The sequence below is a fragment of the Tamandua tetradactyla genome, chromosome 3, assembly GCF_023851605.1.
Source record: "Tamandua tetradactyla isolate mTamTet1 chromosome 3, mTamTet1.pri, whole genome shotgun sequence".
Classification (NCBI taxonomy): Eukaryota; Metazoa; Chordata; class Mammalia; order Pilosa; family Myrmecophagidae; genus Tamandua; species Tamandua tetradactyla.
Window position 1 is genome coordinate 183,073,263 of NC_135329.1, and position 144,179 is coordinate 183,217,441.

At 40.8% G+C, this 144,179-nt stretch overlaps 3 protein-coding genes and 1 long non-coding RNA gene across 17 annotated transcripts in view; 1 reads left to right on the forward strand and 3 right to left on the reverse strand.

The window, feature by feature from the left end:
• Window positions 1-8,199: 8,199 nt before the first annotated feature.
• LOC143676515 (uncharacterized) lies at window positions 8,200-12,362 on the reverse strand. The gene is made up of 3 exons (XR_013172143.1): window positions 11,328-12,362; window positions 8,981-9,236; window positions 8,200-8,354 (listed from the first exon to the last, which is right to left on the reverse strand). It is a non-coding gene; the product is annotated as an uncharacterized LOC143676515 (long non-coding RNA).
• A 3,014-nt stretch (window positions 12,363-15,376) lies between these two features.
• On the forward strand, window positions 15,377-60,967 carry CCNYL1 (cyclin Y like 1). 11 transcript variants are annotated; one of them, XM_077154873.1, is made up of 12 exons: window positions 15,377-17,879; window positions 17,966-18,045; window positions 21,731-23,978; window positions 36,384-36,458; window positions 38,062-38,096; window positions 45,743-45,843; window positions 48,942-48,977; window positions 51,563-51,614; window positions 52,407-52,526; window positions 56,022-56,188; window positions 59,499-59,661; window positions 60,657-60,967. In XM_077154873.1, exons 4-12 carry the CDS (start codon window positions 36,452-36,454, stop codon window positions 60,771-60,773), a joined length of 798 nt encoding a protein of 265 aa, XP_077010988.1. In that variant the 5' UTR covers window positions 15,377-17,879; window positions 17,966-18,045; window positions 21,731-23,978; window positions 36,384-36,451; the 3' UTR covers window positions 60,774-60,967. The 11 variants fall into 11 exon arrangements, with proteins under 11 accessions (XP_077010988.1, XP_077010984.1, XP_077010987.1 ...); XM_077154869.1 differs by having other exon boundaries at window positions 15,377-18,045; XM_077154872.1 differs by having other exon boundaries at window positions 17,966-23,978.
• A 10,164-nt stretch (window positions 60,968-71,131) lies between these two features.
• FZD5 (frizzled class receptor 5) lies at window positions 71,132-75,499 on the reverse strand. The gene is made up of 2 exons (XM_077154889.1): window positions 74,872-75,499; window positions 71,132-74,598 (listed from the first exon to the last, which is right to left on the reverse strand). Exon 2 carries the CDS (start codon window positions 74,348-74,350, stop codon window positions 72,593-72,595), a length of 1,758 nt encoding a protein of 585 aa, XP_077011004.1. The 5' UTR covers window positions 74,351-74,598; window positions 74,872-75,499; the 3' UTR covers window positions 71,132-72,592.
• Window positions 75,500-129,939: 54,440 nt separating this feature from the next.
• PLEKHM3 (pleckstrin homology domain containing M3) overlaps window positions 129,940-144,179 on the reverse strand; it is a 308,498-nt gene continuing 294,258 nt past the window's right edge. For 2 of the 4 annotated variants that reach the window (XM_077154890.1, XM_077154891.1), the window contains one exon: window positions 129,940-130,420. In XM_077154890.1, coding sequence (XP_077011005.1) covers window positions 130,243-130,420 — 178 coding nt within the window. In that variant the 3' untranslated portion in view covers window positions 129,940-130,242. Of the gene's footprint in view, window positions 130,421-135,998; window positions 136,828-138,552; window positions 138,710-144,179 lie in introns of those variants that run through there. The other 2 variants (XM_077154892.1, XM_077154893.1) reach the window with 2 other exon arrangements.

Sequence of the window (144,179 nt, forward strand, 5' to 3'; positions counted from 1 at the left end):
GTGCATTCCTTGCTCTGCCCCACCTATTGGCTTGAAGACTGAATTGTTCAGAAGTGAAGATAAAGGAAAGAAAGGGAAGGGAAGGGAGAGCAAGAAGGGGGCAGAGGAAGAGGATGAAGTCTGACTGTACTTTTAAGTGTGGTTTATTCTGTCCCTATAATAGAATAGTTTTATGTGAAAAAAATGGCCTATATGGGAAATTGACAGCCCCTTGTCTGTCATTAAATGGAAAATAAACTACTATTTTGAAGATTTTCCAGGGATGGTGAGATTAAAAAAAAAGTTCAGATTCTAGAGGAATACCAGTTGAAGGGTGTTCAACATTTTATCTTTTGATCTCCTTATCAGCTGAAGACATTTTTCAGCTTCTTCCTACTGTTACTGCCTCTGCTTTCTCCACATTGTGTCTACCCAGGATGTTTTTATGAGATTCTTGAATAAGAATCCGTAAGAGCCAAACTCTACTCACCTTTTTCCACAATAGTCATTGTCCCAGCCTTTACTGATTCTTTTGATTTAATAAAAGGAATTTAAAATGAGATCCCGTATACCTGGTAAGTACTGCAAATAAATCAATAATCTCATTTATAGCTTTTTTTTTTTTCTGCTAAATTCAGTGGTTCTCCTCTTTAGCCTGTTCCAATCAAAATTCCCTATCAAAATTTTATGCCAGTCATTTCTCAGTGTCTTACTGTGGAAATCTTTTTCTCTTACATTCTCTTTGGGCTGAGGCTGCACAACAGTTTCTGTGCACAGGTACAAGGTCAAGAGTTGGAGACCTGAACTCTCTCCTCTCTGTCCATTACAGTTGTCCACACAGTCATATTTGACTTTGTAACTTGGGCTCTTGCTCACAGCTCCTTCCTTTGCCTCTCCCTGATGCTTTCTTCTCTCACATGTAAGCATGTGCCTGGATGGGTCCTACTCAACAGCACTGAAGCAGTAGGATAGGACTTCTTGGCCTTTTAATGACCTATTTAGCCCATTTCATTTATCTTCAGAAATTTTATAAAGTTATAGGGCAGAAATCAAAACTCAAGCAGAGTTTGACCTAAAATAATAATTAAATTTGAAGTTCTCATTTAGGGAAACAGCCTAATTTCCCATGGGTTCTCTATTTTTTTTTTTAAATTTACTGTCAGACCAACTATGGTCATAAACTGAAGTGCCATGGTTAGAGGGCATGTTTCTGGTCTAATAAATCACAAATTCAAGTGAACCATTCAAGGAATACCATGCTCTTTCCAGCTTTTATAGTCATAGAAAGCAATAAATGACAAGGGCTGACATGCAATAAGATTGTTTTTTTTTTTCAGACTGTCAGAAAAACCCTATATATTAATAATTACATTACTGATAGCTACACCAACCTAATAAATCACCTTTTGAATGTTGGATTATTTTCCCAGCACAAGTGAGGTGCAAAGCACTCTTTCTCTTTCCAAAGATTTGTCACAGTCAATCCTGCCATTCAGGCATGAATCATTAGAAAATTGTGGCCAATGGTCAACAGAAGCCTAAGAGATAAATGTGCAGGTGGCTGATGTGGAAACTGCAGACTCACTTCAGGAAGAACAGAGGGAAGATTTATGGTGGGAAGGCAATGGTATGTGTGGGAATTTCAGTAGTGGTGGAGCTGAGATACCGAGGAGTCAGAATGAGAGGGTTAGACTCATTAACTGAGCAAAGAGAAGGAAAGTTGAGAGAGAATTGCAGAATCAAGATCATGGAAACAAAAGAGAAACTTGAGTCAAGGAAAATTGAAGCTCATGGCTGAAGTAGATGCCCCAGATTCACTCAGTGGATAGATTGTCATTCTGTGGCCCCCGCAGTCTTCCAGCCCTGGGCAGCTTCTGCTGTGAAACAAGTGGAGTAATAATTCCTTCTTCTTTCCTTAGAAGAATTTCTTACAGCCAAATAAGGTGACATATTAAAAAGAGCTTATAAAAATCTTGGTGATAGGGTGAAAGTCTCCCTGGCAATCTGAGGTATGACTCCCAGGCATGAGCCTGGCCCTGGCCCCGTGGGATCAACAGTGTCTTCCTGACCAAAAAAGGGAAAAGAAGTATAACAAATAAGGTATCAGTGGCTGAGAGAGTTCAAATAGAGTCGAGAGGCTACTCTTATGCAAGCGTCAGCTAGATATTGCTATTTATCATGATTTGCCAAGCCTCAATCAAAACCATTCCTGCCAACTGTAAAGAACACCTAGGGTTTTGTCTGAGATTCTACAAAGGTTCCATGCACTATGATTACTCTCCCGAAACCTACAGCCTCCAGATGGGTTCCTAAGCCAGATAAGTCCTGACACCCAGAAGGGCCAGCCTCTCCAGAACATCCTATCTTATCGGCAGCCCTTTCCAACATGAAAAAAATGAGAATAGGGATAACCCAAATACCCCTAAGATCAAGGAGAAAGATCAAGGGAGAATGTGGGATTATAACAGAGAAGATAGGCTTTAACAAATGAGTATGGTTGCTGAATCGTTATATGGATATTTCTTTTAGTCTCCAGTGTCTTAGAGCAGCCAGAAAGGAAAACCTAAAATTGTTCTGAATTCTGTTCTATAACTAATTGTTGTGGTGTGCTTTGAAATTTATTGCTTTTATAAATATGCTATATTGTCATATATATATATTTTTTAACAATTGAAAAAAAAAAAAAAAACTCCTGATGTTTCCAACACAGTCAAGGAATATATTGAATGTTTGTTGTTTTTTTTATAAGATAATTCTTACCATCACTCACTGTTGAGGTGTCATATAATTGAGAAAAACTCAGTACAGTTTAGTTGTACAGATAAAAATCAGAGCCTACCAATCAATTGCCCCTAGCCTTGCTTATCTCCATCCAACCCCCATTTAAATTTCCCACCACCAGTAAGGAGAAAAAGGTTACAAAGGCCACAGTGGCCACTTAGGGATGCCCCACTAAGGTAGGTTCCTTTTTTCTTTTACTAGGCTTTTTGCATAGGCTAAGGGTTTGTGATGAGAGAAGATACCCAATTAATTTTCCTGTTATGGTAACTGGGCAACCTCAGCACATGCTTTCCAATTATCCTTCATTTATGTGAAACTCACCTGTGGAATTAATCATAAAAATCTTGGGGAAGATGCATATAGCAAATCTAGTTTTCTGCTGGTCACCATTGAAGCATGGTGTTTGCATTTTTAGAAATAATTTTATAAGGGTTTGGGGTTGGTGACATCTTCAAATAATGCCTAAAATGGTCATGAATACAACCTAAAGTAAGTTTTTAGCTTTTTGCCACCACACTACACCCAAAAAGTGATCTTATCAGATCATTTCTATACAGTAAATAATTCAAGAGAGTGATACAGGAAGAGTCTTGAATTTATTTCAAAAGGTAAACGTTTGGAAAACTTTGCTGTTCTAATTGATGACAAACTAACTTTTTGTGGCTCTCCTCAGAATGGATGGCAACCCAGCAGGTAAGCCAATATTGTCTGGGATGCTTCTACCAAGAGTACCTGTTCATGGCTCAGAATCCAGATGAGGTAATATAGAACTTTTTCCAGTCCAAATCATAGGATTTCTGGATAAAATAATAAATTGTTTTTAAAATAAGTAGCACTTGAAAGGAATACCCAGGTGCCAAAAAAGAAGATGGAACTCAAACCTAGAGTGGTGTTCTAGTTTGCTAGCTGCTGGAATGCAATATACCAGAAATAGAATGGATTTTTGAAAGGGGAATTTAATCAGATGCTAGTTTACAGTTCCAAGGCCGAGAAAATGTCCCAATTACAAGAAGTCTATAGAAATGTCCAATCTAAGGTATCTAGGGAAAGATACCTTGGTTCAAGAAGGCTGATGAAGTTCAGGGTTTCTCTCTCAAGTGAGAAGGCACATGGTGAACACAGTCAGAGTTTCTCTCTCACCTGGAAGGGCACATGGCAAACACAGCAACATCTGCTAGCTTCTACTCCTGGCTTCCTGTTTCCTCCTTGGGAGACATTTTCCTTCTTCATCTCCAAAGGCTGGTGGACTCTGCTTCTTGTGGCTATGTCGTTCTGCTCTGGTCTGCTCTGCTCTCTGGATCTCCTTCATTCTCCAAAATGTTTCCTCTTTTATAGGACTCCAGAAACTTATCAAGACCCCCCCAAATGGATGGAGACATGTCATCACCTAATCCAGTTTAACAACCACTCTTGATTAAATCACATCTCTGGGGAGATGATCTGATTGTAGTTTCAAACATACAGTATTGAATAGGGATTATTCTGCCTTTATGAAATGAGATTTAGATTAAAACATGGCTTTTCTAAGGGACATACACCCTTTCAGATCAGCGCAAGTGGTGAGTCTATGAGGTGAAACCAAAAAAGTCTAGGGAGAACAAAAAAATTTTCCTGGACATGGGACCTTAATGGCAATGGGCTGGCATTTTAGCACCCATTCAAGGACAAAGGCTAAAATCAAAAGAAATCAAGAGCTCACAGTCAATAGGGAGCTGGAACCAAGACCTCTGCTTTAAAAGCAGAAGCCTGGGAGGGCTGGCCCCTCTAGGGAAAAAGAACTAAGATACACACACCCATAGTAAAGGAAAGTTGTGCACAGGGCATTTTGTGAGTAAGATATTCTCCCTTGAGAAATTAAACCCCATGCAGTTCAATTCCCAGCCCATGAACTCAAAGGGGGAGAAAACATGCAAAGGTATAAATCTGAATTTACGTTACCCACATGGTGTGAGAATTCCAAGTCCAAAAATTCATCTGGATCCTGAACCAGATGAAATCTCCAAGGGCCCTGACTAGGAAGTAACACAAAATCTCTCTTTGGAGACAACTTTATACCTCAAGACACGGGGACCATCTAAAGAAAAGATACACTTTGCTAAAGACATGCTCACAATGAAAAATTACAGATCACATGAGGATATGATCCATAACATAGGACAGTCTACATACGTAATAAATGGAGTGATTAGCACCTCAAAAACTGGAGATAAAAAAAATACAAAATAAGTAATTATAAAATAAATCAATAGAGAAACAATAAAATAAGAAAACATATGGAGGAGGAAAGATGAAAGGCCTAGGCTGTTTAACCAAAGAAAAATATATTACAATATGGTATGAGTACACATATTCCTAGGAAGTCAATTATTCATAACAGATTCAAATTGAAATGTAAGAAATTGAAGGTAAGTATGAAAATTTTTTATTGGCTTTACTTTAGAACAAATTACCTGCAGGGGTTATTGGATCTCAATTACTTGACTCTCAGGGACTATATTCAAAACCACCTGATTGGTTTAGCTTAAATCATAAATGCCTAAATTTTTTATTTTGAGCTACTACATGAATGAATTTTCTCCATAGAAATGTTTCTCTTGATTTTAACTAGAGAAGCTCGAGAATTATCAAAATTATACACTTTTATTAATTCAGACAAATTCTGAAATATGAAAAAAGAAGCAGAAAAATCAGTAGTCTGCCACGCAAGAACACTATTGATATTTTAGTATATTCCCTTCCAGTTCCTTTTTCTGTGCAATTGTTTCCTTAAAGAGTTGAATTTACACTGAAATACAATTTAGTATACCTCTTCATTTTATAAATTTAACATTATATCATAAGCATTTCCCCATGTCCTTAAAAACTTGTTGTAAATATGTTTTAAATGTTGCACAATATTTCTTTATGGATTTATTTCACAATTCTCTTATTAATGCATTTATAGATTGATTTCATTTATTTTGTTGTCATAACTCTACAATAAATGTTTGTGCATAAAGATAGCCCCAGGAGTGGCGAGAAAGGGGGAAAATTCAACTTCCCCAAGTTGAATTCTTGATATTCTCACAAGCAGTGCAGAAAACAAAAGCTATAGGTCGAGCCCCCAATCTTGGGGTTTGTTCATATGAAACTTAACCCCACAAAGGATAGGTCAAGCCTACTTAAAATTAGGCCTAACAGTCACCCCCAAGAGAACCTCTTTTGTTGCTCAGATGTGGCCTCTCTCTCCAGCCAACACAACAAGCAAACTCACCATCCTCCCCCTGTCTACATGGGACATGACCCCCAGGGGTGTGGACCTGTCTGGCAATGTGGGACAGAAATCCCTAGAATGAGCTGAGATTCAGCATCAAGGGATTGAGAAAACCTTCTCAACCCAAAGGGGGAAGAGTGAAATGAGACAAAGTGTCAATGGCTGAGAGATTCCAAACAGAGTCAAGAGATTACCCTGGAGGTTATTCTTACGCATTAAATAGATATCTCCCTGTTAGTCAAGATATAATGGAGAGGCTGGAGGGATGTAGAGCTGAAAATGTAGAGCTGTGTTCCAGTAGCCATGTTTCTTGAAGATGATTGTATAATGGTATAGTTTTCACAATGTGACTGCATGATTGTGAAAACCTTGTGTCTGATGCTCCTTTTATCTACCTTATCAACAGACAAGTAGAACATATGGAACAAAAAAAAATAGTAGGGGGAACAAATGTTAAAATAAATTTAGATTGAAATGCTAGTGATCAATGAAAGAGAGAGGTAAGGGGTATGCTATGTATGAATTTTTTTGTTTTCTTTTTATTTCTTTTTCTGAATAGATGCAAATGTTCCACGAAATGATCATGATGATGAATATACAACTATGTGATGATATTGTGAATTACTGATTGTATACGTAGAATGGAATAATCAAAAGTTAAGAATGTCTGCGTTTGTTTGGTGTTATACATTTTTTTTTAATTAAAAAATTAATTTAAAAAAAGGTAGCCCCAGGCTATATCTAGGATTTTTTTTTTAAACAAGGAACAAGTCATGACTTTTTTTTACAATTCAGTTATTAAAATACATTTTATTTATTTATTTATTTTATTATTTATTTATTTATTTATTTATTTTTACATGGGCAGGCACCTGGAATTGAACCAGGGTCTCCGGCATAGCAGGCGAGAACTCTGCCTACTGAGCCACCGTGGCCTGCCCTAAAATACATTTTATTTTAATTCAACAAAATGTATTGCCTATCTACTATGTGCCAGGTAACTTCTTCCTAAAAACTTACTATTGTGTCTTTTTTTCTTGATTGTTAAAGTCATCACATTTATATATGAAATTAAATATATATGTATATTATATTTATTTTTCTATATAGAAAGTTAAAAGCTCCTGCAATCCCACCAGCAAGTTAAAAGTAGAAAAGAAGGAGCATCAGATAATTCAGCTATCTTTTGTCTTCAGCTTGTGGGATCTAATCCAATGAAGAGAAAACTCTATTTAGAAGAACTTTTGCTGAGCACTGAAAATTTGCAAAGCAAGTTTACTAGTTAGAAGCAAAAGGTGATGGAGTGTTGGTTCATTGTATTGCTCTTTAGAATATGTCTGCACTAAACCAATAAAGTGAATCAGATTACCTCCTTCCCAATCTCTCTTATTACTATAGTTCTGGGATTTCATGATAACTTTTATGGCTACATTTGAAAACTATGTTAGCTTATCAAAATGTCTAATTAACCAAAATTCACAGCGCTTTATACCAGATCTGATTCTTCATTACATATTTCAACTGTGAGAGGCAATACTAAACTAATGCTATGATCAAATAAAATATATTTACCCCACAGCAACAATTTCCCTGAAACTCTCAATTTTTTTTGGCATGGGCAGGCTCCAGGAATCAAACCCAGGTCTCTGGCATGGTAGGTGAGAACTCTGCCACTGAGCCACCATTGCACCGCCCCTCAATTTTTAATAATTAAAATAAATTGAGCCCATTTCAAATAGGTAAACAACTGGTTTTTTTATGTCTTGTGCACATAGGTAGATATATTATGTTGCATATTCATGTTCTGCAATAGCAGAGAAGAGAATTTAAAAGCCATAGAACTAAAATCTGGAAATAAGGTAAAGGATTGTAAATAAAGCAGGAGGGGGAAAAAGCAAAGCACAATAAACTCCTGTTATAAAATTCTATGCTTAAGTGCTCCATTTCTGTAGCACAGAGCTCTATCTGGTTTCAGCAGATTCCTACAGAATTTCTACTGTTAGGCGGTGTCCCCTCACGATTTCCTGAGCAGGGCACTGCGTCTGGTTGTGTGCTTGTGCACCGAATAATCAGAGGGGGCGCTATTTACAGTGTGTCCTGCTCTAGAAGAAACACCCAGTCTTGTAAGTCAATTTGTCATACACACACACACACACACACACACACACACACACACATATATGGCATACAAATGACTGAGATGACCACAGAAAGGAGAAATGACAGCAGTTTGTTAGTTGAAAATATCCATTTCTAAAAGCTCAGGAAAATGAAATACCTTTTTTCAGGAGAAATGTCCTTTGCACAGTGCACCAAACTTTTGAAAGGTGGAGGTTGAAATCTGCAGTTATGAATGAAAATCAGAAACTGATTTCAGAAAATAGAAATTACTGCAACTTGGTAAAATAATACCTAAATAAAGCCCTGAAAGATAATTCTTCAGACAATGTTCAACAGTAAGGAAGAGGAAACTTCAAAAAAAATGAATAACAGGAAAAACTATAAGCTGGTTTTCTTGCTTGTAAGAATAGTATCTCTTGCATTTCCACAGCTTGCCTGGTAAAAAAAAAAAAAAAGGAAAAGAAAAGTAGTGAAATCAGGGCTCATGAGGTTAGGGCTCTGACACTCGGTCTTCCAGCCTGAGCGAGCCCACAAAAAGTAAACTTGCCAGAATCCAGACTCATGAGCATCCTGATCTCTACTTCTTTAACCTGTCTTTACCTTGGAAAGTGAGAAAGGTAAACACGGATCAAACCACTTAGCTCTCCATCCCTCCCTCTGTGTCTTAACGTGCAGCACACTGTGTTAGTGGGGCATTTCTCCTATTGCAGGGCCAGGTTAGTTTAATTCTCACAGTCGGGATACTCTTCCCTCAAAGTCAGTATGCACGTGTGGAGGCTGTCTTAGTGTGCCAGATGGCTGTGACAAATACCACACAATGGTTGACTTAACAAGTCATTGGCTCACGGTTTTGAAGCCAGAAGAAATCCAAATCAAGATATCGACAAGGCTTGCCTCCTCCGGGAGTGTGTGCGTTCCGGGGCTGGCTGCCCGCCATGCCCGGCATTCCTTGGCTTGTAGCTCTGCCTCTGGTCACCGAGCAGTGCCCGCCTCTTCTATCTGCTCTTCCGGTTTCCACTGACTTCCAGCTTTGGGCTCCTCCCTGCGGCTCTCTCTGGCTTCTCGCTGCAGATTAAGGTCCACACTGATGGCCACACCATAACTGAAAATATCAATTTCAAAAGGTCCTATTTACAAATAAATTCCCACACACGGGATTAAGATCAAGAGCATGTCTTTCAAGCAGGTATATAATTCAGCCTACCAGAGGCCTCACCAATTTTTTCTGTGCAATAAAATGAAAAGCATATGAGCTTGCAAGTTAGGCAAGACCAGGTTTTGAATTCTAGCTCTGACCCTTAAACAAATGGCCTGTACCTTACTTTTCTCATTTGAAAAAAAAAAAAAAACAGGGAAAAGAATGAGCTCCCATGGAGGAATAATTTAATGAGATAACATATGAAGATCATTTTACACAATGCCTGGCACATAAAAGGGTCAAAGTAAATGTAGTGCTGACAGCTGTTTAGCAAGGCAGAGACTGAGTCTGAAGCCATACTATCTATTCTAGTTTGCTAGCTGCTGGAATGCAATATATCAGGAAATGAATAGCTTTTTGAAAGGAGAATTTAATAAGTTGCTAGTTTACAGTTCTAAGGCCGAGAAAATGTCCCAATTAAAGCAAGTCTATAGAAATGTCCAATCAAAGGCATCCAGGAAAAGATAGCTTGGTTTAAAAAGGCCGATGAAGTTCAGGGTTTCTCTCTCAAGTGAGAAGGCACATGGCAAAGACATTTGGGTTCCTCTCTCAGCTGGAGAGACACATGGCAAACACGACATCATCTGCTACCTTTCTCTCCTGGCTTCCTGTTTCATGAAGCTCCCACGGGGGCATCCTCCTTCTTCATCTCCAAAAGTCACTGGCTGTGACTCTGTGGTTCTCTCAGGCTCATGGCTCTAAGAAGACTCTCATCTCCACGGGAACAATCAAAATGCTCCCAGCCAGCAGTATTGAATGAGGATTAAAGGACATGGCTTTTCTGGGGTTTATCACAGATTCAAACCAGCTCACTATCCAAGTTTGAATATTGGCTAGGTCATTTATAGCTGTGTGAACTTGGGCATGTACTTCAACTCTGTGCCTCAGTTTTCTCAATCCTAAAATAAGAATGATAGCACCTTTTTTGTGCAGAATTGTGACAAGTGAATGAGTTCATTCACGTAAAGCACAAAGAAAAGTGGCTGGAACATAGTAAGTTCTCAGTAAAAAATCTTTGTCAGTATGATCACTAGGATATGAGTTAGCAAATTGTTTTCCCTATCTCATAAGGCTGTCGAGAGGTTTTTATAAGACAACGCATAAAAATCCCTAGCAAGGGCGGGCCGCGGTGGCTCAGCGGGCAAAGTGCTTGCCTGCTATGCCGGAGGACCTCGGTTCGATTCCCGGCCCCAGCCCATGTAACAAAAACGGAGAAACAGAATACAATAAAAAACAAGAAAATGTTTAAAAATGTTTCCCTTTCTTCCTTCCTTCCTTCCTTCTCTCTGTCTTTCCTTTAAAAAAAAAAAAAAAAAAAAATCCCTAGCAAAGCTTCTAACTTATACTAAGGCCTCAAAGTTAGATATCACTTTGGGATTATTATTATAATAATTCTGTAGTGTATGACAGATTTTAACATTTCTAACAATGATTAGTAATTAACTGGATGCTGTCATGAGTTTATAAAAACAGCACTTTCATATATGACTGAGGAAAGAAGTCAATTGTAAGGAGTTACAAAAATATAATTAAAGAAAACAAACTATATTAGAGTTTCTGGATATGCTTTACTTTACTACTTTCTGAGTCTCTGTGATACAGATTTTCAGAGTTTTCAATGTTTTGGTATAAGAGTTAGTTAAAGATATATTTATTTCCTTCACAGTAATTTGAGTCAGTCCCCTCGGTATTCAGCTAAATTGAACTGCAGCATTTTGGAACAGTGTCTGCTGGCACAAATATATTTGGCATCACTGGGGAATTTAAAACTACATACAGTGTAATGATCCCTCAAACTCAAGCTGATTAGTATTATTGCAGAGTACAAGTGTTGATAAAAAGTTTTATGCTGTTATCTTCATACTGAACATACGAGCATATTCTGGTTAGAAACCGCAGTTACAGAGATTAAGATGAGGTGCACTGGAATTGCACAAGAAAATAGGCATGAGTATTTGGTAAGATATGCAGCAAGACATGTAACTTTTTACTCACCTTCTATCTGCTTTTGAGATGGCCGTAGGGGGTGGGGAGATGACAGGGGCCAGCAGAGACTCGGAATCAATCCCCCCACATGCTGGGTCCCAGGGCATATCTGATTCTCACCAGCCTGGTAGATTTGGGTTCACACTGGGGATTTTGTTTTGGTCGGGTTTAGATAGTTTCAATCTAGGAAAGTCCCTAATGGTTCAATTCGTTCACTGAAAAGTTTAAGAATTTGGAAACTGACTGACTTGGAAAGAAAATCTGTGGCTCTGCGTCTTCCACAACAACATTTTCTTTTTCTAAGTAAAGAAGTAACATGAGGAGGCCCTTAGTGCTGAATGATCAGACTTTGTCATCATGCTTTGGTTTCAGGTTTTCACGGGGCCTTTCAGAGGTCATGAGAGGCACAGGCCACTTCTGTATTAAGCAAAGCAGCAGCAGCAGCAGCAGGAGAAATGTCAAAACTAGGATTCCAATAATGATGTTTTAAAATGTCAATATTTAACAGGTTAACAATTTCAAACACATACATACAAATTCTCTTCAATGTAATTATGCCATTTCCAAGATGTTTAGGAATTAGCAGGAGGATTATTGGAAACATGAATTCAGAGTTCACAACAGATGTGGCCCAGTAATGAGACACAGAGTTAAAGATGAATGATGTCTTCTTTCTTTGAACCTACCGACGTATCTCTGTAACCAGGTGTAACCTTGTGACATTGCTGTCCCAGTGCTAAATTTGAGACCCTATGAAAGAGTGAGGCCCAGCCAGTAGCTCTCCTGGCTTTCCCCTCAATTTATAGGTACCACTTCCTGTCTTTCTTAAGATTAATTTTCATCTGTGGTAGAAGCGAGCAGGTCAGCCCAGGAGTCTGAGCTGAGCTTTCACTTATTACTTACTTTCTAGAGCAGAAGGGCAGAAAAATAAATAAAGGCACACTTAAAGGGAGTTACTGCAGAGGGCTCCTTCCATAAAAGAGCACCCAACAGTAGCACAAGTGGGATCGAAACTAATAAAACCTGGAAAGCCAGGAAAAGGGAGTGGGGGAGAGGGGAAAGGGAGTCAGAGTGGGAAAGTGAGAATGTTGGAATGCTGGCAGATGGCAGTTGTGCCAGTAGCTGGAGGTTTGACTTGGGGTGGAGAGTCCTAACAGTTTGGAGCTTGAGTGCAAGACAAAGTGAGAGGGGGCAAACATAAGGAAGGGGAAGGGAGGGCAATGAGCTGATCTTAAAGGGGAGAAGATTGGTCTCAATGATTGACCTGGTGGAGAAGGTCATGAGAAAAGCCTGAGTCTTACCCAGGACTGTTTATCAGATTGGGAAATGGGACGGCCAAGTGGGATGATACGGGTACTAAAAGGGCTGTAGGTCATGGAGCCCAGTGTCCCAGAAGTTCCTCCCCCTGCCTCTCACTTTAAGATGCAGTGCTAAGTAATGTAATTGTACAGTAAGAGGGTTGCAAAAGTTTTGAAACATCCAATCTGGACTCCACCCAGGAACCAAAAGTCATGTTAAAAAATGTCAAATCCTCAAAACTCTCCAGTGGCTTTCCATTCCTCCCAGAATATAATCTGGAGTCCTTTCCAAGGATCTAGTGGTCATTTGCTGCCTCTTCTGACCTCCTCTCCTTCCACCCTCCACCCAGTCACCCTTGCAGGCACCTGGCCCCTTTGATTTCCTCTAATCAAACTACCAAGCTCTGCCTTTGGGCCTTGGCTCTTCCTGTTCCTCCAGATAGCTATAAGGCTTGCACCCCCCTCCCTGATTTATTCAGCTGTCTTTCTGTCCCATTTACCAGAGAAGACTCTCTGAACATACCTTACAAAATAGTACCCCCATTAGCTGATGTATAATTATTATTTTTTAATGTCTCCCTCCTCTTAAATATCAACCCCAGTTGATTAAATTCTTTACTTTGTTTACTGCTGTGTCTTCAGTGCCTCACTCACTAACTGAAGAGTAACAGGCCATCAATAACTACTCATAAGTAGATGGGTGTTAGTTATGTAATTACCAATTACTCTGCAGAAAAACAATGAGAGAGGTATATTGTTAAGTGAAGAAAGCAAATTACAAAATCTGCTTGTACAAAATGATTTCATTTTTAAATTGCGTGGGCATAATTTACTTTTATTACAATAAAGCTTGGAGGGATATGCAATAAGATGCTAATGGTGGGTGGCTCTTAGGGTGGGATTTTCATTTACTTTGATTTGCTTCTCTTTATGTGTATTTCCTAATTTCTTTACAGTGAATATGTTATTTCTGTAGGAGGAAAAAGACAATAAAAGTTGTTAAAATAGAGGATATTTTTCTCATAAATTCCATTTGGCTGCTATGTTAAATGAGAAATAGGTATATTATTTTTCTTTTTTAAGGGAGGATGAAGGGAAATAAGTGAGGAGGTGCTCTCTTGGAGGGCAGAGGCTGAACGCATGGCCTATGACTAGTCCAGTCTAAATTCAAGTCCTGATTTGCCAGTTTCTGGATTTGTCATTTTAGGCACATCTGTTGCTCTTTCTGTAGACAGTGATAACCATGATACCCACAAGACTCGGGGTTGCCTCCCACCTCTGCAGGAGACTGAATTTGATTCTCTTGTTCTCAATGAATTGAAAATTTCAGGACACCCATTTCAGACCAGTCAAAAGGATTGACTCTAGTGCTTATCAACGGCAGGCCGAGCCCTGTCCAGCTGCCCCTCCGGCTGCTTCCATACCCCCAGGCCAGCACCTAGAGTAAAAGGAGGCAAGTGAGGCACCAGCCTTGGATGCAAAGAGGGCACCAAAAAAACTCAATATTCCAGGTAAATAATATCTCAGCACGATATTCTAGAGAATAAAATTTACACAAAATAACTGATGATGAGCTGTATGCCAAACATTTAAATAAGGACAAGATCAGTGTTATTGTAACCTATGCCTCAGCCTCCGATATGGCGTAGCATAGCCCTTACTTCCAGCCCATGGATCCTTCAGTTATCCAATAGTTACTAATTCCTACTTAATTATAATTAACTGTCTAAATTATCCTGAGCCTCAGGACTGGCTGACTCCAGGCTTCACTGGAGGCCCTGTAAGGACACCAGTAGGACATGTGTATTTTTCTGACCCTGTTTATTCCTTTCTTCTGTACAGACATCCAGTCACAACTGCTGCCTAATCGGAACTACCTTACCTCCCTGGGGACTCTGAGGGATGGTTTCTCCTTATTCTTTTATAGAAACACAAAACAACAGCAAAGCATGATTTTTTCCCCCAAAGAAACTTAAGCAGAGTTTGCAGATGCTGCAGCTCTTCTCCCCTGGTACTTCTGAGGAAGGGCACACAGACCTTGGCATGCCTTACTTCAAAAACAGGCAATAGCAAACAGATGTTCAATCCACCTACTTCCCGAGAGAAGGGAAAATCCTTGTGTGATGGAGTTAGTTGGGTCTTTGGTATCAGAGGGACTTTCATATTATCATCTCATGGGATTTTTGTGGTTATTATTTTATGTATGTAAAGCACTGAACAGTGCCCATTCACCCATAATTGCTGGTTGAAAGTAGTAAAAATAGTAGCATTTAAAGTCTTGATTTTATATAATGGTTTTTGTTTATATAAGGCTTTTCACTTGCTGAACGTATAAATTCTAAGTTGCTCTATCAAAGTAATTACTAGAAAAGTGTGATGTTCTTGTCATATACATTTTAGGAATTTTCCTCTATTGCTCATCTGATGTGTATGATACTTTTGAAAATATAAGTAGGACATTATAAAATAGGCTTTACCTATGGGAAACTTGCCTCTGGAGGCACCTGCAAAAATCTGTATTCTGTTTGGTCATTAAACATTCCAGAGGCCAAAGAGGAAAGGGATTATTTGGATGCCAGGTAGTGCATTAGACTCAGATTTGGTTACAGTAATTTTAGCATAATCCACTATAAACTGATGGTCTGGATGAACTTCAGCCCAGTGAAGGATTTGGCTTAGATTTAGTTTTTCTTTAATTGAAAGAACGCTGTTAACCCCCACATCTCCTTTTTTTTTTTTTTGTTTTTTTTTTTTTTTGAGATTAAGGCGTTTAACTGGAGGAATGAAATACGCTGGGATGGTGCAGCTGTGTGCTGTAAGAAGTCTGACTGCTCTGAGAGCCCCGTGTGGGGAGGGACATGCGGCCAGCCCCAGATGTGCCAGCCTTCACACGTCAGGACCTGAAATGTGAGTGAAGAAGCCAGAGCTGACATTCCAGCCTCAGGAGATGTGGCATGGGAAAGAACTGAGCCCAGCTGATGGCCAGAACTGAGACTCCAGGCAGAGGGCCCTAGGTGAGCTCTCAGCCACATCCACATCCTCTTGTCAGGCCCATTCCACCTGAAGCCAGCCGTCACGGAGTGGGGACAAGCAGTCCCCTCTGTGTCCTGCCTGATTTTCTGCCGCACACAATCATGAGCATTATAAAATTGTTGTTGCTATAGGAGAAGAGAAGCTGGAAGCAGAGGCACAAAAGAGAAAAGAGCAAACTGAAAAATAGGAGAGCAGTACTCAAATTGTTATTTTGTTATTCTCAATTCAACTTTCTCATTCACGTATCCATTCATTCAGGAAAAATGTGTTGAGACTACAAAGCACTAGACACTATACTTACTGTTGGGGATACACCCAAAATGAATAGAATAGCTCCACCCTCAAAAAGTGTCTAGTCTAATAAGGATGTCAGACATATATAAATAATTATTATGCAGAGTGATACATGTTGCTTTATACTGAGGTTTGCAGAAGGCACAGTTTTCCTGAAGATGCAGGACCTCACTGTCTTGACAAAACTAGAGAAGCATTGCAGAGGAAGCTCTGTTTAAGATAAGCCTCAAAGAATGAGTAGAGGTTTACCAGATGGTCAAGGTGGGGCAGACACTATTTGGATTTTGGAGGTAATAAGTCAGCTACAAAGAACAGAGCAGACTAGGTTTGAAGACCCTGATTTCAACTGCTCCTTTGGTCCCAGAGTCTTTCTTTTTGCTGTCTTTCCCCCTCCATAACAAAGCATTGATTGCATAACAAGAATATTTTTTCAAAGGGATAGTGTATTTCATATGTGTGGTAAGTGGGACTAAGAAGGAACAGCTCAGGGAGAGTGTGACATTATTCAAACTAGGCCCATCAAATGAGCACCCTGTAGAAGCCAGACCTGCTCACCAGAGGAGCCAAATGCAATCTAATTTTTTTAAAGTGTTCTATACAGATATATCTTTTAAGACAAGTTTCTGGCTCCTGCATCCATCCAGATTGCTGTCCCAAACCCTTCTAATAGAAAAATTCTGGAGGTACTTTAGGGTGGACTCTATCCTGTAGGGATAAAAATTGATTTGTCTCAGCAATAGAGTATAAAACCTATAAGAATTTTATTTCTAGAGAAGAAATTGTTTAAAAAATGGATTTTTCTAACTTTTCCCTGCTGTCAAGTTTAATGAGCTCCTCTTCCTCCTACAGCCTTGCCTTTCTAACATTAACTTGATTTAAGGAGGCTGCTGTCAAAAAGGCTGCTAAGAGAAACTGGGGGAACATGTTAAATAACTGCTAGGAGAAAATGGTTCTACTGTCAGTAAATCAGCTTTAGCAAGGTCTTGATTTTAAGAGAATAAAAGTTGACACTTCTTATTCTCAACTTTTAAGTTGAGAATTGCACAAGTGAAATAGGTAGAGATAGTGACATACCTGGGAGGGGAGGAGTATTGGCATGACTGGGAAAAGATGATTGCAAGCATTGGATTTATTTATAGTCTACCTTATTCCAAAATTAATTTGACAGTGAGTTTATATACTGGACAAGTATATAAACTTGTTCTTTTATGCTACTGGTTAAATGCAGACCACATGCTGTTGTAGTCACTGGAGTTGGGAGAAGAGCTGGCATCTCCTTTATAAACCCGGGAGCCAGAAAAGGGCACTTCATGAGGAGCAAGGGTCTTCCACTCCCACTCAGAGGTGCTCTGAGGAAGTACTAGCAGATGCCTGGGAAAGATTTTAGGTTTCCCAGAGCACTTAGAAGAACGGAACTGGAAGCAAATAAAATATTTTAAAGCAGAGCAGAGTAAATGGCCCAGGAAGGCAAAAGGAAACTCCTGGTCTCTCTTAAAATCATAAGCCCTTCCTAGAACTTGTCTCCACAACTTGCCTTGGTGTATGGAACTTGTAAATCACGGAGGACTATTGGGGCCAGTACTGGTTTTTCCAATGAGCATCATCTATTATCTGCCCTGGTGGTATGGAAAACTAACACTTTTTTTGTTTTTTTGGTGTACTGTGTGGTGGTCACATTTCTTTCTTTTCCCATGTGAATATTTCATCATTGCAGCACCATTTATTGAATTATTTTTTTTTCCTTTAGAGTGCATGGGCCAGAAATCACACCCAGGTCTCCCATATGGCGGGTGAGAATTCTACCACTGAATTACCAGTGCACCCTCCTAACACCCTTTTTGTTTGTTTTCAGAGCAACTTTTCAAATAAATTAGCATTCTCATCTCAACTGACTCACTTGGCAGAAATAAACCCACATGCAGTGCGAAGAGAGCAGGTGAGAAAGAGACAGGTGGAAGATGCATTGTACACTTTATCGAGATAGAGTACCAGTATCATCGAATTCCCCTCTTTCTGAAAAAGCCAGATGATAATTTTCTGAAGTAAGGAATGAGAGAAGTTATCAAGTCTACTTACTTTCAAGATTTTCCATATCAAAACAGGTAAGATAGTAATTCTTAACATTTTTTGTTCATAGATGCCTTTGAGAATGATAACTATAGGCTGCCCAGAAAAAAATGTTCATATGGTTTACACATAAAACCCTATTCTATAAGAATAACTGGTCATGATACTCAGGATGGAACCCAATTAGTCACAACGTGATACATAGCCCTGATAAATGACTGTCACAAAATTCTTTATTGAAACTAACCTAAAATTTTATTCTATGGCTTAAGACTTTTCTGTCCTCTTAGCTTAAGGAAAGATAATTATAAAACTTCTACAAGATTTTCATGTGTACTTGCAAAGCGCTATGAAATTTATTCATGATCCTTCTTGCTTTAAGAGGAAACTTCCAGAATCTTTCCTTACAGATTGTGACCTAAAGTGCTAGGTGCCTTCCAACATCCAGTTGCCCCTTCTGTTTTCATCACCAAGCTAAATGTTTACATTTTTGAGCCTCCCTTGCAGTTGGTGTAGCTATGTAACTAAATTTTAGCCAAAGATATGTAAGTGCTGTGCAATGTAGATCTTCTGAAAAATCTCCCTTCTTTCCCCCATCCTTACCCTGATGTCTGGAATAAAGATAACAATATCTAGAGATCAATAGCCATCCTGGGCCATGAGAGTGAGGGGAGTTGGACAATACTATCTGTTGACCCCTTAACTAGAAGATAAGTTTCATGAGAGCTGGGATCTTGTTTGTCTTGTTCAAAATATCATCCCTAGTACTTAAGAAGTGTTTGGCATGTGATAAGGACTCAAGCATTATATGGGTATTTGTTCTAGTTTGCTAGCTGCTCGAATGCAATATACCAGAAACAGGATGGCTTTTAAAAAGGGGAATTTAGTAAGTTGCTAGTTTATAGTTCTAAGGCTGAGAAAATGTCCCAATTGAAACAAGTCAATAGAAGTCCAATATAAGGCACCCAGGGAAAGATACCTTAGTTCAAGAAGGCTGATGAAGTTCAGGGTTTCTCTCTCAAGTTGAAGGGCACATGGTGAACACAGTCAGAGTTTCTCTCTCATCTGGAAAGGCACATGGTGAACACGGTGAGGGTTCCTCTCTCATCTGGAAGGGCACATGGGAGACAAAGCATCATCTGCTAGCTTCTTCTCCTGGCTTCCTGTTTCATGAACCTTTGCAGTAGACGTTTTCCTTCTTTATCTCCAAAGGTCTCTGGCTAGTGGACTCTGCTTCTCCTGGCTATGTAGTTCTGCTCTACTCTCTCTGAATCCCCTACATTCTCCAAAGTGTTTCCTCTTTTATAGGACTTCAGAAACTAATCAGGACCCACCCAAATGGGTGGAGATATGACTCTACCTAATCCAGTTTAACAGCCACTCTTGATCAAATCACATCTCTAGGGAGATAATCTAATTATAGTTTCAAGCATACAATACTAAATAGGGATTAGAAGAAATGGCTGCCTTTACAAAATGGGATTAGGATTAAAACATGGTTTTTCTAGGGTACATATATCATTTCAAACCAGCACGGTATTGAATGAATGGGTGAATGTATTTACTCCAAATCCATATAAAACATTAATCATAGAGTCCTCTCAGGGGATTCTGAACAATCAGTGGATTCCTGAAAGATCTCAGCTTCTTTCACAGAGTCAAACCTTTGCCCAATTCAAATCACATTACTCTTACTTGCTCCCTTTTGCTGAGAGTTGTAATAGAAGGATAGGGGTTTTCCTTACTGCTCTCCAATGTGCTTTTTGAGGAAAATGTTTCAAATTTGATTTCATAATAATGCTCCCCAATATCTTTCTGCTTATAAAATTTTACATTTCTTTAATTTTCAAGGTCAGAAATACCTATTTTGGATGTGTCTTGTTAAATACAAATAATCTTTTGTACTTTAATCTTAAATGACATCTCAGGTCTATTAGAGTCATCCAAAATGGTCTGTAATGACATTCCTAGGGCCTCAGACAATATGATTATTATCATGGGATGCAGTCATTTGGACCTGAGGAGTTACTAGATGTTGTTTACTGAAATTCAACTTCATCAAATCCTTTCCCATTCCAGTGTGGTTTCCCACATTTCAATTTATTGGTTATTTTTGTTCCCAAATCTTACTTAGCTATTTTAAACAGAACTGAAAAAAATATTAACCATTAATTCCCTGCTTTTTGGAGTGACCTTTTCCTCCTGTTGGATTTAAAGGGTAATACTCCCTTTCGTCCTTTTCTTGTTCTTTTAGGTGGTTAAAGGATTTTTGCAATTACATGTCATTTTCTTCTTAATTTTTTCACTCTTCACCCAAAGTTGTTGCTATTTCTTTTTTTGGTGGGCGGTGCATGGTCAGAGAATCAAACCTGGGTCTCCTGCATGGAAAGTAAGAATTCTACCACTAAACCACCTGTGCACCCCCTATTTCTTTTAACTACTGAAGGGAAATAATTAGCTCTATATTCCATTTTTGTGATGCATCTATTTGCACTTAAACTTCTTGTTTTTTTGATCAAATTTCTTTTTACCCATCTTTGAGGGTAGACATTATTTGGCTTTTGCTAGGTTTATCCAGATTTTCCAGATTTTTCAACACATTAGACCTGCTTTCCCAGAATCGTTTTGCAAATACAAGTATATTAGAATAGAGCAAAACAGTTAACATCAGGTGAGCTCTTTCTAAACGTCTGCTCCCCAGAAACATCTCTGTAGGAGTTAAATTATCCCTGCTCTGGAAAATTCAGCCTTCTTCAGGACTTTGCTCTGTTAATCTTCTAACTTCAAACTTCTTTTCTTTATTGGCTCTTACCCTTTGTATTAGTTTGCTAATGCTCCCAGAATGCAATATACCAGAAATGGGTTGGCTTTTTTCAAGGGGATTTATTAAGTTACAAGTTTATGGTTCTAAGGCCAAAAAGGTCCAAACAGAGGCTTCCAGAGAAAGATACCTGACTCAAGGAATGCCAATGTCTGTCACATGAGAAGTCATGTGGCTGGCCTCTATTGGTCCTTATTCCCGGTTCCATTGCTTCCAGCTTCTGATGCCAGAGGTTTCCTCTCTAAGCATCTGTGGGCTTTCACTTAGCTTCTCTGGGACACAACTCTGGGTTCTGGCTTGTTTAACATTACATGGGAAGGCACATGGCAACATCTGCTGGGCTCTGCATCTCCAAATACCCATGTTTAGGCTTCTGTTCTCACTGTCAGCACTCCAAGCACCTCCAAATGTCTGTGTCTCTTTCATTTATCTAGGAACTGTGAAATGTTTCCCCTTTTAAAGAACTCCAGTCCACGAATCAAGACCTATCTTGAATGGGTAGAATCACGTCTCCATCTATTCAAAATGTCACACCCATAGAAACAATCTAATCAAAGGGTCCTACTCTATCATATTGAATCAGGATTAGAAGAACAGGCTTCTCTGGGGTACATGACAATTTCAAACCAGCATACCCTTCCACAAATAAATGTGCTCCCTTTTTTTTTCTATCTTAAAAAAAGGATCTCCTTAACTGTGCATATTCCTCAGACTACTACCTCATCTCTTTTCTTAGCTAGATGTTTCTTTGGTAAGAAAAGCCCCCCCTTCTCACCTTTTATTCATCCCTTGACCCACTCCCTGCCATTGGGCTCACACACACACCCAGTCACTGAGCTGCCATAGACAATGACCTTTGTTGATTTCATGCCCTCCTGCATTTGACTCTGTTCATTAAGGAATGATGCATTGAATGCCTACTGGCCAGACGTTATGCTAGCTGCTGCTGTTAAAGAAGTGAGAAGCTGGGATAATCCCTACCCATGTGGGACCCACTGATCAGCCATTCCTGATTAATATTCATATCCCTGGACTTCACTGCACGTTGTTTTCCTAACCTCTTCCAGTCACCTTTGCTGGCTTCACTTAAATGCTACTTGAATATCCCTATTCTCCAAGTCTCTTTCGTTTTTTTTTTTCTATTATAAAACATCTTCCCAAGGTAATCACTTGTGTACCCATGGCTTCAACTACTTTCTATATACTCTGATGATAATAGAATTAAAAATTTTTTTGTGTGTAACAGTTTTATTTTACATAGGATTCACTTGTCAAGTCCATAGTTTCTGATTTGCCCCATGAAAGTAATCACTAAAAAATGTTATGCTCTCAGCGTGTAAGTTTTAGAAAATTTTCCCCACTACTCTTCGGTTTGATTTAATATACATGTTATTTTTGAAAACATAAGTTGGAATCACAAAGTGGTCTCAGCCTACAGCAGATTTATATCCAATTTTCAGCTAGGGAGCTCTATTTGATGTTCTACTTAACAGAGCCAAAAAGTATTGTCCTCCTCAATTCTGTTCTTTGGCTGTACTCCCTGTCTAGGAGAAGGTGCTGCCCACCCAGCCCCCCAAACCAGAATCCTAGCAGCCATTTTGGCCTCTCCTCTTTTCCTTCTTCCTCCAGCCACTAAGCACTTGTTATTATTCTCCCTCCCAGATGACCTCAAATGCATTGCCTCCACTTCAGCCACTGCCACTGCCTTTAGTTGGAAACTTCACTTTTCTCCTAGGTGGATATAGTCTCTGAATTGCTCTTGTTTGTTCCTTCAATACCTCCTCATTGTCCCCAGTGACCTCACTACAAACACATGTGGGAGTCACTCCCCCATCTCACATTCCCCATGGCTCCCCTGTTTCCAAGGATGAAATTCAAACTCTTTACCCCAGCACTGATTCTGGGGTCAGATCGATTGGGGCTGAATCCGAGGTTCAGCAGTGCGGCCACGGCCATGTGGACTCTCAGCCTTTATTTTCCCATCCATGGGCGCTCATGGAGGGGAGGACTGGTTTCTACCTACAGTGTCTGGCACACAGAGCGGACTTAATGCTGAATCAAGGGAAGGCATTTTAAAATTCACATCAAAGAAATGAAATGAATGCAAACAAACAAAAACCCTGATGCTTGAAGTTGCTTTCCCCCAAGTTTGACTTCTACCATTATTTTCCGGTAATCGCTAGAGACTGGGGAGATCCAGACCACCAAGGATCAAATCCTGGTCTCGCCCCTGAGCAGTCATGTGACCTTGGGAAAGTTACTTCACTTCTGCGCCTCGATTGTTCTGTAACATGGGAATCTGTGGACCGTAAACAGGGATTGTTGGCAGTTAAATGAGTATAGCTCTTGAAACAGAATCGGGTATATAGTAAGCGCTTGGCAAAAGCTAACTATTCATTGTCATCCTCAAATCTGGTGCCCCGCTTTTATAGAGCAAACCGTGCCTCAAGCGTCGAAGTGGGCAAAAAAGGGAAATCTGGAAACTCCTGCCGTGGATGGGAGAAACAGGCAAGAAAAGTGGGTTGGTGAATCCCAGGATTTGGCAGCTGAGGGGGGTGTCGTGTTTAGTCCCTATTTTACGTACAAGGAAGTGGAGAGGTAACGTGTCCTCTACGTCTCATTCAGGACCACAGCCCAACCCTTTCTTGAGAATAGGAGCAAGGCCCTGGGGGTTGCTGTGGTCAGGTTGCGGGAGAAAACTAACACGGGTTGGAAGGCGAGAAAGGAAGAACGTTTAATTACAATAACGGTCAACAATTTGGGTGTAACTAAGTTGGGTAAGCAATATGCTAAATGAAAGTTAGCTGTCAGGCCGGGAGAAACGGAGTTGCTAATGGAGCCGCTCTTTACTAACAAGGGATTTCTATGGCGGCCACGATTAAATCAGTGCTGGGGTAAAGAGTTTGAATTTCATCCTTGGAAACAGGGGAGCCATGGGGAATGTGAGATGGGGGAGTGATTCCCACATGTGTTTGTAGTGAGGTCACTGGGGACAATGAGGAGGTATTGAAGGAACAAACAAGAGCAATTCAGAGACTATATCCACCTAGGAGAAAAGTGAAGTTTCCAACTAATGCGGAAAGCTCCGGGCGGATGAATGGGGAGTCCCAGACTCGCCGTGCTGGGGGCGGGGCAGCCGTTGGGCGGGTGAGCTGGGGTGGAGGCGGGGCATTGTGAGTCACGTGCCATTGTTCAGAGGCAGGCGCGGGGAGGGAGCTCTGGACGTGATTGGTTTTTTGTAACCAGGTGACGTAGGACGCATTCCGGTTGGCAGGCTTGCCGCCAGCAGCGTTCAGTCGGAGGAGGTAGTGAAAGGAGGTGGACCTCCCCCGGAGCTCTCTGCCTGTAGTGGCTGCGGTTCTTAGCGTTTGTCGCGTCCCCACCCCTTTTAAATCAGCCGAACTGGTCACAGCCCTCGCAGAATAGTCAGCTTGTGCGAGGCGGCGGCAGCGAGGCGGTGGGGGTGCCGCCCGGGCCGGAGCCCTGCCCCGGGCCCGGTGGGTGATCAGCAGGCGAGGCCGAGCCTTCATCTGCGGCGCAGCCCCGGCATAGCCCGGGGCTGCCCGTACCGGCCGCGCCATTGTTGCGGGAGGGGGCAGCTGCTAAGCCCCGCGGAGTCGGAGGCGAGAGGAGAACGCGGAGCGTAGGAGCCCCATGGGAAACACACTGAGTTGTTGCAAGTGCCCCAATGCCAGCCCCAAGCTGGGCCGGCGCTCAAAGCGGGGCCGGCGCTCGAAGTCAGAGCTGAGCGAGGCGACGGCCGGGGACGCGGTGGCCGTGGCAGCTGTCACGGAGGCTGGGGAAGCGGTGGCCGTGGCGGCTGCCACGGAGGCTGGGGAAGCGGAGGCCGTGGCGGCTGCCACGGAGGCCGGGGAAGCGGTGGCCGTGGCGGCTGCCACGGAGGCCGGGGAAGCGGTGGCTGTGGCGGCTGCCATGGAGGCCGGGGAAGCGGTGGCCGTGGAGGCTGCCACGGAGGCCGGGAAAGCGGTGGCCGTGGAGGCTGCCACGGCTGCGGTGGAGACCGCCAAGTTGGATTTCGGAGGTGGAGAGGGCCACCAACTGCAGCACCTCGGCGACAGGGAGATGCCCGAAGGTAAGGAGGCGCGGCTCCCTGAGCCCCTCTTGGGTGCGCCACTGGCCTCTACCGCCGGGAGAATCCTCCCGGAGAGATCCGCTGCCTCGGGCACCTTCCTGCCCGGAGCAGGCTTCCCAGGGCTGGGTACCCGGGCGAGGGCTGACTGTACCCAGCGTCCCCTCCCCACCCTTTACTCTCTCTCCGCCGCGTCCGGCCAGTTTTTTTCCCCTTCCCTTCTCCCCACACCCAAACGTCCTGCCCAGTTCTTGCCCCTCTTCCTATTCTCCCAGTTCGGCCTGCCGGGGTCTTTGACGTTTATGACTCTAATTAACGTCCTGTGGGTCTTCGTAAGACTTTCTGGTGTATTCTTGTCTCCCTTTTCTCACTGAAAATCCAGATACCCCAACTTCATAGCATCCATCCCAACAACCTATCCTTAGCTATCCAGATGATACCTAAGTGAAGGAGCCAGGTAAGGGCCAAACTTTACCCTTCCTCCTGCCCATTTGGGGAGCTGATACCTCGGACGGTTCAGACCCAAACGTTTTAGAATTTCTTGTTTAAGTTCAAAATAGAGGTTAGCATAATCAAGTCTATATGGAACCTTCTCGTGCTTTTAAGTAGACTGGCGTTTTAGGTGGTCTCAATAGAAGCTCTTTTATTTCTTCTAACTATAATTGGAACTTGGGAGGAAAGAAAATAGGGGTGGGGCATTAAAATAATATGAAGTGTGCGAATGTTACTGCCTAAAAGGAGAGTTCACAGAATTCTGATTACTTTAGGAAGTGCTACTCCGGTGACTTAACAGACTTTAACGTTAGAGAGGTGGGGGTGGTTCATGAGATAGTTTGTAAAGCCTTTCAGAGGAGGTAACATAAAAATTTAGGGATTAGTTTGTAACGTAATAGTTTAGGAGTTAAGATACCAGACCCTGCTCAAGAGTGTGTCTCTATGTGCTCCCTCTCCCTCCCCCCCCCCCCCAGTAGAATCCTGTTCAGCTGAAGGAACGTTGAAGTAAAAGTTCTTCAAACTCTAAACTACTGGCCAGGCTGGGAGAAAGAGAGGAAATTTTTATTTTTATTTTTATTTTCTTTGTGTCTAGAATTTTAGAAAGGGTTAATCTAGGTGACAGGGTGGCTCTTGACTGTCCTTTGATGGTGGTTTTGAAGTAAAAACGTTGTATCATAAAGATATTAAAACCTGTTTGGCCCATTTGTTTCCTTTAAATGCCAGAGATTATTCTCCTTTATAGTATTTAAACTTCAGTTGGGTTTCTGTAAAAGTTAGAATATTTTAGTCTGGATTCATCCATATTGATAGGCATGGCTTTGTTTTCAGAATATCAAAAAGTTGCCAATGAATGAACAAATAGATTTGTGAATTCATTAATTACATCTTTAAGCACAAGCATGTGAGTACTTGTGAAAATTTCTGCTTGGCTTGGTGCTCTAAGGTAAGCCTCTGAGTGATGTTACAGCCAGTAAATGGATTGGCACTATTGGAGAAGAGATCAAAATGTACCTTTATATAATTTTCTAGGATTTATAGCACACTTTCATATATCTCTCATTTGGCCTCAAATTTCAAATAAGGTCCATGTATAGTCTCCCTGTGTTGCTGGATGATGAAACTCAAGCTTGGTAATCTGAAATGACTTAACTGCTACTGATTGAAGAACCAGGACTGTAGTCTTGATTAGTTCCATTCAAAATTTATTTTATAAAACTCAGAACCTACATTTACTGTTCCATCCTATCCTTATACATTCATTACAGTAAGAGCAAAGGTGATGAAGATGGCCTAAATTTACACATTGGTACTAGTCAGGTAGGTGGGTTGATCATTTTAAAGGCTTTGTTCTGGTGGCTAAATTGAATCCCAGGATACGCTGAACAGAGAAGCATTAGCAGGAGCTGTCAGAAGGGCAGGTAAGGTACCAAGCATCCAGCATAAAATGATGGTAAGAAGTATTAAAACAGAAAAGTTGAAAATAGAGGTTGTGAGTGCAGCCCTTACCTTTTTATCTTTATTAACAAGGTAGTTAAAAGTCTTAAAATTTATTGCATTTAGTGAAGTGATGGCAATCCTCAGTTCCAGCATTGGCCTAAGTGTCCATAGAAATAAGGTCAGAACTCCCAAATATAAAGTACAGGCACATTGAAAGTTTGCTTTTAATCTCTTTATTCCAGACGGTTTTATATCATTTTCCCTGGGAACAGGAATACCTATTTAGATGTAAAACATTTTAGCTTTTCTACAATGAAGAGTTGAATAATTTAGGTTATTTAGACAAAATCATAATAAATGACTCTCTCCTTTGTTGTTCTTCTGAAACATTTCAGAACATGATTTCTAAAGCCATTTCAAAGAGATGTTCCTAAGAATCTGGTGTAGATTTCAGATAGACTCAAAAATATTTTCTACTAGTTTTTCTTTTGCAGTATATCTGTTATAGTATCAGTAACGCAAAATAAGATACTAAAGTCACATTATCCAATCTTATTACTCATCAGCTTATCCTACAGCATTTATGTCCTGACCCTAGAAGGTTTGCTAATTTGCTGGCTATAGGGTTCTGTCAAGTGACCCCTTCCTCCTGCTTCCCGATGAGGAGTGAGGGTAGGGAAGGGTTGGCAAAATGAAAAAATAAAAAACCTCCCAGCTCTTCCCAGTGGCTGTTTTAACTCTCCCCCCTCCTTTTTTTTTTGTATCCTGTGTGGTGGGGGTCACATTTCAGTCCTTTTCCATGTGACTCTCCCATTATTGCAGCATCATTTATTGAATTTTGTTTTGTTGTTGTTGTTTTAGAGAAGTACATGGGCTGGGAATCGAACCTGGGTTTCCTGCATGGCAGGGTTTTTTGTTTGTTTGTTTGCCTTTTTTAATGATGATGTGTTTGTAAAAGATTTAGAAAATATAGAGAGTTACTCATTCATACTTCTAATACTCAGAACTAACTTTTATTAGTGCTCTGGTGTTGATTTTTCCTGAACCTTTTGAATACATATAAATATAACATTAATTTTTTAAACTAATAAGATCACTCTATATATGCTACTTTGTAATTTTTTTGTTTTTAATTTTTTTAATTTTTTGCTTAAAGCAGTGAAGTAAGGACTAAAACTTGAAAACTCCTAGAACAGTGCTAGAATGCCGAAGGATTTTGTTTCCATGCCAGTGCAGATAGCTCTAACTCATCTCTTTTAAGAACTGCTTGGTGGGCCATCAGATGTTTAGACTATTCATTTTAATCAACCCTTTATGGCTGGCCTCTTTTAATAAAATAGTACACAATCCCCTTATAATGCTTGATTCTGGGGACACAGATAAAAACATATTTCATTACTGATACATTCTACTTTCCTACAGAATTCAGATGGTATATTTTGTCTTGCGGCTTAATTAAATCATAGGAATGAGTCATTTTGTGGTTAAAGTATTGTGATTTTAAATGTTAGTAAGTCATTAAAATTATCATTGACTCTTTGCTGTACATTAGAATTCATCTTCTCGGTTTTTTGCGGTTCTTGGTAGCCTGTCTCTATCTTTAATTCTGAATGATTACCACAATAAGAAATCTAAAAGTCATACTGGTCTTAGATGACCAAACCAAAAGATAGCATTAGAAGAAATCTGAGATGTGGGAAAACTGGAAGAAACAGAACTAGTTTGGGGTACACTGAAACATGTGTTTTGAGCATCTTCTGGTGACCAAGCAGTGTTTCACGTGCAGGGCAAAGGGTGGTGTATAGGACAAAGCCCCTGCCTTAACTTGGTCTTTATAGTCTGGGCAGGGGGAGGTCGTGAACCAACAATGAATAATCAAGAATTTAGCATAGTGAAGAGCTAGGAAGAAAGTAAAATAGGGTAATGGATTGAAACGGAGGGCAGATTTTCATGGAATGGTTAAAGACAGCTTCTCTCCTTAAGTAACGTGTGTAATTCTAAAAGTAAGCAGAAGCCATGTGAGCCTGTGGGGAAAAGTCTTCTAACAGAAGGATGGCTCTTTCGGAGTCCCGCAGGTGGGAACAAGCCTGGTATGGACAAAGGGCAGAAAGATGGGAGGATGCTGCATCAGTAGATGGTAGATCTTTACCAGTGGGCCTTGGTAAAGAGATGGATTTTATTCTAGGTGTTACAGAAGACCATTGGAGGATTATAAACTGGGGAATGATATTAATGCTGTAAAAAAGATCAGACTAGCTGCTGTGTGAGAATAGACTGTAGTGCAGTCCAGAATCAAAGCAGGGGGACCAGCTAGGAGGCTGTGCAGTGGTTTAGGGGAGAGCCAACAGTGTCTTGAATAAAAAACAGTATTAATAAGGGCCTAAAATAGGCTGACTTGAAGAAAATATGTGACTCTAAAAGTAGGTAACAAAGATATGAATAGACAAGTTACAGAAAAAGAAATGCAGATGGCCCTTAAACGTATCTTCACACATGAGAGAGATGCAAATTAAAATTATACTGCAGTTTCTCTCCTATTGGGAGAAAATCCAATAACTTGTCAGTAATTCTTTGGTGAGGCTGTGAAAGAACAGTTACATTCATACATTACTGGTGGAAGTGTGAAGTGGTTCAGCCCCTTGAAAGGGAATTTGGCACAATCTCAAAAAAACATTTAATCCAGATATCCTACTTGTAGAAATTTATTCTTTTAAGATGCACCCCATGAATATGGAACCATATACTCAAAGGCTGGGGCTTTTGTTGCTGTTTTGCCTTATTTTCAATAGCAAAGTACCAGAAATACATCAAATGTCCATCAGTAAGGGACAGTAAAATAATAAACTGGTACATCCACACCATGAAGAACTGTGGAGTTGTAAAAAATGAGCTCTCTCTCTCTGCTGGAATGGAGTCATGTCTAGGATATGCTATATGAAAAAAGCAAGGGGCTAAACAAAGTATCTGCAGAAGAAAACAGGTGAAATGTTATATATTTGCTTGTTTAAAAACAAACTGAGGGGTGGTGTGATGGTTGCTCATTAGCAGAATTCTCACCTAATATGCTGGAGACCCAGGTTCAATTCCTGCTGCCTGCCTATGTAAAAAAAAAAAAAACTGGGGAGGAATTTTTAATAATGGTGTGTGACTATTATCCTCTTTCCTTTAGTGACTAACCCAAACATATTCACACTAGGTGTTATTTGGATATGGGTACTGAGTCTGTATTTCATACATTTTTCCAATGAGGTATTATTTATGGAAGCTTTGTTTTGTAAAGTTACCTGTTGTGCTTTATATAATACATAGATTGCTTTTGCATTTCATTTGTGCCTCACAATCTTTTGAGTTTAGGTAGTATAAGAATTTTAATTGGTTCACATATGAGAGACAGGCTCCGAAAAGTATAAATTGAATTGTCCAAGGTAAAAAGTGAGTGAGACTTGGTAGATCAGGCATGTAAATTCCAGACATATGTCCGAATATATATATATATATTAAGAGAATTTGTCTAGGCTTCTTTGGATACCTTTTTTCTAACTCTTTTTTAGTGTATTAAAATAGTTGAGCTAACATTGGATAATGCCCGATGAAGTGGAGATAACTTGCAACCCGAAACTTCTTAAAAGTCCAAGAAACTGAGTAAACTCTGCGATTTAGAAATATATAAAGGAATAAAGGTGTGATTCACCAACTGAAATGTCAGATCTGCATCACAGTCACATCGGTTGGGAATTAAAAGAATTAAAGTATGACAGAGAACCCAAGGAGGGACATGTACCAGAAGTGGTTTGGAAGCCAGAGCTTGGAAGTTTTGTAAGAGGCTAGGAAACAAAAGCAAGGCATGGGCAAGCAGAGACCCTGAAGGGAAGGGAGCTTCCTGTGCTTTCTGGTGAGACAGGCTGGCTCAAGGCTCTCAGTAGAAATTACCTGACTGAGATGGAAAAGGGTGGGCCCAAAAGATAAGTTAAACATCAGGGTTCACATGTACCAGGTACCCGGCAGTTGGCCCATGAGTTGCTGAAATATGTTGAAATCAGTCCCCTTTTCTGAAATATACTGCTTCTGTCAGATGATTTCTTGGTCATTGCCCTCTCCATTATTTTGAGAAGGAAAAAAATTATTTACTCACAGTTCATTATCACATAATTTTAACAATTTTGGCTATTAGAAACACATTTATTCTAAATTGCATAGTTTTCACATTTTTAACCTCTGGGCAATTGAGACAGATCCTTTAATTGATAGAAACTTAAATTAGAAAAGTAATGTCGGTGGTTTTACAGGCTTCTATCTTTCCTCTGAGTTTGTAGGATGTTTACATTAAGAGCTGAGTTAATTTTTTTAGTCATACTTAGCATTAACCAATCATGCTGTCAAATTAAGTTGCAGTTTAAATTGATAGTACAAATTAGTCTTAATCATAACCTCTAATTATGAGCTCAAGAATATTTCTCCTAGTTGAGAACATTCTTAGAGGTTTCTGAAAAAATAGATTTTGGAATGCTTCACGTTGAAGATATGTGCTACTTGATGTGGTTTTCCTTCCCTGACATCTTTAAATCTCTACATGTGTTTATGTGTGTGTGTGTGTGTCTGTGTATTTGGAGGTGGGATGATGGCTTGCTTAACAGTTGGCAGTCTTACCTTTGTGATAGCGAAACTAGTATAGTGCAACAATTTATGAGAGTCTTCTTGTGTACTTGGGACAAGAGTTAATGGAGAGTGCAAAAATAATATGTGTATGAGTGTGTGCATGAATTTACTGCCCAATGGCTTAAATATCCAAACTATAAAATAGCAATATAGTAATTGCAGTTAGCAGAAAGTGCAAGTTACATAGAAAATTATAATTGGCTATAGGAAAATTAGTATTTTCTGAAAGCCTCATGCAAATTGAGAATATTAAGGGCCTAATGGGTAAATAGACAAATGATATGCAATTCACCAAAGTGGAATACCATTGTTTACTATGGAAAAATGGGCAGACTCTGTAATCAAATAGGAAATGAAAGCCATAGTGAGTTTGGTTCCTCATTCCAATGCTGGAGTAGGAACTAAAACCCGTATACCTATAATTAGTGACACTGTACCCTAAAATACCTCTACCTTGTTTACAAAGCAACTTGCCACTTGTATTGAGCCATGAAAACATGTAACCTTTTGATTTAGTCATCTCACTTTTGAAAATCTTGATTTAAGAGACACTATATGAAAACATTATATACAATATTGTGTATATGTATATACGTACACATATATATCTGTGTGTATATATATATATATAAACACATATAATAAGAGCAGAAAATGTAGGAATTGCATTTCATGGGCTATTATGTATCCATTAAGCAGTAGATATACTATAAAATAGATCATAACCTATACTGAGTGTAGCTAGTTTTGAAAATGCCTAAGAAAAGCAATACAAGTGTAAGGGTTGTGAGTTTTATTTTAAATATTTAAAAATATTTTTATTGAGAATGCTTCACACATAGTCTATACGTGGTGTACAATCAGTGGCTCACTGTATCATCACATAGTTGTGTATTCATCACATGATTGTTTTTAGAACATTTCTATTACTCTAGAAAAAGAAATAAAAAGAAAAAAGGAAAAACTTAAACATCCCATACCCATTACCCCTCCCTCTCATTGATCACCAGTATTTCAGTCTACCCAGTTTTTTACACTTTATCTTCCACCTATTATTTATTTATTACCCTTATTTTTTTTATATATCCTGGATAAAAGGAGCATCAGACGTGAGGTTTTTACAATCACACAGTCACACTCTAAAACCTATGTTGTTATACAATCGTCTTCAAGAATCAAGATTACTGGAATACAGTTCACTAGAGTTTTAGGTACTTCACTCCAGCCACTCCAATGCACCAACCATAAACTAAAAAGGGATATCTGTATAATGCATAAGAATTAACCTTCAGTATAACTTCTCGACTCTGAAATCTCTCAGCCACTGAAACTTTATTTTGTCTCATTTCCCTCTTCCCCTTTTTGGTCAAGCCTTTCTCAGTCCCATGATGCTGGGTCCTGGCTCATCCCAGGTGTTCTGTCCTATGTTCCCAGGGAGATTTATACCCTTGGGAGTCATGTCCCACGTAGCGGGGAGGGCAGTGAGTTCACCTGCCGAGTTGGCTTAGAGAGAGGCCACATCTGAGCAACGAAAGAGGTTCTCTGAGAGTGACTCTCAGGCACAGTTATAAGTAGGTTTAGCTTCTCTTTGTAGGAATAAGTTTCATAGGGGCAAACCCTGAGATAGAAGGCTCAGTGTATTGATACGGTTGTTCCCACTGCTTCCAAGAATATTAGGAGTTCCCCAAATGGGGAAGTTGAATATTTCCCCCTTCTCTCCAGTCCCCCAAGGGGATTTTGCAAATACTATTTTATTATTACCCATATTACTCTGGGATATTTTGGGGCATCACACTAATCTGGACAAATCAACAAGATCTCATGCCCTATTCAGAATTCCACGGACTTAACGGTGTTCAATTAAACTGACCATACGAGTTAAATGTGCTAACATTTTAACAAAATATTGTGGCTCTTGCACGTTTCTGTTGGGATATCTCCGAAAAGGATGAGCAAGTGGATTTTATAGAACTAGTCCCACCTTTAGTGTGATCCGCAATACTACTGTGTTTCTCATGTAGCTTTCAGTTTCAAGTTAAAGGAAATTTATCTCAAAAATAGCTTACATCAAAAACAACAACATTGATTTCTGTAATACGGAGTTCACAGAGAAAAATAGACACTGACCCAAAAAGCAAATGATCTTAGACTCTTTCAGCTCTGCTCTCTATTGGCCTCCCCTGAAATCAGGCTTCTCCTATAGTTGGAAAAGGTCACCGCCATAACTCAGACTAATTTTATTCCTTCTGCACTCTGGCTTTTCCCCTAGGAAAGTTTAAGGAACCTGTGATTGGTTGGCCAGCCCTGGGTCATGTGCCCACCTTGGTGAGGTAGATGGCTTATTTCTTGTCACTTGGGCTAATTTCACTTTTTTTCTTTAATGTTGTCATTTCCTTTATCTCAGCCTTTTTGATTTTTGAATTCAGATCTACAGTAGCCTATCTTACTGTTTGTTTTAATTTTTTTATTTTGATAGCATATATACAACCTAAGATTTCCCATTTTTAACGACTTTGAAATATGCAATTGGGAAGTGTTGGTCACATTTACAATGCTGTGATCCCATCACCACTACCCAGTACCAGAACTTCCATCACCCCACACAGTAGCATATCTTGGTTTGAATTTCTTTTTTTAAGCCTGTCCCTCTTTGATTCTAGTACTTATTTTTCCTGGACATCCACTGAAATATTTTAATAAAACTTTATCATATCAAAGGCACTGATAACCTAATACAGATACTTCTGCAAACATTGCTTATTTTCAGATTAAAATATAGCATATTACTTTCTTTTTGGAGGGAAGTAATTGTGGATCCTTTTAGAAGCCCTAGGTTAGAGACAGAGCTGTGCACTTTGTGTACAACTGAATTTTTCCAAATAGCTAACATTGTGTCAACATCATCTTTTCAAAGATGTGGGAAAAGTTTTTAAAATAATTTTTGTTGAATGGGTCTTTTATATAAAAATATTGAACAATGGAACAGTTTTTCCAAAAGAGTTTAATAAACTTCAAATTCAATGAGCTAATTTTCATAGAGAACAGAGCAGTTGATCCAGGATATGTAAGCATCTAGGGATCTTGCAATACCAATAAATTGGATGGTTCAGATTGCTTGTTACACCTGGAAGTCCCAAATTATGTTCCATACAAGATTTTGACCAGCTTGGTGGGGAGGGGAGCTGCATTCTAGGTAGATAAACCTGCAATATTGCGTAGTAGTCTCTTCTAGACTGCTTAGCGTTTAGTATGTTATTGTGCATTGTGATTCCCAAAGAGTCAGGATATATAATATATTTATTGTGATTTGACCACTTTAAACTCCCTTTTTAAAAAATAGAACAATTGCTAGCATGTGATTTGGAAAATATTGCCTTCACCATTACTTCTGCTGACTCTTGACCCATTTTCCTGAAAGATGGTTAAGATAAGGGGCTTAAGATGATTTGCTGAGAAGTGTCATCATTTTGGTGTCTTTTTTTTATTTTAATATACAACAACTTTTTATCCCATTTAGCCAAATTTATGGGCAAAATATATTCACTGGTTGCAAAGTTTGTTTTATGACAGTTTAAGAACCTGTTTTGTATTTTTGCTTAATAAAGGCCACACCTTGGTGCATAGTGTGGACTGCTGGTATATCTACTCTCATGTAGATAGGACCAAAATTTTTTAGCAGCCTTGTGATCTGCTCAAAAAAGTACTCTCACTGAAATCTCAAATTAATCATATACCATGGAAGGAGGAAGTGAAGGGGTAGTTAGCCTCAGAAATTCAGGGCTTGATACATTCCAGAGTAATTTGGCAGAGAATAAGACAATATTTGCAAAGCCCCCTGGAGGGACTGGGAGAAAGGAGAAAATATTAAACTTCCCCACCTGGGAAATTCCTGATAGTCTTGTAAGCAGTGGGGACAACCAATTTAATAGTCTGAGCCCTTGATCTTGGGGCTCACCCCTGTGAAACTTATTCCTGCAAAGGAGAAGCTAAACCTACTTAACTGTGCCTAAGAGTCACCCCCAGAGAACCTCTTTTGTTGCTCAGATGTGGCCTCTCTCCCTCTAAGCCAACCCAGCAGGTGAACTCACTGCTCTATCCCACCCCACCCCCACCCCGACAAGTGGGACATGACTCCCAGGGGTGTAAATCTCCCTGACAATATGGGACAGAACTCTTGGGATGATCAACTATGGGGTGATATTGTAAGCCACTGATTTTATACTTTGGATGGACTGTAATGGTGCATGAAAATATCACAATAAAAAAGTTGAAGGCTAAAATCACAAATAATTTTCTCACGTGGTAGTGTTCCTATAGATTAGAACATCGAACTCTTCTATGCAATCCTGTTAAACCTGCCATGATGAGTAGCCCCACCAAACAAACCAGTTAACTAAATGAGTTAGTTTGTGAATGGTGTTAGAATTAACCATTTGAATATCTGTGAATGTTTGCCAAAACAATTCTTTTGGTTGTTGGTATATTGGATATTACTGAGTTGGAATCTGCCAGTAATTGGCTAATGACATCACGTGCTTCTTGGCACTATTTCTGGAATATGCTAATAATATCAGCAGTAGAGGAGGGTGATGGTTTTCTGTTTGATAAGGAGAGGAGAGGATATGCACGTATTTCATCTGAAAGCTGTATCACATTGTCTCACATAGTCTGATTTTATTCCACATATATGGAGAGATCCTACAGTTTTGCAGTTTCTCAAATTTTTCTTTTATTATTGCCTTTGTTTCCTTTATATGTCATTATTAAAAACTCTTCCCAAAACTATTGAGTGATTAAAATTGATGTGTACCTTTTTTAAGTGTTATTTTCTACTCAAGTAAATTACCACACCTTTTTCTGTTGTTCCTTTACAGATTTAGCTGTGGAATCAAACCCTTGTGACCATCCAAGGGCAAGCACCATTTTCCTGAGCAAATCTCAGATGGATGGTAAGACAACAATATTTTTTTGAGGAAAAGGTTGAGAACTCAGTTTTTGTTTTGTGGTAGGTATTATAGAAAATGTTTACTTTGAAGAACTCATACACTCTTTAAAATCTTCACTTTTTCATATATCCACTTGTCTCAGTAAATGAATATGTACTTCCCTTTAGTAATCAGTGAGGAGAACACAGAGTCTGGTCACATATATTTGCCTCTTTTTTATGTACACAATTAATTGGATGCATGATTTAGAAGTGGTCATGAATTTATACTTACTATTCCATACTATTCCATACTTACTTTGCCCTTTTGCCCTTGCCCTGAAGAGCACATATTTTAGAATGACTAGGATTTATATTACAGTTAGGTTTTCATTTGAACAAATCAAAAAAATATTTTAACTATGGGGATTGAATCTGTGATTTTGGCCATATCTTAAACAGGATTCTATCTCACATTTGTATTTATGCTGCTTAGAACCTTTAAACTAGCTAGATTTTCTCATCTTCATGCAATGCTGTACACAGCACAGATTAGTGGATTTCAGGGTGCGTCAGAGCAAACACTCCCAATGGTATTATCCTAAACACTAGCATCAGTGTGTGGATGAGTGTAAATTTGCTATGTCCTGCTTCTTTAGGAAAAATCAGAACTACAGGTTTTTCTGCACTCCTGTTTGTTGTTCCTTAATGTTGTATCTAGTTTCTTTGCTAAAGAGCTATTGTGTCCAAGTTTTTCAGTGGATTACAACAGCAGGAATATAGGAAGTGATGGTTTTCTAGTAATTGAAGTAATGTAGCACAGTAAAGAATAGGTGGGGGGGGATTTCTAACTTGGGTTTGATAGTTTTTTGTACTTTGCCTGTCTTTCCAATCATTTCTGGTTTAGATGCCTGTAATTCTCAGTTTCTTATAGAGCCACGTGTTACTGGCATAGAGAGTGGAAGCTTTTAAGGAAAAACTATCCCGTTCCCCTCTGTCTCTGTGTGTAAGGAGGACATGCCTATGATGCCTGCCCAGCTTAGAGGAGGTGGCAGTGTGGGAAACAAGGCAGAGGCCAGGACTTTTTGATGTTTTTATTCTTCTTCAGAATAGGTTGGGTTACTTTCTAATTCTGTAAGATCCATTTATTTATTTTGTAGCATAATATTTTAGTAGATTACCAGTAAATGCTTTCAGGGATTTTGGTGGATCTAGAGAGTATTGTCTGGCCAGAAACTGGTTCTTAGAGCTGCCAGCTGTTAGATTCTGATAAAGTAAGCTATGTTTAAATGTAGAATCAGAAAATTCTATTGGGTAGTGGTTCAGCTATGCAACAGGTAAACTTTTTATTAGCTAAAATTTCCACCTGGCCCAATTTGTTTTTGAGATTCTTTCATTTTAACTAATATATCTGTTAGGTCACAAAGTAAAGCTTGTTTTTTAGATTTTTACTGTGAGGGGGCTCATCTTGCTGGATGATTTAAATTTAAAACTTTGTTGGAAATTATTTTTTTAAATAGAACTTTTATCTTTTTTGCATATTGGTAATTCATCATATTATTAGCTGCTACTTTATTTTTCTATGGCATGTATATCAGAATTGATCAGTTAACTTTTTTTATTCTTAGTGGAAGAAAAGAGGAAGAGCAACCATTTAAACCATGTAAGTAAACAATTGAAAAGTTAAGTGAGCAATTATTAGTTTGAATTAAAATTGTGTCTGCTGTGATTCCTAATAAATACAGTATACCCAATATTGTTAGCATGGAGCACTTTGTGGATTTTTAAAATTGCTTCTGTTTTGCTAAGTATCAGATTTATTTAGGAGAGTTCTTCGTTTAAGAACTGCCCATTTTAAAGAGGTTTCTAGAAGGCTTTAAAGTTAGTTTTCAACCACATGATTGTGGTATAAAGAGCTGTCTTAATTTTTTTATTAGAGAAGTTCTGGGTTTATAGAAAAATCGTGCATAAAATACAGGATTCCCATAATCACCCTATTGTTAATGCCTTTCATTGATGTGGAATATTTATCACAACTGATGATAATGCATTTTAACAATTGTACTATTAACTATAGTCTGTGGTTTAAACTGCCTTAATTTTTAATCTTATTTTTTAACCAGAGTAACGAAAGTCTAATAGCTAAGTCAGTCTTTTGCATTTTCTATTGACTTATTTTCACATTAAGTGAGAAACTTACCTCCATCTCCCGTGACCTTATTTCCCTCTCACCATTCTGTCAACATACATCACATTTTAATTAACTCTGTTATCAGTGTTTGCATTATTACGACTATGCAAATATTGATCACTGCTGAATCACACAGTATTCTGTGTCTCCTCCTTGTACAACTGTTCTTTTTTTCTCCTGAAGTCTTGCTGATTGTATCTCAAATATTTCTCAAATCTGAGCACTTCTCCTCTACGATAATCCCTTTTTCCTAGCCAGCATTGTCTTTCACTCATCCAGTATAGTTTCTCCTTAACCTCATCTCCCTGATTTCATAGATACTCCACTTTTTGGTGGAATTAATTTCTTGACTATATTCACTTACCTGTTTTTTAACAGCTATTTACCCCGGGTGTAACTTTTGTCACATGTTTGTCAAAAATATTTTTTATTATAACGCATCTATTCCATTTTTTTTCTTGGAGACAGCCTTCCCCAGCCTTCTGTTGTCCTGCTTCAGTACTGGTTGGTTTTCCCTAGACCTGCTCTGTGCCTCTTTTCCTGGGATGTCCCTTTGAAGTCATCTGGGATTTCATTTAACTGCTCTTGTGTGTTGGATCCTGTGTCCTAGGTCCCATGATTCCCTGTCTTGTAATGCTCATTGGAGCACATTTTTCTGGGACAGTGCACAAAAGTGGAAGTTTTTAGCAATCTAGCCTGAAACCCCTCCTATTTGGTAACAGTATAGAGTTCTAGGTTGAATCTAATTTTTACAATTATGAAAATGTTTTCTCTTGTCTTCTCACAGTGTTGATTTAAAATAAGTTGTCATTGTATGATACCTCAAATAAAAATGTTTTGTGACCCCTTCCCCCATCCCAGTCTCTTCTTTGGCATTTGACATTTTCTATGTCCGTCCCCCTCCCCCGGTCATTCTATTATTCAGGTATTAGACCTCTTAATTTTTTTCCCTTCTGTTTTTTGTTTTGCCTTTTCTCTCTACATTCTGAAACTTTCATTGACTTTATACTCTAATCCTTCTATTAAATACTTTAGTTTATCCTATTTTGAAGAGTTGTTATATTCTGTCATTCTGTTGTGGTAGCATTTAGTTTTATCATAGGTGTCTCTGCCCAGAAAACCTCACATTTGATCTCTAGAGAATAAGCATCTAGATTCTAATGAGATGGCACAACTGCTCTTTCTTGTCTTTTGTTTCCTGCTTCACCCTGCCTTCTGAAGGACCTTGTGCCTCAGTGCCCTGAGCCTGCCTGGGGTCCTGCATGACACTGCCTTGTTTCTTCCCTTAAGAATCGCTCTGTAGGCAGCATGGCTCTGCTTCCTCTTCTCTGCCAAGTCAGTTATCACTCCTTTATCTACTTTTCATTTTTCAAACATAATAAAGAATGATCTGCCGTTTATCCTGTCTCCTCATCTTTAGTCTTATGAATATGTAACTTAAAAAACAGCAACTAAAGAAACAGAAACAATACGAAACAGCTCCTGGAGCCACGACAGAGACCAAAAAGACAGCGTACCCCATCCTGGAATGGCTGAACGGGCAGGGAGAATCCACTGCGGTGAGATACCCGAGGGGCACGCGTTTTCCCGGCCGGGGCAGCTGGCGACTGGGGTCCCCTCAATGCACGTGGCTCCCCGGTCTGACTGGGAACGTTGGATAGCAGGGTCCTCCCACCACGCTTGGCGTCTCGGGCCAGCTGGGCAATTTGGACTGGCACTCCCCCAAGCCGTGGCGGCCAGCGACCCCCCCTCCAAGCGCGTTTTCCCGGGCCGACTGCGAGATTCGGATTGGCAAGTTAAAGGAGCCACAGCATCTTTTACTGGTGGGACCCGCAGACAAACGAGTGCCACGAGCGCCATCTACTCGGCAGGAAAAGAAAAACAGAGCCCAGAGATTTCACAGAAAAACCTTTCAACCAGCCGGGCCCCACACCCAGGAAAATCTGATCAAATGCCCAGACACCAGCAGAAAATAATGGATGACGCTCGGAAAATTGAAGATATGGCCCAGTCAAAGGAACAAACCAATAGTTCAAATGAGATACAGGAGCTTAGACAACTAATGCTGAATATACAAACAGAAATGGAAAAACTCTTCAAAAACCAAATCAATAAATTGAGAGAGGACATGAAGAAGACATGGGCTGAACAAAAAGAAGAAATAGAAAATCTGAAAAAACAAATCACAGAACTTATGGGAGTGAAGGACAAAGAAGAAAAAATGGAAAAAACAATGGATACCTACTATGGTAGATTTAAAGAGACAGAAGCTACAATTAGTGAACTGGAGGATGGAACATCTGAATTCCAAAAAGAAACAGAAACTATAGGGAAAAGAACAGAAAAACTTGAGCAGGGGATCAGGGAACTGAATGACAATATGAAGCGCACAAATATACGTGTTGTGGGTGTCCCAGAAGGAGAAGAGAAGGGAAAAGGAGGAGAAAAACTAATGGAAGAAATTATCACTGAAAATTTCCCAACTCTTATGAAAGACCTAAATTTACAGATCCAAGAAGTGCAGCGCACCCCAAAGAGAATATACCCAAATAGGCGTTCTCCAAGACACTTACTAGTTAGAATGTCAGAGGTCAAAGAGAAAGAGAGGATCTTGAAAGCAGCAAGAGAAAAACAATCTGTCACATACAAGGGAAACCCAATAAGACTATGTGTAGATTTCTCAGCAGAAACCATGGAAGCGAGAAGACAGTGGGTTGATATATTTAAATTACTAAAAGAGAAAAACTGCCAACCAAGACTTCTATATCCAGCAAAATTGTCCTTCAAAAATGAAGGAGAAATTAAAACATAGACAAAAAGTCACTGAGAGAATTTGTGACCAAGAGACCAGCTCTGCAAGAAATACTAAAGGGAGCACTAGAGTCAGATACGAAAAGACAGAAGAGAGAGGTATGGAGTAAAGTGTAGAAAGAAGGAAAATCAGATATGATATATATAATACAAAAGCCAAAATGGTAGAGGAAAATATTATCCAAACAGTAATAACACTAAAAGTTAATGGACTGAATTTCCCAATCAAAAGACATAGACTGGCAGAATGGATTACGACCCAGCAATACCACTGCTAGGTATCTACTCAAGGGACTTAAGGGCAAAGACACAGACGGACATTTGCACACGGTGTTTATAGCAGCATTATCTACAATTGCAAAGAGATGGAAACAGCCAAAATGTCCATCAAACTGTGGCGTATACCTACGATGGAATATGATGCAGCTTTAAGACAGACTAAACTTATGAAGCATGTAATAACATGGATGGACCTAGAGAACATTATGCTGAGTGAGTCTAGCCAAAAACTAAAGGACAAATACTGTATGGTCCCACTGATGTTAACCGACATCCGAGAATCAGCTTGGAATATATCATCGGTAACAGAGACCAGCAGGAGTTAGAAACAGGGTAAGATAATGGGTAATTGGAGCTGAAGGGATACAGACTGTGCAACAGGACTAGATACAAAAACTCAAAAATGGACAGCACAATAATACCTAAGTGCAATGTAACTATGTTGGAACACTGAATGAAGCTGCACCTGAAATATAGTTTTTTGTTTGTTTGTTTGTTTGTTTGTATCTTTTGTTTTTGTTTTTTTCTTTTTCCTTTTTTATATATATATTTTTTATTAGTATTATTATTTTAATTCTCTTCTCTATATTAACCTTCTATATCTTTTTCTGCTGTTTTGCTAGTTCTTTTCCTAAATCGATGCAAATGTACTAAGAAATGATGATCATACATCTATGTGATGATACTAAGAACTACTGAGTGCATGTGTAGAATGGAATGATTTCTAAATGTTGTGTTAATTTCTTTTCTTTTTTTTGATTAATAAAAAAAAATTTTTTTAAATTGCTTTAATTCTAATGAGATTTCAGGAGGGAGAGGAAATAAATTTGTTGTTAGTCTACCATGTTTAACCCAAACTTAGGACCTATATCTAAAATGTAGATATAAGTTTAATTCAATATGTTTAATGATGTTCAGATCATTTTTTTGTTATAGTAATAATTGCCATTATACTTTGCTGCTAAGATTCTTCAAACCAGATACCTTGCCATATTGTCCCAATTAATGGGCAGTATAGATGCAGTGATTCATTTCATTAATGTATAAAGTGTTAGAAATTTTAAGTTAATTAAAAATTCTTAAATAACTTCTCCAAAACTTTTCTTGTAGAAAAGGTTGGGGGGGGTGCGTGGAATGGGAACTTCAGTGTTTTTTTTCATGGGTTAAAATGAGACAGCAAGCACAGTGAGAAGGGGGCAGGATTTCAGCTGATACTTAAAATTTTGATGGTAACGTTTGGGTTGTGATGTGCCAGACAACTAGGTAAGATATTTTTTAGTCTTTACCATGTAACCATAAGTCTACTAGGTACCCCCTTTCCTTTCTTGTAAAGATTGTAAAATTCCATCCATTTTTATTGAGTGAATGAAATATGATAAATGCTGTCTTTCCCTCATCTATTCTAATGAGATCAACCAAAATGCCTGTGAACACTAAACTCTCAGTAGTGTTTTGCTGTTTGTATGTTTGTCTTAAAAGGCATTTACCTTTTATATCCATATGTTTGCTGGTATAGTTTATTGAGATTGTGTCAGCAATGGTAATAAGTGGTAATAAGACTTTAGAGGATAATTATTAAATTCTCAAGCACCATGAAGGGAAGTTTTGAAGTAACCTACTGGCAGTCACGTCCAGACTCTGCTCAGAGGCTTAATTCTGCCAGCCTGAATTCTGCCATCCAGATGCCTTAGCCTTGGTTCACAAAGGCTGTTGCCATAGAAAAGTTTGAACAGTTAGAAGTGAGTGGTACATCCCCTGCTGTGTAGAGAACAGCAGAGATGTTCTTTTTTGGTCAACTTGAAATTTGTAAATAGTCTGGTTAAAAACAGAAAAGGCACCAACAGCCATTTCTCTGGAGTGGATAATTTTTCAATCTTGTCTTTAAGCATAAGTTTAAAGTAGGCCTGGACTGACAGGGAAGTGTTCAGCATTTCTTATGCTGGGCCTAGCCAGTAGACCCTAAAAAGCTGACTAACTAAATGAGCCCCATAGGGTGGTGAAACCATGCCTTATTAAAATCTGTAAATGTTTTAACTCTAATATTTTCCAGATAAGTCAATAAACATTCATAATAGAAAAAAAATTAAATAAGAGGGAAATGGGAGAAGATATCACCCAAAGCTCTACTAGCTAGTCTATATTTTGGTGTTATTTCCTCCTTATTCTTTTTAATCCTTCTACATGTAGGTTTTTGGTCAGAATTGACTTTTGTTAGGTCATGTTACCTCCTAATAGTAGTGACCTTAGGAAATAGATTTTCCACTTAGTAAAAAGTATTTGAAGAATTGATACTTGTTTTTCATGCTATATTTGTTTCTGAGGTTATAAAAAGTAAATTACACATTAACTGAATAGCTTAAGGAACATTTTGACGTTTAGGTATTGTTTAGAAACCTCTGGCTTGAAGGAAAATTTAGTCCTCCAAAGAGTAATACTTTTCAAAAATATTACACCTGAGACTTTTTGTTAATAAAGATTAAGTGGCTTTTCAGTAAAGCATTAGAAACAAGGAAAATGGTGTTTTATATACTGGCTATTTGGAATATGGATATTTCCAAATACTGGCTACTGGCAATTTTTTTAATGTTCTGTGCTTTAAAAAGCAGATCTTTCCCTGCTCTACCTTTCATGTACTTGTTGGGGAAACTGATGAGAGTGTGTGAAAGCCTGGCAAAAAATATTTTTTATTAACAAAAGGAAGGAAGGCTTATCTGAATTGGTAAAAAGCAAGCTTTAAAATCATTGTCATTCTGTGGTTTTAAAGAATGCTGTTACTTTCTATTTTTTATAGTTCCTGAGATTTGGTATTAGCCTTACTTATAATTGTTAAGGAAGAGAATTGTCTTAACATAGTTAAGACTATTTTACTATTTGACTATTGCTGTATTCTTGCGCTCATCACAAATAAATGGATACTTCTAAAGTGTTTTAAAGATAATTCTCTAAATGACCCAACAGATTCATTCTCGCCTTTCCCATAAATCCACTGCAGATAAGTTCTCACTAACTGGCATCTGTAGTAAGATTAACCTTCCAAATTATTACACTTGTTGAACCCTTAATTCATCCAGATTCTGTGCTTGGCAGATGGAGATAGGGGCAGTAAGAGTCCTCTTCCCTGGAGAAACTTATTGTGTTGTGAGGGGGAACCCTGTAAACAACTGTTATGTAACAAGTGGTAACATAGATATATGGCAAGTAAATGCTGGTAAAGGTGTCCTGAAGGTAGATAGTGTCAAACTTGCCAGGACAAGGACGAGGAAAAGCACATTGCAGAGAGCAACATGAGCAAGGCAGGAAAATAAATTGATGAAAAATTTCAAATGAGCGGAAAATATTCTCTGGGATTATCACTTAAGTAATGTAATAACAGTCTTATTTAAACATGAAGTTAAAACTAAATTCCAAGTTTTTTGTTTCCTGGTGTTTGGATGTGAGAAAATTTTAAAGCAGTACTCATGTCCTCCAAATAAGGAAACTGAGGCCCACAGAGACATATGAATCCTAGCTTGTTAGTGACAGAGCAGCCTTGGTACACCCACCGTCTGAATCTTAAAACATTGCATGTTTCACCAAGTCTTCTGAACTAATACGTTTATTTCTGGCTTTCATTCACTGCGGTGACATGTCATGTCAATTTTATTTAAGGCATTACATTTTATTGCGTAAATGAATAGTAGAAATAGAAAACTTGCAGTTCCTTTTCATTACTTAAGGAAAAAAAACCAGTGAAATCTTACTCTAAAACTTTTTATGTTATTATAAAGGCAATTTGTAATAGATGCTTACCAGGCTTAATTATAAGTACCATATCAAAGGCAACATTTTAGAATCCATCAGAAAGCATCTGTTGAAGCTAGAGTTTCCAATGGGTTTCCCATATAGCCACACATGATATCACGCTCAGGCCGTTTATGGAGGGTAAGAAATACCTTAACGCTTTATCGTTTGACATATTAACCAAGGAAAACACACTTTAATAGATTTAACTTACTGTGACATTTTCTTCTATTTCCCTTCCCCTTCAGGTATCTCCAGGGCAGCTTACTAAAAAGTATAGCTCATGCTCAACAATATTTCTAGATGACAGCACAGTCAGCCAGCCTAATCTTAGAACCACAATAAAATGGTGAGTACATCTAGGTTGCCAAGGGCTGAGTGACAGACCCCCACATGCTAAAAGCCTCCAAGCCATACCTGGTAACTTCAGTCATTGATTGTCCATTCCAGTGATCAGTTTAAGAACCTGATGTCAACTTTATACTGATTTCAAGGACCTAAAAAATGAATTTTCAATTTCCCTTTAGAGTACTTGGTGGAATTGGCAAGTCAGTTAGCAAAAAAGGAATCCTAGACAACGTGCCCCTCTTTATTTGATGCATTTATGTTAATATATTGTTGAAGGAGGTGCTTTTTAGTTGGATGTTTCTAGAAAAAATAATTATGACTTACAGGCTTAAATATGCACTACTTTGGAATTTCCTCTTGAAAGAAGGGACAGCCTGTCCCCTACTGGCACGATGCTGTATCTGCACTTAAACTGAATGGAATTTTGTCAGATTTCTCCCTGCAGTGTTTCTCTATGGAAATTCAGTTCTCCTTTCTTGTTTCCCAAAAGAGTAAATATTATCAAACCAGCCTTAAAAGAATAAATTTTTGGTGGCTCAGCAGGCATAGTTCTCTGCCATGCTGGAGACAAGGGTTCGATTCCCAGTGCCTGCCCATGCCAGAAAAGAAGAAAAAGAAGAGTAAAATTTTCAAGCTTAATTTCTTTATGGTAAAATGTGTTCAGCTGAGGTTTTAATGCATATATATCTGTTCAAGACACTGTATCAATCCATATTCAAGAAAATCATAGCAGAGATTAATGAAAGGGTTTTTTTTGGAAACATAGTCATGCTCAGGTTTCGGCTTAATGAAACTTGAACAGTATATTGATAATAAACTATTCCTTAATTTCTAGGAGCACCTCAGAGTCTACAATCAGAGATGCATTTTCAAAACATCCCACAATAACCTTCCAAGCTTATTTTTTTTAATGTGTGCAACATTTTCTGACTATTGGGATTGGCCAGGGAATATTTACCTCCTCAAGATACCAATGTAGCTTTTCCTCTACATTTTACCTCTAATTTTATTTTTCAACCTTAAAAAACACATTTAGCTTATAAACTTAATTTTGTTTCTAATGTATCGGCTTTTTTGCTAATTTAATTATCAAGGACTTAAACTTTAATTAAAAAATCAAGTTGACAATTATGACTATTTACTCTCTCACTTGTAATAATACAACAGCAAAAACTGAACCTTGACTCCTCTGTCTAAAGCCCTCAGCTTTGATATATATTATCCAGTAATCATTGAATGTTTTTGTTCAGCCAAGACCATAAATCCTTGACTAAAAAACCAGAATGTACTTTGAATAGAATCTCTAATTTCTTTTGAATTCAGAAGATTCAGATATCTCAGGGTACAATTCAAAAGTAATCTGAAAGATTAACCTTTCTCAAGCAAATAGGTTTCATGGTGTTTTTCCAGTGTAAATAGTCTAATTTTTAGAAGTTTACTTGGAAGTACAGTTTTCATTTGCTTTAAATAAGTTTTAAAAATGATCATTCAGAACATTCACTGTTGGTGGAGTAAAAGTTTATTGAGCAAATTAATAGGGAAAATTGGCTCTTAGGAAGGATGTTGAAAATGTTATCATGGTGCTTTCAATGGGATAGGCAAGCCATGTTAGAATCGTATGCAACAATCTTCAAAATGTGTCTGCAAACATGGAATTCAGCCTGCGCCCCCCAACACTCAACCCCCAGTAATCCTGTATAGTCAGACACCTTTTGATAAGCTAGGGAAGTATGTGAGGCATAATTATATGGACAGAAACATCCCAGGTCATTTGAATCTAACTAACCTCACTGGTTCCCCCAACGTTTCTGCACATTGGAGTCACTTGGGGAGCTTTTAACAAAACGAAAACCCTGATGCCCAAGTCACATCCAGTGCCAGTTAATGAAATCAGAATTGACTGGAAGTGGAAGCCAGGCAGTTTTTAAAGATTCCCAGATGATTCCAGTGTGCAGCGAAGTTTAAGAACCACAGCCTAATTAGTTTGAGTGCAGTAGAAAGAGAACTGCTTCTGGCTGTTAGGGGAACCTCAGACAAGTTAGCTTTAAGCATTAGTTCCCTTATCTTTTATAGATGGGTTGATGGATTAAATGGCATCTAAGGTTTGGTGGTCCTTTTCAGCATTTAACTTCAAATTTTGTGATTTAAAGATTATCTTTGAGACAAATCTATTTGAAGCACTATAGAAGTATCCATCTTTGATGCTAATGTTATTTGTCTAACCTCCTTAAGAACATTTTCAAAGTAGTGGAAGCTTTTTGTGCATGCTAATATTCTATGGATGTACTTTAAAATTCAGATTTGCCTTCCCTCAATTATTTTCAGCTTCATTTTAGAAACTGAGTGCAAATGGAAGCATACATTTAACGAAGAGAACACCTTTTTCCCCTAGTACTCAACAGTTGTGGATAACTTAGGAATGCAATAATGTAAAAACTCTGAGGAGTTGTGTCTGTTCATCACTATTTCATTTAAACTAATTTGAGAACACTTGCCGTGATTACTATGTTGCATAGTATTATGCTGTGTTGCTAGCACTGCTTTATTTCAGGGTAGCTAGACCGATCAGTTTTATGGGTACTTATATTTGCTAATAAATTTTCTAATTATACAAAGGTGAGTTTAAATGATTTGGTATAAATCACATTCATTAATTACTTTTATAAAAATAATGGAAAATGGGTGTAGGTAAGTGGATAATGTGCTAAATCAGTTGAAAACACAGTCTACCATCTAAAAAGCCACAAATGAAAACTATTTTGTGGCCTAAATGTAAACAAGCATACAAATAGCTACACCTTCACGGGATGAAAAGTACCATGGGTAAAAGGAAAATGACAGGGAAAACAGAATTCATATATTATAATAATCAGCAGAAACATGTCTTGTAACCAAATATAGCCTAGCATTTTGGTTCTTCTGTTTTTGTTAAACACCAAAAAACTAAAATAAGGGGAAAAGTACCCATATGGTACTCACACGTTGAGTATTTCAGGACCACTGGGAAGATCTCTAACCACCCCTCATCCCCCTTATTTTTTAATCTCTTTAGGTCTAAAAAAATCTTTTTTTACAATTATATATTTTTTCCCTCCACAGTGTGACCTTAGCAATATACTACCACATAAAGAACAGGTGAGCTCTTTTAAAACCTGCCTTGTTATTTTAGCTAATTATTTTGCATGATATCAAATTTAGTGTTAGGTAATATCTGTGGCTATTATTGGAGTAAGCTGTAAATATTCAATATTATTGCAGTATTGAAGTGATTCATTTGGGTTTTTTTTCCTCCTTGGGAAGCGTTTATCTCTTGAATTATTGAGGGGCCCCAATGATCATTTATTTATGTGGATTATATTAATATATACTGCGTTAAAAATTAAAATTGAGAATTTAAAAGTTTAAGTCCATTGTATGCTAACACAGGGTTTCTCATCCTCAGCACTATAAGATTTTGTTGTGGGGGGCTGTCCTGTGCACTTTAGGATTTTTAGCGACATCCATGAAATGCCAGTAGTGCCTGTCCTCTCACCCCTTGTGATAACCAAAAATGTCTCCGGACATAGCCAAATGATGGAGAAGTGTCTCCCTTTGGGAGACAAAATTACCCCTGGCTGAGAAGCACTGTGTAACCATAAATATTTTTCCTGAAAAGTCTTTTTTTCACAACAAAAAATGTGACTGAAAAGTACATCATTGATTTAAATTTTTTGTAAATCTCTTTAATGTTTACCTTAATAAAAGACAGCTGTATTCTCATATCTACTTCTACCTTCAGTCATTTACACTCTGTTGTTTTGAAGAAACAGTATGAAGAAAACACAGCTTTGTGTAGATTAAGTAGTTGAAAAAAGGTGAATTTTAAAAGCCTTAGGATAATTGTGGATATTCTTAGATACTACACCAAAATTCTATAGTGATAATTTCTTTAATTAGTTTCAGTGGAATTTTAAACCACATCAGTGAGCCTTACATTAAAATAGTCTGTCTTGTATGTTGAATGGATATGTTACCCATGCATGAGCTTATAATATACATTGGTCATTTGGAAGATGTATATTTCATTATACAGCCAAAAACTCACCTTTGTTAGTATCACCACCAGTCTTACTAAAAAAGTATTGAGAAGCTGTTAAACTCAAAGTAGAAGGCACATATTTTCGAAAATACTGTTTTTTAGCTTGAAAGCTTGAATTTTATCATGGCAACAAATTCTTGTTGTTTTTCTTGAAATGATAGGCTCATTCTGTTCATTTTAGAGAGAATGGCAGTTTGTCACATGTGCTCTCAAGTACATTTTTGTTTTTAACAGAAAGGTAACTCGTTTAACTTGCAAGTCAGTCAGGTCAAACGATCCTTTTCCTCCGTGCAGCTATACTCCAGTGTGCTGAGGAGATTTATGTCTATTTTCCATCAGTTCACTCAAAATATTAAAAGCACCTGGATTTAATAACAATTTAATTTTTGCCGCTTCATCAGAGACATTCTTAAATGATGCTGGCTTTTTTTTTTTTAATTGCTGGTGTGTGGTAGCAAAGAATAGAATGACCACTGGTGCAGTGGATACCACTGCCTTGATTCATGCTAAGGAACTGACAGTTTTACCCATTTTTGCTTTTATATAATGATAGCAAATGTCAAACAGTGAAAAAGCAAGTAATGCCTTAGTATTATGATAATAGTTTTTTTTTTTGGCTTTTAAAAAGGGAAATTAATAAGTTGCTACTTTATAGTTCTAAGGCCGAGAAAATGTCCCAATTACAACAAGCCTATAAAAATGTCCAATCTAAGGCATCCAGTGAAAGATACCTTGGTTCAAGAAAACTGATGAAGTTCAGGGTTTCTCTCTCAAGTGGAAGGGCACATGGCAAATGCAGTCTGAGTTTCTCTCTCATCTGGAAAGGCACATGGTGAACACAGTCAGGGTTCCTCTTTCATCTGGAAGGGCATGTGGTGAACATGGCATTATCAGCCAGCTTCTTCTCCTGGCTTATTTCATGAAGCTCCCCGGGAGGCATTTTCCTTATTCATCTCCAAATGTCGCTGGCTGACAGACTCTGCTTCTCATGGCTATGCCGTTCAGCTCTGCTCTCTCTGAATCTCTTTCATTCTCCAAAATGTTTCCTCTTTTATAGGACTCCAGAAACTTTATGATAATAGTTTTAACCTCACAGGCTTGCTGAAGGTATCTGGGGAATCCCCATGAGCCTGCGACCACGCTTTGAGAACCACTGGTTTACATGAGCACGATGTATTAGCATGGTGAACCTTAAAATTAAAAGATAGGCCTCTTTTAAAATAAAAAGATGTTTTAAATTTAAGGTACTTAGCAGGGACAAGAAGAAATACATGATAGGAATACAATATAGAGAACTAAAGAGAACCCAGGGAAATCTGAATTTCATTTTTGAGCTCATTTATAAAGAATTTTGCCCACTACTGCTGCTTTGTAAAATTTCTTGTGTGTTCCAACGTGAGGTGAAAGGAGTGAAAATAAATTTGGGTTACTTTAGGGAAGTATTTAAACATTGGCTAGTTACTGTCAAAAAGATTTCACAGCACATGGTTGTAGTGAGTAAAAAGGAAACTTCTGAGGCCAAGATCCAGGAGAATTTGAAAAACTGTTTGCTCTGTTGGAGGTTAAGCGTTTCATTCAACTTTTAGCTAAGATATTAACATTTCATGGCTTAATGTTTTTAATGGACATTGTTATTTTATAGAGATGCAGATAGGTCCCTGGATATTTTTGATGAGAGATCACATCCACTCACAGTAAGTGTCAGCTTTATTAAGGTTGTATTTTACCCTCATGTTATTTCATGCTGATTAGGTTTGCGATTAATTACTAGAAGAAAAACACTGAAGCTTGAGATCAAAATCATCTTTCTTTAAGTTCTTCCCCACCCCACACTGTATCTCTATCATTTTATAAATGGGTTGTTGAATAGGAGATATGATACAGTATGAGCTTAGTTGCAGTTTGGATAAACAGTGAGCCCAAACAACAGGAAAGATTATTTTTAACAGTATCAAACAAGAGCAAAATGCTTAAAAGTAAACCTAACAAATATATAACATCTATGTGAGAAGTTTTACAACTATTTAGATTAATTAGAATTACTTAGAGTTAAGAATTCATTTCTTCAGTCACACTAACCACATTTCCAGGACTCAAGTAGCCACATGTGGCTCCTGTATTGAACATTGTCACCTTACAGCCTTATGGTTCCAAGTTTTTAGAGTTTGTTGCAAACAAGTATGAGATATGATGATAAATAAGATTTCTGAGCTTATAAATTTCTTAAATTTCCTCTGTGGGAGGAAAATGGAAAGGGACACTGTAATTTTTCTAAGCTTGTGCCTGTATTTTCCTTTAATGACTGGTGGAGGGTATTGATTCACTGGTTTTCTTGTTCATTGTTTATATTTAAAGGATTTAAAGACATGTCACCCAATCAAAATTATTTTAAAGGGCACATGGACATAAGTTTGAAGGTTGCTATCATAAAATACTTAAGAATTTTTCTTCAGTGGTTACTTATAGTACATTTTTCCTTCTTTCAGCGAGAAAAGGTTCCAGAGGAATATTTTAAGCATGATCCTGAACACAAATTTATTTACAGATTTGTTCGGACTCTTTTCAGTGCTATGCAGCTAACAGCTGAATTTGCAATAGTGACTTTGGTAAGATAATTCTTTTGTCATAAAACACCTTTAGAAATTTCTGCTTGTACACCATGATGCAGTCCTGTTTTTCATATAAAAGTTAGATCCTGAAATTATCAGAACATTATTAAGAGAAACCTGCAAAACAATAGCTATTAAAGGCAGCAAGAGAGATTTCTGATCTCTTCCACCCCATCCTCTCCCCCGCCCAGAAACATGCACATGCAGTGCATACAGACATGTACATGGGTGCATGTGGGTATCCTGATGGGGCCAGGGTGGGGAGCAGTAACAAAACCACCTGCTCCAGAGGCAGAGATGAATTCAGTGTAGGTCTGAGATGAGTTCCAGGTTGTATTCTCCCAGCAGTTCGTAGGTATATCCTGATGGGTGTTAATCCATTGCTGTTCATTTCCATGAAGTTACCCAAGAGTGGAGCGTCAGTAGTAGTAGTTCATGGGCAAGCTTTGCTAGTCAGTTATAAGATTTTACCATTTTAAATAATAAATTCTATTTAAGTGAGAGGTGGTTGGGATTTTTTATTCTTTCTACAGAAAACTTATAGAGGAAAGTTAAGTGCATGATTTGGAGGGAAAGAGTACTTACGTCAGCACCTACTCCTTTATCTCTCCAAGTAGAATTTAGGAGACAAGGCATTTTAAATAGAAACCCCTCTATGGATTTTGGATCAGACACAGGTCTTTTCATGGAGCAGCAAGCCATTTTGAATGCTTAGCATATGCTAGAGAGAGGCAAGAATGGCACTTCCATACCTAAAAAAAAAGGTAATTCATGTAGGAGAGCATCTGGGTTTGGAAGGGAGTTCATTTTAAACCCATTAAGCTTGATGTACCTGTGAGGTAGCAGAATAGCCTGGAGCATGAATCAGAGTTAATGGTATGGAATTACGAGTAACTCTTCAGATGCAGAGAAAGTGTAGAATTAAAAGTGGACAGAAGATGGATGTGCAGGGACTATCAATATTTTAGGGGCAAGTTCTTAGAGGAGTGGCTACAGTTGTAGAAGAACCAGGAGAGAGTAATAAAAGAGGGACCAAGTTAAGAGAGATTTAAGAAAGTTGTGGTCAAATGCTAAAGGCTGCTGAGAAGTTGCTCATTCCTTAAATTTTCACTGAGTACCTATTCTCTGCCACTAGAACTAGAGGAATGAACAGATTGAACAAAGTTCTTGCCTTTATGGAGCTTATATTCCAGTAAAGAAGACAAGTTTTTCTTTTTAAATGAGCATTTTTTAAAAGATGGATATTTCAGATAATGATAAAGAACAAGAAGATAAAACAGGACTAAGGGATAAGGAGTGTTTAGAAGAGTTAATTTTAGATAGAATGATCACGAAGAGTCTCTCTAAAGAGGTAGCACTTTGAAAAAGGCGATCCTGCATTACATATAGAAGGAACTAGGAAGTGATCAGCTTCTTTTTTTTTTAATTTTTTAATTTAATTTTTTTAAATCCCCAAAACACAAAGCAAACACAAACATTCCTATTTTGATCATTCCGTTCTACGTATATAATCAGTAATTCACAATATCATCACATAGTTGCATATTCATCATCATGATCATTTCTTGGAACATTTGCATCTATTCAGAAAAAGAAATAAAATGAAAACAGAAAAAAAATTTACACATACCATACCCCTTACCCCCCTCCCTTTCATTGATCACTAGCATTTCAAACTAAATTTAACATTTGTTCCCCCTATTATTTATTTTTATTCCATATGTTCTACTGGTCTGTTGACAAGGTAGATAAAAGGAGCATCAGACACAAGGTTTTCACAATCCCACAGTCACATTGTGAAAGCTATATCATTATTCAATCATCTTCAAGAGACATGGCTACTGGAACACAGCTCCACATTTTCAGGTAGCTCCCCCCAGCCTCCCCACTACATCTTGAATAACAGGGTGATATCTACTTAATGCATAAGAATAACCTCTTGACTCTGTTTGGAATCTCTCAGCCATTGACACTTTGTCTCATTTCACTCTTCCCCCTTTTGGTTGAGAAGGTTTTCTCAATCCCTTGATGCTGAGTCTCAGCTCATTCTGGGATTTCTGTCCTTCATTGAGTGGTCAGCTTCTTGATGAAGGTAGAATTGATAGGAATTGCTGTCAGATTGGAGTGGGATGAATCACGTTAAGTCATGGCAGCTAGGTGAGTGTTAGTGTCATCAGTGTTACTCGGGAAGATGCGGGGAATGCGGAGTTGGGTGAAAAGCTCTGGTGTGTACGTGCGAGGGCACCACTGGCCATGGTGAGAAAAGTGAGGACAGTGAGCAACAGGGTGCAGACTGCAGTGAGTTGAGGTGAGCATGGGAGAGGAGAACTGCATCGGGGCATGACACCGTGAACAGAATGAAAGGATGCATCCTGAGGGTTGGAATGAGAAATAGGTACATCCTGAGAAAATTCTTTGTCAGAGGAGAAATTCTTTGTGATGAGTTGTGATCATTTGGGAACATTTTTCTGCAGAAGTGGGCATGGATCGGATCAAGTACATTGACAAAAGACTGAGTCTTCAGTAGGAAGAAATAAATCTCTTCCACTACTCACTGCGGGAGGTGGCAAATGGTATAAATGGTATCAGTACATAGCAAACGTGCCAGTTAAGGTGACAGGAGCTTGAAGGATTGCCAGTTTTGTTGAAATGCTTCTACTTAACTCCTATAAAGTAGAAAGTTGAATTCTGTGAGAAATGTTCTTAGAGAGCTTCAAGTTTTGGGGAGAATGGAAGCAGAATCTAAGAACATGCAATGTTTGATGAATATTCCCAACATGTACAATAATGTCTGAATCATCTCACAAACTGTCAGGTTTTAGAGTCCCAGAAGGAAAGAGACTGGTGGCTCTGTGCTGCCTTGTAAATCGATGGGAATTGATTAAGCTGCAGATTGTGTATTCTTGGAAAGGCACTGAGTGCAGGACTCTTACAGCTGTCCAGACTGGCCTCAAGCACACACACGCGCACGGCTGCCCGTCGTGCTGCGCTGCACAGCAGCCACTGGTAGGCTCTCGATCACCAGTTCTTTTCTGCCAGCTAGTGCACAAAACTGTTACTGTGAGCAGAAGAAGATAAAAACATACTCAGGATCACCAGTCAGGCTTCACATATTCAAACATTACCTACCTGTGAAATCACCAGTTAACTACCAGCCAGGTGTGACATGCACAGGCAGGCTCCCCACCCTGGGCTGGAATATGCTGCCCTTTCTGAGTGTGAAGATAATACAGTGCCTCCCTTCAGGATGACCTTTGCTGAGATGTCCAGTCATTCCCATGACCAGAATTGGGCTGGAAATTTACATGGGCAGAGTGGTCAGCAGAGGGAGCTGCCTGAATTGTGATCTGGCCTCTTGCTCAGGTTGACTGAGCAGTCTATAGAAGGGAAGAAAAAAGGCATTTATTAGTCCAAACATCTACCATTCATAACAGTTCTTGTCATGGCACTTAAACTGAACTAAAATCAAAGACCAGTGCTCTACTTTTGCAGGTTTACTTAGAAAGGCTTTTAACTTATGCTGAGATCGACATTTGTCCCACTAACTGGAAAAGAATTGTTTTGGGAGCCATTCTTCTTGCCTCCAAGGTTTGGGACGATCGGGCTGTATGGAATGTGGACTACTGCCGGATCCTCAAGGACGTTACAGTTGAGGACATGTGAGTTCGTAAGGTTTGGGTGAATTTTCTAACCATTTTCCAATACCTCATTTGCTCCCATAAAGTTTACATTTTAAGAAATATTTTTAAAGGTAACATACAGAGAACTGAAATAGGCATAAAACTACATACTTCTTTCTCTCCAGCTGTGGTCCAAATTCATATTTTACATCATTAATTGGTAGTTACTGATGTGTTAGTGTAATAATCTGCTTTTGATAAGTTTTTATCTGGTGGTTTCTGGTAGATAAAGCTTACAGCGTAGTACAGTAAATATCTTTACAGCATTTTTAAAGCTTTCTACCAGTCCCAGTCCAGTTTTAAGAGGTACACCCCTGGCATTTGAAGTAAGTGTTTGACTGCTGTCAAGGAATTAGGTGGCCCCTGGAGAAGTTTCAGCTTTAATCTGAGTCACACATTTTATATTTGGTTTTGCTGTCTTCCCCCACCCCCGTTTTTCTTTATCTGAGAATCTTTTGTTACAGAAACCATGATATAAGATGGGCACTCCTTGGTGTGGAACAAAATTAGCCAAATGTAAAAGCTTCAGAACTCATGTTTTCCTGTCTCCTTCCCTATTGGGAGTGTTTCATGTGTTAATAAGTAGGTCTTATGGAAACTGGAAACTCCTTTCTCAGGCAGTCTGAGAAACCAGTGCTCATGTTGAGGAGATTCCTGGGGTACTCAGCCTTCGTAACAGCACTTTATGGGGTCTTGAACCTGAGAGTGTGAGGTGCCTTGGTTAGTAATGTGGCTACTCAAAGACCGCACGCATGCTGACATGGGACAGAAAACCAAACCTAATGAGGGCTTCCAACCTGGCCAGCCTGCCACTGTGAAGGACCTGGAAGGTAGTAGGCAGGATGAGTCAGAGGTGTTTCCAGCAAAGACTCTCAGCATGCCTACTTGATGGGGAAAATGTTCTTTGTGGGTGGCATTTAGGGAAATGAGAGTACCTCTTGATTAGAATGAGCAGTGTAGGGAGATTAAAATCCTGGCAGAAAAGGCCGAGGGTGTGTTTTAGTGACCTCACTCAATGTTATTCAGAATTACCAAACTATACATATTTGAAACTGAAGTGAGGATACTTCTGAAGGGGGGCCAGCAAATGTTGATTGCTGTTAGAATGGGGTTTTGTGAAAAGGACCACTTCGATAATAGTGTAAACTAAATGGTCATGGTTATATTGCTGGCCATCTTAGCAAAGGGTGGGGTGACAAAGGACGTCTCCACCATGGATTTGAAATGAGCGGAAGTACTTTTTGGAAGTTGCGGAAGCTACTTTGACTTTGATCGCTGCTGTTATCAATCTTCAAACTGGTCCCTTAAAGGAAGGAAAATTCATAAACAGGAGCACTAACCCTGCCATGATGGCAGCTGATACTTTCTCAAAACCTGAAACTAAGCTGGCTGGGCCCCTGGCTCTTGCTACAGTATCAGAGAGTGTGCAGGGAAACATGTAGATTGTCCCAGTGAGTAGTGGCAGAATCTAGCTACAAGATTAGTCTTAAACAATGCTTTTTGTGTATGATGAGAAACACCAGGAAGCAGCTCTATTTGTAACAGGCTGCTTTTGTTCATGATCTTCAGAAAGTGGAAAGCATTAAAACAAGGTAATTAATATACATTTATTTTGTCCCTCTGCTGTTGACTACTATTGATAATAGCCTGAGTTTATTTTAAAACTGAAAAGTTTTAAAACCAGTTCTATCAGATTTTTGTTAAAACTTTCCATCTGTATGCTTTGTTAGAATATATCTCCCTTCAAAAGAAGTTAAATTGAACAGCTTCTAGTCAGAAAGTTGGCTGTACCTATAAATGGTTTGCTATTCAGCCATCTAGCCATTTAAAAAACAAAACAAAACAAAAACCAGAAGATGCATATTCTATAGGAATAATGCTTTTCTTCAATCATTAAACCTCTATTAATAGACATGTTAATCCTATGAAGTACTGTATTTCTGCATAATTAAAATATATTAGTGGAGAAACTATAATAGGGATAGTGAAGTGCATTTATTTCTATAGTAAATTAAGTCCTGATTAGCTGATTATCAAAGCAAAGTCTGATTTACATTTCTATAGACTTACGGACATATGAACAGAAGATTAATCTTGGTGGTAGGTTCAGTTGGGTTTTAAGTTCAAATGAGAAACAACATCTCGCTCTTATTCTCACTGCTCTCCATACAGTAGAACATCGAGCGTTTGTTGACCTATCCAGTGGATAAAATATTAAAACATATTAAAAGCCAGAAATAAAGCCTCTAGCATGCTTTTTTAGGTATTTATCATTTTTAGACAATTTTTAGACACTCCTTAACGTGATTACTGTGAAGGTAAGATGTACTCTGATTTCATTTACTTGAACACTTGGCAAAGGACTGCTCCTCGAATTTTCCTTTCCCACTTACTAAACGGTGACTGCATATGTGTTTGTGCTGCGCTCTGGCAGAGGGCTGGTACATGCTCAGCATCTCGGGGTTTCCCTCCCAACACAGAAGAAACACTAAGTTTTTACGTCCAGTGCTTTGCCAAAGGGCCTGTTGTAAAATGGGTTTAGTCTAGTCAAAACATCTTTGATCTTTCTGCCTTCCAGAATTTAAAAAGAGAATATTCTGTCCTGCCATAGTGACAGTTTCTCAACTTAGTAAAATTAAGGTGGGCAGAGACTTGCATTATACCCTTTGACATAGCCCCTTGCAGTGGGGCAGGGGAGCCCCTTCCCCATCGAATACAGCTTGGTTGTTTATTTATTTATTTATTTGAGATGAATCCTTGTTGCCTCAAGAGTTTTTCCCTCCTCAGAGATAATAGCAGTAGCTCTCGATGGATCCATTTGTTACCGTGGTGATGTGCCCACTCCTTTTGTTGGTGCATCTCTACTTCAATAAGCCCCTTCCTGTTATCAGCCCGGTGGAAATGTCTGCAAGTTCTTCAGAGCTAATAAACAGCATACATCATTCCTTTCATCTGATCACTATAGTGGGCCTTGTGAGTGAGTGTGGAGTATGAATCGTACAGCCGCACTAATGGAACTCAGAAGAATGAGCCCCCGAGTCAGCAGCACGAGAGCATAAGAGGGCCGTAACCTTTTCCCCTACGTCCCAAACTCAAAGTGCTGGGATGCAGAAAGGACCACAGATAGCTGTACCTTGTTTGAACATTAGTGTGTTACTCCAGCTGGGTAGCCTTTATTTGTTTCAAAACAGAATTTAGAGCTATCCTAGTAGCTCAGAATGCTATTTTTGAAGCTAGTCCAATTGTCTAAAAATTGTCTTGTTATTTTGTTATATTCTTCCTTCCCTAGAAATGAGATGGAAAGGCATTTTTTGGACCTACTACAGTTTAATATGAATGTTCCTGCCAGTGTTTATGCCAAATACTACTTTGACCTTCGTTCCTTAGGCGGTGACAATGATATGAATTTTCTGTTTGCTCCTCTTAGCAAAGAAAGAGCGCGAAATCTAGAGGTAAGGTGGTGAAGTCACTGAGCTGGGTTCTCACTCAGCCACCAAAGCCTACATATGACACTAAATCATTAATAATATTAAGAAGTGATTAGGGAAATAGAAAGTTTTTAAATTAACACATTGAGGAGCTTATTAACCCTTTGGAGTCATTTCCTGTGTCTTTTATGGTTTATACAAGGATCCACATTTCAAAAATGATAGATATTATTATCTCTTCTGACCGTAACTCAGAGTATTTCTAATGAAATTTAATGTTTTTAATAGTTTTCCTTTTGAATCTCTACCCTTCTACATAACCCATAGGATTGTTTCCCTGATTATACTTACATATATAATTTACTTATTACTCTTGACTGCCTTTATCTCAGTTTGTAAATTCATGTCAGTGTTTACTATACATATAAGTTTAGTCTCATGAGTTTATTAGACAGCATTAGTGGCTAAGCAGAGTGACCTATATTAAGAAGGTATAACATGTAAGTGTTTCAAATACTAGATGTAGAAAGTGCATGGGTTTAATGGAAATGGTAATTTACTGAGGACACAGCAATATTATGGCTTATGATTTTTTGTGTGAATACAGCAAAATTATAACTGAAATGGACACATTCTTAAAATTAACACTTTCTGTGGTACCTTGGAAGGTACTTTAGAGTGATACATTTTTCTACCATAATTTAAGTGCAAGTGAAATAACATCTTTTGGTGTTTCAGTCATTAGACCTCTCCAGTAAAGTAAGTTCCTGTTTGCTCTGCCAATCTAATCATAGCCCTCAATCTGTATTACTCTGTCTCTTAGTGAATTGGCAGGAAGTAGCTTTCCCAGAACCTAACATGTAGATCTCAGATAGCCAAAGTAGCAGTAATTATGTATGAACTCTAACAGACTCTCCATATGTGGCTCATCATTGGTGATTCTTTTTAAGATTGGAACCTTTTTTAAATGTATTTTTAAATTCTTTTACCTATATTCTGTTTGATTGACTTTTTCCTAGGCCATTTCCAGATTATGTGAAGACAAATACAAAGACTTATGTAGAGCTGCTCTGAGACGGTCTTTCAGCGCTGATAATTTCATCGGTATTCAGCGCTCTAATGCCATCCTCTCTTAAAGAGAGAAATGTGAGGGGTTGTAACATCATAAAACCCCTCATCTACAAAGACTGGAGAAACGTCACCTCTCCTCCTCAAAAACCAGCAAAGTTAATATTTTCATCTAAGGAAAAGACATCAAATTCAAATTCAAGAGACTTGTGGACAGCGAAGATTACACTCTATAGGAAAGAACAGGACCTTGTCAATGCAACACTCTTCTGTCCTTTTTAATGTAAACAGAGTTATGAAAACCACTCCAAAGTGAAAGCTCCCAACCCACACACAGATGTTTGCTTACTGTCTAGGCAGTAGCTGTGAACAATGTGTGGTTTTTTTAATTAATAACTTAAATTTTAAAGACACTAACCATATAACTTTTATGTTTTTCCTATTTTTCCTGCCCCACCAACCCAACCCGATATTGCTGCATATGCCTTTAAAATTAATGCAGTATTACTATTAAAACATGGGACTCTTAACAACTATAAAACCACTTGGAAGCAGAGACTGTAGCATTGTTAGGTGCTAAAAGGTTCATCCTCCCTACTATATCACTGAAGCTGCTAGTCATTGGCAGTCAACTTAAACAAAAAAGCTGCTGGATAGCATGTACTGAAATTCCTTGCAAGCACTACTTATTACCATTTCAGCATGTTGGGTTATCAACAGAGAAAGTATCAGTTATTGATTATCTACATCTGCTATGTCCACACTTCATTTCTTGTGAACTCTAATGGTGCTTGCATCTCATTTTCTGAAAATTTCCTCTTATTTGTTAAAATCTAGTTAAGATAATTTCTTCTTATTTGTTAAAATCTAGTTAAGATAATTTCCTCTTATTTGTTAAAATCTAGTTAATAATTCCAACCAACATGGTGATCCAATGATAACAAGCACATAATGAGATACAAAGTATCTGAAAGTCTTGATGCAGTTGTAAGCTTTTATAAAGTGCATTTTGGGCGCCCCAGGCACTGCAGCATAAGTATAAATGCAAACAAACCTTTAAAAAACACATTTGAAAGTTTTCGTTTCTTTTATACTTACTTAGTTTTGTGAATTCTAACTACGTTTTCAATTTTAATTTTTTGTTTCAGGACTTCTTGAAGATGGCAGACATTGAAACAAAAAATTAAAATTAAAAGCTTAATACTCAAAATTCACAAAATTAAGTGTTTTGTGAATTCTGAGTACGTTTTCAATTTTAATTTTTTGTTTCAGGACTTCTTGAAGATGGCAGGCATTGAAACAAAAAATTAAAATTAAAAGCTTAATACTCAAAATTCACAAAACTAAGTTTTGTGAATTCTGAGTACGTTTTCAATTTTAATTTTTTGTTTCAGGACTTCTTGAAGATGGCAGACATTGAAACAAAAAATTAAAATTAAAAGCTTAATACTCAAAATTTACAAAACTATGTAAGTTTAAAAAAAATTTAAGTAAACTTTCAAATGATGTTTTGTAAGTTTTGTAGCACTTATACTTCTACTGGTATCAAAGCTTAAAATTGCACCAAGACTTTGGAACACCTGTAATCTCCATAGAAGGGCTTTCCTATTTTTAAAATAGTCCTTTGCAAGGCTGTGCACTGTTCATCTGTTTTGATCACCTAAGTTTCTTTTCTCTAGATTTGGTAAAAGGAGATTATGAAGAGCAATGAAATTCACGTGTAATAAAAGAAATTGAACCCTAAGAAAAAAAAAAGAAACTGGACCTGTTAGTGGTGGATAATTAGGAAACAGGTACATTAAGCTATCTGTAGTCATCTTATATGAAGTCCTGGAGTTTAAAGAGGAAACTTATACACTCCATAGGAACCTTGATTTCAGCTTTAAAGAGTAGGGAATAAGTAATTTTAAGAGATTGATGATAAAAGTGTCACCTACATTTGAAATATTTTTTTAAAAATTATCATTGTCAACTGTGAAATCTCTTTTCTCCTGCCTTATCAAATGTACATGTAGGAATTTTGCCTAAAAACAGCATTTCTGTATTAGAACTACTTTCAGTATTGTAACACTTCGTCTCATATTGAGTGCTGTAGTTCCATCATTTTTAAAGGACAGAGACATAAATAATCATATATAAAGTATTACAGTCTACCACCTCAAAAAACATTGCTTTATGGAGTTTGGAGCCTGGAGATTTTAGTATTGATTGCAATTGTATTTTGAAAAGAATGCTACAACCTATAGTGGTTTTCTTTCTCATGTTTATATTAAAAGAAAAGCTAATAAATATTTTAATTTAAGTACGGCTAATGTATTACTGTATTCTCATGTCTGAGCCTAACATTTCAAATCAGTCCCAATAGATCCTAAAGCATTTCTTTTGCTTATATGCTTTTTTCAACCTGAAAACACTTAAAATCACTGGCACTTTAAAATGTTAAAATCCTTCGAAGTCATAGAAATTAAGAGTAATGCATATGCTTCTGCAGCCTTTTTAATACATATGGGTTTAGTGGCATTTCAATATGGAATAGCATTAAATTAGTGTATGGTGTATTAGATGACATCTTTGAGTAGTTTGTGGTTGAGCTTAAGAGGGAAAAGAGCACTTTGGAAGAGAAAATTAGATGAAATGTACAGAGTAGAAGTTACTACAGTAACAGTGTAGAATGAGAATGTTTGAGGTTTTTGAACAGTTAATAATGTTTTTTGTTTTTTTGTGTTTTTTTTTAACATGGGCAGGCACCGGGAATCGAACCTGGGTCCCCTGGCATGGCAGGCAAGTGTTCTTGCCTGCTGAGCCACCATGGCCTGCCCAGTTAAAAATGTTTTAGACAGTTTTCCTTTGTTAAACAGGAAAGAAAATGAACTAGAATGAGGGTTGCAAATTTAAACAAGCCATTTAAAATAGCTTTAGAATGCTGTTTTCAAGTTTATGTTTCAATTAGACAAAATCTCAGAAAGGCTTTTTTAAAACTAAGCCTCAGGCAGTGCAACAGTGGCTCAGTGGCAGAATTCTCACCTGCCACGCCAGAGACCTGGGTTTGATTCTCGAAGCCTGCCCATAAAAAAAAAAAAAAAACAATAAAACAAAGCCTCAACAACTCAGCTTCAATAATTCTCACTAAATCCTGTGAATGTTGGCATTTTATCCATATAATGGATAACTAAAACATTTTGTTCTTGATAAGTTACTGGTAGAAGATATCTGATTAGTTTAGAAGGGAAAAAATATCTTATAAATCGCTATTTATCAGATGGTTCGCATCATAATAATATACCAGTTACTAAGTAGAAATGCTGACATGAGTGGTCAAAGGTAAATGAAAAATTTGCAGGAGGGACATGGGACGTAAATCTGTGGCTTCAAGAACAAGTTGGTTGAATAGTAGTATCATTAAAAACTGCTCTTTCCCCCATTATCTTTAATTCTGGACAGCAACACAACATTTGATAAGTGGGGGAGTTGGGCCAACTTAGGTTAAGAATATAAAAATCACTGAAAGCTAGTAGGTTCTTGGACATGTAGTATGGGCCACAGATACCACAGGTACACAAGTAGCATGGTAAATGGCAATTTTCTCAATACTTGATACCTAGGAAAGATTTGTTCCCTAAAATAACACTATAAAAAGTATCTGATTTCCTGGACTCATTTATTTTCATTTCCAGTTTTTTTTCCTATTATAACACTGACTACAACGAGCTTTAATATATTGTAAACTCAAGACTTCATTACAAGGAAAAGAGCAATCTGAAATGTTTGAACCAAATGAAATTGCTATTTCTGTAGTTCAAAAATGGTTGCCTATCAGCAATTTCATACATTTACGTTTCATTCTAAGACAACTTAGGGCCCAGTGTTTCCTGGTTAAAGAAAAAAAGACCAGATTCCATAATGAATGGCTCTTTCACATTTCTTCTTCATGCACCCAGTGTGCCTATACATTATTAAAGTCCAACAGAGCACTAAATCCTGGTTTTATAATAGTTTAGGATTAATTTCTTGTCTCCAGTAAAAACTTCTTGAGTTTTAAAGAAGTGCTTAAACCAGTATTAACTGGAAAACAATTCTGTATTTATTCTATATTCAGGTTTTGCTGTGATTTTTGGAAACTAATTTAGCTACAGCTTATAGGTTAGCTAAAATCTTCCATTACCCGACTCTTTCCTCTGACATTTGAAATATGACTGTTCCCTTACCCAGAAGCTGCATTCTTGACTAGAGCTACTTGGAAAGCACTTGACAGCTGGCAGAGAAATCTCCCAATTAAGTGCTAGTTTCTAGGCAGAGTCTGTAGATTACACCCAACACTTATCAACAAGTTTAAGGATTAGATTACCTAACACCTTCAGCCATTTACCAACCTGGTTGGTTTAATGCTGTGCCAGCAAGCAATACAAAGCGGTCTAGAGCCTTTCAGAGAAGACTGTTTTAACACACAGGAGCAACTGATTTGATTTCTAAAGCAATTTCCACTGAAATACTTAAAATCGGTTTGGCAAATACTGAACAGAGAGCATGTACTTAATATGAAAACCTAAGAATACTTGGTGGTGATTTAGGATTTCTAAGATGTAGGAAGAACTAGGAAAGTGAGATGGAATTAAGAGGAATTCTGGATCAATGGGAAAAAAGGTTAACATTCTTTAAAAAGCAGGGTAGGTAACTGCTGCAGAAGGAGCTAATATGAATGTGACTAGGGTGATTCAGTGATAGTCCCCAAATCTAAGGTCCTCAAGACACCAGCTTCTACTTCAAAAGACCTCAGAGGACTACCAAATTAGTCTGCTAGTTTTTAAAAATACATCTATTCAGCTTGTCCTTCTCAATTCTGCAAACTTTTTCCTTCAGCCCCATCAGCCCCTCAGTGTGAGAACTTTTCCAAAGGGAGAGCTTTCCTCTGCCTTCTCTTCCATCCAGTGCTTCACCCAATTTCATTAAGGCCCTCAAGATCATCCCCGGCTTTCACCCTTAATGTGGCAATGTTTGATGCTGGTTACTCCTGACCCACTTCCAAAGCATTATCAGGGTTCCAAAAAATTTTATATAACTGACAGCTTTAAGGCCAACTGGCCCCTTCCCTTTTAATCACCTATGTGTGCCCTCCTATGTTCCCAACTTACTACACTTACCTGACGGTCCACAACCCTGGGTGTATATACAGTCTAGGCTGAGGACTAGGTGGCAACCCCACCTTCCAAACTCTCAAAACCTAACATACTATCTGGCATTAGAAATAGATGCCTCATTTTGTTCTTCATCTAATGAAGGGGATTCTATCCCTAACTCTAAAACCAACGTTCTATATCCACCACCTCTGCCAATTTATTCCCTTCTGCTTTAAAACTGCATTCATCTCTGCAGCATGGGGCTAGGGCAGTTTGTCTTTGCTCAGTCCCTTAAATGCCCCAGTGAGTGTTTCTCAAGTTGTGACCCTCAGCCCACCTACCCTCTCATCAGCTGAGAGTGCCTATGAAAAATGAAGCATCTCTAAATGCAGTGTGATATCCTGGATTGGATCTGGAATAGATAAAGCACATTAGTGGAAAATATGGTGAAATCCAAATGAAGTCTGGAGTTAACAGTAATGTGCCAGTGTTGATTTCTTAGTTCTGACAAATGCACTATGGTAATATAAGTTAACATCGGGGGGAAAGGATATGGGATATATGGGAACTCTATTATCTTTGCAGCTTTTTTGTAAATTTAAAATTATTCCAAAACAAAAATCTTAAGAATGTTTCTTGAGTCCCAGATCTACCAAATCTCAATTTCTGGATTGAGGAATGCACATTTTCAGATTCTCATGTAGACTAAAATGCAAACCTAGTCTTTCAATTTCCTTTCCATCCAGGCCCAAACAGCTGCTTCCTCTTTGCCTTACTTACCCTAACCTTGCTGCTTTATTTGCATTAACTCAATTTAACCCTTTGATCCTCTCAACCCTATGTATATGAATACTGTTATCCCCTATGCACAGATGAGAAAGCTGAGGTACTGAGAGGTTGATTGTCCAGGGTCACGCAGCCCATAAATCCCAAGCTGGGATTTGAACCCCGTCAGTCTAGCCTCCCAAGTCTAAGTTCATAACCTTTCTGTCTCTCAAGCCTGTTTCCTACCTGTAAAAAGGACGTGGCAAACTAAATGAAGAGCTCTAATATCAGTAATTATTATTACTCATAATTTATCCCAACTTCTCCAACCTTCATCTCTGCCTCTGGTCCAGTCTTTGACCTCACCCTTTCTCACCTTTTCCACATAGTATATGAGAAAATATTGGGACCATGTGCCAATTTAGAGTCCTCTCCACATAAGGTATAGCTGCTCTTCTTTCAGGATCCAGCTGAATGACTATATTTTCTATTCTCTCTCTCCCAACTATCCAAACTTATATACCCATCTTAAAGTTCATAGCACTCATTTCAACATTTCATTACATACTCCCAGTTATTCACCTCTTTACTAGATTTGTCTTATCTCCCCAACATCTTAAATTCACTATTACCACTGTTCTCCCACATCTGCCTCAAAGAATTGCTGGAGAACCTCGACATATATACCAGGCATTAAAACGAGGTAGATGAAAAAAAAAAAAGTCAAAAAAAAAAGTGCATGAAAAAATAATAGTAGTAGCTCTGGAATATGGGGAAAATATCCTTACATAAATTATGGACAACAGTTACAGAATTATGTTAATAATATTTCATCAATGGTAAAAAATTTAACTACTGTTAAAAAACAGAAGTACAAAAAAGTGTTATCAATTATAATAAACTTTCTATACCAAAAAAAAAAAATGAGGTAGGTGACAGTTGGGTGGTGAATTTGCATTTTGCCAAAGCAGCAGCCAGTAGAAAGTACTTTAACAAGAGAATCTCCGGCTTCTGAAGCATCTGTCCAGATTATCAGAGAGTTGTCAACTCTAAATCAAAACTTAACATATTCTTACCTGGGGTCCTGCTTTGTATTTAGAACTTGACTAAGTTGCCAATCCCCAATTGCTAAACGAGAAAACGTTTTGGGAGTTCCTGCCGCACACAGATGAACGGCACCATCTCTATTCAATTAGAGATGTATTTAAAAATTAAAATACTCAGTACTATGAGAGTATAGAAGGAGGGTTTATAAAATAGAACACAGTCTCAGGCAATGTCTCTGTACCTCTATGTAGTTCCCTGCCTATCTCTTCAATCACAGGAATAGCAGGGGAAACCTATGAAGCTTATTCAAGTAAAATATGTTTCAATTACTTGTGCTTCTGGCATTTGATTAAGTACACTTACTAATAAAAACTTTGCTGCTTACGTTTTAAGCACATCTGAGAAATGTGACTATGAAATTAGAATCCACCTAACTCCTCACATCCTCTTAGAAAGCAGTCTCTCCAAAACGCAGGAGGAGAAAAAGACTTCTATGACACCTTTTTATCTTCATTACCATTGCTTTAATGCATTTTTAAAAATTTTATCTACATTAACTGGGAACAAAGAAACAAAAATAGACATTTCTTTGTTTTTCATAAATAACTAATCTCCATATCTGATAAAAATCTCAAACCATTATTTTACCTTTCCACAAATATAATACATACAAAATTTGTCCAATGCAATAAGGTCAGCAAATTATGTATCTTGAGACTAACATAACCACATACAAGTGCTGTTCTACAGACTTCCAGGAACAAAACATCTTTCCAAGCTGTTCTGGGTTTCCATTTGTTAATGTTACAGATTCAGATTTCTAATCATCTGCCAGTAATAATTTACAGATTCAAGTTGATTGTCTACAAATAAATTATCACTGCTCTGACTCATGAGTTCTGGATTTGACATGACAGCGACTATACTGTATGGGACAGGCACTATGCATGTTATACACAATCACAGAAAGTCTTGAATGCCCTGGACTCCAGCTACTGACTCGGTATGTGCCTCATTTGGCTCAGTAATAAATTCGCCTGCACCAAACCTGTATCAAAAAGTCACTAAATCTCTCATATATATAATATATATTATGTATATATTCACCCAAAAACATACATATTATACATTCAATTTATAACAACATAAAATAATGTCTTAAAATGATGTACCACATATATTATCCTGGCTGAAATAAATCCTTTACTTGTCATCAAGCTGCTAGCTTTTGAGATTTTTGAATCAGGTTGCTTATTGACTTACATCCTGCCTACCCCTCTGAGCCTTCTTTAATTTCTTGGTAGCTTTTGCTTTCAGAACCACCCTTCCCAGCTCAGGCCCATTTCTTTCCCGGCATCACTTGAATTGGACTTTGGAGATAAGAAAGGGCAAGCAGAGGGAGGACCAGGCCACTCGTAGCTGCTGTACCTCACCCCTGCCTGGGTTTGTGATGTGCTCTGGGCCTGCCTGCCGCACTCTGTGTTAGAAAGCAGTTATTCAAAGCGTTGTCCCTCCTACCCCCCTTGGTTTTTCTGTAGAACACAAAAGTGAAAGAAGCCTCTTTAGCAGGGGTAGCAGTTCATTAAAATATACAACTACATTTCCTAGCTCTGGGGTTCCCACTCTGTACTTAAGAGTGCAGGTCACGGATGCTGTTATTAAGGTCTGATGTGTGATCCATGAGGTTTTCTCCTGGCAGCCGGTGTCAGGATTAGTGTAGCCCTGGCCCAGGAGGAAACAGCCTAATGAATACCAACTTTGAAACAGTGCTGTCGGCACATTATTTCAGCTTCTACATGGGCACAATTACGTACAACACACACACACAGGCCCTGGTCACTAGAACCAGTCACATGAAAACATGACAAAAGGTTTGCAAGGATAAACCAAGAAAAATTATTTCCAGCCAATTTAGACAGCTTTGAAATGTGAGCAATAGTATAAATTAAAAAGACTCCCTAAAATCTGGTCAACTGATTTCACTGGGAAGTCACCTTAGTTCCTCTAAACAATTTTCTGTCTAAACCTCTCCCTAATCTTTTAAGTGACTCACTACTGCTTAGAATTGAACTTAGAAAAAGAGAGCCCTTAAACTGTGCACATGGGACCAAACTAGACCCCAGGTCCTCTCCAACTCTGCAAAGCTGGCTGTTAAGAATTTCTAGCTATCCCCTCAACCTTTCATTTTATAATTGCTTTCATGGGTATAGACTGTTTCCATAAATCAAAATGCAAATCTGGTGGAAAACGAGTGTGATGGAAAGAGGGGGCGAACATACCTACATCAGGCTTCTCTCTCCTGGGTAGGGAGTAGGCTAGTTAATGTTAACAAGACTTTAGGGAAGCAGGTGGGCTTTATCTTAGTCTCTTTTAAGGGATAAGGAAAGGGAAAAGGAGAGCAGGGATGATAACAGAAACTGAAAAAAAAAAGGAAGCACAGGTACCTCTCAAAGTTGGAACAAGTACCGGCTCTCAAACATGAAGGAAACAAGACCCAAAAAAGCATTACCTGTATTGCCTCACCTTGGCTTAGCAATTATTGTTTCACTGGTCTAATTTTTAAAGTAAATTTTTATTTCAGGTTTGACACATGTGAAAATAAAAAAATTTAACAAAGAAATCATTTTCATCCATTTCATCTCAGATGTTCCTCTTTTAGAGGAACTGCACATGATCCCTGGATTCTTCCGCACACAACGAAACAAAACAAAAAACAAATGAAAGAGGTGCAACTCAAATTAGGCACAAAGACTGAAGGCAGCAGAGCAATCTGTACACTGTCTGGGAAGACATAGTAAATGAGGGAAGGAGTCAAGGTGATTAGACAAGGTCTTCATTTAAAAACAGGAGATGAATTGCCCCACAGACGGGAGCTACTGCAGGTGCTGGGAAGAAGTTTCTGAATAAAGAGAATAAGACACACACAAAGTTTTATAGCTATGTGTACCAGGTTTTGTTAAATCCACTGAAATTTTAATTCAAAGAATAAGTGTATAACAGCACTACATTTTTATAACTGAATAGCCTGAAAGTCCTTAAAAGTATATTAGTCTTCTCCCAGCAGCGGAAATGTTAATTCCCAATGGGAACTATGCATTAATCTACTTAGTATCCATGAAGTAAAAACTGAACTGGGCTTAAATTTCACTCTTCTAACTTTGTTAGAAATGAAGTACAAATGCTTAGACTCCAGTTTTTTCCTATGGAGGCTTTCTCAAATTCTAATTGCTTTGACCATTTTTGCTTCCTAAATTTACCTTCCACTCAATCCTGGTCATGAATTTACATTGGCATTTTGCTGGCCGATGCACTGCCATTCCCTTCCCCAGAAATGTCTTCATGCTCTTCATGAATGAATGGTTAAACAGATTAGGAGAGTAAACAATTTGCTAAAAGCAAAGAAACCTCTGTGTGTGTGTGTGTGTGTGTGTGTGTGTGTGTGTGTGTGTGTGTGTGTGTGTGTGTGTTTGTGTCTGTGTCTGTGTCTGTGTCTGTGTCTGTTTGTGAGTTCATCAATATATGGGCCCTCTCAGGGAAACAGGAAATATATATACATTGAAGTGGGGGGGGGGGAGTGGGAGCTAATTTATGCACGTGTGTCAAGGCTCACTTTTTTTCAGGGAATGGAGGGAGCCAAGTCTTGCTGCTTTTGAAATTATGTGACTACAAACTAGTCCAAAGTCCAGGGACACTTATTTTCCCTCATTGCTGCCAATGTTTGTTTAAAGGTAGCCAGTTTCCTCCCTTCCCCAACTCCCCAGTTCAAGCACCTCATTCAAGGGCGGGTGTGGTTTCTAATCACAGCTCTTCTGGAGAGGAAGAATAAGAAAAGGAAAAAAAGACTGTTTAACATGATAAAGGAGGTGGGATGGGGGTAGAGCAGATAAGAGAAGTGTTGGGAATTTAATTACTAAAGGTATAGCTATTTTAGTCCTTATTGAATCAAAAAAAGAACCCCTTTAGCAACTATCACCAAGTACTTCCAGAAGAAAGGAGTGGGTTTACTTTGACCAAAATTGTAAGACAAGTTCCTTTAAAAAAAATAAGTAAATAAGGACCACTTAAGCCTAAAAAGAACCACCCACTCCTCCTCCGGTACAATACTGCTGTCTCACCTTGTAGATCCAAGCTCAACCTATCACCGTGCTAGAGGCTCTTACTATTCCAAATATTTATTCCAGACACAATAATGCTACCTTGGACATATTCAAAGGCTGATGCTGTTGAGAACGAGAATGATTACAAGCACTACAGAGAAGAAAACTGAAGTTCAAGAAACACGGCTACAGTTGGGCACCAAATCGCTCAACACTCCCCAGCCGGCTCAGTTTTGGAAGGCCCTGAACACATCCTGCACCCTTCCTAAGCAAACCAAGGGGTGTCCCCTAACTTAGGAACTATAATAGGGACAAGCTGCTCACCTCAAAGCATCCTGGCTGGCTACTTTATTAACAGTGGAAAGAGAAACTAGCTGAAAAAACACATCCAATTTCCCAGTCCTGACAACCCAAACTTTTACGGTTCACTTTCTAAATACACACACACACAATATTTTCCCAATTTAGACCACACAGTTCAAAAAATCCTGAACAAAGTGGAACCACAGTATAATGCCAACCATAGGCGTGTAAGCCCTCCCCCCAAACAAAGGAAAATTTTGTTGCTAAAATGCAACAAAGTTGAAAATTAAAATACATATAAATTAAAGACAGGGATCCCTAAAGAAGGCGGTAAGAAACGTAAAACAGAATGCACATGCGCTGAGCCCCTGTGAGAAGTCCTGGGACAGACACTCCCTTTAACTGCCCCCTCTCCCTCTCTCCAAGTTGCCCCGTGGAAAGGGGGGGGGGGAGGCCGCATCAGCACCAAGAAAGTAAACGGAAGTGACCTTGGCAACGCTACCAAACAAAACAATCCCCCCTCCCTCGACAACCCGGCCCCCGTGCGTCGGCTGCGGCCTCCTACACATGCGACAGAGACACCTGCTTGTGGTAGGCGGGGGCGGCGGCGGCGGGGCCCAGCGGCCCGGTCCTGCCGGTGAGCGCGGCGCTCGCCTCGGCGTAGTCCCCCGCCGCCGTGGCGCCGCCGTCCTTGTGGCCCCGCCGCGGGCGGCAGCAGCAGCGGCTGGTGAAACGCCGCCACGACTCCACGGTCTTGCCCGACCAGATCCAGACGCCTGACGTGATGCCCACGACGAGGCACATGAAGTACTTCAGCATGAGCACCCAGTACTCGGGCTTGGCGCGCGGCTGGCCGGCGTCGGGCCCGGGGCACGCGCAGGTGAGGGCCTCCTCCCAGCTCTCGCGATAGTGCTGCTCGTACAGGTAGCAGGCCACCACGATGCTGGCTGGCACCGTGTAGAGCAGCGTGAAGATGCCGATGCGGATCATGAGCTTCTCCAGCTTGTCGGTCTTGGTGCCGCCCTGCTTGATGACGCTGCGGATGCGGAAGAGCGACACGAAGCCCGCCAGGAGGAAGAGCGTGCCCACCAGCAGGTACAGCACCAGCGGCCCCAACACGAAGCCGCGCAGTGAGTTCAGGTTCTGGTTGCCCACGTAGCAAATGCCGGCCACCGGGTCCCCGTCCACGGAGCTCAGCGCCAGCGCAGTGATCGACTTGACACTGGGGATGAGCCACGCGGCTAGGTGGAAGTACTGCGCATAGCCCGCGATGGCCTCGTTACCCCACTTCATGCCGGCTGCTAGGAACCAGGTGAGCGACAGGATGACCCACCAGATGGAGCTGGCCATGCCGAAGAAGTAAACGAGAAGGAAGACGACGGTGCACAGCGCCGGGCCCGTAGTCTCGTAGTGGATGTGGCTGTGCTCGCGGCTGCAGGCGACGCTGGCGTGGCCCACAACCAGGCGCACCAGGAAGCCCAATGACACGCAGAGGTAGCAGGCAGACAGGAAGATGATGGGACGCTCGGGGTAGCGGAAGCGCTCCATGTCGATGAGGAAAGTGGCCACTGTGGTGGAGGTGGAGATAAAGCATAGCACAGACCACAGGCCGATCCAGAAGGTGGCGAACGTGCGCTCGTCGGGGCTGAAGGACGGCTGATAGCAGGGCACTGCGCAGTTGGGCACCTGGCCCGTCCGCACCTTGTTGTACAGCGGGTGCGACTCCTTCAGGATGGGGACGAAGGGTTCGTGGCACTTGCACACCGACGAGCCCCCGGGGACACACTCGCCCCCAGAGGCCAGCGGGCCCGGGAGCGTGGGCTTGGCCGGGAAGGGCCTAGGGGGCGCCGTGGTGGCCTCGCTGCGGTTGTAATCCATGCACAGGACCTCGGCGTCGCGCCCCAGCACTGGGAGGCGATCACAGCTCATGCGCTCGGGCCAGGCGAAGCCATACTGGCGCATGAGCGGCGAGCAGCCGGCTTTGGCGCGCTCGCACACGGAACGGCAGGGAGGCAGCGGCTTGTGGTAGTCCGGCAGGCAGATGGGCGTATACATGGAGCACAGGAAGAAGCGCAGGTCGGGCGAGCAGTGGATCTCCACCAGCGGCCAGAACTGGTGCACCTCCAGGCCCGCCTCGTCCTGCGTGTCGTGGTTGAACTGGTTGGGCATGTGCGTCAGATTGTAGCCGATGCCGCGGCACATGGGCACCGTGATTTCCTGGCACACCGGGGCCTTGGAAGCGGCCGCCGCCCGGCCCGCCAACTGCGCCAACAGCAGCAGCAGCAGCGGGGGCGGCGGGGACGAGTCAGGCCGAGCCATCGCCCCCTACCCTCCCTTCGCCTCCCGCAGCCCGCGCGGGGCCAAAGTAGGAAGGAAAAGGCGGCCTCTGGACTCCCCTAGCCGCCGACTCGTGTGTGTGGCACCGGGGCTGGCAACCTGTTGGTTTATCTTTCTTTTCAAGAAAGCCGTCCAAAGATAAACTGCTTCGGGAAGGCGCCGTCCCCGCTGGCAGAACTCAGCAGCTTGCCGGATAGGGAGGGTTGGGGCCCAATTCCAGGGAAAGGACTCTTAAAAAAAAACGGGAGGGGGGAGGAGAAAAAAATCGCAATCACTGCTTATTACAGGGGCGTGAAAAACTCGCCTTAAACCGTCTCCAAATCTCAAAGTTAACCTCTCTCTCTTACCTCCCTTTACCTGGAACCAAATTACTGACCCCCGCCCCCTTTCCTGGCTGGGCCCTCAGGCTGTGTGCGCCCCGGGGTCAGAGCGCTTAGTCCCGCAGGGAAAGGGCAGAGGGACCCGGAACAGAACAAGGAGAGGGGGAAGTCATCGGCTCTCACCTCCTCGAGTCCGGCCGAGAGAACAAGACAGTCCGCAGCCAGTCTAAGCCCAGGGTCCTCCGTCCCTGAGACACTTCGCTCACTCAGAAATGCAACGCAGAGCCGGCCAGCGCCAGGAAAGTTTGGCGACAGGTTGGGTACCCGTGGCGGGGGCACATGGCAGCAGGTGTGGGCATCTCAGGGAAGAGGGCGCCACCCGAACACGGTCGGCGTAGGCCGATCATTCGCCCTCTCCTTCTCTGGGGCTCCCCGCATGATCCAGACGGGGCAGGGGCAGGCCGTGCGTTTCAACGGGATCCGGGCGAAGGGCAGGCGCACTGGAAAGCACCTGGGCGAGAGGAAGGGGTGCGGCGGCCCGGGGATCCCGCCGCCTCACGGCACGGCGAGCAGCCGGCGCTGGCCCCGCCGGGACTGCATGGTGAGCGCCCGCCACCGCGTCCCGTGCGCCCGCCGCTCGCCTCCTCCCCTGCAGGGGGCTCCGCGCTCCAGCAGACTCTGGGGGACTCCTCCCCCGTGCTCTCGCACCCCTTCGCCCACCTCGGCGGCAGAAGAGTTACGGCCGGGAGCGGACCAGCCTCTCTCGCCCCGCCCGGGTCACCTGCCTCTAATGTCCGACGGGAGGCCCCGCCCTGGCTCCGCCCCCATGCGCCTGGGCTCGGTTGGTGGGCCGCCCAACCACGCTCTCCGCACGTCCCCGCCCACTGCCCCCGGGGCTCGGCCTCTCCCCCGGCGCCCAGAGTGGGCAGCCGAGGACCGCTGGCCAATCGTGGGCTGGGGCGCGATGGGGGCGGGGAGAATGCTAATCACGCCGCCTTGAAAATCTGGGGGGCGGGAAACCCTCGCCGGAATCACTCGCGAGTTTTCTCTATTAGCGGCTGTGCTTGCGGGACTCACTTTCCTGTAATGCTGTGGCTTCTGAATCTCTGCTTCGGCGCCACTACCAGGTATCCCTTCTGCAGTTCATCATTCTTACAGAGCCCGGTGTTTGTTTGAAACAACTGCTCAAAGAATAGCTCTTAGCCGTGGCACCTGTCTCGTCTCTGCGCTGTCCATGTGCGGGCTGAGCTTACGTAGAAGAGGTAATACTTATTGAGCCCCCCAGTCGTTTGCCTCTTAAAACAAGATTTCAAATCCTTACAGTTCTAAGACGGGCAGTCTTTACAGTTGAAGAAACTGAGTCTTTGAAACTTGACCAAGGCAACCCAAGAATTAATAGCTTTCCAAGAGAGCCGCAACTTCCACAGTTCACAGCCTGCTTCTCAGCGCCTGGCACATAAGTAGGCGCTTAAAGGGCAAACCCGGGATTCGAACCCATGTACTTGGGCAGCCGCATCCACAATCCTAACCGCTTTCCCCTATACTTCCGGTATCTCCCAGCCTTCAACCTTTACTTCTGTATTTCGTAACAAGCCCGTTGTGATAAGAAAGGGATTTTCTTTCGGCCCCTGGAAAATTCGAGAGATGTTAGTCCTTATCAGTCGAGGTTTATAATCCAAGGCAGTTCCGAAGTCGCCCACAGAGACAAGCCACACAGCCTCGTGGCTTTGTGGTGGGCAGGGCGCCGGGCCTCCCTGGGGTGGCGGCCGCTAAGCCGTTCGCAAAGCGCTGTCGGGGGCCGGAGGCGTGCGGTGCAGCCGCGGCTCGCAGGAGACCTGCTGGGCGCCGCGATTGCAGGGACACACAGAGGCGCTCTCCAGATGGGTTATTATACTGCAAGTTTTAAATGTCCTGAAAGTGCCTCTTTTCTACGTGTTCTAATTAGGTAGGAAGACTGAGGTGTTTAGCATACTTGAAATTCATTCACACGCATTCAAAGAGGGTTTGAATTGTTTCCTGCCCCCTCCCTCCTTCCTTCCACTGGGAAGAAGGAGAAAATAGGCTGGAGGGCCTGGGGAGAGCTGGAGGACCGAGGAGTGTGGACTAACCAGCTGAGATCGACAGGCAGCCGTAGAAGATCTTCTGTCCTGGATCCCGTTGGTACGGACTGGGACATTAAATGGTTCATTAACAAGGCTTTGTGGGAAATAATGAAACATGTGTGTATTGATCTCAGCCTCAAAGTTAAACGGAGTAACTATCAGACTCTCTTCACAGGCATCAGAAGAATTAGTAAATGGTAAAGATGTTCATTACAGTTTTTCAGTCAGTAGAATTCTACAGGTGTTCCAGTTTAAGTGCTTGGCACTCTGGGCTAGCAAACATGCAAGGGATAGAAGTGATAGGGAGTTGAAAAACTATGGAATAGTAGTTTAAAAGAAAAGGAAACCTTGGGTGGAAAGTATGTGCAGGCTATGAATATGCCAAGAGGACTGTCTCAGTCTATGCCCTTTATGTACCGTGTGTATTACTGGGGATGGACAAATGTTGACTAATAAAAATTATTTGAAGTTGGAGAATGTTAATCACTCACACTGGAATTTAGCCAGAATCTTTGTGTTATTTCACTTGGTTCTGACACAAATGATGTTATCCACTGGCTTGTAAATCTTATCTCTTCTTAATTAGCAGACAAATGTTAATTTGGGTGAGCTCTACTAATATAGTAATAATAGCAGAAAACTTTGTCGAGAGGAGATTCACTTTGCATGGTAACTTTTTGTATAGCTTGAATTTTTAAAATATATATTAATTCTTCAATCAAAAGATGAAATATACTCACTGTATACCATGTATTAGGCAGAGTGCTAAATAATTTATATATAGATATTAAAGATGACATTTTTAAGCACCTAAGACATTGTCAGGCATTGTGCATTTTATTCACTTACCTATCCTTTCATCCATCCATGCTGCACACAGTCACTTAACAAATATCAAACTTCTGAGTCAAAGACATTACTGGACTGTTTAACACATTTCTACAAAGCCAAATTCATGAAATTCAACTGAAATTGTTGTCCAAGGTGTGCTTGTTAATTGACAGGAAATACAGAAAATAATGGTATGTTTCACGTAGTGACAATCCAAATGGTTAGAAGTTTTGACTTTAGATTTTGTCGTTAAGGAATAGGAATTTTTAATCTCCCTAGATTTATTTTGATCATACACATATTATTCTGTTGAGACACTTGAGGGTTCAATGCTTTAAAAATGAATGGTTGGGTAGCTTTTTAATCCCTGCAATATCTTGGTAATGGAGCCTGGAATAGTACGCTGCACATAGATGGCCCTAAATCTGTATTTATGAATTAAATAAATGAATGAATGGCAAATGAGATTAACTTTTGCAATTTTAGCAACACTGGCATTAGATGCTTGAATACAGTAAGGCTTATGAGCTATAACTCAGAGGTTGACCATACCCTGTTAAATGCAGCATGAGTACAAATCCTGATGCTGCTTTTACCAGCTGTGCAGCCTCGGGCATTTCACCTAACCATTGCAGGCGCAATTTCCTCATTTGTAAAAATGGACTTGCAAACACTATTCTTGATAGAGTTACAATGAGGAACAAATGAAATAAGTTGGTAAAGGGCTTCGAACCCTGTCTAGCACCTGATAAGTTTATAGGAGACTTAACTCTTCTATTGATAGTTTCTGCTATGGATCAGCCTATTTCTGTTTTCTCAATTTTCTATATTTTCTTTTGTAAAGTAGTTTAATCATAAAAAAGTAAACAGTTACATTTTTTACATGCACTTTATTTCTGAGCACACTCATAGCTGTCACTGCTATCTCCAGCTCTTAGATATTAGCTAAATTGAACACCGAAAGCATAGATCATTTCAGTTGTCCAGGATCAAAGTGCATCCACCTGATATCAGCAACCAACAACCAGCTCATGTTTGTGTTTGTATTTGTGTGTGTGTGTGCACACATGTGCTAGAGACCCACTGACTAGGCTCCTTCACAGGTCTTTACAGACTGGCTCTTTAGCCTGTGGTAGGACATCTCTGATCACACCTCTTCTCAGCATATCAGATACCTGTAGATGACAAATCACCAACCAGAGAATTAACACAATGAGTCATTTAGCCAGGTTTCTAATGAGCATGTCTTATTCACATTCTAAGTGGAATAATTCAACTATAATCTTTAGTCCTTTTCCCCCCACCTCCCACCCCGTGGTGAAGAGTATAGAAAAGTAAAAGCATCTTTTTTTCCCAGAAGCAATGGAAGTACTCATCTTTCCCACATTGATCAGTGGTTCTCAGCAGCACATTAACAATTCCCTGGGGAGATTTAAGAAACCCTGCGGCCTGGGTCCTATTAAATCAGAATCCCTGGGATCAAAAACAATTTTTGGTTTGTTTTTTTTGGTGTCTTTTGTTTGTTTGTTTTGTTGCCATTTTGTTTTGTAACTCTCCGGGTGACTCTAATTTTCAGCCAGAGTCGAGAATCAGTGACACGGTTTTGGCATTCCCTCAGTACAGTCCCAAACTGGGGTCCAAGTGGACCTTCTGCGAAATGATTTAATCTCATCATTTAAAAACGTCACACCCCACAAGCATGTATAGGGAAGTGCTTTGGAGACTTACTGCAACTGAGTCTGTTTAGGCTGAAGGAACATTTAAGTAGAACAACAGACTTGTGGTAAATATATTAACATGAACAGCAACTGACATGTTTCGAGCATTTCCTATAGGCATGCAGTGTGCTAAGTTTACATATGTAATCTCCTTAACCCCCAGTATCTTGTAAGGATGATATGATTAGCTCTATTTTATAGCTGAAAGAACAGGCTCAGAGAAGTTACTGACTTTCCAAGCTTGTACGCCTTCCGACCTGGGTTTTCCTGACTCCAAAGCTTGTGCCCCCAGCCACTGCAGTTTACCTCAGCATACTATCGTGTAGAAGGTCCAGAGAGCTGCCAGTTGGTCAATCTTGAGATAAGCAAGAACAGCATTCCTTTCCTCAGCTTCCTTTGCCTGAGGAGCAGGTCAAATCTTCATTCCACTGCTTCTTACGTGTATGGGCTAACATGTGGACACGCTGGAATCGTCTAGAATCTAGTGGAAGTCTAGTGCTGAAGTTCTTTAGTCTAATTCTTTAGGCTTTGCAGTCTAGGCATGAGGTGGTATCTTGTCAGAAGAAGGTTCAGTTCAGTAAACATTGACTGCATCTGCTGTGAACCAGGCACTGGTGCCAGCTGTACGAAGATGATAAATCATGGCCTTCCAAAGCAGGACTTTGTGGGAGTTCAGAGGAGGCACTTAGCCCAACTGGGGCGGGGGGTGGGGGGGTGGGGTAGGGCATCAGGGAAGACCAAGTTGTGTCTGGAAGGATTTAGTCCAGGAAATAGAAACCACTCTAGGTATTTCAAGAAGAGAAAGATTTAATATGGGGAATCAAGCAAGGGCTTACACAACTGTTGGAAGGGCTGGAGGGGCACAAGTCAGGGGGCTACCCCTGAAGTATTGAGCTCAAGGCCCCACCACAGTAGCTGTGGTCCAGAAGTTAGGACGGTGCTGCTACCATACTGCCTCTCACACACACAAAACTGGCAACTAGACACTGAAATGGGACATGGAATCTTGCAGCATTAAATGCCCTTTAACATTGCCTCTCAAACCTGGCATGCCAGTAACGACAGCCCCAGAATGATGGCTTCCATGTCACATCTGCCTGCCAGATCTCACATGAGTACATCTGACTGTCAGAACTTATTTCAGGTCCAGACTCCAGCCTGAAGGGAGTCTGAGAAATGTATTTTAGAGGCTGGGAGTGTCAGTCCTTGGTATGTATGAGTGAAAAAATGTGAGAACTTTCCACATGAAGCAATCGGCACAAGCAAAGGGCGTAGGCCCAAGAAAAAGCATGGGACAAATGGAGAATCTTGCTGGGTGTTACTAGGCTGTCAAGGAATAAAGGAAGCATCTAAATTATGGCTTTCACCTGCAATGCACTCATATTTAATCAAAGTCTTTAAAATTAATTAGATTTGTACACATATGCACTCTAACATACACTCCCTCATTGATACAGTGCTTGATTTATTCAACTGACTGTTAATACAGAAGATAAAGGAGATGAGTAGAAAGGATGAGAGAATAAATAAAAGTGTTAGATGATATTTCTTCCCGAAGGACACAGAGCTTTAATCTTCTTCAAGCTCAATGTAGCAAACACTGACTGCTGATGACCTTCCCAAGAGTCATCTCCCCCTTTTTCCTTCCTCAGGGAACTCTAGTTTTGTTTAGGAAATTAGCTCTCTCTGCACAGTCATATGCTTCAGGAAAGACAGGAACTCCAGGCCCCAAGAGGTGACAGATGACCTGTTCAAGTTGCTCTTCTTCTTTCCAATATTTAGACATGTGCATATGACACAATTCTGGTCAAAAAGGTAGTGGCCAGTGTGAGGTGGTCTGTAAAGGGGCTAATGAGAAAGATTCTACTTGGAAGAAGAAATAGCCCCCTCTCCTGCTGGATATTATTTTGTTTGCATGTGGTGCTTGCCCTCCCACTGTGGCAGTCATCTTGCAACCAGGAAGAGAGCTAAGCTGGCCCACTGAGGAAGGATGACACTGAACTGCTGGATCTACCCTTCCACCAGTCATTTCATTATGCAGCACAACATATTGCTTTTTTTTTTTAAGCTAGTGGAGTCAGTGCTTTCTGTCACTTACAACCTAATACAGCCTATAAACAAAGGATAAGAATATGCCCACTTAAATTTGGTCAAGGGAAATCTCCTTTTTCCACCAATCTCTTGTTCATTCTTCAATAGCATGTAAGACCTGCGCAAATGTCAGTTCCTATGCTCCTACTGCCCTTCCACCACTCCTCTCATACCATTTTACACATCTAGTTTAGGTACTCTTTTAGGCACTGGGTATTCATTCAGCAGTGAACTTAGTCAGATGCATGGAGCGTCCAATGTAATGGTAAAGACAGAAAATGAGTGAGAAATTTAAATGTGACGGCTGTTATAAAAAGGAAAAATTAAGAATTCTATGGCAGCAATTAAAAAGGGGAACTAGCTACCTTGCAGTTTATTTTCTTGTATTGTGATTATCTGTCTGTTCATATATCAGTTTTCCTTACTAGATTGGGTGTTCTTGCAATCTCATATCTCCCACCCCTTCTCTGGTAGATTGTATTTTCCTAACATGGCTGCAACAATTTCTTCCATCATATCCCACATGTTCTTTTACAATGTGACCTCACCATTTCCCCCTACCAAGGGGGAGACCTAGATTCTTTCCCTTGAATCTTAGTGGGCTTATGATTGTTTTGACCAAATTAACATGTTAGAATTGGTTCTGTGTAACTTCCATAGATAGGTCATCAAAGGCCATGGATGGAGCTTCCACCTAGCTCACCTGGAATGCTTCCTTTCTTGAAATACCCTCTCCTGAGATGCTCCTTTATGAAACCTGCATGTAGGTGCTCTAGTTGATAGTCCGGCTGATTGAAACCTTCAAGTCATCCAGAAACTTCCATATGATTACAATCCCCAGCCTGAAGTTGCCCCCAGCTATTCAAGTCTTCCCGACATAGGCCCCCCTATGAAGCAGAGCCCCATTATGCCCTCCCCATATTCCTGATCCACAACATCTAAGAACATAATAAGATGGTTGTCGCACACCATGGATTTGGAGTGGTGTGTTATACAGCAGTGGTAGCTGGAATACCCCAAATCTGCCTTCCTGTGAAATCTTAGATGATCAGGTAGACAACTTTTTTCTTTTTACCTGACCCAGTTGGTGACCAACTTATGCACTGAAGCTTGAGAACTTTCATCCCTCTTACTTTCATCCTATTGAGTCTCGCTGTTGATGATATGCATGTGAAACGTCTAATCTTTTAAAACACAAATCTTCACCATTGATCTTAATATCCTGCTGCAGTGAGTTCCCCAGGTCAATTGTGTGTAGTGGGGAAAAAAGTACTCCTTTCATCCATTTTAAACATCTTTCCTTTTCATCTCATCTTGTCCTCTTGTTCTTTCCCAAGTAAAGTGATTTCCATTTTGTGGGTACCTAGACAGAGAACTGAGTTGAGACAATAATATTTCTTTGAGCTGGTCACCCACAAGGCCTCAGGTGTGCTGGGATGTGGAGCAGGTGGATTTTAGCTGGTGACTTAAAGGTGGTAGAGCATTCCATTCTAATTAGTCACAGAATTAGTTCAACCTTTTACAAAATGGTGTCTAAATTCTGCAATAATCAACTCATATATTATACCAATTGTAGTGCTGATGAATGGAGCACAGTATAGTAGGAGAACATTGTACTAGCACATGGTCAATTTGGATTCAAGTCTCAGCTTGTGAGCCAGCTGTGTGCCTTTGGGTATAACACTTAACCTCTCTGGACCTCATTTCCCTCATCTGTAGAATGAAGGCGTTCAACCCGAGAATCCTTTGGAACCCTTTTCTCTTTTACATTCTACAAATTCTACATATTTGCCAGTCATTTGGAAACCTAATACTTGAGTCTATAGGAAGAAATAGTTTGAACTCTAAACTATGTGCCTTTTTACCTCTAAAATGGGACTAGAGGGACCAAACAAAACAAAACAAAAGACCCTCTAGTTTTTATTTTAAAAGTTATTTTTTTCTAAAAACTGGATGCCAACTAGACTTCAATTACCAAAATGTTTTCCTGCTATGGCTAAGTGACAGTTCCTACAGCCTGAGTCCTCTTTTTGGGGAATGCATCCTTGAGCCTAGCAATTCTCATGGCAGCTCTCACAGCTGCATTGCTGGATGTTTGTTTGTACAGGGACGGGGACAACTTCATGCAAAGTGAGGAGAATGACTGGATAGGGAGACAACTTCAGCTGTATGGTGAACTTAAAGAAGAATAAAGAATATTGTTGCAGTTAGCAATATAGTAAGAATGATTCAGTTGAATCTGCAGTACACTGAAATCTCTCTCCAATCCTTTTTCTCTGCGCAGAAGGAAAAAACAATCATCATTTGGGTTCTCTCTGCCTAGACTCATCTCACCCTCAAGGGTTTTGATTGTTAGAATTTCTTTGGATCTAAGCCACTTCTTTCAGCTCATCATCCTGTTCTCTCTTACTGAAATTTTACTTTCCAATCTTAAGTGGAGGAAGTGCTTCTCATCTCCTCTCTTAGAATTCTGAATTCTATAGAGTTATCATGTATTGGGAGGATGGATTGCTTTTCACTGGTGGGTCAACAAACTCAACTATTAATAGCAACAAGAGGGATGTCAAGGCCCTGCTCAACAGAAATGTATTTGCAAGATTAATAAAACGCTGAGGTCTTTATAATTCATGGGGGGGGGGGGGTAATAGCATCTTAGACAAAATGTCAGGTACCAAGTAGGAGAATCACAGCAGTGAGGAAAAAAAAATGTATTTCGTAACTAGAAGAACTCTTTGAAAGCACATATTTAAAGATGAACCCTCACTCATTTCCCTTCATAACATATCACTAGGTCCAATACAGTCGCAAACCCCCTTTCTTCCCTTTATCATCATCATGATATGCAAGAACGTTTTGGTGTCTTTGTTAAGGCCTTCAAGGAAGGCTTGAAAACATCACAGTAACATTTATGACAAATAATACTCTCAATTGTATAAATGGGAAAACTGAAAGTTGGGTAGGATGAATTGTTTGAGCCAGATTAAAACACATCACAAGTGTGGCTTGTTTCTCAGGGCGATGGCACCCTCACTGTGCTCCCTTCATGTATTCAGTGACTCTGCAGTGTGGATAAAAAGGGGAGCCCAGTGTACCACACACTGTTACACATTATATAGATATCCCCTTTTTAGTTTGAGGTGTATTAGAGAGGCTAGAGGGAAGTAGAAATTGTAGAGCTGTGTTCCAGTAACCATGTTTCTTGAAGATGATTGTATAATCATATAGCTTTTTCAATGTGACTGTGTGATTGTGAAAACCTTGTGTCTGATGCTCCTTTTATCTACCTTGTCAACAAATGAGTAGAAGATATGGAATAAAAATAAATAATAGGGGGAACAAATGCTAAAATAAATTTAGTTTGAAATGCTAGTGATCAGTGAAAGCGAGGGGTAAGGGGTATGGTAGATATAATCTTTTTTTTTTTTTTTCTGTTTTTGTTTTATTTCTTTTTCTATTGTCTTTTATTTCTTTTTCTGAATGGATGCAAATGTTCTAAGAAATGATGAATATGCAACTAAGTGATGATACTGTGAATTACTTATTATATATGTTAATGTTTTATTTTGTTTGTTAAATTTTTTTAATTAATAAATTAAAAAAAAAACAAGAATAAAAAAAGGCAACATGAAAGCAGAGGTAATAAAATATACAAGACTTGACCTAGGGAAAAAAAAAAAAAAGAATGTCTGTGTTTGTAAGCAGTAGGGACAACCAAAGCAATAGACTGAGCCCCAAATCTTGGGGTTTGTTCATGTAAAACTTAACCCCGCAAAGAATAGGCTAAGCCTACTTAAAATTAGGCCTAAGAGTCACCCCCAAGAGAACCTCTTTTGTTACTCAGATTGAACTCTCTCTCTCAGCCAACAAGACAAGCAAACTCACTGCTCTCACCCTCTCTACGTGGGACATGACTCCCAGGGGTGTGGACCTTCCTGGCAATGTGGGGCAGAAATCCTAGAATGAGCTGAGACTCAGCATCAAGGGATTGAGAAAACCTTCTCGACCGAAAGGGGGAAGAGCAAAATAAGGTAAAATAAAGTGTCAATGGCTGAGAGATTCCAAACAGAGTCAAGAGGTTGTCCTGGAGGCTATTCTTATGCATAATATAAATATCACCTTTTTAGTTAAAGTGTAATGGAGAGGCTGGAGGGAAGTGCCTGAAAATGTAGAGCTGTGTTCCAGTAGCCATGTTTCTTAAAGATGATTGTATAATGATACAGCTTTCACAGTGTGACTGTGTGATTGTGAAAACCTTGTGTCTGATGCTCCTTTTTATCTACCTTATCAACAGATGAGTAAAGCATATGGATTAAAAAGAAATAAATAATGGGGGAACAAATGTTAAATTTAGTAGATTGAAATACTAGTGATCAATGAAAGGGAGGGGTAAGGGGCATGGTATATTTGAGTTTTTTTCTGTTTCCTTTTTATTTCTTTTTCTGAATTGATGCAAATGTTCTGAAAAATGATCATGATAATGAATATACAACTATGTGATGATATTGTGAGTTACTGATTATATGTAGAATGGAATGATCATATGGTAAGAATGTTTGTGTTTGTATGTTGGTATGTTTAGTAAATACAATAAATTTTAATTAATTATTTTTTGAAAGAGAATGTTCGTGTCTGTATGTTGTTTGGTTTTATCAATAAAAATTTAAAAAAAAGAAAGAAATGGGGCTGAACTTTTTTTTTTTTTAAGGTCTAAATGTCAGGGGAAAGCCCTGAAACAAGCCCTGAAGAGATTGTTGTACTCCTGGACACAACTTGAAAAATCTTGGGAAGGCAATGGGAGCAGTTCTACCATTTTTAAAGTGGTTGCCAGTTCTGAGCACCAGGCCCCTCCCAGGCACTCCGCCTCGCCCTTGTGACACTGAACTAACTGCCTTGCTTACTTCTTTCTGCAAAGTCTGCAGACTCCAACAGTTTGAACTTTGTGGGGCGGAAAGATTTAGATTTGGTTTTGACATATATCATAGCTCCTCAGTCATTGATAACTTATTTATTATTAAATAAGTGATTTTTCTGAGGTTAGCAAAGTATTCAAGTCTTTCTAATTGAATGGTTCAACCAATTCTTGAATTCGAATGCACAGGTTGTCAGAGGATAGAAAGTGGACAGAGATTGAGCAATCGATGATTAAGAAGAACAGAATGTTCAAATGAGGCACATTGTAAAGGTTCCTAGATTACAGCAGTCACATATATTCCTGAGTTTTAACTGTTATTTCTACATTCTTAGACGATGAGCTATTTGCATATAATCTGGTTGTTTCCTGGAACATTGGCTATCTCTGGGACACTTGACACTAGGAACTGGAGTTCTGCTGCTCTGAAAATCGGCATTACTCCATACAGCAATGGTTAAGAAGCTGAAAAAGAGATCAGGCTCCAATCAGAGATAAGTATGTAATGGACCTGGTTAGGTCTAAGGTAAATCAGAATACAGGGCAAAGGGAGGGGTTGTCTGTATTTTACAACTTTAACCTCTTGTGGGAGACCAAAGGAAAAGATGCTTATTTGGTCCAAAATTTAAATTTTCTGTAGCACACTATCTAATATAACCTATCTGGTCAGTTTATCTAAACAAACTAATTACACAGAACCTAGAATAGGAAATGAGATTTTATTATTCTATACAGGTTATTGTAATACCCAGATATAGTTCAGAGTATTTTGGGCAGAAAATAAATAAATATTTGCAAAGTCCCCTTGAGGGACTGGGGTAAAATGTGGAACTATTTCCCTACCTGGAGAAATCCTATACTGTCACAGGCATTAAGGACTCCCAATTTAATAAGCCAGGCCCTCTATCTTTAGGCTTACCCTTAATGAAACTTATTTCTGCAGTGGCAAAGCTAGGCCTGCATGTAATTATGCCTAAGAGTCACCCCTCAGAGAACCTCTTTTTAAAAAAAAATTTTGAAATATAACATATATACAAGAAAACACATTTCAAAATACACAGTTCCAGGGCCAGGCTCTTCTGGGATTCATATCCCATGTTATCAGAGAGACTTTCACCCATGGGGGTCAAAGAGGTCCTCTGGAAGTACCTCTTAGACATAATTATAGGTAGGCTTAGCTTCTCTGCTACATAAGTAAGCAGAGAGCCTCTTTCGTTGCTCAGATTTGGCTCTCTCTTTAAGCTAACTCTGTAAGCTAACTCACTACACTCCCCTTACGTGGGACATGACTCCCAGGGGTATAAGTCCTCCTGGCAATGTGGGACACAACTCTCAAGGATGAGGCTGGCCCTGGCACCATGGAATTAGAATGACCAAAAGGGGGAAAAGAAATGGAACAATGTAAAGTTTCAGTGGCTAAGAGATCTCAAATAGAGTTGAGAGGTCGTTCTGGAGGTTAATCTCATGCAAGCTTTAGCCAGATATTTTGAACTACCACAGTATGCCATGCCCCAACTGACTGTATTCCTGAAAAGTCCTAGGAAGTGCTCTGGGCTCTCTCCAAGTCTTTATAAAAGTTTTTCTTAGTAATTGCATTTTCTCAGAAACTTAAGGCCTCCACATTGAACCTAGGCCAATTAAGTCCTGAGACCCAGAGGTACCAGTTTCTCCAAGAACAATAACCAGGTTCATTCCTCTATCCCAGATGGAGGAACTCCCCTTTCCAGCACAAAGCTAAAGTGGTCATTGTCCAGATATCCTTGAAGACTAAGAGAAAGATCAAATGAGAGAAAGGAGGTATAACTGAGAAATTAAGATTTAAAAATAACTATACTAACTAGCCTTCTTAAAAAAAACTAAAATAAAATAACTATACTGACTCATCATATAGCTATTTCTTTTTAGAGTCTAGTGTTTTAGAATAGCCAGAAGGAAATACCTGAAGTTGTTGAACTTTAGTCCAGTAGCCTTGAGCTTTGATGATTGTATAACAGTATTGCAAAAAAAAAAAAAGTCAGTTGCCTGTTTTTGTATGGATCTACTTCTGGATATTCTGTTTTGTTCCACTAATACATATATATATGTCAATACTACATTGTCTTAGTTAACCTACCTCTATTGTTAAGTCTTAAAATTGGGTAGCTTGAATAGGCTGAGCCCCCAGTCTTGGGGTTTGTTCATATGAAACTTCACCCCACAAAGGATAGGTCAAGCCAACTTAAAATTAGGCCTAAGAGACACCCCCAAAAGAACCTCTTTTGTTGCTCAGATGTGGCCTCTCTCTCCAGTCAACACAACAAGCAAACTCACCACCCTCCCCCTGTCTATGTGGGACATGACTCCCATGGGTGTGGACCTTCCTGGCAACATGGGACAGAAATCCTGGAATGAGCTGAGATTCAGCATCAAGGGATTGAGAAAACCCCTAGAATGAGCTGAGATTCAGCATCAAGGGATTGAGAAAACCTTCTCAACCAAAAGGGGGAAGAGTGAAATGAGATAAAGTGTCAATGGCTGAGAGATTCCAAATAGAGTCGAGAGGTTACCCTGGAGGTTATTCTTACACATTAAATAGAAGTCACCTTGTTAGTCAAGATGTGGTGGAGAGGCTGGAGGGAAATGCCTGAAAATGTGGAGCTATGTTCCAGTAGCCATGTTTCTTGATGATGATTGTATAATGATAGAACTTTCACAATGTGACTATGTGATTGTGAAAACCTTGTGTCTAATGCCCCTTTTATCTACCTTATCAACAGATGAGTAAAACATATGGAATAAAGATGAGCAATAGGGGGAACAAACGTCAAAATAAATTTAGATTGAAATGCTGGTGATCGGTGAGGGGGAGGGGTGGAGGGTATGGTATGTATGAATTTTTTTCTGTTTTCTTTTTATTTCTTTTTCTGAATAGATTCAAATCTTCCAAGAAATGATCATGATGATGAATATGCGACTATGTAATGGCATTGTGAATTACTGATTATATATGTAGAACAGAATGATCAAAAGTTAAGAATGTTTGCATTTGTTTGGTGTTTTTTGGTATTTAAAAAAAATTTTTTAATTAATTTAAAAAAATTGGATAGCTTGAAATACTAGTGGTCAATAAGAGGGAGGGGTAAGGCATATGGATGTATGAGGGTTTTCTTTTTTCTTTTTATTTCCTTTTCTAGAGTAATGAAAACATTCTAAAAATGATCATGGTGATGAACATACAACTATTGATGATATTGTGAGTCATTGATTTTATACTTTGGATGGATTGCATGGTATGTGAAGACATCTCAAAAATACATAAAAAAATTTTTTTTTAATTGTTCAACCAATTCTAACAAAGTATTCCAGCCTTTCTAATACAGAAGTGGAAATGAACAGCTCTGGGTTTATTTGTAAAATGATGATAAGTAATTTAAAATATATATTTGACTCAAACATAAGAACCTTCAGATTGGCAAGGACATTTGCAAGGAAGGATAATGTAAAAACAAGTTATAATTAGTACCTGGACATTTAGATGGTCAGCAACTTCCTAGGTACCTTTGTTCAATGACAGACCCAGCTGTTTTATATAATGCAGCTTCAGTAATTAACACTTTCAGGATTTATCTTCTTGACCTTATACTGCCATGGTCATCTATTACTAATCATGTTGTAGAGCCTCTGGTAACTGGTCTTATGCTAATGTTACTTTTGAATCCACCTAGATTGTTTGCTCCTCGAAGGCAGGAGTGGTGTCCAATCCCCAGCCCAGGGTCTTCTATGTGGGAGACCCTCTGAAGTGTTTGTTGAGTTAAATCGTGATATCTTCATCCAGCAATACTTGCCAAATACTCAAGAGAGCTATAATTTTGAGTCACATTTAAAACAAATATAGGGAAATGAAGAGTGTTCATGGAGATGAGTCAAAATTCACAAAATGCTGAAATATGAATCCAAGGAGGAAAGGAGAAAACACCTATGAAAGATGTTCAAGTCTGTGAAGGCATTACACTGAGCAGGGTTGTTCTTCATTTCCCCAGGAATTAAGAAAAGAAGGAAATTAAGGTAAAATTGTGGCAATAAAATGAAGATCCAGGAGGCGTACAATAAGGATTCTTGGAATCTTGTGGAAGAATGGAGATCAAGGAAATAATGGTTCTTCTCTTCCAGGATACAAAGTTGGTTGGTTTAGGTGAGTCCCACTATAGGGAAATACTCAGATGTCGAAGATAAGGGTGAATACATGGTGGGAGGTTTCTGGCCCCCATGGCCTTGTGCTTGTGCTTTTGCAATTAATGAGCAAGTAGCAAATCACTGATTGCAACAAAAAACCCTCTTTCTCCCTGACCATTCCACTGCAAGAGGGTGACTGGTAGGAGGGACCACAGTGAAAATGTAAAAGGACTGCTCAGCAGTCCTGCCTGAAATCAGAAACAAAGGCAAAATGGATTATTCGGGGCTCCTGTGCTAGTTTGAAATGATGTATGTACCCTAGAAAAGCAGTGTTTTAATCCTAATCCCATTTTGTAAAGGCAGCCTTTCTTCTAATCCCTATTCAATACTGTATGTTTAAGACTGTCATTAGATCTACCCGGAGATGTGATTTAGTCAAGAGTGCTTGTTAAGCTGGATTAAGTGACAACATGTCTCCACCCATTCAGCTGGGTCTTGATTAGTTTCTGAAGTTCTATAAAAGAGGAAAGATTTTGGAGAATGAAGGAAATTCAAAGCGAGCAGAGCAGAACGGCACAGCCACAAGAAGTAGAGTCCACCAGCCAGCGTCCTTTGGAGATGAAGAAGGAAAATGCCTCCCGGGGAGCTTCATGAAACAGGAAGCCAGGAGAAGAAGCTATCAGATGATGCCGTGTTCACCATGTGCCCTTCCAGATGAGAGAGGATCCCTGACTGTGTTCACCACGTGCTTTTTGGGATGAGAGAGAAACTCTGTGTTTGCCATGTGCCCTTCTACTTGAGAGAGAAACTCTGAACTTCATCAGCTTTCTTGAACCAACTTATCTTTCCCTGGATGCCTTAGATTGGAGATTTCTATAGACTTGTTTTAATTGGGACCTTTTCTTGACCTTAAAACTGTAAACTAGCAACTTATTAAATTCCTCTTTTTAAAAGCCATTCCGTTTCTGGTATATTGCATTCTGGCAGCTAGCAAACTAGCTCCATTGAAAGTTGGACCATGTTTTTATAATAGCTTATTTGTGAAACTCTTGATACACAGGAGGGAACATCCACTTTGGGTTAAGGAGGAGGCATGGTGTGAAACTCAGCCTAGAGTTGAGGAAGCAGAGATTCAAAGTTTATGTGACCAACCCCATGTTTCTGCCTGCAAATGACGGGACAGGATTTTTTTTTTTTTGGCATTGGCAGGCACCAGGAATCGAACCCAGGTCTCCGGCATGGCAGGTGAGAACTCTGCCTGCTGAGCCACCGTGGCCTGCCCTGGGACAGGATATTGAACCCAGATTTCTAACCATGTTCGGATCTCTTCCCCCAGCTACACGGCCCAGTGACTTCAGGACCTGCGTAAACAAATCCCAGAGCAATCCCACTGATTTCTGGCTGCTCCAAGGGGCTTTCTAGCCACTTGAATGCCAGTTCTGAGATCTGGGGCCCACTGTGGCCAACAAGAAACTTCTCGTTTCTTCAGCCTTAGCTGCACTTTGCAATCACCCAGGAAGATTTACAGGACTATTGCTGCCAGGGTTCCACCCCTAAAGATTTTGATTTAATTGTTCTGCATTGCAGCTTCAGCACAGGGATTGTGTTTAACTTTTTTATTGAAGTATATTATACATGTAGAAACGTGCACCTACCCTAAGCATGCGTCTCAATGAATTTTCACAAACTGACCATACCTGTGTAACCAGCACCCAGTCAAGAATCAGAACTTAAGCACCCCATAAGCCCACCTTGGGCTCTCTTTCAGTCCCTTCTCCCCACAGTTGAACCGCTAGTTTTGTCATAGTATTTTTTTTTTGGGGGGGGGGGGGATGGGGAGTGCATGGTGGTCGTAGGTATTTTTAAAAGCTCCTAGGTGATTCTACTGTGCAACCAAAGATGTGAATCATTGTCTTACTGGCTGAAGACCGGGAAGTAGGACGAACCAAACCAAAAGCACAGACGCAGGTAAATCAAAATGAAAGCAGATAAGAAGAAACCTAAACTGCCTTTAAGCCTCAACCTAGGTGGCTGCCTCTCATATTACATTTGTAAGTCTGATTTCACAGCAGCAAGTCAAAAAGGATTGGAAAAAAGAAATAAAAAAACAGAGGGGGAGTGTTTTACAAGGTCTTTCATTTATAAACAATTTCAGTCTGCATTAACCTTCCAGCAAAAGGAAACCTGCCATCCTGAGATATGCCAAAATCGCACTTGCAGATATTAATACATATATTTACGGAGTGCTTTTTTTGGATCAATCCCTTTGCTAATGCCTCCTGCATTATCTCAGTCAGTTCTTCTGACACTCAATAATAGCCAGTTCTCCTGTTTTCCCCACTTGACAGTTGAGGAAACCTAGGCATGAAGTGATGAAGTAATTTGCCTAAGGGCACAAAGTTTGTAAAGGGACAAAGCTTCATTTACAAGAGATTCTTCTTTCTGTCTCCTTTGTGCTTTGTTTTTTAAATATCTAGGCCACCTTACCTTTGTTATTAAATTCCTGGACAACAACTGGTGTCACATTCTTTCAATGCACAGTGTGCTGACCTGGGAAGGCAATGGAGAAAAATCAGACTCATTATGTGTGCTGGAAGGAGCGTGTGGTCTTAATCCTAATTTTTACAGATGAGGAAATGGGCCAAGAAAGAAGTCTTTTGGATGAATTTAAATTGAATGAGAGAAAATTAGAGAAAGTCTCAATATTCATGCAGGGGAGGTAATGTGCTCGTTGGGCAACCCAGGACTCTGTCCTGTTTCAAGTTTATGGCGTTACCTTAGTACAACTTCATGGCTAGTAACCATTAGCATTTCATGTAACCTTTTCAGTATGGCCAAGTGTGAGTATTATCATTTGTATAACCATAAAGGTCTCTGTGTAGGGAGCTTACCATCTAAACCAGATCGAACACCAATCACCAAGTTATCTGAGCTGGAAATTGGATCCTCTCAAGTTTCCCTCAGTTTGTTCAGTCTGTTTGGATTCTGTGTTGCATGTGATTGGCTTGGTGTATTTATTTTGGCAATGGAAGGGATAAGGTATGAAGGGAACCTCTTGGAGAGTTTTCATTTAAAATTTGGTGTTACATGTGTTGTCTTATTTTCTTTGGTACTTCTAGAAACCAAACATAGCTCTGAAAATGTGGAGATTATTGCTTTTCCATATTTCTCTTCTCAGATTATTTTGTATCATTAAAAAAAAAAAGCTTTTATTTTTCTGCTTTAAGAGCTGTTTCCCACCTCTTGCTTCCACAGGAATCTACTCTTTAAGTTACCCACACCCCTGTAGGCTGCTTCCTTCAATTTTCCCTCATCTTTTTGGTGTAAAACTCCAGCTAATTCCCTTTAAGCGAGAGTGTTTGGTCTGCTACTCTCTAACTCTTTTTTTCCCAGAGCAATTTTCCTGATATAAATTATACCCTCAATTATTTCTCTCTACCTAGAGCAGTGAATCACATTCTAAGAAGCCATTAGGGTGGAGAAAACTGGATTCAGAGCCAGGAGGTTCAAGCCAGTGCTGGCTTGTCAACCCCATTCTGTATTTATCCGGCTGGAGCAGGCCAAAGTGTAGGCTTTGTGCTGAAGTCACCAGCAGCGAAATGCCTTCAGTGCCCATTCCTGCTACACCCATGTGATCTGGGTGCCTGTGTGAACGGGAGACCATGCTTCAGCAAATTGGGCTGCACCTGGATACAAAAAGAGAAATTAGCTTAATCCAGGACTGCTTGATACTAGAGGGCTGTGATGATTGCATTGGAGTCTCCAGTCTTCACCCCTCCCTCTATTAGCACCCTCTGCCATGTGACTTGGCAGCTCCTCCCCTCAAGAGGTGAGTGTACACCCTACTGATTGGCTCTGGTTTGACCATGGGACCTGCTCTGGCCAATGGGAAATCAACAGATGTGTCACAAGCAGAAGCTTGAAAACATGTTCATGTGATTGGGTTTATTCGCTTCCGTTTCTGCTCTTTCCATGGGAAGAGGATGTCCGGGCTAGCCTGCTGGGCCCATGAGGGGCTGAGAGATATGGAGGGCAGAGTTGCTCCCAAGGAAGCTCCCCCAACCCAGCCCAGTCTAGAACAGAGCTTTCTCAGATTATGGAAATAGGTTTCTCTGTTGAATAGGAAGAAGACCTAAATGTACAAAAATAGGGGAATGAAAAAAAATAGGGTAATGGTTTAGTATGATTCTTCGCTTAGTGGAATACTTTGAAAGCACTGAATGTAACGGCTATCTTAGACTTTATATAAGTGGGTGTATAAATTGCTTGACCTCCTCAAGGTGGGCAATTTGAAAATACATTTCAAAACTACGATGAACGTGCCTTTTGCTCCAGCAATTTTAGCTCAACAATCTTATTTTACAGAAATATTCACAGATGTTCAAGATTTGCAAACTTATTCAGAACAGCATTTTTTTTTTCCTAGAAAAAGGTCAGAAATAACGTAAATGACCATCAGTAAGGAAACAGGTAAATTGTGGTACATCCTCACAGTGGAATAGCATGCAGCCATGAAGAAGGAGCAGGAGGAGGAAAGGAAGTAAAGAGGAGGTTCTTCGTGTACTCATTTGGAACATTTCCAAGATATACTATTAAGTGATAAAAGTGTGATAAACACCATGAAGAGGGCAGATCGGGAGCTCTGGGATTCCAGAAAGAAAAGATTACCATGGCTTGACCTCAGTTACCTTGCCGTGACATACTGGGTCAGGGGTAATGAGTTTTCCCTTAATCAAGCTGTGCCAACTCTTACTGATTATGTATCTTATTTAAGGTGCTCAGATATGTTTTATAAAAGACATAAAATGATGTGAGAGATGGTCCCACTCATATCTAATGCAGTCTACTAAGGGTGGGCGAGACTTTAACATATCAAAGTTAACTAACAGTCAAAGCCATCAAATAAGCAGAAAATGAGAGTGGAATCCACATCTGTTAGAAGTTTCAAGTTTGGAGGCAACAGAAGTCTTCAGAAGAATTTCACTTGAATTGGGGAAGGAATTAGATAGAACATGAAGACCTTGGAACCCAGGCAGGATCTGTCAAGCAGGAGACTCTCTGAGTAAAGGCAAACAGTCTAGAATGAGTAGGGCAATTTGGGGGCGAAGAGGACCCCTTTGGCTGGAGAAGGGCTTAGGGAGCAACTCCTTGGTAAAACAAGAGTGATAGGTTGGGGCAACATGGAGGAGGACCTTGGATGTCAAGATGGAGATCTGGAGTTTCGTCCAGGTGGTTGAGCTGGGGCAATGTGCACAGAACAACGCTTAGGGGAGTGCAATGTGGCCATCCTATGCAACATGGATTGTAGCTGAGGAAGTCTGGAGTTGCAGGAAACAAGGGGTGACGTGAAGAGGCTCAGGCGAGGTCGGTGGCCACAGAGGAAAAAAAGAAAAGCAGACTCCAAGCCGTTGTTCCACAGCCTACCCTGCCTCGACATGACTTAGACTTCCTACAACATGCATTTACGTCTCCTGGCACCGCGTAATTACTGTGACAGTTATTATCTAGAGTTTTACAGGTGTATAACGCTATAGATTGTGCAAGTACATGAAGGTCAAAGACAACCAGGTTCAATTGCTTCTCTGGCAGATTGAAAACTGAGGTGGACCATGTCACCCCACACCTCCTGAATTGTACCTAGCCTGCTGCTGGGTCCACAGAGAAACAGAAATAAAAATTCACTTCCTGAAAGCAAAGAATAAAGGGTAGAAGCTGTTCTTATAAATGTTATTTTTCTATTATTCATTAAGAATTTTTATTTCTTTTTCCTTAAAAAGGGTTACTAAATTAGCACACAGCCGTTAAAAATTGTTGGTAGTTTTCAAGTGCCATCATGTAAAGAGGACAACATTCTATTGTTAAGTGACGAAAGCAAGTAACCTGCATATCATCACAAGCTGCTTCTGCTAAAAGCATTAGGTATATTTTAAGTATGAAGTCTGGGAGGACCCCTCCAGCTCTGGGACAGGAGTGTGGGGGGAGGAGAGTACAGGGAGGGAACCTGGCTTTTTCCTTCTAATTGTTGTAACCTCGTCATGTCAGTACAGGCCATGGTGGCTTTTCCTCTACAGAGCAGAGTTGAGTGGTTGCAGCAGAGACAGCACGGCTGCAGTGTCTCAAATATTAAAATCTGGCTCTTGGCAGCAAAAGTTCGTAGACCCCTATTTTAGAGAAACCATTAGAAGTCACTGTTTACAATGATCATCTTCAGGGGTTGAGATTAAGGTAGATTTTTAGATGTTTTTCCCAATAAGAATGTTATTATTTTTGTTTGCAGCAAAGAAAAAGAAAAGAACTTTATTACCTGCCCTCAGGCAGGTTCCGACTTCAGCCCGGGGACTGGAGTTTGTCGACCCCTGTCCCAGAACGGTGCTGTCCAAAAGAAATAGAACGTGAGACATATGTGTAATTTTACATTTTCTAACGGCCACACACACAAAAAAAATGTTTTAAAAAGTGTGAAATCAATTTCAGTAATATAGTCTATTTAACCCAACCTATCCCAAATATTATCACTTTCATGTATAATCAATATAAAAAATTATTGAAATATTTGACATTCTTGTTTTGTACTAAGTCTTAGAGTTTCGCTGTGGACTTTACACTTATAGCACACTCATGCTAGCCATATGGCAAGGGTTCAATAGCCCCATGTGGCTAGTGGCTCCCGGGTCCGACAGTTCAGCTTTAGAATCTAGATTACCTTTGTATGCATACAATTATATAGATTTTAAAAAAAAGAGCATCATGTTGAACATGCTTTCTTCACCAAATAATTTTTTTTCTTGGAGATCTTTCCCTATCATTCCATAAAGATCCATCTGTCGTAGTGGCCTACCGCATAGATCTATTATAATGTATCAGTCCCTTTTTGGTGGACATTTGTATTTTCTTAATTTAAATTGTTATTTTAAACAGGGCAGGGATTGTCATTCTGTCTATAAATGTTGACACTTTTGGGACTCTTTCTTTAGGTAAATTCTTATAAGTTGAATTGCTGGGCCAAATGCTGTAATAGCCTTTAAATTTTAAAAAACAATTTCTAAGTTGGAAAGCTGGAATTCTATCTCAGTTTTCTGTTTCTCCAGCACCTTGGCACTCCATGGATAATGATTAAAAGAATGGATGTATAAAAATCTTACACCAGATCATTGGCAAACCCCCACCACCACCACCACTGGGCCTCAGTTTCTCCATTTGGAAAATAGGGTTGATGTTAATCTAAACTCTTGTGAGGACTGAGTTTCATGTTTGGCATGTGTGCCTTTAAAAAAAAAAAATCTTGGGCTACGGTGGCTCTGCAGGCAAGAATGCTTGCCTGCCATGCCAGAGGACCTGGGTTCGATTCCCTGTGCCTGCCCATGTAAAAAAAAAAAAAAAAAAAAAAAAAATCTTCCACCGGAGAAAGAAGAAAGAATCCATTAAATAAAATGCAAACTGTTAAGGTACATTGAAACACAAATGGAAACACCCTGGGGTTGGTGCAATGAAAGATGCTCCTTTAATATTCAGTTAAGCTCCTATGTGCTCAGCCCAATTCCCCCCCTTTCAGAACGCCTGCAGGCACTGGGCATTTGGGGTTGCTCTGGGAAATTGTTCTCTTCCTTTGAAGGCTGATGTGAGCCTCAGTGTCCCCTGTCAGGGGCAGCACTGAGTTTCTGGTTAAGGGGGTGGAGAGCAGCTGGTTAAAGTTGCTGCCTCGTCCCAGGGGCATAGAGGAAAGCTCTGCTCTGCTGGGAGTAGACAAGCTGCTGCAATGTCCCTTATCCTGTCCCTTGCTGTCTCTGCTACCAGGTCCGCTGCCCTTCTGGATGAGGGGAGGCTTCTTTCCAGAGACAGACCACCCAGTCGCCACGGAGGTCTTCCATAGTGGAATAATTTATTGAACAGATATTGACCAAGGGCCAAGTATATGCCAGGCGTTGTTTCAGGTGGAGAAGTTAGACAAGGTCCTGAAGTTCACGGAGCTCGTGATCATGGAAACTTTCTGACCATATCTACCCCTGTTTCCTAAGCAAGTCCTTTTCCTGGCTCCCTACATCCTCGTTGTTCATTATGTACTTTGACTCACTCAAATATTTATTTGAGCACCTATTAGGTGCTAACATTTGTTTTGGTTTGCTAAAGCTGCCGGAATGCAATATACCAGAAATGGGTTGGGTTTTACAATGAAGATTTACTAACTTAAAATTTACAGCTCTTGGGCCGTGAAAATGCCCCAACTCAGGTCATCAACAGAGGGATACCTGGACTCTGAAGAAAGGCTGCGGGCATCCGGGTCACCTCTGTAACATGGGAAGGCACATGGCCGGTGTCTGCTGGCCCTTCTCTCTCGGGTTTCATTGTGTTCAGTTTCGGACTGCTCATCTCTCAGCTTCTCTGAATTTCATCTCTTAGTGTCTGTGTGACTTTTACCCTCATAAAGGCCTCCAGGATAGGATTAAGACCCACCTTGAATGGGATAGGTCCCATCTCAATTGAAATAACCTAATCGACAGGTCTGCACCCACAGGAATGGATTAAAAAAACATGACCTTTTCTGGGGTACATAATAGCTCCAAACTACCACATTATGCCGAACATACCTCTACTTTAGTCCTCACAACTTTATACAAGGGGAAACTGAACTCACCGAAATCCACATGTGCCCAGGAGTGAGTAGGGCCAGTGTCCCACTCTGAGCCCACCTTGTTCAAAGTTGACGCCTGGCAAGGAAATATTTGAACCTTCAAGGACTGAGCAAGGGCCTTCCAAGACCAGGTAAACAGCAGAGCGGGGCGAGAAATCACTATGGTGTGTGTGGGGGGTGGGGCGGGTGGGAGTGGATATGGGTGTGTGAGTGAGCCATTCCATTTGGCTGAGGAACAGGGAAGGATAATAAGAGATAAGGAGGGAAGAAACTGATGTAGCTGATTGCAGAGTTCCTTGAATTGCTCTTCTTTATATCCCTAAATCTTAGTCCCCAGAGTTCTCGTGGTCACTCCTTATTGCATACTTCCTCGTCTTTATCATTTTACTGCTTCGTATGTGTTTCCCAACAGACACTCCTTGAGCTGCCTGAATGTGAGGTGGCTTGCCCAAGCTACCTCAGTTAGTGGTGGGCGAGGGCCAGAATCTAAGGTTTCCTTCCAGCTGACGTTGGTTCTTATTTTTTTTTAAATAAAATCAAAGTCAATTGTATTATTGCTCCTTCAATGCTGTAATCAGAGGGGCTTGAGGAACACAGGGGAACGGCTATGTCCAGGTCCTCCCCTGACATCTGCATCCAGCAGCTCCACTTACGTTCTGGGCCTTGGCTTCTCACGGCTTCCAAACCAAACCATCTCCCTCCCAAGACCACGCTTTCAGGAGCAGGGAAAGAAAAACAGCAGTAATTGCTTTTGATAAAATAATAGCTAATAGATCCAGGCAAAATTATTCTAATCAAAGCTCCCCTCTACAGGAAGGGAAAAAATTGTGAAATAATAATGTACACATCCTCCTCACTTTTTTCTCCCCACCCGCTGAAGTTCTACTTGAGCAGTGTATTTTGCTGTTTTGACAATGTTTGAAATCTTGTCAGAGGCAGGGACACAGAGGGAAAAAATATTCCTACTTATAAAAAGGGGGGGGGGTGGATTTCATGGAAGGAATTTAGAATTTTGAGAATTTTATTGGAACGGGCAGCAGAAAAATCTAACACTCTGGAAACAATGATCCCAGCATTAGGTTATTTGGACAATCCAGCCTTCCTGCACTGCCTTAAAAATGTTGCCTCGGCCTCTTTTCTCCCCACCTTGAAGTCACAAGAAGTATCGTTGGTTCATTTATTCAATTCACTCATTCCATTCGTTCAAGGAACGCCCACTCTTTGCAGAGGACCTTGAAGAGCCAATGTGAAAACATAGCTCCCCCGCCTCCATGAGACTGCAGTGCCGTCCAGGAGACAAGGCATTTCTGGGGTGACTGTGAAGCAGGGAGGAAGGTGATCCATGCCTCAGTGAGATATTCCATGCCCTGCTGCTGTGCCTCACGCTGCTGAGGGTCCAGGGCTGCAAACTCACCGGCCAGGCTCCCTCCCCAAGCCCTAAGAGGCACGCCCAGCCTCCTCTGGTCTTTCCCACCTCCGTGCCCATCCATGCCTGGGTCCATCGTGTCTGAGAACTGTGCACTATCAGCCTGGGAAATCTGGGCCCGGGTCCCCTGCCCTGCTGGACTGCGGGGGAGAGACTAGGTGTGGAGACTGGCTGCTTCCCCCAGCCCCAGGCTAGTTCTTTTTTTTTTTTTTTTCTTCGCTCCACAAAGAAGGAAAAATGATTACGACCATTTTATTATAGTCTTCAGACTACACTATTTTTTACCTTAACATTTAGTGATTTCTTTATACTACTACTTGGCTGCCTAACTCTGAAGATTGTGTAGATTTCTTTTTTAAAAAAATATTTTTATTGAGATATCATCACACACATACAGTCCATCTACAGTATACAATCAACGTAGCTGTGTATTCATCACCATGATCATTTTTAGACCATGTGCATCCCTCCAGAAAGGGAAATAAAAAGCAAAAAGGAAAAACTCAGATATCCAATACCCCTTAACCCTCCCTCTCATTGACCGCTGGTATGTCCATCTACCCAATATTTTTAACCCCGGATCCCCCACTCCTATTATTTATCTACTTATTTTTCCTTCTTTTCATGGAGTGTGTGGGGGGTTGAGGGGCAGTGCATGGTAGGGGAATGACCCCAGGTGTCCCGCCTGGAAAGTGAGCATCCTACCACCCAACCACCGTGCACCCCTCGTTGTTTTTTGTATTTTTTTTTCTTACTCATGTGCCCACAGCCTGGATAAAAGGAGCACCGGCCACAAGGTTTTCACAATCACACAGTCACACTTTAAAAGCTATGTCGTTATACAATCGTGTTCAAGAATCAAGGCTGCTGGAACACAGTCCCGGGCCAGTTCTAAGCCCGAAATTTCTAGATGTAGACAAGTTCCTCACTCATCCTTTCCGAGGCACGTCCGGAAGCCCGCGAGGAGGGCTGCGTCCCGCGCGCCTGTGCTCGGTGAGGGGGTGCTGGGCACGTCCCCCCTCTCAGATCCGGGCAGGAGCTCTGCCACCCGCACCCCCGCCCCCATTCCTGAAAACATCCGCCCCTTCCTTCTAATCTCTTTAGCATTATTGCTCCCTTTTCGTAGACAAGGACGGCCTTGTTGATAAGAGGACGCTGAGCGGGAAGAAACTTGAAGGAAGTGAGGGAGTGAGCTGGGAGGCCGAGGAGCAAGGGCGCCAGGCCGCGGGGGACTCACGGGGAGCAGGGCAGGGCCAGCCCCGGGGTCCAGGCGGCCAAGGGCGATCTCGGGGCCACACTTCCCCGAGAGGTCTGGGACTGTTAAAAGACATACTTGTAGCAACAGCCCATTTTAATTCTGACATATCATATGTGCCATTTGCATTTTTCTTGAAATGCATATTCTAAATATTCTCCAATGAATTAGTCCCTTCTTTTTGCCTTTGTAGCCTCCTCGTTGAGATCCTTACATGTGGTGAATGCAGTCTGTTTGTGGGGGAATATAAGAGGAATTTACCTGCCATGATTACTTGAATTAAAAAAAAAAGTTACCTGAGTACAATAAAATGCTACTGGTTTGAAAAGAAAAAAAAAAGAGAGAGAGAGAGAGAAATAGTTGATGGCAATGTAAAATGGTTGCAAACACTTGGAGAAATTGTTGGGCAGATTCTGTCCTATGATCTATCCTATAACCCGTCAATTCCACTCCTGGATAGTTGACTGAAGAGAAAGAAAACATGTCCTCAGGAAGACTTGGACATGAATTTGTTTTTCATCTTTATACATAATGATACAAAATGGAAAACAGGCATCCATCAACAGACGAATAAACAAGCTGTGGGAGTTCCATGTAATGGACTATTACTCATCAATAAAAAGGAACTACTGACACATGCAGTAACCTGGGTGAACCTGACAGCCGTTATGCTGAAAAAAGTCAAAAGAAGAGTATATATGTGATTCTGTTTATAGAATGTCCTACAGCAGACACAACTAACCTAGGAGATAGAAATCACAGTAGAGTTTGCTTGCGGGATGGCGTGGGGTGTAGGGAGGGAGAAGAAAGGGGAGGGGGTTGGGAAGGTGAATTGAAGGAGGAAGGGATTAAAGGGAAGGGGCATGAGGGAACATTTGGGGTGATGAAAGTGTCCTTTACCGTGATAGGGGTGTATGTGGGTTATGTGGGTATATGCATTTATTAGAACAGCTCAAGCTCTGTACATTTCAGTATCGTAAGTTATACCTACATTTTAAAAATTAAAAAATGTGATACACGGCTATGGCGAAACTTTCTACAAAAGTAATGAAGTAAAAGAAAAGTATTTTCCCCCATCGAAACTTCACAGTCCACGTTAACAGTTGCTCATGCAATAACCTTCTAGAAACCCTTTCACGGTGCATATGAACATGCTCATATATACATTGCTTTCACAAAAATGGACTCACCCTCTACAATGGGCGACAGTGTCGCGACAATTCCCAAAGATAAGTTCAGGCAATAAGCAATAAGTTTCAGAATGACCCTTTCTGAGTTTCAACAAATTCCTGTTCCGTGGTAAGTATTAATTGTTTCTCCACTTTAGACCATTCAGAAAGATTTTGTGCATGCCTGTAATGGGTAAAAGAATATTTTGGTGGTGTCATATTTTCTTAATTTTTTTTTTTATATTGAGGATGCCATGCCCTCCCACCCCACGTTACCCCAGGTTCCCACCTCCTCACTCCTGCCTCTCTCTCTTCTTGACATTCAAAATGACTATTTTAATCCCCGGTTGCCTTCTTTCCATTTCAACCATGCAAAACACTAACATCCTTTCGTGGGGCTATGCCCAAGAAAAATTGTTGGTCACGAATAGGCTAGATTAATGGTTCCCAAGAGTGAGGACGCCTTTTGAAAGTCCAAACGCCTCAAAGACATTCCCTCTGACACTGATATCCAATGAATGAGAGAACTCATTCAAAGGAAAAGCTACTATCAATTAGATCCAAAATGGATTTGCATTTTATCAATTACAACAGTACTGACATGCATTAAAATGTGATTAAAATTATACTGGCAGCTACTAGTTCTTGAGAACTTTTTAATGTGCCAGGGGTTTTGCTAAGTGCTCTAGATGCATTATCTATAACTTGCCTCCCAACCCTAGTGGCTGGATACCATTGTTGTCCCCATTGCATAGATCAGGGAACTGAGGATCAGATAATTGAAGTAACTTGCCTAAGCTCACAGCTATGCAAAGTGGTGGCCCAAGAATTCAAAAGCCAACAGGCAAGAAGAATTTTTTGTTCCTTTGCCCTGCCTTTTTTTTTTTTTTTTTTTTTATTTACTCTGTGGATTCACTGGCTCCTGGTTGAAACTCCAGGGGCCTCCTAGGGCTACTTATGGGAGATGGTGCTGAGCACTCAGCCTGGAGGTGAGGCCTCTCTTAAATCCAGCCCTGGGGAGGGGGAGGGATCCTATTCTTTTAGGATCTATCAACCCCCTGAACGCCTGGTGCTTGAGCTGCCTCTACCCAAGTCCTGGATGTCCAAGTGTCCCAGAGGTTGGAGGGGTTGACTGTTGAGAACCTGTCTGCAGACCATCGGAAACAAAAATCACCTTGCCGAGTAACCTGATCCGCCTCCCAAGAAAGGTCTTGAATTTAGCAAACGGTTTAAGTGGCCTCAGTGTAAAGTAGAGGGTCTGAGCAGGCTGAGTCTCTCCACCAGACTTGCATTTCTTCTGGGGCAGCTGGAATTTGTGTGGGATCAAGTCAGGCCCGTGGGCCAATTCCTGGGCCTAGGAGGACCAGGCTCACACCTTTCTGGCTGCTTCTCTGCCCCTCCCCCGGAATTCTGAAAATAGCTCCCCTGTGGGTAGTGATTTGACACTTGTCCCCACAGAGTTGCTCTCCTGATCCTGCCCCAGGGAGCAAATAACTGTCTATTTGACGTCACTTGACCAAGAATATTCACTGAGCCTGTACCATGTGATCAAAGACACATTCTTCTTTAATCCTTAGAAGTAAGTGCTATTGTCATTGTGCTGTCCTCCTTCACAGGTGAGAAAGACCTAGAGGCAGCAGTGCTGAAGGAGTCAGAGTTGGGTGTGACACTTTCAGAAATTCTGCAAGCTGGTTGTCAAACCTGGCCATTATTAATATTAATTTGCCAAAATGAATAATTCGATAGGTTATATTAAAACAAAGGTAATAAATACTTAAAAGACATCATTTCCTAATTATTTTACTCTATTTCACCAACACCTATGCTCTGGAAGGCATTTACATCTGTTGCACCTGTGCAGTAGAAATACATCATAGTCATCTGCTGTCCTTCTCTTCCCAACACTGCATGCCATGACTTCACAGTGGCAGCTCTAAGTCGGCTATGGTGGGGGTATTTGCACCACAGGAATTGTCAAATGCTACAAATCAGGGCTTTTATTTTTCTCCCAGAGAGCTAGTTCTTAAACATTTACTAGTACTCGGCTGCTCAGCTAACTTGACAAGATTGCAAATCTCGTGGTGGAGCCAAGCAGGCTGTAGGACTCCAGAGAGCTCACAGCTGTGCAGGTCTACCCCTCAAAAAATAATCAAGGCCCTTCAGCAATTTACATGCAAGGAAATTAAAAAATGGAAAGAAGATTAAAGGTTAAAGATTCAAAGAGATTAAAAGGCATATCACCTGATCACAATATGTGCATCTTACTTGAATCCTGATTAAAATAAACTAAAAACAACAAAGCAAACAAGGTATTTATGAGGCAACTGCATATTTGAGCACTCACTAGAAATGTGATGGTAGTAATGAATTATTATTATTTTTTAGGTGGGATAATGGCACTATCTTTCAGAGCACTGAATGCAATATTTCTGATGAAATGAAATGCTAGCTGGTATTGGCTTTAATAACACAGGAAGGGGAAAGATGTACAGCAGGGGCGCTCAGAGTGTGGGCTTTGTCTCCCCTTCCCACCCCCCAGCAGCAGCACAGGGAAACTTGTTAAAAATGCAGACTCTCAGGCCCCACTCCAGACCTAGTGAATCAGAAACTCTGAGGTGGGCCCAGCAATCCATGTTTCAATAACACCCCTTTTGCCCCCACATACCCTTAATTCTGGTGCATGCTACAGTTTGAGAACCTGGTTTAGATGAAATAAGGTTTGCCATGAGCTCATAATTGTCGAGATCGGGTGACAGGTGCACAGGGTGGGAAGTTCATGGGTATGTTTGAAATGTTCTATAATAAAAAGTTAAAAAATAAATAAATAAAGCACGCAGAACGAGGGGTGTATAGATATGGAGGGAGGGGGTCCCTGCTGGAGACTTCTGGACAAAGAGCCAGATGAATGGATTCTCTTGGATGATCTTCATAAATGTATAGCATTAGTGCGTGTGTCTTTACTGTGTTTGGGGTTTAAAAATCGAGGTTAATAACTGCATTTGCTACTGATTATTACAGCCTGGCTCTCCCCTCACCCCACTTCCTCAGGCCTCCCTGACTAGCTGCGCCCCTTCATTTGGGGCCTGCCTGTTTTAATAGGGTTAGATCCTGGAACCTAAAATCTCTGAGAGAAGCAGCTATTTTAGTTTTCAACTTCCACCTAGAGCTGAGTGACTGTAAAATATGCCACCCACCAGACCTGCTTTATCAGCTGCAGACGTGACGCAATTAATTAATTTCATGCAGCCTCTCCTGACACAAGCTGCTTAACTTCTAGCCATTGTGTTGTCAGTTTACTTAGCAGATATGGTCTAAGAGACTGTAACTATTTACCTCCCTCCAGAGAGGCTACCCTGGGTAGATTAATTCATTAGTTGGTGTTTGCAAAGCAGCAGGGAACCAGAAAAGGCTTTAGGCAAGTTTTTATTTTAATTAATTAATTAATTAATTAAATCAAAAGGTCCTTGAAAAAAGGACCCTTTGCCTCAGCTTGAACCCAGAGGCGAGTTGTGTTGTTAGGTGCCCCCACCTCGACCCTGCCCCACCGGCCGTCCCGGGTTTGCCTCCATCTGTATCCTACCCCCTCTCTCCAGCCCATTTTAATTCTTTCTTCCATTTCCTCTACTTCCCACAAATGGAAAACTCTGGATTTTGTCTCAGAATATGGAAAAGGTCTGTCTGGATATTTAAGAAGTTTTAGATTTTTAGTTTAAATGCTAAAAGCCTTCCTGTCCTCTGCTTGCTCCTGATCTTGCCCCTCATCTCCAGGCAGCTGCCCTTTCTTGATTCCTTCCCTCTTCTCCCTTCTCTGTTACACCAACAGGGATGCATGGTACACGGCGGTTCAGTGGTAGAATGCTTGCCTGCCATTCAGGAGAGCAGGGTTCGATTCCCAGACCATGCCCCACCGTCACACCGCCCCACCCCCTAGAACAACAACAAAACACAAGCCAACTTAGATACCAAGGGCATAATTTCTCAAAGTTGCTCTTCCCAAAATCTGGAGGAGAGAAGAAAAGAAAAGCGCATTTGGGGGGAGGGGAGGGGGAGGGGACAGGGAGGGGGACGAGAGAGGCATTTGAACTCTTATCGTTTAGAAATATTACTCCTGGAACAATATTTCTTAAATATGCTCTGCATGTCTCTGGAGGTAAAAATTCAGGTTCCCAGGGCACACTGATTGAATTGGGGGAGTCTGTATGGCTAACAGCTCCCGAGGTCATTCCAATGCCCGCTGAGGTTTCAGAACCAGGGATCCAATGGATGAAGGCCCAGAGTCCCTGTTTATCAAATGCCTACTAGAAACAAATGTTAACTTTTTGAAAGATCTAACTCTAGTGAATCACTTAAAGAAATAGACTTCATTCCTTTATATTAATTATTATTGTATTATTTATATTAATTGGGTGCCTGGTATAGATTGGGCGCTGGTTTGAAAGGATGTATGTACCCTAGAAAAGCCATGTTTTAATCTTAATCCCATTTTGTAAAGGCAGCCGTGTCTTCTAATCCCTATTCAATATTGTATATTTGAAACTGTATTTAGATCATCTCCCTAGAGATGTGATTTAATCGAGTGGTTGTTAAACTGGATTAGGTGGAGGTATGTCTCCACTCATTTGGGTGGGTTATGATTAGTTTCTGAAGTCCTATAAAAGAGGACTCCAAACATTTTGGAGAATGAGGGAGATTCAGAGAGAGCAGGGCAGAACGACATAGCCATGAGAAGCAGAGTCCGCCAGCCAGTGAGCTTTGGAGATGAAGAAGGAAAACGCCTCCTGGGGGAGCTTCATGAAACAGGAAGCCAGGTGAAGAAGCTAGCAGATGACGCCGTCTTCACCATGTGCCCTTCCAGATGAAAGAGAAACTCTGTGTTTGCCATGTGTATTCTCACTTGAGAGAGAAACCCTGAACTTCATCAGCCTTCTTGAACCAAAGTATCTTTCCCTGGATGCCTTAGATTGGACATTTCTATAGACTTATTTTAATTGGGACATTTTTTCGGCCTTGGAACTGTAAATTAGCATCTGATTAAATTCCCCTTTTTAAAAGCCATTCCATTTCTGGTATATTGCATTCCAGCAGCTAGCAAACTAGAACAGACTGGATGCTTTATAATCCTTACAACCTAACAAAACCTCTATTCTTATTTATCCCTATATTACAGATGAGGAAACTGATGCTGGGACAATTTAGTTCACCTACATCAAAACTAGTAGATAGTGGTGTCATGGGATTTAGGGCTCTCAAACTAGAGCTGTGGTGGCCACATTTTTCCCACTTAATGTTGAAACTCCTGATTGCACACACATGACTTGATTTTTACAGGCAACAGCTCACAACATTGGCAATCAGAAGGGTCTCCCCAACCCCCAGGCATGCATTAGGCTGTTTCTTACTTGGTTGGATGTTATCAAAGTCAGACATGATACCCTGGGCCTGGTGTAGAACCCTCCCAGACTTCCTTCACTGTTGCTAGGGACCTAGGTATCTACCTGTTAAGTATATCTTTTATGTATGTATAATCTTTTTTAAGTATTTCAAAATAAAAATAAGCCAGAAGTCAGTGCAATGGTGGCTTAGTGGCAGAATTCTCACTTGCAATGTCGGAGACCTGCCCATCTGATCTGATTCTGGAGACTGCCCATGCAAAAATCAATCAATCAATCAATCAGTCAATCAACCAGAAGTTCCCTTATATCCCTCATTCTCCTCAGAAGCAATTTTTGTTACCAGTTTGGGGTGTTTCCCCATTTCTTTTCTTTAACATAAATGGTAGCATACTGTGTATACATTACTTTGCATTCAGTGTTTTTAACATAATGAATTACCAGACCTCTTTCTTTGTCTACTTCATTCTTTTTAATTGCTACATCATATTCCATTGCGTCTTTCAAGTTTATCGGCCTTTTAAGGTTTCTTTTCTACAAATTACCCATTGTGTAAGACTTTTAAATGTAATTTTAGATGATCTTTATAAAATCTGGATATTCTTCCTTTTATGTGTTATATGTATGACAAATTATATGCATTTAAAAATAAGGTTTCTTATGATTCCAGATCCCAAATGCTTGTCATGAGCTCTTTGATTACTTAAGGAATATTTATTGATGAGATTTTTTTTATTCTCATAAAAAATAAAAGCACACAAGCAGGCAGCCATCTGTATGCAGCACAGGGCTGACTCATATATGGTTATGGTGCTCCACAGATGTTTGTTGAATGCCCAAAGTAATTTTGGACTGCACATGGTTTCTACAGTGTTTCTTTTTCTTAAGATTTATGGTGATCTGTCAAGTTTAGAAACTGAATTCAATTCTTCTTTATACCTCACGACACAGTTTTCTCTAAGTTTAGGCTGTTCTACCACTCTCAGGAAAAAAAAAATCAAAGCCAAACTGCTTATGAAAATAGTAGGTAACTCATGTTTCTGCTATTTGGAAAGTGCTGCAGGGAAATAGTACTACAGATGGCTTCATCAAATGAGAATGCTTGCTAGCCAAATAACCCATAGGTTAGAATGAAAGAGTGGCAAAGGAGCAGTGGTTTTTAACTCAGTCGTTCTACTTCTCCAGGAAAGGCAAACCAATAATAATAGCTGCCACTTACGACAGACTTAATATTTTTTATCCCCACTTTACAGATGTGGAGGGTTCAGGAAAGCTTCATCACTTTCTGAAGTTCCCACAGCTGACAATAAATGGTGGAGCTGGGCATTCATCCCTTGACCCTTTGGTGGCAGCTCCTGGAATCTTCTTGCCCATTATCCTACTCTGTGTCCACGGAACGCCTCACACTGGATCTGGGTTACTCACAGGACCTGCGGCCAGTAGTGGAAGACTTTGCATTATGGTTTATTTTGACAACTACTCCATGTAACAACAGAAGGGGAGCAGGAAGGGCATTGCGTGGTTTTGCCCAATGCTTCATGGGTGGGGTGGGGTGGGCAATGGTTTAAATGAGGGCACCATGAACCTCAGAGGTCCTCAGCTTCACTGGCTGAGCCCTTCCTTCTCCTGGGACTGCCTCCCTGCCGCCTGCCCATCCTTAGGGCTGGAGGAGCCTCCCAGGCCAGCATGTTGGCTCTAATCTAATCTGTTCTCCCTTGGAAGTGGCCATGCTCACCTCCTTGGTGACGCCGCCTCCTGACTGCAGCCGTGGATTTCTCTGCCTGTTCCAACTTCAACCACATAAGGAATTTGTAACTCACAATTTAATATGGGCTTGTATTCTTTCTTGTACTGCTCTCTAAACTTCGTGCCTGGTCACACCAGATAAATAGTGGCGCCTCAGAGGTCGGAGACCTTGGTTACTTTTTCTGTATGGAAATCCTCTTATATAAAATACTAGACTCAAATACTGACTGATAAAGTATACTTTTAGTAGACAACCATTTTAGAACCTCTTTAACCTTAGGGCTGGCTAAAAATAATTAGTATGAACAACTCTTTCTGTAGAAGAGGAGAAAAATAGAGAAAAATTCCTCAGATTCTGGATTTTATAATTCTGGAAAGAAAGTGTGTACTCCTGTTTAAAAGCAGCCAGCAGAACTTTAAGGGAAAAAACACAGAGTTTCAGCTATCATTTTGTCCCTTCTCACCCTAACTTCCCCATCTTAGGTGTAGCTAATTTTCTAGCATCTTCTGGGAACCTGGAGGCCGTGATAGTGATGACAGCCACCAAGGTGAGGGGAAGGGTCCACATTTTACTTAGAGGCCTGAAAATTGATCTATCCTTTGGGTTATAAGAATTTAAAATAGCACATTGAATTATAATTCAAATCCTACAGGCGTTTTCTCTTTTCTGTAAGTTCATAGATCATTTTAACTATAAAGAGCCCAAGGGGCTCATTCTTCTGCGATTTACGTGAGCAGCGCAATTCTTGGCCATCTCGATTTGTTGTGATTTTTTTATTCACCCAGCTGCTCTCATCTTTGAAGTTGTCCCCAGAGTGATCTAGGGATATCTGTATCAGTTACTCACTGAAAGAAACAATGCAACTTGGCAATGAAATCCTCTCTCTTTCTGTCTGCTTCATTCAAAGTCATTTACCAACCCAGCTTCCGGATGACACTCTACTGGGGGTGTGGCCCAGACTATGTCCCCACCTACAGGGCCTGGGGAGAGCCCAGTGGTTTACATTAATAGGAATCCTTTGAAAGTTGGGAAGGAATGTAGATTCCACTTACTGGCCTTGGGAACTATAAGAGAAATATTTGACCCTAGGAAGTATTTTCCTTCCAGATGAGGAAAGCCTTTTTTTTTCCTTCTTCATTTCCAGTGTGAATATACCAGGGAGGGCCCTAAGCTGCGGAGTCATGTGCTTGGGGAGAGGTTGTTTGCATCAATATCAAATATCTTTCTCATCAGGATGAGGCAGGCTAGAACAGGGACATGCAGGGAAGGGAAAATACCATGAAGAAGCCCTTAAGCAAGGACAGTTAATCCAGGCCAGGAGGGCCTGGCATGTACAGACACCCTGCCTGGGGACTATACATCTATGAAAATACCCAGTGGCAGTTGACCTGCCCAAAAGCACTATCTCCTACCACGTGCCACTCTAGAGAGAAAGGAGGGTAGGAGACAAAAGCCCTGAATGAGGAGGGGGGAGGCAGAATTAGTAAAACTAAGCAATGAAGACAGATTGCCCCACAGCACCGGGGCCTCTCACCCCTCTTTTCTTGTGAGAGTGCCTGCATGTCCTTCTTGCAAATGTTCTCAATAAATTTTCTACCTGCTTACTTGATCTGTGCTGTGCCCTTGAATTCTTTCTCGCAGAATGGCCAAGAACCTAGGAACCCAAATTTGGCAATATATTTTGGAGAGTCAGCCAGGAGAAACTTCTCCTGACCGTCTGGACTGGTAAGTCACAGCTATTGACTAGGAGGCTGGGCTGCATGCTTTCAGTTTTTCTTTTTGCTTGGCTCATAGTTGTTTTTCTGTTTATTTGTTTTGGAGCTCATGGGCTGGAAATTGGACCTGGGTCTCCTATGTGGCAGGTGAGAACTCTACAACTGAACTACCTATGCACCTCTATGCTTGACTCACTGATATCCTCTCCTATGTACTCAGGCATGAGAGACTCATGTCGCTAGTCCTCTCGCCCCTCAGCTTTTTCTTTGCAAGAGTGCCCACATATTCCTTCTCTGCATGCATACTTAAATTTTTCTGCCTACTCTGTGCCATGCACTTGAATTTTTTCTCACATCATGACCAGGAACCTAGAAACCCAAATCAAGCAACAGGGAGGTGTTCAAAGTTTATGATTTGCAAGGAAGTCTTTCTGCAGTAGCAAGGTTTGTGAGTAGACTTGCTTCCTGGACTGGGCAAGGATTAGTAGTATCTTCAAAAGCCTCACTGTCCAATGTGGTAGCCACTAGTCATGTATGGCTAACTAAATTGAAATTAATTAAGAGGAAATAAAATTAAACATTTACTTCCTCAGTTATACATGAGCCACATTTTGAGGACTCCATAGCAGAGGTGGCAAGTGTCAACCATGTCAGATAGCACAAATAGAGACTGTTCAGTCATCACAAGACGTTCTACTGGACAGCGCTAGTCTAAAGTGCACTACCTGCAACAAAGGCTGCTTAACTGGGTTCTTCAGTGGCGCCCTGCACTGTGGCCCCAAAGGACCCACATGAGACTAGAGTGAGAATATAGAGTCACAATAATTTTCCACACTTAGCTCAGGCATGGTCATTAGAGTAAAAGCTTAATGATACTTTCAATAAACATTTATTTCTTAAATATAGCACTTTGCTTAACTTCACTTCAATAAGCATCAGAAACCCTAATACAGTGCAAGAAGCAATTTCCGCCCGGTGGAGTTCATACCCTATAAGTTGAGGCAAAAAATAAGTAATAATAAGCTGTGGTGAACTGAGAAGGAGTCATTTGCAAAGGGGTGATAAGTTATTTGGAGAGGGAAGGAAGATTGTACTGAAGGGGACATGTGAGCTGGGAGGGTCATCAGGAGTTTGGCAAACAGGGGTAAGAGAACAGTGAAAACAGAAGGATCTGCAAAATCAGAGATCTGAAACAAGATAGTGGCTTTGGAGAACTTGTAAGAAGTGTGGAGCTCGAGGAGGGTGAAGAGGGAGCAGGAGAGGGGCAGGCAGGACCAGCAACCTCATCTGTGGGGCTTCTTGTGCAAAAAGTATTCAGAATTTCAAGATGGTGATAGCAAAGCATTACATCAGGTATGGATCCCTTTTGAGTGACTGTGCAGGTGGCTCAGTCATGAAGCTGGCCCTGGTGGCAGGAGATGGAGTTAAGAGAGATGGGTTGGACCACATCATAAAGGACTTTCTGGGTCATGCTTCAGAGCTTGGACTGTGTCGTGAAGACGATAAAGAACCACGAAAGGTTTTAAGGAGGCAAGATCAGGTTTACATAGGATGAAGATCAAGCTGGGGGCAGCACTGAAGAGCCCAGCAGGAAGGCTGGCAAGGAAGTCATTGAAAGGGACTTTGAGAGAGGACAGAGACCCAGACAAGACGCTGTTAGAGGGACAGAGAGGAGACAAGGCCATGGAAGAGCTGCCGGAGCAGGACCTGGTCACGGGGCACTGACTGGATCGCCTATGCACGTGGCATCGCCATGTGGCCGTGAACTGCAGGGCGTGAAGTCTCGACTGTGAAGCCCACAGCTGGGCCGCCTCCACCGAGAGCTCTGGGACCTCCTTCTTTGCAGGTTCTGAAGTCTTTGGGTTCCCATTATCCCTCTCAAAGCAAAAGGGAAAGTAGGTGGTGCTGCCACCAGCCCCTCTCCCGACAAGAGTTCTGACTGCCTACAGACTCTTTCAGGAACACCCCTCCCTCTGTTTTCCGTATTTCCCCTAGTCTGCATCTAGGGGGATCCAAATAACGCATCCCCACCCTGCCCCAACACACATACGCTCTGTTCCTAGAACTACAGTTTTTAGAGGGAGCTAGATCACCACCCATACGCTAACATTTCCCTTGGATTTGCATTTTCTGACTTGGGACATTGTGACATACCGTGGGCCATTATCAGAGGATTTCATTTTTCATTTCCTGGGTTTAGGGAGGGGGCAGGAGCAGTGTGCGACAAGACAAGCGTCCACCAAGAGTGCATAACAATTCCAGAGCACAGCTCAGGCTCACACATGGTTCAGGTATGGTTGTTAGAGTAAAAGCTTAATGATACTTTCAATTAACATTTATTTCTTAAATATAGCACTTTGCTTAATTTCACTTCAATAAGCATCAGAATCTCTAGTACTGTGCAAGAAGCAGTTTCTGCCCGGTGGAGTTCATACCCTATAAGCTGAGGCAAAAAACAAATAATAATAAGCTGTGGTGAACTGAAAAGTTGTCATTTGCAAAGGGGTGATAAGTTATTTGGAGAGGGAAGGAAGATTGTAATGAAGGGGACATGTGAGCTGGAAGGGAATAAAAAAGAAACAAACCTTGAGGGCACCTCTAATAGCACCTTTGGATAAGGAAACAAGGAAGGAAGCCAGTCTGTACTCGGTGCCAGGAGCCTCCCTTCTGAAGGGGTGTCTCACCTAATCCTCATCACAATGCCTCGCGCTGAGCATAACGACTCTCCTTTTACACACGAATACACCGAGGCTCACCCAAGTCTAGAGCGACCCGCCCACTGTCCCACAGTGCTGGGATGTGGATTAGAACCATTGCTGGGGATAGACCCTTAATTCCCCTGGGAGAGTCTTCTCTTCACCCAAATGAAAAGAGGAAGTGCGACAGTGGGTAAATTCGGACTGTCTTGTCTCTAAGATGGGGGGAGACATTCAAATCTTGCATGGAGCTGATGGCGCCAGTAGTTTATTCAAAAAAAAAAAAAAATAGAAGTCTGGTCTGATCTAGAGGGACAGGGGAGGCACATTCAATGCATTTGAAAGGAAAATTTTAAAAGCCCAAAGAACAGAGTGAAATAGTTCCAGGATTTGAATTGACCGTATCGGGCTAGGTTGTTCTAAGACAATTGAAAAAACAAAACACATGAATGTTCTTATTGGGTGGCAAGTCTGACTCGGTGACTCTGGACTTTGTGGAAATGGTGGGGCTGGGGGGTGGGGCGGGTGGGAGAGGGAGAGAGAGAGAGATGGACTCGGGCCCTCCAAGATGTCTTTGCCCCAGAGGACTTCCATCGTACTGAGGAGCTCTAACAAGCCAGGGGCATGAACTGAATTTTTGCGAGTCAGTGAGGAGAAAGAGAGGGGTGGGGGGAACCGGGAGGGAGGCTGTGTGGCCAGCACCAGAGCTTTCTGGACAGATGCTGTGAGGGGACCACCAGTTCAGAAGGTAAGGCAGCTTTCTCGGCTCAGTCGATTACTTCAACTGGGATATTAATTTTACGAGCAGAAAAGGCTTCCCTAGACATAAAAGTTTTTCCTAACAGAGAAAGTCCACAACCCCTCGGCTCTGGATGAAAGGGCTGGGCCTCTGGGGGCATCTTCCGGGCTGCAAAAAGGGCCAGGCTGCTGGAAAGGTACTTGAAACGAATAAAACCGAGACGCTAAAACGCACCCGTATGTCACGTTCTTACAGAAAAATACTCTCTGTAATTAGTTCCAAGCTTTAGAGAATAAAATCCAATTTACCTGTTAAAGAGAAGGGCTGAACGCACCCCGCCCGCCCCCACAACCCCAAGACCGCCGGGGGCGCCGTGGCCCGAGGCCCCTCCCCTCCCCCATCGGCTACCTTTCTCCCCTCCCCCCCAGAAACATATAAAAGTTGGAAAAATCCTCTTAAGACACACAGTGTTCCAAGCACAATCAGGCCACTAATTACTGTTAAGCTCGAGCTCCTTTTTGTGTTCTGAGGGGGGCTTCACTGGGCAGCGACCACTTGGCTCTTTTCAGGGGTTCCGGCTCGCTGGTGAATAGCTGATTTTTTTCCTTTTTCTTCTGCCTTTAAACATTTGCTTGATGCTGCCTTCCTTTTCCTTCATCTTCAGCTTCACCTTCCCCGTTTTTTCTTTTTCTGCGCTTTTTTTTCTTCCCTTTCTCTCTCGCTCCCTTTCTTCCCCCTTGGTTTTGGCTTTTCCGATAGCATTTTTCGTCTGGCGCTGTGTTTTCAGTCTCTAAATGAAACCTGACTGCCCCCACGGCCGGCTGGAGACGCACAAAGGCCTCCCGTCCCACTGGCTACAGTAACGCCATTGTGCGGCCTAACAATGCACTAATTGGCGGTGACAATTGTGGCGTTGGAGAGGGAAGGCCCCCCACCCCCACCCCGCGCTTTTCCAATCAGGGAGCCACCGAAATGAAAGGAGAGGAGGAGGAGGGCAGGGGAGGGGAGGGGAGGGGAGGGGAGGGGAGGGGAGGGGAGGGGAGGGGAGGGGAGGGGAGGGGAGGCGAGGCCCAGGTTCCTGATGGAGAGGGGGAAATAGGCCCGCAGAGGGAAAAGTACCACAGAGGCACGGTACTTTGCTCTGTTCTCGGCTTCCTAAATTAATAATAAAAAACAAAGAAGAAAATGCTTATTTTGGGGAAAATATATATATTGCAAGAGAGAGAGAGAGATTGAGAGAGAGAGAGAGTGATTTTGCTGCAGGCAGCTCCGGGCCCCAGGGGTGGGGTGGGGGGAGGGCGCGAGGGGGCGGCCCGGGCCAGGGCCTCTCCTGGACTCCTCTAGGCCAAGGGAAACTTGAAAGGTGTGGGCTTCAACATTCCCGTGTTTCTGTAAAAAGACAGAAAAGAGGGAGAGAGGCTGTTGTGAAACGGGCCTGAGGAAAACTCTGGATGAGGCCGCGTGCTGGAGTTTGGTGCATGGTTAAGTCCCCGCTGTAAACACGCTTCTGAGTGACGGGGGAAGCCAGAGAGGGAAAAAATTCCACTGTCTGTTTTATGGTGTATAAGAAACGCCCAGAAAGTCCCGGGAGCCGAGAAGGCTATGGGGAGCTTCACAACGACCCTGAGGAGGAGCTAGGCAGGATGGTAGAGAAGACCGGGACCTCAGGCAGAGGACAGCTGAGCAATGCTGCTACCGCTCCTGGCCCTGCTGGGCGCCCCCCTGCCACCTGCAGAAGCTGCAGAGCCCCTGGCTCTGGCCCAGGCCCCTCCTTGATGCCGAATGGCTCACCTTCCTGACCAGCCGACCCGGGAACTCTTCCCGGCATGCTTAGATTGACCTACATCCTCACCCCGGCTCTCCCCCTGGGTCCTGAAGATGACAGACCTAGCCTTTCTTCCTTCCTGCACCAGGCCCGCTGCAAAGTGCATTATTTCATTTACATTATGTGCCTTATCTCATTTAAATGGCACAAAAGCCAGGAGATGTGACTGTTGTTATCCCCACAGATGGAGAAGATGGGAAACCAAGGCTTAGAGAGGTCAGGCCATGTGCTTACCCTTAGTCACCCAGCAGGGAAGTAGAGGGGCCAGGACTCTAACCACTGGACTCCAGCACTCTCTTCCTGCTACTTCTGTGCTGTCCTATCCTAGCCAACAATAGCGCTGCTTAGTACTGCCCATATTTGCTTCTAGGTGTGTCTCTCTCTGTTCTGCTGTGAACCTCTGGAGGGCAGACACTGTGCCTTCCTGTCCTTGCATCCCCAGCTTCTAACAGATGTACTCAGCATCCAGGAAGGGCTCCCAGTGAGCTGACAGAGTGGATGACATGAGCAGGGCTAAATTATTGGCAGAGCTCCTCTGGCTCAGTGGGTCTCGGAGTCCCCTAGTAGTGGGGCAGATATGTGTGTTAAAACAGATCCCTGGGCCCCATCACCTGCGTTTCTGATTCAGTAAGTCTGGGTGGGGCCTAAGCATTTGCATTCCTAGCACGTTGCCCTGTGCCACTGCTGCTGCTGGCCCGGGAACACACTCTGAGAACCGCTTCTCTGGCGTTAGCACCACGTTCACAGCACGGTAGGGAATTCCATTCTTTCCATTGCTCTGTCTTCTTGTGGCCTGAGGGCAGATGTTTTATTAAGGGGAAGTTAAAGTTGAAAATATATTCACCATAATGAGAGATAATCTCAGGTTTCTGCTTGTTTTAAAACACAATCTTAATCAAATGGCCATTTGCGTCTGACGAAAAATAAAAAAGACCAGAGATTAGTTACGGGCCCAGCTAACCACAGGATAAACAATTACATTTTCTAGAAAGCATCTGGAAAGATTCTTTTATTTGGGAGGGCTCTCTTGGAGATTCCTTCCTCCGCCTCAGATTTTTGTCTTTTAATTTTATTTCCTGAACAACTAATACTTTTTAAAGTGAGATTCCTACCTAATATAAGTACTGAGTAAAGAGCACTTGAATTCTTAAGCCTCTGGTGGGGGTCCCACTGGAGAAAGATGGGGAGTTAGGGACATGCCCCCCCCCCCCGCTCCCACCCCGGGGAACAGGGTGTTGGCTTATGACCTGGGGTCTCAGCAAGGTGCCAGGGAACAGAAGGGACCTTTGCACCCAGGAGGCAGCTATCACCCTGCAATTAAAGGGCTCTCTCTCCACTCAACTCCGTAGGAACCACCCTTCTTCTAGAACAATTAGTCAAGTCCTTTAGCTGCCTTGGTAAGTTCCTATCATCGTGCCAGGGATAAGCAAGCTCCTGAAGAGAAGCACTACTCCTTCTCAATTAAAGAAGAGGCTTCCTCACAGCTTTAGTACAGCTTTGTGAACACAGAGGCCGAGGATGGTACATCCTGGCAGGATTGACTCTCACCCTTGAATTTTCACACTAACAGGTAATTAATCTCCAGCCCCACCCCTTTCCTGTGTGCCACTGCAGTGTCTCTTCAGTGCTCAGGCTGGGTGAGATGGCAAATACATCCCAGAGAAAGAAGAGACATTATAGGGAAAGACAAGCCCTGGCTAACTTAAAGAGCAAAGGTATTTGTTTTATAGTTAATAGGATTTAAGGAATTAAAAAAAAAATCAGATTTTGGGAAGAACAGAGTTCAGGACAGGTTCTTTTCTTTTTCTTTAATTTTTATTGATAAAATCAAACAACATGCAAACACAAACATTCTTTTTTTTTTTTTTTTTTTTTTTTTACATGGGCAGGCACCGGGAATCGAACCCGGGTCCTCGGGCTTGGCAGGCAAGCATTCTTACCTGCTGAGCCACTGTGGCCCGCCCCACAAACATTCTTAACATATGAACATTCCGTACTTGGTGTGCAATCAATGGCTCACGATATCGTCCGTCACATAGTAGGATATTCATTACCATGATCATTTATTTCTTAGAACATTGGGATCACTCCAGAAAAAGAAATAAAAGGAAAAAAGAAGAAACTCATCCATACCATACCCCTTACACCTCCCTCTCACCGACCACTAGTATTTCTCAGGGCAGTTTCTTGCCTGAGGGAGCCAGAACTAATGGACAGCCTCTTCGGAGGCTGCAGTCCCACTTGCTCCCTGCAAGATTCAAATTCCTGCTGTCCTCGCTTGGGCCATGAGCTCCACTCTGCAGGAAGAGGCACATTGGTTGACAGTCCGCTAGACCACCCGGAACGGACAGGTTACCGCTGGCCAAAGGGCAGGAGGGACGCCTTCCCTCTAAGAAGGGGGATGGGTGCTGGGCATGCCCATGCTCGTCACAATTTATCAAGCCTTGGTGAGGGACACCTCACATTCTTATTCTTAATTTTTAAAAGCCTTGTGATTTAAACAGATCAACTGTGAAAAGGCTTTTCTGAGATCATGAGACAGATCTGATTTTGAATTGGGCATTAGACAATACCAAGGAATTATTGTTAATTTTGTTTGGTGTGATACTGTCATTGCGGCTACCTAGAAAAATGAACGTCCTTCTTAGAAATGTGACCGAGCCGGACATGTAGGGGTAAAATGCCATTATGTCTAGGGTTTGCTTTATAATATCTCCTCAGAAAAGTAAAACATGAAAAACAAGGGCGGGTGAAACACACCAGGCAAAATCTGGTAGTTTTTATTTTAGAAAATGTGTCTTTTTATCTTTGAAGATCTTCATTAAAAAAAATCTCTGTGGTGGGCCCAGCTGACCTGTACCTTGGAAGCGGGCTGGGGCTCATTTAGGTAGGGCCGGTTTCCGCGCTCGCCTTTTCTCTGACCACATATTGACACGTTTGCTACAAGTCTCTCCGACGACGCTGTCCTCTGACTCCCCCCCTTACACACTGCCACAAAATCACACACGTGTGAGCAGGACCCACTTCCTGAGGAGTCTGTATTCGGTCACCTCTTCTGGGCTCCGGTACTGCCAGCTGTGGGTCCCCCCGTCACCTCCCTCTTACACTGAGAAAGCCAGTTGGGAAGTTTGACCCAGTTTAGGTATTCACATTCACTCCTTGCCTGAGAAATTGGAATTTATTTCTTCTGCAAGAGACTTGAATCTCTGAGCAAAATGCCTCTAGCTGAAGCTTGGCTGTGTGTGTGGCGATCCTAATGGAGAAACATTCTGGTTTATTTTCCTAATGGCATGTACCTTGTGGTAGCCTCAGAAGCTGCCGTTATTAAGAGTGTATCACCACAATCCAGGGCTGACTCTGAGGCAATTTAAATGTGCTTGGGCCCAGAATTAATATGTACTTTGTATAATCTTGTAATTTGGGAGGCAATTTTCCATAATGCGGTGAGATATGTTTCTTTCTACGATTGAGATAATTTAGCTCAATGTTCATTTGGAAAAATTGCTGTGCTAACAGCAGCTCTTCAGCCTCAGAACAGGCCACACTGGTAGAACATGGAAGTCACTAGAAGTGATTCTTTTATCGGCGTGCGTGGAACAGCCTGGACAAGGGCTGGAGGGATTTCTACAGATCACCAGTTTCTGAGGTGGATCTGAAATACTGTATGAACTCATGAACTCTGGCTGATAGGCTTAAAGCCCATAGCCTTTAACAGAGGAATACCAAATAAAGGTGGAGGAATAATGAATTTCCCTATTGTCCAGGTAAATTGGATGTCAGTGCACATAAATCAGAATTTCTGTATGCTCAGCAATGGGAACAATTTGTTCTTCCTGCTAGACTTTTCTGCTGAAGCTAAGAGGGAATAGATGCAAATGAGGGAGAGTGAGCCTTAGGTTTCTGCTGGGTGTGTTTTGCCTGTGGCTTGCTGAGTATTATGTTCCAGAGTCTTTTGTTATCTTGGGGGAAGAATCCTGTACCCTAATCAGAATCCATTAAAATGAATTGAAAATATTTTCCTCCAAACACTTGTATGATGGTTTGAACTGTACGTACCCCAGAAAAGATCCTGTTCTTTGAACTCATTCCTGAGTTGTAAAGGTATTGTGGATGGGACCTTCTGATTAGCTTATTTCAATTGAGGCATGCCCCAGGTGGGTCTTACTCCTCTTACTGGTGTCTTTTATAAGAGGATAAAAGACAGAGAGAAGGTACAGAAATAAGCCCCAGAGAAGCTGAGAGAGGAAGCCACTGAAGCCAGAAGCTAAAAGCAGTGAAACCTGGGAGACAGGGAGAGACTAGCGTACGTCGCCATGTGCCTGGTCATGTGACAGAGGAGCTGAGTTTCGTTGGTGGTTGGTCTTCCAGGAGAAAGCATGGCCTGTGGATGCCTTGACTTGGACATTTTCATGGTCTAAGAACTGTAAGCTTGTAAGTTAATAAATTCCCATTGTAGACCCCAATCCTTCACTGGTATACTGTATTTTGTCAGCCTTAGCAAACTAAGATGAACACCTTGTCTGTGTGCAAATATATATATATATATATATATATTTTTATTTTTTTTCCTCCTGTCAGGAATGTGGTTTCTAAAGATGCTGTTTAGAACAAGTCCCAAGTGAGGCCCCTGTAGAACCAGGTTCCTTTCTAATTGCATTCATACAGTGATTTTTGAATAGTTGTCGCTGCTTTAGATGTTCCCTCTGAGGTAAGTATTGTGGGCATGGAGGAGTTTACATCCTTAGTAAGAGACTCTGAAGCCTTTGGAGAAGTGCTCTTTAGATGAGGAATGCCTGTCATTATTTATGCTATTGACTTCAAAAACGGAAAAGCAAGAACAACTCTTGTTTTTCTAAGTTTCCATTTACCTATAACTGGCAGCTGAAGTTGGAAATCATCAATTCAACAGGTGCCTGGCTTTGGAGTGACTATTGTCTGGCTTTTTCTGAAGGCTGGTTCTTCTAATGAACCAAGGCAAATCTAGACTCAGCTCAGGTTTCCTGAATTTCCTAGAGCTTTGGGGTAAGCAGTGCCTGGCAATTTTCCATTTCAAACACCACCATGGAGAATGATGAGGCTACACACAAGTCAGGCTGTTGGATAGGCCTGAACTGGGAGCAGACTTTCCCATGCGTGCATTTGAGGACCAATGGGAGCAAAATAAGGAGGAATGAAAAAACGAAAGGGAGAGGTCAAGGCTCCCTTTGTAGGCCAGTTTAGTCACCTGTGTCCATATCCTGGCACTTCTATTCACCAGGCTGTCTGGCAATGGTATAAATGGGTTAAGTAGAAGGAACTACACCCCAGAAGAAAATAAGGGCAGTATAAAGATAAGGTTTTATGAAAATGATTGCTGTCCGTGAGCAGCAAGTTCCAAACCATTGGTCTGTAAAGGAGAAGAGAAACAATACCTGTTAGCAGGATGGTGAATAAAGTGGATCAGTCCCTCAGTATCTCTTTTACACTTCCTACTGTTGACCATCCATATGCTAAAGCAAATGTTTATTGCAGAGCAACCTGCTTGGGTTAAGTCAGTGTGTCTCAACTTTCAGAGGGCTTTGAAATCACTGAGGGAGCTTTTAAAAAACACAAATACCCAGGTCCCATCCAGAGAGATTCTGATTCAATTGCGTGTGATGGACCCCTGATTTTTTGGGGGTGTGTGTATGTGGGGGGAGGTTGTGTTTTGTTTTTGTGTTTTTCACGTGAGAAGCACTGATTTAAGCCCTCATCTTGAACCATCATCAAAGGACAGGTGGTCACAAGGAAAACAGTGGAGAGTCAAATGGCCATCCCCTGAGGGTGGGAAGAGATGAACAATATGGTGTTCATTTCTCCCCTCCTGACAACATTTGAGCATACCTCCTCTTTGATGGTGCCCAAACTTTCTGCAGTTCTGCAGTCACTGCAGTTTACTACAATTGGGGGAAAGTATCCTATCCTGTGAATTGAATGATTCCCAGCTCTGACTGCATCCCGAGTCTTGTTTGGTTCAGTGAAACATTAATAGCTTCTTTTTATCATGGCAGGTTTCTCGTGAGGATGAAGTCCAGCAATCCCTTGGACAGAGTGTTGAGACAGATTGGTTTCCTGAGGGTGGAGTTCGAGAGTCTAGGCAGCAGCTTGTTTAGGCGTGCCTGAGGAAGGCTCAGGGTTCATCTTTGGTAAATGTTAAACAGAAGCACTTTTTCTAGTCTCTTTCCAATGTGCCTTTCTTTGGGAAAATGCGTTTAGATGGCACTTTTGAAAGGTTCCAAGTGGACAGTTGTGCCCACGCGTGGTCTTTTTGGTGGAAGGACCAGGGCCAGCCTAGGCAGGAGGTAGTGCAGATGTTTTCCATTGCTCCTTAGTTCCCAGAGGGCTGCAGTCTCTAGCATGAACACCTATTCTTTACTTTCCACTCTTTGCCCCTTCATTGCTCCCAAGATATGGTCAGCAGGAATGACTGGCCCCCTTCCCTGGCATCCTCCTGCTTGGCCCCTCTCTACTGAACATGAAGGAGTGGGAAGATGGAGCCAGGGCAAGAGGGTAGGCTAGAGCCTTGGTAGAGAACATCCCATGCATAAGCTTTGGCAGCTCTGTCTCAGAATTGAGAGAAATTGTGCTCTGATTCAGCAGTTAAAGCCTGTAACAGTAACTCTGTGTCTTTTAAAAGCTACCCTATGTTTTTTTTATGAGTATTGGAAGGGCTGATGTATTGTAGGTTGATGGATTTAGAAAGAAACCAAGTCTATTTGTAAGACTAATATTGTGAGACGTTAATGGCTCACTTTCAATAAAGCTCAGTTTGATTGTGAATGAACATTCAGTCCCCTAGTCCCACAAAACCAGTATTTTAATGAAGTTGTTATGAGAAGAGAAAGTACTTTCTGCATGGTTTATTGAGAGAGAGAGATACTTTTACACATTAGGAACTGGTGCACTTAAGTTACATGACAGATGACCATTAAAATTAGGGACTTGACAACAACAGAACTTCAACTTCATATGGTTACAGTTACTGCTATTTAAAAAATGATATAAACCAAAATGTGGATAAGTTATACCAAAACAAAAGGCAATAAAATCCAGAAAACAGAAAGAATATGTCTACAAATTAACACATTAGGATTACAAATAGCTCAACACAAAGTGATATGACAGCTCAAGTCCAAATTTTAGTTGGTCCTGTACTAGGTGAACAGAAATAAGGAAAATGACATTGATCTGACCCAGGAGCACAGGAACAAGTTGTGAATGTCTTCCCCATTGTCATGTTCAACCTCTATTTACAACCTAAGCATTTTCCCTCCTTTTATTCATTCCTTAAAGACAGATTTTTTTTTTTCTTAAGTCATTGATAGTGGGCTGGTAGCTACTCACAATAAGATTCTAAGGGTTACTGAAGCCAGAACTTAGGCCTCCAGCTGGGAAAGTCTCCTTTGGTAGCCCAGTGGACTGCCCATGACATATAACGAAACATTTTTATCACAATTTATCCGAGAGGCTTCCCAACGCACATTTGGAAAATAGGTGGCAAAATAAAAAGAAAACCCTTTTATGACAAAGGAAAGTGAAAATCCTCATGTTTGTGTAATTTTTGAATCTGAAAAAGGCTAAGTTCACAGACTTTATAGTTTTATATCTGGATAGTTGGTTTCATTTCTACCCATTGGCCTTGGTGATATCATGACATTCCCCTGAGTTTGGTTAATGAAAACAAAGCAAACAAATAAACAAAAAGAGTGACTAAAACCAAACCAAAACAAAAAAATCAAGTCAAAATAAGCATTTTAAAACCAAGTTCATACATTACATGGTTGTGTCTTTTGTGTTTCCTGGTAAAAGTGCCAATGGCATCAAGAAGTCAATATTTGTACCATTCTACTTTAACAATGCATTTCTGACAGGTATCCCTTTCCTCATGAGGTTAAGGCACCAAGTTAAACAAAGGTGAAAGGTCTGACATGCATCATGGAATATGCAGGCTCCAAACACGTCTCTATAAAGAGGAGCCAACAGGGAAGAAGCAACATAATCCATATTTAGGCAAAGAGTCCTGCAGGCTTCAAGTGGGTCAGATAGACAAGCCTAGCAACACTAGACGGTACTATAAGGCACTCCTACGGGAAAGAAACAAGGGGAAGGCCGAGATGAAGAAGGAGCCACAAGGCCCCAGGTGTCTACTAGCTGGTTTACAGGTCACAAAGCCTGAATCTGTGCCAGGAACTAGGACCAGTGGCCAGGAAGATCAAGGGAAGAGGAGAGAGGCTGGTGTGCAGCTCTATGGAAAAGAGTTAGGAGGGAATCCTCACTGTGCCAAGAGTTTCTGTAGGTGCCTGAATTTTGTACCCTGGGCAACAACTGGCTTCACACCATACTTTTCTAAGAAGATGAACAGCCAATGGCTGTCTTCCCATAGGAAGGGACCAAAACAAACTGGTAGTCAGTCTCCTCATTTGAGTTTCACAAACACCTTCCATTACATCAGAGGCCACTTTATGAGGAACCTACCACCTAACATAGCCACTTACAATCCATTTTAAAGAAAACGCTGGACAACTACAGGTGTGCTTCTGAGAGTATTCCACTCTTTTCTTTTGACTTGGATTTTACCTCGATCATGCACCCACTGAAACATACTAAGGAAAAAACTTCCAAGTTAGAGATTTTTGAATCACATGAAATTACAATCTCCTACCATTTAAGAAGATTGCTGGGTGCTGGGACCTAACTGTCAACATAATGTTCCACATGACAGAAATGAAACTTGTCTGTTCAGGTTAACCGAGCAGGGCTTACATCTCCCATTACTAGAGTCACCCTGTGGCAGTTAGTTCTCCTGGACTGTGGGTTGGAAGCACTGGGAAGGTGCACTACATAGCAAGCTCCTACCTACCCTGTTGTTGACAAGTACCAAGAAAAGGAAAACAAAGTGCAGATAATCATTCATTTCATTCCAAGGAAGAAAGTGTTCATTTTAGTCTTGCCCCAAATTCTCTACTTCAGAGTAAGAAAAGAAATGAGACATAAAACGTAAGCAGTCTTTCACTGTGAGAAGTAAAAACAAACAAACAAAACCAACCAAACAAAACCAAAAACAAACAAAAACCTCTGTGTTGACTCCAGGTAGAATTAGAATCAGGAGTTGAAGATTTATTTCATAATCTAGCTATTTCAATAAAGTGCAGTAAATCTGTGAAAATAAATAATTCTGCACAAACATATTGACAGCAACATTGGCTTTAACCTAAACTGGAGAGTGTACCTCTACTTCCTCACCTAACCCTTTGTAGGGAGTGTTCAGTGTGGCAGCTCATCAGGTTTACCCCTGTAAGTTAATTTACATATGGCCCTTTTTGGCCAATGGTTAGAGAACGTACCCACAGGTTTGGAAGCCACATCTTTTCGAGACGGCCAGGGCAGGAAGTACCCTGTGTGGATGTTCAGCGTGTACACATGCAGAGAGGTAAATGGAAGCAGGATGCTGTCAGGGGTGTGTGTGGGGGTGGGTGGGGGGCTTAGCAAGGGCTGGATATATCTCCGAAAGTGATAGAAACTCTTCTGTTCTCCTTTCAGCTGAAGGAAATCACGGCACAGTCCCTTTTCAGGAGTCTGAGGGACACCACTGTGTTGAAAGCCACAAATCCCAAGCACTAGCTATACTCCTTTTTTGGTGGAAGCCTAGTCTAAAAGAACCAAAGAGCCATTACCCTCCTAGCTAATCACTCCCAAAGACTTCTCTTTAGCATTACAGACATGCAAATGCCTGTAGTCTCCTGAAAAGACAGAGAAGCAAGGGGGGAGTTGAGAGTTTACACGTTTTTCATATAAAGTGACTTTCAATTTTGGGGAAAAACAGCCCTGGAAAGAATGCTACTCCCATTCCAGTTGACTGCTTCTTAAGTACTTTGTAGCCCTCCTGCAGTGGTGCAAACTGGTGTCTATTTTAGGAACTGGCTTCTTTACTGCAGCCTTAGATGCCAACATTTCACCAGGGTTGGATTGTCCCACACTTGAGTTTCTGGCACTGCTAGGAGGGATTTCCTCAAGTGTTAGACCAGGGAATGGACCTTTCAGTGAAATGAGGTTCCCCTGAGTCAGCTTCCAGCTCCAGGAGATTAATTGGCCATTTTCTTATATGCTTTATGTGTAAAGATATTTAATACGGATGAAAAATGGAACATGAGGTAAAGTGGGGATTAGCTTGGTTTTATGGAGGTGGTAATCCACAGCTTTGCTTTTGTTTGGACAGCTTCTAAGCAGTGGAACAATTACCCAACAATTACCTAACAGTGTACCTCGTAATTTGTTACAGTTGAAAACAGTAAGGGTGTTCATGTGCCCTAAGACATTCTGGGCTGAAAATAGCAATCTCGAGTTGTCATGGCAGACATCATCCCTAAGCAGGCTCTACTCGTCCTGTCAGGCTTTGGCAGTGGTGGCCGAGGGCGTCAGTGGAGGCCTGCGGCCAGCACCAGGCAGACCGTCACGGGTGTTGAGAAGGAGAGAAAACAGAAGCAGCTGAGATACAGTTCCATTCCTGGGTAGCTGACCGTGATGGCACATCTAGGTTTTTTCCCTTTTGAAAATAAGCAGTAAAATGATGTGGGTGGAAAATTCTCTGTAGGCGTTCACAGGGTCTGCTAATATTTATCAGGGCCCTCTATATGGGCATCAATGAATCAAAGACATTTAGAGCAGGGATCCAGAATTTCACCCTTGACTATTGGCAGGTCTAACCTGCATGGGTGCATGTAGGTTGGAACAGGGAATTCTGTGCAGAGAGCAAATCCTGTTAGCAGGGGAGGAGATGGTCCTTACTTCAGGTCTCCAAATGCAGTGTGCTGGGATGGCTTTGCTGACAGCTGGAATCAGAGATACATTAATTATAGCAATGGCAAAAGTAAGCTACAGTGACAGGGAGCTGGGGGGCGGAGGGAGAAGGCACTTTGCCATTGGAGCACATCTGTTTTATAATAAGCAGGTCTATAATTCTCTCGTGAAAGATCATGTTCTACCTTCTCTGAAGCTGGAAAATATAAATACTGTATTTCACGAAGGGGAGGAAGAAAGAGGAGATGATTGAATTTGTTTGCCTGTTTGCCAAGTGCTTGTTAGAAATTTTCCACCCTTTTTCTTTTCTTTTGCATGCCACATCTCTAAAACTAGAATTGGGGGAGAGTCAACCCCTTTTTCCATGAGTAAAAGTAAGCCACTATGAGGCTTTTCATGAATAGGTCCCTGGACTTTTTTTTTTTTTTTAATGAAGCTGCTGACTATTTGGGGGACCCGGCCTCTTAATACAATTTCAGGCCTTGGTTACAGCTACTATATAATCAGAAAACAAATGTATGGTGGTGAGCTACTAAGTTGAAATGTGTGTCTGGGACCGGAGGAACTGGTGTGGCTTGAGAGGTAAAATACTCAATTCTAAGAGTCTGCACAAAAGCCAGGCTGAAATGGCCTGTTTTGAAACAGATGAAAGTATCATGAGTTGGGATGCAGAGGAAGCAACGTGTGGGAGAACGGAGAGATGGGCTTAAATGTACCATGTACAGTACTTTGCGAGCCACTGATTCTTTAGATCCTAAAAGCAGTGAACCTACCAAATCATGACAGCTGAGGGCACCTGCTCTGTGGTGAAACACATAAGGTCTTCTCAGACAGTCAGCTGTGAACTGTTTCAGTATAAGCGTATTTTTCTGTTCTAGAAAGAGTTAAGATAGAGGTTAACTCTTCCATGCCATTCTACCTGTCATTTTGGTCACAGTGACTCCTACATGGGCTCCTCAAAGGCCACTGTGGTGGGAGCCCACTATCCTGCCAAACAGCATAGCAGTTAATTATATTCCTTACTTCTGTTATATTATTTATTTTAGCACTTTTTATTTTGCTTTAAGGTGGCAATTATACATATATATATTTTAAACAATATCAGATTTAATTCAGTAATTATAAGTTTGTATTTGTAAATTTGGTATTTTCTTTATAGCTTAAAGTTGGCATTTTAAAGTACTCTGATCTTTAAAACAATTGTTTAAAAATGTGAGAGAAGGGGTAAAATTGACAGACACCCAAAGGAGAATGCAGAAGAACAGTGAGGCATAAAGCATTTCAAATGAACAGGTAAGAACTGCAGGAGCCTGTGAAAAGTATTTGAAGACTGCCTCTTGGAGTGGATGCACCACAGACCCTATCTACCAGTCTGCTGGCTGATGTATTTAACAGCAATTCCAGGAAGTTTACTCAGGCCAGCACCATTGAAAAATCATAAATATCACCCATCAAACTCTTGGAAAACTGTTCTTGAGAAAGCCTTGTTTACAAACCGGCGAATATGGTGATGAGTCAAATCCTTAGGCAGATAGTGGGATTCATACCAGCAAACAAATGACAACATGCAGTTATTTGTCGCAGAGTTCTCTTCTTTTCTCAGGGAAAAAAAAACTTTCTGAGATCAACTTTGAAACCAGAACCAGCTCTCCTCATATAAATAAGGGGCGCATGCTTTCTGTCAGAGGGAGCTCGTGCTCCTGGTTTCAGGGCCATTTGGTTCTTCAGACAATCCCACCTCTGTGAGAGAACCGAGGTAAGAGACAAAGACATTGACAGTCCTGGAAGGACCCAGGAGTCGTTCCTGTGTTTTTAAGATTTTCTTATGAAATAGGTGATAATGTGTCTTGCCTCAGTTACCTCAGCCTCTGTGAACGCTAAAAATAAATAACACAAAAATGACCCAAAGTGCTGTTCTCCGAATGAGAGAGAACATTCGTTCTCCCCCCCCAGTGACACAAGTGAGGCAGGAAATGCCTCCTCCTGTGTACTGTGTAAGAAAATGGCCCCTGAGGAAAAAAAAAAGAAAAAAATACACACTATAAAGCATTAAGTGTAAACCATGTTTTGCTTGGGAGCAAGCAGCTGAAATTCATGGTTAAGTGGAAGTCAGCTATTGGTATGTTTTCCAGTCACAGAGGCTCCACGGACCTTTTAGACAATTTATGCAGAACATACATACGGGATGTATAGGTATGTATGTATTTATAGAAATATATATCTATATCTAGCTGAAGATTAGACATACTCTTCTTCCAAAAGAGTCTAACTGGCTTGTTAGGAAGCCATTCAAGGGCTGACAGAGCACTGACAGCTGACTCTCTGGTCTTTGGGCTCCCGCCGAGTCAGGGGTTCTGGTAGGACAGCTCAAACAGGTTGCAAGCCTCTTCCAGGCTTTCGTCCATGTTCAGCCTCCGCCAGAAAGACTTCTGCTTCTTCTGCAGCTCTCGGCGGACACACCTCGGACATGGGACTGCCTTTTCTTTGCATTCAGAATGGAAAACGGCTCCACAGCTTTCACACCTGCAAAATCCAACCATGGATACGATGAGCAAGACTGAAATGAGCAAGACACAAACACTAGGAGCCCCGTGGGCTTCTGGCAGCTTGAGCCACTTGTCTCTGGTGCAGCCAGGGGTACAAATGTTATTCTGGATAACCCTACCACCGGGAAGAGAAGTGAGTCAGAAACGGGATGTTTTCTTTTCCAAAATGCTCTGGGTTGAATTTCACTTGAAAAACAATTTTTTTTCCCTTGTTAGGGAGAGGCTTATGGCTAATAAGTGGAGTGGAATCAGCAGTTCACTAACTACTCTATGATTATGGCGAAAATGGACAGAGCATTAAGCCTGTGTTAATTCCGTCTGCATTGAGAAAGAAGTGTGGGCAATAACTCTAGGGTGAAGAGACAGAAAATGAGATTCAAGTGTCTCACCAACTCAAAATGTTCCGTACACATGACAACCTGAGTTACAATTCACATCTGTGAAAACGAAGCTTTCGACTTCAGTTAACATGAGCTAAGTGGTTCCCTGTTAACTCACTACCTTTATTTGACAGTTTGAAAAGATAAAGTGACAGATTTTCATTTTTAAAATTATATCCTGTTGTCTGTTACTCTTGTGAATATTTAAATGTCAAGCAAAATCTTCCACCTAAGAGTCTACCTTTAGAACATAAGTGGAAACAATCAAACTTGAGCAAGTGTGGAAGAAAACTTTTTTTTAAAAAAACAACACAACAGATACTGTAATTTATACAGAGGAGACATTCCAGGCAGATGACTGGTTTATTGTTTTGCTTCGTGGGAGCCTGCACAGGAGTCTGAATGGCTTGTTTTTACTGCAAAATTTTTAATAATGAGTAACTGACAAGCACAATATAAGCCACTTGAGTGGGTGGATTGATGATGTGGATTAAGTTCTCATCTCTTCACATGTGAGTGACATGAAATTTTTACCTCATTCCAGGAGCCCAGGGAATCACTGGCATGATTTTCTTCAACCAACACCATCCAAAGAGGGCCAGCTTGGATTGGTTGTAAAGGGATATGAGGAAACCAGTCCTCAAGGACTCCTCTTCGCACTTTATTTTCTGATAGTATCTTAAGTTTCAGTCCCAGGTGCAGGATGTCTTTAGGGCTCTGTGGCCTAGCCTGCTACTGACTTGCCCCTGGCACTACTCAGGATTGGGGGGAAGGTGGATGGCCAAAGGGGGATTTCCCACCCACCCTTTTATCCTGACCAGAAGGTAGAAGGGGGTAGAGACACTGGTGGCTGTACCAGCTGAGAGACCATAAGAAAAGAGGTTTACTGCAGCCAGCCGTCTCTGCTCCAGCTGAACTTTCTAGACTGTGTAAAACAGAGTGGTTAGGAGAGTAGGCAAAGACTTAGCTGGCCGGACTTCAAACCCCAGTTTCAAATCGCTTACTGGATGAATGACCTTGAGTCAGTTACTCTAACTCTTGGAGCCTCAGTTTTTTTGTCTGTTAAATGGAGGTAACATTAGTACCCACCTCATAGGGTGTTGTGAGGCTCAAATGAGACAAGGGATCAAGCATTTAGGACAATTTCTGGCACATGGCAAATGCTTAATAAGGCTAAAGTTGCTCCTCGAAGTGGGCCCCTCAGGCTGCCAGCTTGCTTTCTGGGAGTCATTTCAATTTGACTTCCCCCATGTCATCAAAGTGACCTGAGGCCATCTCAGTCAAACCCCTCATTTCACAGATGAGAAGACTGAGACTTCATGAGGGCTAGTGATTATCTCTCAGGAACACAGTGAGTTGAAGAGAGTTATGACTAGAACCCAGGACTCCTGGTGGCTCCACTAAGGTTGTTCCTTGTCATCATGCTGGGGGCTGAGGCTTGGTCATCTGAGCCAGAGTAGTGGACCACTGTGTGGGCAAATGCAGGGCTCTGAGTTGAAATACCTGGTTCAGATCACAAATAACTTGGGCAAGTTATTTATTCGCTTGGTGCTCTGGTTTTCTTATCTATTAAATGATGGCCTCCTTCCTACTCACTTGCTGTGAGACTAGAACCGGCAAGTGTATGGTGAAAGGACTCTGCAAATGTAAAAGTGCTGTACAGAGAAGGTAAGCACAACCCCATCTCTCACAGGGGCCTCCAGCATCTGCTTCCTTGAGACTGCCAGGGCAGTCAACATAGCGGAACTCATCTCTTTCATCTACCTCTCCCAATCCCCCTCCCTCTTCCCAGTGGAGATGAAGGTCAGGCCCTGCCTGGTTTCCTAGTTCTTCTCTTGTCTGGGCCAGCCCCTCCTCAATGGCTGTGGCTTTGTCCCCAGTAGGTAACACCTCAACATTTCCTATCACTAAACTGACACTAATGGTAACTTTATCAAATACATTTCCTCCTTCCTGCCCCCTTTGCCCTGCTCATTTAGTCAGTGATTTATACACCTAGGATGTTGCCCTCAGGTAGTGATTGATAAGGAGAAAAAACACTGGGTTCCTTCAGTGCCCATTCCTTTATCTCTACTGATACTAGGATACCAGTGAGGGAAGAGATTGAGTCTTATCGGATATTTCTGGTGCAACAATTACCCATGGGGTGATGGAGGGACCAAGTACACCTGCTCTTTCTAATCAAAGGTCAGTAACTGAAAAAAGCATGAGATAAAAAAAATTAATGATTTCAAAATAGAACCAAGTCCCATTTTCTAACAATTTGTAACCCAGCAGGGATCTTTTGAAGTGATTGCTCACACAATGACCTTCCTAAATTCACAGAGTCTACTGTTAGTTGTTTCCCCCATTTTCTTTTTAAAGGAAAGAATAACAGCAGGAAAAGAAAGAAGGAAGAGAAACTGTTTGCTTATATAAAGCATATGGAGTTCTGTTTTAAAAATGTACTGTGCAGGAAAAATAAAGTACTGCCTTTGAAAAATACAATATATAGGTGTGTTCCTCTCAGAATAAAACTATTTTTAAAAAAAGAACTTTCGCTTCAAAAAGATTCATTGGCTTGTATTTAAATATGATTTAACACACCCTTTTACATACCTTTTATATAAGTCATTTCTACCAAGGCAATCATATCTGCTGACAGGAAAGTGAATTTTCTGCTGAAAATTACAACAGGTAATGAAAGAGAAAATGTGCTTTCAGTGTTCCTGAGTGTTAAATCAAATGAGAACTACCATCTTCATTTCTAAGTTGTTCAGTCCCAGACGCTAGCAGTTTCCCTGCTTTTCGGTTGCTACCATACACCACAGAAACCAGACCTTATATATCCTCCCTTTCCAGTGTCCTAGACAATGCAATAGCTATTGTCCAAAGCCATCCAGTAAGTCCCTGAAAACATCCACTGCTTTACTTAATCCAGTGATCTCAACCTTTGTACAAGTGACACTTGAGGCCGATAGCTCTTTGTTGTGGGGGCTGTCCTGTGCACTCCAGTATATATACAGCATCCCTGGCCATGACCCACTAGACACCAGTAGCAATCTCCCCCCCCCCTTCCTCCTGCTGTGACAATGACTCTAGACACTGCCAAATGCCCCAAGGAGTGGGGGGCAAAATCACTCTGGTTGAGAACCATCTATCTGGAAAAGATATTACAGAGGAGGTACGCAGGGATACCTTAAATATCCCCTCCCTGAAATAGAATTTGCAAGTGCTACCTCCTGGTTTATATTCTCAGCAACCAATAAGGTCCAGCAGAGTGTACATAATTTTCACAAATATATTTGTTTAACACATCATTTGATTAAAATAGCTAAAACCAGGCGGGCCACGGTGGCTCAGCAGGCAAGAATGCTTGCCTGCCATGCCTGAGGACCCGGGTTCGATTCCCGGTGCCTGCCCATGTTAAAAAAAAAAAAAAAAAAGCTAAAACCAGCATGAAGCATCTAGTGGTTTCTAAAAATATTCTGAGCATCATTTAAGAAGTTAATACCCATGACATGATTATGTGCATTGCTCAGTAACTAATGTTCTTCTTTTAATTTTTATTCTAACAATATACGCACCCTAAAGTGTTTTCTTTTAACCAAATTCAGCTGTATACTTCAGTGCTGTTGATTATACTATACAATAATGTGCTACTATCACCACCATCCATTTCCAAACCTTTATCATCAACTTAAATAGAAATTCTGTACAAGTTAAACATCAACTTCCCCCTCTTTATCCCCAATCTATCCCCTGGTAACTCATATTCTGGACTCTAAGTCTTTGGAGCTTGCTTACCATAATTAGTTCACAGCAGTGAGATCATACAATATTTGTCCTTTTCTGTCTACCTTATTTCACTCAACATAATGCCCTCAAGCATCATCCATGTTGCATGCATCAGGACTTCACTTCTTTTTATAGATGAATAATTTTGCATCATATGTATATACCGCATTTTGGTTATCCATTCATCTGTTGATGGACACTTGGGTTGCATTCATCTTTTGGCAGTTGTGAATAATGCCGCTATGAACATTGGTGTGCAAATGTCTGTTTATGCCCCTGCCTTCAGTTTTATTGGTATATACCTAATAGTGGGATTGCTGGATCACATGGCTCTTCTATTCTTAGCTTCTGAAGAACTGGCAGACTGGTTTCCACAGCTGCTGCACCACTTTACAATCCCACCACCAACAAATGAGTGTTCCTTTATTTCCACATCCTCTCCAACACTTGTAGTTTTCTGTGTTTTTTTGGCCTCATAGAATGAGTTAGACAGTGTTTCCTCCTTTTCAATTTTTGGAAGCGTTTGAGCAGGATTAGTAACCATTAACTTTTTATCAACTTACTCTGATTTTTCAATTCTACTGGAAAGTCATCCTGGTGGTTGGCCTCAGTTGCATTTATTTGCTCTTTGGCCAAGAACCTCTTGGTTGTTTCTCTGTGGTGTCTTCTGCTTCTTCACACCCTATCTAGGTCACTCAGCAATGATATTTGCTTCATAAAATAAATTGCTTTTATTCATCTGTGAAGCATTTAGGTTTCAGTAACCTCTACAATTAAAGACCAGTAAAATATCAAGGAAGCTGCTTGCTGCAGAGAGAAGAGTGCAGGAAGAATGAAGAGCCCTGAGGATTTGGACCAAATGGGTCTGACATCACTGGGATTTTGGGCAAGTTGCTTTATCTATGAGTCTCACTCTGTAGAAGTAAAAGAGAAGGCTGGATAAGATGATGTCTAAAAATCCCTCTAATTTGCAGATTTTGTCTGAGGAGAAAAGGCTATTCGGGATTTATCCTTCTCCTTCCAATTTTCTTGTCCCAAGTCTGTGCATTAATAGTAAGAATGTAACTGTGTTGTCTCCCCGCTCAGAAAGCCTTAAATTGACCATATTGGGACCGACAGTTCAACATTAAGGGTTAAAGCACTACTTTTAAGTTTACTTTTATTTGCATTGATTAATCAAGCTATGAAACAGCTTATTTGAACTGGTCCATGTAACTCTATCAGGAGTGTGGCCAAAAGGACCTGCCTGTCTTTGTCTCATAAAATTTCAAATAAACACAAAGGATCCCTTTTAAAACCTACCCCAACTCTCATCAGCACCCACCCCCTCCAAGAAAAATATAGAACTGTTAAATATTGTGGGAATTTTTCTGGGGGTGGGGGTGGGGTGGCTAGTGTAGCAACCATTTATTAATCCATATGGAAGTATTTTTGTGTTTTAATAATTGGGAGAGCCATACTGGAGTGAACCAGGTACACATCAGCACTGGATATACCCTAGGTTATGAGACTAGGAAAGAAGGACTTGAGAAGACTGCTTCTGTGAAAGTCACACTAATTACCTGTGTGAACCTTGGGAAAGGGGCAAGGGACATCACCATACTGGGGCAACACAAATCCCACTCCATGTCTTAGTAAATGCACATGGAATGAGACTCTAAACATTTTATGAACTGTCTTCAACCTAAAAATTAGCTTGCTGACCCATGGCAAGTGAGGGAGAAGTTCATAACCTAGAGATCTAATAGTAAATTGCCAAGAGATGGGACAGATATGATGTTCTTATTATAGTTATCAAAACCAAGAAAATTAACCTGTTACAAAGTAACAGAACTAAATATGAGCAGGGGGAAAAGGTTAGCTTCTCAAGTGTTATGGCAAGGAAATAAGAATTTCTGGCTGCAGACAGTTTCCTGTTCTGGAAAGCTGATGATGTGAGACCAATTAGAGACAGGCTCAATGACTTTGCATGCACCTTCCAGATTCTAGGGGCACACAAGAGGTCACAGGAAACCACAAATGGCCTCTACCCCAAGTTGAGGTCACTGAAATGTTTCTGCTCTGTTTGTGATGGGTTCTTCTACATTTTTAGTTTTGGCTCAAGCAATGGTCTCAGATATTTCATTTGGATTGAAATTCAGGCTTCAGTTTGGCTGGGTCTTTGACAAGCCAAAGGACAGTCTCACCGAAGAGGATAGAGCTTTGGCTGATTTCCACTCTGCAGAGCCTACAATGAAAGGGGTGCATGTTAGCCACAAGCATGCGAATGTGGTTCCGTGTATGGTTACTACGTATGGCACCGCATATGGCCATAAGCCATTATTGGTTTTTCCAAGAAACCAAGATGATTATTTAAATCTCTTAGTTAAGAGAGGTGGTTATTGGGGCTTGGTTATTTGAATATTTTGGGTTGGCACTGTCTTTTGTTATTGTGTAAGCAAACAATTTATAATTTGCTTAAATAGAAAATCAGCCAATATCATGTATGGTGTATGCCTGCAAGTGTGTGTATGTGCTATTTATGTACTTAAATTTATATGTGTATATGTGTGCTGTTCAGTAGAATACATAGAACATGTGACTTAAGTGTTCTAAGGTAAAAAGAATTGCACATAATTTTAACAAATTACAAGATCTTATTGATCCATTCTTTTGGGGGGAGTAGGAGGGTTAAAATAAAGAAAGGTTAACATGCAATTTCAATAAGAAATTGATTATGGTTGGTGCTGAGGGCTGTGGAGTGAGTCCACTTTTCACCCCCACTGTCCAGAGGAGTGCTGGTTCTAGTCAAGCCTTGCCCCTGGGTTACCAGAAATCTGGGCTCTCCAAATGTCCCTCTGTAGTGTTCAGTATTGAAGGGGCATCAGAAGAGCAGGAGGGATGGGGAGGCAGAGAGAATGGGGTCTGAAAATGCTGAATTACAGAAATGTGGAGTAAAAAAGAAAGTACATTTGGGCATATCACATTTGGGATTGTTTCTTGTGATCTTTATTTTTGGCTGTGGAAAGGCAGGGGTGGGACTAAAAAATGAATCCATATGATTTGTTTGGAATTGTATGAGACTAGAAAAGATCCAGCTTCTTTGGACAAATGTCTGGTCAATTTAGGTGTGCACTGCTAGTTTGTAAAGCTATTCCAATAGTTCTGAATGGTAAATGCAAGTACAGTTAAGAGTCAAATTGTAAAATTAGAGAACATTTAAATTAGACATTTGTATGGCCCTTTGCCTATGTTTTTACATACATTATCTTAAATCTTTACAACAGCTTTCTGAATTAGGCATACTTGTTTTCCCATTTTTAATAAGAAAACAAAACAAAAAACTGGAGGCTTATCTGGTCCCAGAGTTAGTAAGGTAGTGATCAACTTTGGACTTGATTCCAATTACCTGACTTGAAATCTGGCCCTCTTTCCTTTGTTAAAAGCCACATGGTCCCTTAAGTTATTCAACACATACCTAAATACCTGCTAAGACCCAAATCTGGGAAGAACAATTGGTAAATTCTGCAATGATCTTTTTATTTACCCCTTAATCCCCAGAGTTAATTAAGGAAGGTTTTTCCTGATTGCAGTCCACAAAGCATTTGGCTGTCACAGGTCTTGCACTTTTAGTTTGTAAACCAAGCTCAGTTAATACCTTTGACAAAGGCTTTACTTAAAATCTTGGCTTTGAAATAGAATGTAAACAAGGGTTAATTAATTCATTTGTTAATTTTGCTGCCCTACTGGGGACCTTAAGTCACTGTTATCTTTAGTGCAAATGCTTAAAAATGCTTCTTGCTAATTTGATGATGGTGATAGAACTTTTGAGGATAGGGAAAAACTGATATGACTGACACTCCTTGATATTTATTTTACCTGGCATTTAATAAAATTTACAAGAAGCAAATATTCATCTTTTCTTGGGACCACTTTAGGAAAGATCCTATTAGAGAAAGTAAAGAAAGATTTAAAAGTTTTCTACAATTATTGGTAAAAGTTAGAATTATTTATATTATAATTGTGGCCATAGAGAAATATAAATAAAAAGAGTGGTTTTCTTTAAAAATTCCTAAAGTTGTTCAAAACGTCCAAAAGCCCAAGAGATGGTCAGAAATGTCTTGCTACCCCTAAAACAAAGACAGTGAATATGAAAATATTATCAGGACAACAAAGATTTAAAAACATAATCTTAACATATACTTACTTTCATTAATTCACCAACCTACCTTTTTATATAAAACTGAAAAATTTAAAGTTTTTGAAGCCTCTTTAAAAGAAATAATAATTTACCAGAATGTTACATACCTAACACTTTGAATGGGACGCACTTCTATTTACCATATGATATTTCAGTTACTTAAACTACTTAGACACAAGGGATCCAAAATAAAAGAAGTTTTCAAGCAAGAGTACATTAGAAAATGCAAAAAGATAAAAAGATAAGTCAAATCTGATTTTATGACCAGTGTGATTATTTTATTGCTTAGGAGTAACTTATTAGTATACATTTAGAAGGAGAAAGGCATTCAAATAAAACCCAAAGTTTTTTGTCTTTACACATTTTGTACTAGTTTTCATCAGTTTAGCCTGTCGCTCTATTTGTCTCCTTAACAAGATGGTATTACATAATTTTGTAATATAAAGGTATTCTAAGTCAGTGGTTCTGTAAGTGTGATTCCTGAACCAGCAATATCAGCATCACTGGTGAATTTGTTAGGAATGCAAATTATTGGGTCCATCTCCTAGGTTTACTGAATCATAATACCTGGGGTGGGGCCCAGCAATCTGTTTTAGCAACCACTCCAGGGTTTTTTGATGGACACAAAAGCTTAAAAACCACTGCTCTAGGCAATCATTTCCAAAGCAACCTGGCTCTTATTTTTCACATAATATATTTAGAACAAAAATATGGACTTTGTGAAATGAAAAGAGGAAGTAATATTAACTAATATTTTTCTACAGGTCTTTACATTGTATATCTATTAATACTTTCTCATATCTAATAGGTAAAAATGTCATTTTTTTTGGTTTTCTTTAATTACAGGTAATATTGACCTGTTCCTATATTTATTGGCCATTTACATGTAATGGCATTTACAGTAAAATGGCTCCAATTTTCTTGTGTTCTTGGACCTTAATTTTCTGATTTTAAAAGTTTTTTTTTTATATTAAGGAATTTAATACTTTGTGTTGAATACATGTGTTGAAAATATTTTGCCCAGTTTCAGTTGTATTTGGCTTTATCTATAGAATTTTAAGCATTTAACATTTTAAATGTATTTAACAACATTTCCCTTCCAAGACTTCTGGATTTGTATCAAGCTTAGAAAAATCTTCTGCACAGTAAGATTATAAAAATATTTCACATATAAAAACATTTCTTCTAGTGCTTTATGGGTTTTATTTTATTTTATTTTTATATTTAAATCTGTAATTGTCCTGAAATTTATCTTATTGTATGGTAAATGTGCTAAGATCCAGCGTGATTTTTTCCCCAAAATAGCTAACTAGTTTGCTGTTACTTTTATTGAATGATCTATCTATCTATCTATCTATCTATATATATATTTCTTTTTCCATGGGCAGGCATCGGGAATCAAACCCAGGTCTCCGGCATGGCAGTAGGGAACTCTGCTACTAAGCCACCATGGCCCGCCCCCCCCATGCTTTTTTATAATGTATTTTTATTTCTGGTAAAAACAGTCTACCCTGATATAAAAAAAAAAGTGTTGAGAGGTCAAATTCTATATTGAACATATTAGAGAATTTTACTACTGCCCATCTTTATGTTAAATGAAAAAAATTAGAATGCATATAACCAATCAACTAATTAAATATTTATATTATAGTTTCATTTATAAGGCTTACTTAAAATTAGATGCACCTGTATAAACACCTCAGATGATCAAGGACAAATCCTGGCTTTAGATTAAAAAAAAAAATTAATATATATATATATATTTCACATATTTTTATTGAGAAATATCCACACACGCACAGTACAACCACATTATACAATCGATGGCTCACAATATCATCACATTATTGTGTATGCTTCACCATGATCATTTTTAGAATATTTGCATCACTCCAGAAAAAGAAACAAAAAGAAAAAAAATAACTCGTACATCCCATATCCCTTATCCTTCCCTCTCTTGGGCTCCCAGTAATTTAGTCTACCCAATTTTTACCCTTTACTCCTATTATTTATCTATTTATTTTACTCATCATTTTACTTTTATCCATACCCTGGATAAAAGGAGCAAAGTTTTCACAATCACATAGTCACATTGTAAAAGCTACATAGTTACGGAGTCTTCAAGAATCAAGGCTACTGAACACAGTTCAACAATTTTAGGTACTTCCCTCTAGCCACTCTGATACATCATAAACTAAAAATGGATATTTAATGTGTAAGACTAACCTCCAGGATAAACTCCTGACTCAGTTTGAAATCTCTCAGCCACTGAGACTTTACTTTGTCTCATTTCTCTCTTTCCCCTTTTGGTTAAGAAGGCTTTCTCACTCCCATGATGCCGGCTCATCCCTGTGAATCAGGTCCCACGTTGCCAGGGAAATTTACGCCCGTGGGAGTTATGTACCACGTAGGGGGCAAGACAGTGAGTTCACCTGCCAAGTTGGCTTAGAGAGAGATGCCACATCTCTCTTAGGCATAATTATCAGTAAGCTTAGCTTCTTCTTTGCAGGAATATGTTTCATATGGGCGAGCCTCAATATTGAGGGCTCAAACTATTGAATTGGTTGCCCCCACTGCTTGAGAGAATATCAGGAATTCCCCAGGTGGGGAAGTTTAATATTTTCTCCTTTCTTCTCAGTCCATCAAGGGGACTTTGCAAATACTTTTTTTTTAATTCTCTGCCCACATTACCTTGGGATATATTGGTGCATCCCAAGATCTTACTCCCTAGTCAAAATTCCACAAGTTTAGTTTGCTAGCTGCCGGAATGCAATATACCAGAACACCTTTTATAAAAGGGGAATTTAATAAGTTGCTAGTTTACAGTTCTAAGGCCTAGATAATGTCCTAATTAAAACAAGTCTATAGAAATGTCCAATCAAAGGCATCCATGGAAAGATACCTTGGTTCAAGAAGGCAATAAAGTTCAGGGTTTCTCTCTCAAGTGAGAAGGCACATGGTGAACATAAGTTAGGGCTTCTCTCTCTCTCTGGAAAGGCACATGGTGAACACAGCATCATCTTCTAGCTTTCTCTCCTGGCTTACTGTTTCATGAAGCTCCCCAGGAGGCACTTTCCTTCTTCATCCCCAAAGGTCGCTGGTTAATGGACTCTCTGCTTCTCGTGGCTATGTCATTCTTCTCTGCTGTCTTTGAATCTCTCTCATTCTCCAAAATGTTTCCTCTTTTATAGAACTTCAGAAACTAATCAAGATCCACCCAAATGGGTGGAGACACGCCTCCACTTAATCCAGTTTAACGGCCACTCCTGATTAAATCACATATTCAGTGAGATGATCTCATTACAGCTTCAAACATACGTTACTGAATAGGGATTAGAAGAAACGGCTGCCTTTACAAAATGGAATTAGGATTAAAACATGGCCCGTCTAGGGTACACACATTTCAAACCAGCACACCATGTAATTACGGTGTTCAAGTAAATTGACCGTGCAAGTTAAATTAGATAATGTGCTATGAAAAATAGAAATTTTGCACCAAATAAACACCTCTCTCCTTGGTCTTGCACAGAGATTGAAGTTCTCTGTTCATTTTTAAATAATTTTATTCGCACATCATACAATCCAACCTAAGTTGACTTTGCATGTCTATTTATACAAAGACTTTGCATGTCTATTTATACAAAGACACTTCTTTTTCTTCTGCATTGACTCCATACCCCTCCCCCATACCTCTCCACCCTCATTTGTTGACTTTTAGTTTTGGCATAATTCCTTTGTTACATTCAGTGTAAGTATATTACAATGTTATTGTTGACTACAGATCCTTGCTTGCATTGACCATACCTTTTCTGGTATACCATCCATTTTCAACCCCTTGCAATGTTGACATTCATTTGTTCTCCCTCATGCAAAAATGTTTTTATATTTGTACATTTAATCACCATCATTATCCACTCTAGGACATGATTTCTAAATTACACTGTTTCAGTCTTTTTCTGCTATCTTTCCTACTGGTTTCATACATACCACCAGCTCTTCTCAACCAAACTCACTTTAAGCTTCATTCAGTGTACTTATATTATTGTGCTACTATCAACTAGTCTGGCTTTAGATTTTTGACTTTCTGAATATCTTAGATTTTTTTCATCGTTATATAGGGATAAAGGTATTGTACAACTTTGGTTCGTGTTGAACTGGTAGACTGAATATTTACTTGTTAATAAAATTAGGAAACATCGTCCAATTTTTAATAATGTATAATATTTTAATAATTAAAACTATCCTATTTTTGCATGAACCAAGTATGTATTACCTTTAAACCTGGTATATATTAACACCAAACGAGGGAAGAAGACCTTAACAATGCATATTTTAGTAGCTCCTTTCACTCAGTGAGACACTATTTGGAACTTGTTTCCACACTGAATATGAATAAAAGTTGGATAATACAATAATCATGGTACTAAAAATGGTCATGCTTATGTACACAAGCAATATACAGACATGTAAGACACCTGGAAGGCAACAAAAAATTTCTTTCAAAGTCATGTATCCTCATAAGATAGGAATAGGATAGAAGGCTTGATGGTATTTCAGCAAAGGTATCTCTCCAGTGGAACACACGAGCTGCTCACTAGAGGAAGCAGATGTGAGCCTTTAGCTTAGGTCTGGTCAGCAATGTGCTGAGCTAAGCCCTATTTCTTTCATTTTCTCTGGGTGGTGGCAGGCCCTCTGTGAGAAAAACTGAGTAAGAAACGTGGGGGTGTGGTGAGGTGGAGAGACAAAGGCAGAGGGAGCAGGTTAAATACTGCTGTAAGGTACTTTCCAAGTATGAAGGCTCCCCTGACTAGGTCGCTCTCTTAAACAGTGTACTATATTTTAAGTACGCACTCATGGAAGCCAGAGGAAGGAATAATTTTCTTTTTGCTGCTTTGACATTCACATCAGTTTTGCCCTTAAATCCCTGGGCTGGTGCCTCGTTCAGGCACTGGAAGAAAACATGCTTCCCCTCAGGTTACTCGGGGCTTCACTCTCTTGCCAGTCTCCTGCCTGTTTTCATTACTGCCGAGGAAAATTGGCTTGTCCCTTTTCATTCTTGACTCTGAAGTTATTCTTTCAAATTACTGATGCAAGCCACTTTTCTGTTAAGTCTTTTAGTTTAAATTTCCTTTCTTTCTCCCATCAAGGGTTCCCTTTCTGCAAACTTGTCTCAAAAAAGTGGGCATTAACGCCCCATCTTAATGAAGGGTATTGATAATTCAACCTCCCAACTCTGAAGACCAAACTACATCCTTCTGTTTAAGTTAAGTTAGTTCAAGTTAGTGGCTTCCAATGTTTCCAATGAATAGTTTTTGAACCAGTTTGGTTCATTATCTGGAAGTTAGTCTATTATGATAATGGTTTTATAAACAACAATTTCCACATTTCTGTTTTTCCCA

Coding starts and splice junctions, on each gene's coding strand:
- FZD5 (XM_077154889.1), bottom strand. CDS start 74,350: ATGGCTCGGCCTGACTCGTCCCCGCCGCCCCCGCTGCTGCTGCTGCTG.
- CCNYL1 (XM_077154866.1), top strand. CDS start 24,486: ATGGGAAACACACTGAGTTGTTGCAAGTGCCCCAATGCCAGCCCCAAG. Junction 38,097..45,742: donor AGAGCAACCATTTAAACCAT/GTAAGTAAACAA, acceptor CTTCCCCTTCAG/GTATCTCCAGGGCAGCTTAC. Junction 52,527..56,021: donor AATTTGCAATAGTGACTTTG/GTAAGATAATTC, acceptor CTACTTTTGCAG/GTTTACTTAGAAAGGCTTTT.